The 115,595-nt window shown below is 40.6% G+C and overlaps 4 protein-coding genes across 12 annotated transcripts in view; 2 read left to right on the forward strand and 2 right to left on the reverse strand.

Moving 5' to 3' along the window:
- Positions 1-6,368, forward strand: part of TP53INP1 (tumor protein p53 inducible nuclear protein 1) — an 8,698-nt gene extending 2,330 nt beyond the window's left edge. For 2 of the 4 annotated variants that reach the window (XM_062568349.1, XM_062568350.1), the window contains exons 3-4: positions 471-504; positions 2,823-2,925. In XM_062568349.1, coding sequence (XP_062424333.1) covers positions 471-504; positions 2,823-2,840 — 52 coding nt within the window. In that variant the 3' untranslated portion in view covers positions 2,841-2,925. Of the gene's footprint in view, positions 1-470; positions 505-2,822 lie in introns of all 4 variants that reach the window. The other 2 variants (XM_062568347.1, XM_062568348.1) reach the window with 1 other exon arrangement.
- An 11,248-nt stretch (positions 6,369-17,616) lies between these two features.
- On the forward strand, positions 17,617-29,837 carry CCNE2 (cyclin E2). The gene is made up of 11 exons (XM_062568351.1): positions 17,617-17,649; positions 17,743-17,851; positions 18,044-18,100; positions 20,052-20,203; positions 22,409-22,544; positions 24,978-25,124; positions 26,355-26,450; positions 27,187-27,321; positions 28,147-28,258; positions 29,130-29,284; positions 29,717-29,837. Exons 1-11 carry the CDS (start codon positions 17,636-17,638, stop codon positions 29,816-29,818), a joined length of 1,215 nt encoding a protein of 404 aa, XP_062424335.1. The 5' UTR covers positions 17,617-17,635; the 3' UTR covers positions 29,819-29,837.
- Positions 29,838-31,155: 1,318 nt separating this feature from the next.
- Positions 31,156-56,460, reverse strand: INTS8 (integrator complex subunit 8). Of its 6 annotated transcripts, XM_062570492.1 has the most exons (27): positions 56,262-56,460; positions 54,754-54,928; positions 52,174-52,314; positions 51,678-51,749; positions 50,706-50,757; positions 49,518-49,700; positions 48,858-48,965; positions 47,962-48,117; positions 47,297-47,397; positions 45,754-45,895; positions 44,524-44,594; positions 44,020-44,195; positions 42,994-43,127; positions 42,356-42,466; positions 41,477-41,678; positions 40,849-40,970; positions 39,584-39,768; positions 38,102-38,135; positions 37,303-37,359; positions 37,112-37,173; positions 35,837-35,955; positions 34,119-34,222; positions 32,781-32,831; positions 32,084-32,157; positions 31,890-31,954; positions 31,615-31,658; positions 31,156-31,324 (listed from the first exon to the last, which is right to left on the reverse strand). In XM_062570492.1, the coding sequence occupies exons 1-27, from the start codon at positions 56,389-56,391 to the stop codon at positions 31,208-31,210; spliced, it is 2,988 nt and encodes a 995-aa protein (XP_062426476.1). In that variant the 5' UTR covers positions 56,392-56,460; the 3' UTR covers positions 31,156-31,207. The 6 variants fall into 6 exon arrangements, with proteins under 6 accessions (XP_062426476.1, XP_062426477.1, XP_062426481.1 ...); XM_062570493.1 differs by lacking the exon at positions 51,678-51,749; XM_062570497.1 differs by lacking the exons at positions 51,678-51,749; positions 52,174-52,314; positions 54,754-54,928; positions 56,262-56,460 and adding an exon at positions 51,354-51,416.
- A 2,776-nt stretch (positions 56,461-59,236) lies between these two features.
- LOC134136469 (neural-cadherin-like) lies at positions 59,237-112,176 on the reverse strand. Its single transcript, XM_062568352.1, has 34 exons — positions 111,737-112,176; positions 111,264-111,688; positions 100,168-100,362; positions 99,493-99,718; positions 97,638-97,842; positions 97,110-97,221; positions 93,877-94,126; positions 92,974-93,116; positions 92,451-92,623; positions 91,952-92,120; positions 90,570-90,740; positions 86,428-86,600; positions 86,146-86,313; positions 84,985-85,234; positions 82,125-82,252; positions 80,835-81,021; positions 80,532-80,675; positions 77,868-78,151; positions 75,319-76,936; positions 73,216-73,309; positions 72,281-72,465; positions 71,456-71,688; positions 70,141-70,418; positions 68,453-68,667; positions 68,029-68,156; positions 67,163-67,290; positions 66,888-67,020; positions 66,627-66,807; positions 64,718-64,884; positions 63,737-64,001; positions 62,822-63,002; positions 61,160-61,413; positions 60,070-60,224; positions 59,237-59,638 (listed from the first exon to the last, which is right to left on the reverse strand). Exons 3-34 carry the CDS (start codon positions 100,295-100,297, stop codon positions 59,237-59,239), a joined length of 7,530 nt encoding a protein of 2,509 aa, XP_062424336.1. The 5' UTR covers positions 100,298-100,362; positions 111,264-111,688; positions 111,737-112,176.
- Between the last annotated feature and the right edge of the window lie 3,419 nt (positions 112,177-115,595).

The raw sequence follows: 115,595 nt of genomic DNA on the forward strand, positions 1-115,595 counted from the left end.
TGTGAAACAATTATAGGCTGTTAGGCATGGCACAGTCTAGTCCAAAGATAACTCAGTTAATCTACACTATTAATCTCCCCTGTATTGTAACAAGCAAAGTCATTTACTGACTTCTCTTAGTAACTTAGGAATTGAGGATGCTGGTATAAATTATTCTGGAGAAATAATTTTGTATTACGTTAAACAGTCTGGTTAAGTTACTTGTATATGTTGGGAAGCTAAAGGTGTGATCCTGAACTGGTGTGTGGTTAAGTATCTTCACTGAATTTAGCGATGTTGCTTCATCGAGGATCTAGCCTTCTGTGTATGAGAATTGCTTTGAGTAGCAAAAGTGGGTGTTCATAGTTTTAAGTCTAGAGCTGAGGTAAAAGTACAGAAATTGGGGAAATCAATGACACTGATAATGCATTAAACTTCAAAGATGTTTTGGTATCTCTAGTGGTTTAATGGTTGGCCATTTAACGTTGTAGGGCCAAGAAAAGCTGCTTAAGGCACACTGGCACAGTAAGTACTACTGTTTTGGGACAGTGCTTTTTGTCTGATCAATCTGCTAGCAAGACTGCTTCCTTTAGAGCCTTCTATGCAAAAACAATACTGGTTTTAGGACTAACCTTTGTGCCAAATGATTTTACTTGATCAAGCCTAACTAAATCTGCTTTAACAAGCCAAAGATGCTAAGTGCAGAAAAACTGCTTAAAGATTAATTGGGAGATCTGAATCCTTTAACTTTTCTTGTGAGGTCTGTCTGGATAGTGGAATTAGCAGGACAATTCTGCCTTTTAGCAAAATAATGCTAGGGGCATGTCAAAAAAATGTATATAGCAATAGTCTGGCTTTAGACCAGGCCCCTCTGAAATGACATTTTTGACCACATTCATAGAGACTAATCAGCTGTATTCTCCCAGTACCTGGGATTCACTAGTGCCAGACCACCAAAAGCAACAACTAAGATACCAGAATGCTGTATTTCAGAAGAGTCCATGGCCTTTTAGCTGACTTAAACCAGCTCTGCTATCCCAACTTCCATTTTTTTTAAGATGACAAGTAAAAAGTATTGGTTTACAAACAAGTATTGGATGGGTACTTGATAGTGAAAGGAAAGAGTTGAAATATCCTGAATCAACTTTTTTTAAATATTCTTTTCTCCTTTATGGAAGAAGTCTCTATTTGCTCCTTGTAACTTTTTTCAAAGCAAAAGGATTTTGTGTAAACTTCCCCTTCCTTTAAGTTAACCATATTTTTCCATAATAAAGCACAACACTCTATTAGCAGTTGATGATCTTCATGACCTTAATGACATGAAGTGAGGGCATGCTCAAGAAATACATTGTAATAGCAAGATGTGTTGTGACTTCTTAACTCCTTGCAGCTTTTCTTAGTAATGTTTCACTTGGAGTTCCAGCTCCAGCACTGTTGAGCATGGCAGTTCCTTAACGTGTCTAGAAAACAGTGGTTCCATGTTTGTAGAGACTTGTATGCAAATTACAACAGTTTAGCTTACATAGAAAAATTGCTTACAAACTACTACAAATTGATTTGAGTTAACTTGTTCACCTTAGTTTCCTGCTTCATATCTCCAGTGGTAGGTCTAAGACACTGTCTGAATGAGCAGGAAAATTAGCATGTTGTGCATGGCTATTCTTGATTCTGTACATTTCAGTCCTTTCAAATGAAACTACGCAGGGCAATAAAAGCAGGTAGATTTTTATCTCAAAAAGAGGGAAAATGCAATGTTTCTTACTGATGGGGAGTATTCCCTACAACATGGAGCAGAAGTGGGTGAAGGAGCTCACTCTTGTGCCAGTCATCTGTGTGGTGTTTCTGCCCCCTGCTCCCTCCTGGGAGCAAGGCTGAGAAGACATACTGGGCCATGGCAGACCGGGCTCTTATCATGGACTCTCTAAGAGTCTACAGAGACTTCATACAATAAATTCAAGTTTATTGTATGCCAGTCAAAGGCCCCTGTTTGTTACAGACATGGTAGTGCTGAAAAACAGACTTCCCAAGAGACTTCTTGCTCATGCTTGTGCAGGCACCTGGGTTTTGCAGCCATCCTTCCTTGGCATCAGAGTTGCAGACTAGTACTTGGTCCCTAGGGGAGGGAGGAAGAAATCAACTGCTTTGCCACTGGTCTCATGACTAATGTGGCACTCAGATTTGGAATTTGCTTTATTTTTAAATCTACCAAGCTATTTTTATCTTCACTTTGGAAGCTTCAGGAAACACCAGTGATTGTTCTGTGAAGTAGGGAAGTCCTTTTTCAACATGTCAGTCCCTGCTTGCATAGGCTGCTGTTTAGTTTAACTAATGCATGATGGAGTAGGGATTTGCCAAAACTGCTGACTCTGCTTATGAAATCAAGAGGTCTGATTGAGGAAAGATCCTTTTAAGTTATTTCCAGAGTGTCACAACTGGTCTATCTTTTCCATTTGTGTGTGAATGTCATTTGGATTTACTTGCATGGCTATCAATCCGAACAAACATCTTCAATAGTATACTTCCTGCTTTCAGTCCAAATAACTTATGTCCAAGGTGTTCTTTTTAGCTAAACTTTGCCTAGTGAATAAACCTAAGTCTTCTAAAAGTCAGTGTGGCACACATCACCCCTGATTTCTGATGCCTGTTACATCTTGGAGCTGAGGGGGGTTGAAGATGGAAGGGCCCAATAGCGCAATATGCTAGATGTCCAAGGGTTAGTAGTAGTAGCAGTAGTATGAGGATGCCCTTTTGAAATGCTGGATGTCAGCATTAATATTATACCCTCTTTATAGCTTTAATTTCATTTTCAAAAAATGACTAATATATGCTTTTTACATTTTTAGAATGGAGGCCCGAAGTGAAATGGGACAGCACATTCACTGCTATGTTGCAGCTCTTGCTACTCATTCAAGTTTTCTGGAAAAAAACAAGAGCTTTCCTCCTACCCGCTGGATAAAAGAGCATAATGAAAGACACTGTCTCAATAGAAACAGTCTCCGTCGCCAAAATCTTACCAGGGATTGCCGCTCTCGGCAGATCAAGCACAATGGACTGTTTGTTCACCAGCCTTGCCAGCGTCAGTTCAATTACTGATGGCTCTCACGGTCTTAATCTATGTTTTAATGTTTTTAGGTTGTTCTTTTTTCATGCATAGATAATAAGTGTGGTCAATCTGAAGCTGATCATCAGTTCCTCAAACACAATCATAACTAGCATTACACTTGTTTGAAACAACACATGCATCTCCAGACACCTTGCTGTAAGTCCTAAATGGTGATGTTAAATATCAATGTCTTGGAAGCCTATCAGTACAATAGCTTGTGTGATGTTTTTATAAACTATAGATGGGTTTTTAGTTGGTATTTTAAGAAACTTTTAACAGTTGGAAAAAATCAGTTACATTTTGCATTAATCAAAATGAAGTTAGAAAATTTGAGGTTAGCCATATGCTTTAATGACCAGTACTTGACAGCTTGTATATTTGTATTCAGCATATATGATTGCACTCTAACAAGAAAATCCTATAGCTGCCAATGGATATTATATAGCTATGCTGAACTGTTACAAGAAGGACATCTAATCTATATTGCCTAGTACCTACTTGTTTTGAGAGTGGAGTTGGCAGGTGTGTTGGATATTTTATATGGGTATCAGAAAAGGGTTAAAGGTCCCCCAATATTTCTGCAATACAACATGATACTGGTGTTACAGATGTAGTACCTCACAGTGGAGTGAAAGGAAAAGTAGACCTATGGGTTAAGTGTAGATATTTAATCCAGAGCCAAACTGTATTTCATCTAGTACAGTTTGAGTTTTTTTTCCCTGTAATACCTCTCTATTTTTTCCCCTCTCTCCTGTCTTTGAAAAAAAGATTTAAACAAAACAAAAGCTAACCTGTTCCATTTAATCTCTAGTCCTGTTAAGGGAAAAAAGGGATAGATCAGCTGTTCTTTTAATCCCATCGGTATCTGACTATTCTTTAAAGAAATTAAGATTGTGGATGGCTACTTCTGAGCTGCTAATTGCCATTAGGTTGTCTTATTTACATGTTGAGAGGTGCTCAAAATTCACTAGAAGAAAGATTTTTATCAGAAGTTCTCCTAATTCTGGCTCAGCTGAAATAATGAAGTCTGAGTTAACAGTTACTGGAAATAAAAGGCAGTCTGTGGCAGGGAAAAGCATGCTGAAAAAACAGCATTAGAGGACTAAATGCAATGATCGCAGGATGTATAAAAACCTCAGGAATATCAGCAGTGGTTGTTTTCCTACTCAATCTCAGGCATTTGGGGGCAGCGCAGAGGAACTGGATATAAGTTCTATAGGCTGATAGGGAAGAAGAGCCATCCAAAACTATCAAATATTTTTTCCTAACACTGTGCAAGATCTTTGCTTGAAGTAGGCAGGTGCTCAAAAGTTAAAATTTTATGGTTAACAAAGAGTGCCTGTATTACAAAGCAGCCAGATGATATACTGAACTCTGATAGATCAGTCTGGGAACTAGATCAAATGGCTACAGAGGGGAGGAAGCAGAAAGATAGTCACAGAAGAAAGGGAGAGAATGTTTGCTCCACTTCCCTTTCTATCAGTGCTTAACATATGACTTACTGTTTTCCTGCGTTTAGTTCCTAGAGTGTTAAAGTATTAACGTTACATTTTACCATGTCTTCCTGTAGTTCTTAAACAGAAGCTGGTATAAGGAGTCAGGTGGGAATTCTTTGAAATTTAGGTAAGATCACTAATGTGAATTATTCTAAACCTATGTTTCTCAAAATTTGGCCAAATGTTTTAATTTCACTGAAGCAAAAGCTCAGCAATTTGAATGTAGTTCGTATAGTTAGCTTTGCACATACTGCACCTGGAATCATTGTGGTGCATACTTAGTACACAGAAAACAGCACTTACAACCTTTGTTTCACTGCAGATGTGCTGCCTTCCTGGGTTTAGATAGGGTTGTTGCAAATGGAACTTGACAAATAGTCAACTGTGTAAGACCAAGTGGTGCTTTCTTGGCTACAACAGACTTTTTTTTTTTTTTTTTTAAGACCTGTTGAATGCAGATTCATATATGGACAATGAGAGAAAACAAAACTCATTATATTGACTTACCAAAATAGGGGTTTTGAAATAGTCTTTTCAGCAGTGCATACCTATGTTCATAAAGCACTATTTCTGTGGTTCAAATACTCTGGCTTATTTGTCTGCAAATAGGCATAGTTTCACCAATCCCTCATCCATTCACTGACATGAATACTTTTACTTGCCTCAGATTATCTACCTTTATCACTCCGACTTTTTGTCCAGTTTGTTTCCTTCTCCTCACTGCCAACTTTCTAGCTCAGGAAAATTCCTTACTTTCCTGTTTTGTTTTTCCTTATATAAAAGCAACTACTTTCCTTCAGCTTTAATTTGCTTAAAGTTAAATGAAGGAAGATGGAATCTCCACCTCCATATGTTGTAAGGAATAAGTAATCCTTCTAATGGAGAGATGGAGTTGAGAGTATAAGACTCACAGGTGTTAGAATGAGAGTCTTGGTCTGTGTGTGTGGTTTTTGGTTTTTTTTCCTAAAATAGGCAAGTAAATGCAACTTTAGACTGCTCCTAAAATTGGGAGATACTGGTCTTTTTATACTATATTACTAGATATCTTTCTGGTGATGAAAGCCTATATCTTTCAGGATATAAACGGTCTTGTTGCACAAAGCTGTGCTTCTCAATTTGTAATATTGGAAACTGTATTAATGTGTGAGAGTACTGCACCAATGGCTTTTTGTTAATTTGTTTTACATATTTATGTTGGTCTAGCCCCATTTTGTGCCTGGAGCTGTTGGGCGATTAGATTTGTTTTGGTTTTCTGTTTTAATAGTGAGCTGTGTGGCTTTTTATATGGTTTTGAATTGTATTAAGATGTTTGTTTTCTTTTTTCTCTTGTAAAAGTGGAGGCCTTGCACTGTCTCAGATGATTGATACTCATGAATCTTGCTGAAACCATATTTTGATATGTATTGGTCAATAGACAGGTTTGCATTTTAAACAAAACTGTGCCTTCTGGGTATAACTTTATAGAGCAAACTTGAAGATTCAAAAGGGACATTTCAGTTAGGATTAATATTGGTTAATATTCAGACTATGCATATATGGCAGCTTCTTTCCAGAGCCACTTCTCTATTTGTACAGTCCTTTTGATACAGAAGAATGTCTGGCTCTTAATTCTAATAGTTTAATACAAGCTGAGAAATGACGAAATACAGCACTTGGCCAAAAAGTAGCATTGCTTAACCTGTATGTATTTACTGAAGTGATCTTCTGTATTTTGTTCTCGTGGTGCGTCATGCACACCACGGGGAATTACTGTCTTAACTCTAAATAAAAATGGCCTATTAAAAAATGAATCTGTTCTTTTATAGATATGTTAAATTCCGAATGTCTGAGCACATCTTGGGTATGGTGTAAAGAAGATCCAGCTGCAAAGGTCCACTTGTATTTCAAATTTCCTGCTCCATTACAGGAAGAGCTATGCAATAATGTCTCCCTTCCTTGGGTATTGTCACTTTTTAATTTACCTAATAGTTAAAGAACAGGGCAAAGGATAAGCAGAATCTTAACTCTAGTTTCAAATGCAGATTCCTCTGGGAATTTTTTGTTACTTGATCAAGTAACAATTCATACTCAAAGAAATATTACATATCCTGCAATCCCTTCTCTATTGGCAACTGCTACATTTTTTGGTTAGCATGCAGTAGTAGTACTGCAGTAGATGAATAGAACAAGGAAACTTTACTGCCTTTAAGTGTGCATGGGGGGAGCCAAAGGTAGAATTGAATTGCCATAGAAGGGGGGGGTGAAATTACAATAGGACACTTCCTCATAAGGATATGTGGAAAATACAGCTTTCTTTCAATGACTGCGTTGACTAGTCTTCATCTCAACTGAAATGACTGCTACTTGCCCACCAGTGATCAGGGTGGCTACTTGACTATATTCTGTGCTGCAGACCTGGGTGGTGTCTTTGGCTGCGCACGAAGTAGACACCTTGCACCAAGTATCTGTTGGTAGCAGATCTACCCAGCAGTAAAGATGAGTCTAGCACTGCCTGATCACTCTGCGCTGCTCGCTGTGGCCACTGATGGATGCTGTTGCCCACATAGGCTTGGTCTTCCCTGAGATGTTAAATTGAATATAGAGCATGTTGCTGTAAAATCAGCTACCCTCCACATCATAAACAAAAATCTAACTTTTACCCCAATGTAGATTGTGAATCATAGAATAATTTGGGTTAAAAGTATCTTGGGAAGTCTATAGACAGCCTCCTACAAGTGTACATCTTCTGAGCAACCTGTTTCAACACCTGACTGTTATCATGGTGGGGAGCAAGGAGGGAGGTTTTCCTTATATGTGGTTTGAACCTCTCTTGCCTCAACTCATACCCCTTGCCCTACATCCTCCTCCTGTACACCATTATGAAGAATCTCTCCATGTTGGCAACTTCTCATATGTACTTAAAGGCTGCTGTGAGGCATATGAGAGGTGTAAACAGGGGAGCTGGAGGGAGTGCACAGACCCTGTTTAAGGGATGGGGCTAGGGAAAGCCAAAGCCTGCCTCAAGTTGAATCTGGCAGGGGACATGTGTGACAGGGGCTTTTACAGGCCTATCAGTTACTAAAGAAAAACTAGTGAGAATGTGGGCCTGCTGCTGAATGGGCAGGGAATCTGGTGAAAAAGGATATAGAAAAGGCTGAAGTGCTCCATGCCTTTTTTTGCCTTGGTCTTTACTGGTATCACCAGCCTTCAGGAATCCTCAGACCTGGACTGCTGGACACTCTCCTTTAGTAGAAGAGGAGCAAGTTAGAGAACACTAGAAGAAAACGGATATATAAAAGTCTATAGGACCTGATGAGATGCATCTATGATTGCTGAAGGATCTAGCTGAGGTCATTACAAGGCCGCTCTTGATTATCACTGGAACATCACGGTGATCAGGAGAGGTTCCTGAGAACTGGAAGAAAACAAATGTCACTCCTATCTTCAAGAAGGGGGATCCAGGGAACTACAGGTCAGTCAGCCTCACCTCGATCTCTGGGAAGATGATAGAGCAAATAAACCTGGAAATAACTTCTAAATACAGGAAAGTGAAAAAGGTGATTGGGAGTAGTCAGCATGTCTTTAAAAAGATGACTGACTGGGTGGACAAGGGGAGGGCAGTGGATATCATTTGTCTGACTTTAGCATGACTTTCAACACTGTCTCACATATTACCTACTTATGTAGTCTATTTTTCACCAGTTTGCAAGGATGTTGAGGTGGATGGAAAACTGTCTGAATTGCTGTCAAAGGGTTGTGCTTAGCAGCATGAAATACAGCTGGAGACCAGTCAGTAGTAGTATACTCCAGTGGTCAGTACTGCATCCAATACTGTGTAATTAACGACCTGGATGGTATGACAGAGAGCCCTCAGCAAGTTTCTTAATAATACAAGATTGGGAGGAATGATTGATATACCAGAGATCTGTGCTGCCATTCAGAGAGACTTCAACAGACTGGAGAAACAGGCCGACAGGAATTTCATGAAATTCAAAAAGAAGTGCAAAGTCCTATATCTGGGGAGAAATAACCCAGCTCTGCAGAGAAGGACCTGGAGTTCCTGGTGGAGAAGCTGACCATGAACCAGCACTGTGCCCTTGTGGCAAAGAATGTCAATGGCATTGGGCAGAGCATTGCCAGCAGGTCGAGGGAGGGAGGTGATCCTGCCCCTCTGCTCAGCCCTGGTTAGGCTGCATCTGGTGTGCCGAATCTGAAGCTGGGCTCCCCAGCACAAGAGAGACATGGAGCTGCTGGAGTGAGTCCAGTGAGTGCCACAAAGATGATTAAGGCACTGGAGTATCTCACAGCAAGAAAGAGTTGCTGTGAGAGCTGGGACAGTTCAGCCTGGAGAAAAGGCGACTGAGAGAGGATCTTATCAACGTATATAAATACCTGAATGGAAGATGTCAAAGGACAGGGCCAGGGTGAGAGGCAGCAGGCACAAAGTGAAACACAGGAAGTTCTACTTGAACATATAAAGTGCTTTCATGAAAAACAGGGTTGCTGGCCTTTAATTGTCTGGACTGTTCTTTTTCCCTTTTTTGAAGGTGGATGTGACATTTGCTTTCCTCATCATTAGGGATCCCTGATCTCCATAGTGTTTTGAAGACAAGACTGGCCTTGAGAGGACATCAGCTGGCGCTCTCAGCCCATTTTGATACAGACCATCTGCTCCCATGGACTTATCACATTTGAAGTGATACAATGCCAGTGTGAACAAAACACTTTATTTCTTTGGCTACTCTCACTTAATCAGCTTGTAATATCTATATGTATGTTTTTCTCCTGAGTCAATCTTTTCCAAAGGAGACCTGTAGATGACTGGATTTTTGTGTGCTTTTTTCCCCCCCACTATCTTTGCTAAGATGAAGAGCAAGTTACAGACTGTAATTCCTGATAGTTACACAATCAACACAAGTGGAAAAACATATTTTGTTGACTTTAAGGAGCCCAATTCTGTCACTTGCAGTTGTTAAATTCTAAAATTTGAACAAACTGGGAGACAAGATGATCTGTTTAACACACATCGATGAGTCAGAATTTGAAGAACAGAACATCTGTCTTCCCAGAGCAAACACTGAGCAAAAACTTATATTTTCAAATATCGATGATGTGATCAGTAAGCTTATCTAAGCAGAGTTTATACTAAGAGAGATAGTTTTCTACACAAGAAAGTTTGGCCAATTACACTCGTATAAGCATCTCCATGCAGATGAGCTGTACTGATCATGTTCCTATTGGTGCTGACTCCAGAATCACTGTAGCTTTTTAAATTTAGGTGCTTTTTAGATGTTTTTCCAAGCATCATGAGCTTTTTTTCCCAAAGTACTCTGTGGCAGTACAAAAATGTTCATGTAAAGAGTCATATCAATAAAAACTCTATTCACTTAGCTAGTCTCTGCGGTGAGAATTTTTCCTGTTTATGTAGATCCTTGTGCATCTCTGATGAAACTAGCATACCAACTATCACTCTTGGAGACCTAACCCTGTGCTGGAAGCACTCCGTTTCCTGGTCTAGTTATTTGGTATTTGCTTTCTTTGTCTCACTGACTTCTTTAGGTGCATATTTATAACCACAAAGTGCTCTCACCTCCACCATTCAGTGACACAGATGCATGTAGGCTTTGGGCTTTTTAACATATACATAAATGACTCATCAGAAGAAGATACCAGTGCTGCTGCAGTGCAGTTTTTCCCATGACGCAGTCATGATACATCAATTTTTTTAGTGTAAACGGGTCTGGGCTGAGGCTTAAGAGCATGTGTAGTGAAGTTTTGTTTCTCAGCCAGCTTTTTTGTTCATGAAAATGCCCTCTGCCTGTCTCAGAGCTAGTGCCGTAAAACTAATGTCACAAATTGAATCTCTTGACTTGTTGCAAAGTTTTGTATGCAGATAGTTGAACCCTCAAACACCTTAGTGAGTCAGAGAGCTATACTGTGATTTCATGTGGGACCAAGGGGGAAAAAATAGCAAAAAATACATCCGAGTAACAAAAACAGGCAAGAGGCCCGGAGCAGACTTCAGATCTCAACTCACAAACATAAGCTGTGCCATAAATGTACACTTCCTTCTGAAGTGCCTTCACATTGCTATGTACAAGCGAAAGCTGACCCTGTCAGGCAGTATAATAAAAAAAAATCATTATGCACAAAAATCAGCCTCTCTGGGTGATAAAACAACCCTATATTCCCTAAAATGGGGCATCACAGAGAATTAATAGAGATAGAGAGTGGGGAACGCGCAGTCCTATGAGCATTTGGGGCCATTATACAATGGCCATCAACTATCAATTTTTGCTAAGGGAAGAGGGACACTGACACCACAATCGGAAAGGGAGGACTGATATAGGCAGAGATACCCCCTTGTCTACACCCAGCAGTGGATTTCAGCTGCAGTTGAAATACTGCTGCTGAGCCCAGCTGATAGCAACCATGGGTTCTCAGCTGTGAAGTAAAATCATTGCTTCAGAAATGAAATTTCACATGTCAAAACTGAAACTTTATCAGACAGCCCATGGGAACAAAGAGCGAGAAGAAAGAGTGCATGTCTTCAGTTCATATGTACCCTCTCAGGGTCCACATAAACAAATCTGTGAGTAGTTACTTAATTGGCATCTCACTTGCAAAACCTGAGATCTCATCTGCATTCCCTCCTGCCCATACACATGTCCCTATGCTGAATGTAGGGGGAAAGTGTGAACTGAAGACAAGTGGCAGAATGAGCTATTTGGGCAGAGTCTAGCTATCTATCTGTGGTGTGAGATGGAGGAAGAGGAGATGGATAAGTCTGGTATTAAATGAGGAGAGAGAGGAATTTGGCTCTCAGGAGAAACCAGCAAACAGCTGAATTAATAGGTTCATCATTATGGAATATCTGCTGGTGGTGGGCATTTTAGCATGGGGCACTATCCCGTGCAAAACATCTTTCCTTTCGAAGAGATCTACAATCAGTGCAATAGAGAATCATAAGTGATCTCTTGTTCCCCAGGCATCAGAAGGGCTTTTCCTGCAGTGCTTGGACATTGGAGCATCAGCAGGTGCTCTTCACTCTGCACGCTGTGGAGCAAAAGCCTCAAGCTCAGGGCCCTAGCCACAGGTGTGACCAGCTGACATGAGTCAGCCACATCTGAATGAGAACTGTCCTGGGAAGAAGAGGTCCCACTGCTGCAGCAAGCTGCCTGCTTCTCCTGCCCACAGCAGGGAAGGTGGGATTGCTAATGTGCTGCCTGCCCTAGGGTGTAGAGGGTATGGTGAGGATGAGTTTCTGGTAAAGAAAATGCTGTACTATTATCTGTATTCTACCCAGCTCTTTTCTGTGACCTGAGATTCCTTCTTTCTCCCCCACTTACAACTATCTCCTGGTCCAAAAGGTGTCATGTTTTCAGCCCAGCAGTGAAGCTATTTTGGAAAGCATAAAGAAAGTGGGTCTTGTTGTTTTCTTGAACTGCAAGTAGGTAATCCAGGACCTGGGTAAGTGGAGACAGACCAGCTGTTTGTTACAGGTGCTGCCTCTTGCTGTAGTGACGGTGTTCTTATACGGATCTGAGTGTGGGTTTTGGTTGAGAGATCAAATACTGAGTACAGGAAAGGTTGTATTTCAAGAGTGTTCCCTTATATGTATGTTGAAAATGGGAGTTCAAGTGTTCAGATATGTAAAACAAGAGCCTCCAATAGCATATGGATAGAGTATCTTCTGTATAAATTGACTTTAAGGAAAAGGTAACTGTTTTGCTTCCACTTTGTGTTTATTCCAAGCTTCTTACTGCTGAGAAAGATAGATTATCTCAAGAAGAAAGAGGCTGCTAACAAGAATAAGAAGAACATAACCTGTAAGTTTGATTTATGACTGCTGGAAGATAATGATACCTACTTGTAAATGCAGGTTTAAGAGTTTGGTAGCTCTGACTCTTTTTGCTCCCCCTATCCCTTTAAAAATGTGCATTGACATCAAATCACAAAAGACAGACAGAACTGTATTGAGGTATACTGCTATTGATCCCCTAATTATAAGGGTACTGCTAGTTTATTCTTGACCTTTTCTTGCGTTTTGTCTTTAACAAAAATTGTTCCCACTGATTGCGTTAAGCTGATTTGATTGTCATATAGGCTGATTATGAATAAGTGGTTATTGTCTAAGCTCTCTGTTGCTGGTGTTGACCTTAGGAAGACACAGTAATGCTTATAACCAAAAGGCTTGCTCCTTGTTATGTTTTGCTTATAGCTAACAGGTCAGTAATAACTGTAATATGAAAACTCTCTCCCTTCTAAAACAGAAAAAAAATCATTTGGTTTTTTCAGGTCTTAAAAATATCCCTTAATGCATGTTAAACTGGGTCATGCTGGAATGAAGCAAGTATAAAAGTAGTAGAATTTTATAGGATCTAATAGAACGCAAAGTCTTTCTCAAGATTACAAGAAATCCCGTACTCTTTGACATAAGAAAAATGCTACTGCTTGGAGTGGATAAAACTTCCTTTTAAAGAGCTTCTCTTTAGGAGTGACTTAAACATTTAATAGCGCTTTGCTTAGCCTGTGTAGCTGGAGCCATTCCACAACATATAAATAAAACTTATCTAAAACCAACACATTTTATCCACACAGGGTCATGGTGCATGTGTCTTCGTCTTCTTGACAAAAGAAAATGCTTGCTCTCCAAAGCATTGACAACCCAGATGTGACTAAAAGAAAAAGTATAGGAGCCCCAACAAATGAACACGCTAAAATATTCACCCAAACAAAATGGGAATATGGGGCTAACGTCCTGTGTAAATTTGTACCTCGATCATAGTCTTGTTGGAGGTGTGTCCAGATGACCAAGTGAGCTCCACTTATAATGAAATACGGCTTCTGTCTTTGGAAACTCTCAGGTGGATTCAGAAGCTCTGGGAGAAGAGTAGTATTTAGCACACTTAGAAACTGGATTGATTCACAGGGTTTTCAATCTGTGCTTTGTATGTCCCTGCTAAGCTGTATGCTCCTTCCAAGAGGTCCATACAAGATAATCAAGAAAAGCAACTTCAGCTGTGTAAACTTGTGAGAAAGGCCCTGTTTTTCCCACCTTTCCAACGGGGTTCACACCTCCAATGGAAAAATTCTGAAAGTGGTGATTTGAAAAATCTGAAAAGCCCTAGACTAATCTAAAAGGATTTACGGAGTCCCAGCACAGATGCTATTTAGTAAATGGAGTGTATTCCAAGCAGTCTGAAAAAAATCCTTCTCTCTTTTAAACCCATCCCCCTAAGGAGGCAGCTGCACAATGAAAGAGGATTTGGAAATGTCCTAGTGTAGACTAAGTCACTTCAGCTTTATTGCTGTATCAAAAGGTCAGCACATTAGCTTGCATTAAAATTATAATGTCATTGTCTACAGTATAATTTTATTGCATGTTAACTTTCTGCTGACCAATATTTATGGCTGAAACTGCTGACAGTGCCAAGAATACTTAAAGGGTCTGGTGCATTTTCCACTCCTGAAGCAAAACCACAAATTCTGTGGTGCATAACCTACAGCAGCTCTCAGCAAAAGGTGTGGAAAAATGAGCAATGTGATCATTTTAATCTTTGTACTATGACCAATTCCCAGTAAATCTAATCCATTCAATTTAAAAATAATGCTAATTTCACAGAGTATTCCTGAAATTTCTGTTCAGCATGCCACAGAACTTATTCCTGATGTACCAAAACTGCTTTGTTGATTTGAGATTGGCTGGGAGGAAGCCTTGATTTGACATCCATGAGGGACTGAGGATTTTTTTTGTTTGTTTTGTTTTGTTTTCATATTTATTTGGAAAAGATGATTTCTCTCTCTTCATTGGTAGGTTGGCTAGGTTCATAAAGCTCCAGATCTTTTCAACAAGTTGGATGTGGTATGGTTTGAACTTCAAGTCAATCGAAGGCCCAAGGTCAGATTTAGGTCAAGAATCACCCAAATCTTAGGAGACTACATGCCCTCTATAGTCAGTGCAATGAGAAACACCTCTAGATGACAATTCATATCTTATTTTGGGGGCTGGGTGGAGATAAACCAGCAGAGCTGCTTACTGGAAGCTGTGTCTGCTGTAGCCATCATGAAAGTAGGGGTAGTGTTAAGTGGAAAGAACCTGAGTGCTGGTTCTACCTTACATTAGTTTTCTTCCTGTTGAAGCTGATATTACCTCTTCTTAAGTGATAAGTGCTAGCTGATGCAGATACTTTAAAAGTTGACTGTAGACAAGATGCCTAAGACCTGGACTAGCTATCTGCAGTGGACAGGTAGAATGTGATGGTTATTAATACCCATGATGAACTTCACAGCATATTCTTGCGTAGAGAAACTCAACCCTTCCCGCAATTATTGCTGACATCAGAAAGACTAATTCTTCTATAAATAATTAAGGAAGTTATGGATTGTGACAAGGAATTATGTTTCTTGAGATGAACTGGTGCAATATAGAGTTCACAAAAATTGTTTCCAAATGTCAATCAGCATGAGCAGAGGATACTCTTTTTTTTTTTTTTTCTTCCTCCCTTTTGATTCAGAGCTGGAAAACTTTCTTTGCACTAAGGACTAGAAAATAGACATTTTGTAGAGCTGAGGAGACTGGATGCATGCAACATCCAGCTAAGCTCTTGTCACGCATGGTGCTGTGCTAGAAGTTTGCAGGAACCAACATGCTTGCTCTGTCAGATGCTAAAAGCACCCACGATTGAGATGATGACAGATCATCAAAACTTGCTATCTGTCAAACCGCTGTTAGTGACCCTGTGGTAACATCTTTGCCTTTGGAGGAGTGTTTGTGTTATTTATTTATTTATTTATTCTTTTAAAATGGCAAAGCCATGAGAAGGTGAGCACCAAAACCTGGCTGTCACAATTAGTTCCTTTAATGCAATGTACAAAGGTGAAACCGGTATTTACTGTTTAATACTATCACACTGGGGAAAATAAAAAGCGGAAGTGAGGACAGTGTTGACGAGGTAGGATGTGCTTGAAGGCAGCTGTAGCCTCCCTGAGGGCTGCTCCGGGCTGTGCGCTTTGCATGGCGAGCAGAGGAGGCTCCCCCAGGCAGCAAAAGGGCTGTGTGCGGCCCTCCGGCCTTGCCGAGGCTACTGGGGAGAGAGGAGTTCTGCTAAGCAGGGACTTGGCAGGAGTTGAACAAGCAGTTTATGTGCAGCTGTGATGGAGCCAGCTCTTAATCCGGGCAGGGACTGTCCCTGCTGGCCTTGTTCATCTTATTTTTGAGTGATTTTTAAACGGACACGAGCCGTGGGTGAGGGTCTGTGATGGCGAAGAGGAAGGCAAGAGATGGTGTCAGGGGGAGGATGAGAGTGTTTTTGCCCTGCCGTGGGGCCCTGTCGTCCTGCTCTGGCTGCTCCGCCAGGAGCTTCCCTCAGAAACGCTCTTCAGGCGCTGTGAAGCTTTCGGTGTTTAACAAACCCGCGCAAAGGAGGAGGAAAACAACCTCCTGGCAAGGTGTGCTGGGCTGTGGGGTGGCCCCACGGCAGCAGGGGTCGGGGGGGGGCGGCAGGCCCATCTCGCGTGGAAAGGGGGCGTCGCTGGGGGGGCGCCCACGGCGGCACTGTGAGGGGGCGCCGCGAGGGAGCGCGCGCGGCGCGGGGGCGGGGCGGGGCTCGCGCCGCCGCCGCCTCGGCCGCGCTCTGTTTACATTCTGCCGCCCGCTCCACGTTGTGGCGGAGCGCGGGGCTCCCATTGGCGGCGGCGGGCGGAGGCCCCGCCCCGGGGCGGGGCTGGCGGCCCCGCCGGGCCCCGCGGCGCGCGGCGCGTGGGGGCAGCCGGCGGCAGCGCCCCGACCGCACCGGACCGGCCGCGCGTTCGAGGAGGAGAAGGATGAAGGCGGCGGACGGGGATGGCGGGGCCGCGGCGCCCCGCCGGCGGGGCCGAGCTCGCGGTGCGGTGCGGGGCCGGGGCAGCGGGAGCCCGCGACGGGGCGGCTCTCCGTGCGGAGCCCCCCCCCCGGCGGCGGCGGCCCCGGCTCGCGGCGGCGGCGAGGGGCAGCGCGGCGGGCGCGGGGCGAGGGGGCGGCGCCGGGGCGAGGCGGGCGCGCGGCGGCGGATGGCGGGCGGGGGAGCTGCCGGCGGCGCCTGCACATGCGCAGCGCCGCGCCCGGCCCGCGCTATATAGGCGCTTGGCGCCGGCGCCAGCTGAGCAGCGCGGCCCGGGCAGCGGCGGGCGGAGAGGTGCGCGGGGCGCCGCGCGCGCGCGCGGGCGGGCTGGGGGCGCCGCTCCGGGCCTCCCGGGAGCGCGGGCGGGGGCGATGCCGGCGGCGGTGCCGGTGTGAGGGGGCGATGCGGGGCGCGGGAGCGGCGGGGCGGGATGCCGCCCGGGCACCGTTTTGGAGGGAGCGCGGCTGAGGGGACGCGGGGGGCGGGGGGGGCCCGGCCAAGCGGGGCCATCCGGCCCTGCCGCCTCGGGGCGGCGTGGGGGGCGCTCCCCGCCGGCGGGAGCGGCGCAGCGCGAAGCGGCGCCGGCGGGAGCCCGCCATGGCCCCGCTCCCGCCGCCGCCCGGGTTTTGGAGGGAGCGCGGCGCGGTGGGGGCGGGGGCGCGGGGCCGCTTGGCGGGCTGTGACCCCGCTCGGCCCTCGCCGCCCCGCGCCGGGCTCCCGCCTCGGGCCCTGCCGAGCCCCGCGCGGCGCCGGGGGGTGGTGGGGGGGGGCGGCCTGGCGGGACCCCCCCGCGGCCGCCTCAGGGCGGGATGGGCGGGGAGCGGGACCTGGGGCTGGGGGCGCCGTGTCCCGCTCCCCCTGCGCGGGGCCCGCTCGGCCCGGCGGCGGCGGGCGGGCGGGCGCGGCGGGCGCCGCCTCCCCGCTCCCTGCAAATTGGCGCGGAAGCGGCCGCGCGGGGCCGCGCAGCGCGGGAGGCGGCGGCGGCGGCGCCCCCGCAGGTGCGGCCGGTCGGGCGGGGGGGTGGCCCGGCCCGGCCCCCCTGCACCCCCGAGGCAGGGGCCGCGCGGCCCCGGGGGCTCCTTGCACCCCGAAACCGCTGGCGACCCTCTGCCAAAGAAGCCGCGCGAGTCCTGCGTGCGCCGGCTGAATCTTTGTTATCTCCCCGCTCCAGGTGGAGATCTTCCAACCCAAAGAAGATGTCGAGACGCAGGTGAGCCCTCGGCGCCGTGGCGCGCCGAGCTGTCCGTGTCCGTTTAGCGGCTGCCGTTCTCCTGATGTCGCCTGTCTTTTTTGCCCCTCGCAGTAGCCGTTTGCAAGCCAAGCAGCAGCAGCCGCTGTCATGCCAAGAAGAGTCTCCACAAGATCCGCAGGCCCCAGAACACCTCCAGACCAGGAAGAGGAGGACAGCAGAGGTGAGCAATATGGAAAACTTGGATGACAATATTACTGCAAGCCCACCAGTGCACTTGAATGGGGTAGTCTTCCCTCCGCTGAGATCTAACTTACCGAAGTGGGGAAGGGGCATTGACAGCTTACTGTGGCCGCAGAGGTGGGCGTGCTGATCGCTGTGCCTGTCTGTTGACATGTATCTCCTCTCTCAGCAGGAGGTAAAGAAAAGAGAAGATGGGAAAATTGCTAAGAAACATCAATATGAGATTAAGGTAATTCAATCCTGAATACCAAACTAGGTGAGGGAGTCCACCTGGTTTATATTGGTGGGTGTGAAGTCACACATTCCACACCAAAAAGTCTCTTCAGAGATGGAAAGTAGAGGTGTTCTACATCTTAGCTTCTCTATTTGTTTCTGCTTTTTGTGCCCAGTTTTGCTGCAGATAGAGGGACTTTCAATGTGAAAACCACTGTAGAGTCAGGTTAGGTATAAAAATTAGAATAAAAACAGATATTCCGGAATAACATCCTATGCAAAATCAGGTAAGGCTTAGAGACAAGTATAAACAGGACTATTGCACTTGTTTAACTTAACAAAAGCAGCTTGCAGCTACATCTTAATATTCAGAACCATATGGGTGCTCTTTACTTTTGTTTAACAATTCCTAAAATCATTTAAATCAGTTTGGGAGTTTGCTATAGCTAAAATAAGTCACTATTAAACCAAATGACCGGGATTGCAGATCTTAAAAAATAAAATGAATTAGTAATATTTTGTTTGTGAGAGGAAGTTATATTGTTTGCATTTATGCTGTTGATCTGTTCTTAAGACAAATGGGATGGACAGTTAACTGATGAAGGAGATCTGTGTAGTTAAGCTCTTCTGACTGAAGTTTTTCTTGAAAGCTTTGTGTGGGAAAACACTGTGCAAGTTCGTAAATTGTACCTGGGATGAAATTGCATGTCATAGCTCACCTTTGCTGAAAATGGGAAGTCCTACTCCCCTCATCTTCCACTTTTTAATATCCAGCTGTTGACTCCTTCCCCTGCTTTGCCCTCATTTTTGATGCTCTTTAAATGGTGCAGTATGCAGGTTCAACTTGGTAATTTGGCACTAAAGTGAGTAATGTTCTACCAGGTTGGTTAGTTGAATCAGCCCAGCAGAGACTCTGGCAAGCATCAAAGCTGATAAAAAGGAAGTAGTGAGACGGGACAGAAGCAGCAGTAGGATCTCCATTTTCTGACAGCTACATGCTGTTAGATCAGCTTAGTTAGACTGTGTAACCTCATCCTTGAGTACTTTAATCTGGCTAAATAGGTTTGGATAAACTGAGGAGATCACACATGGTTTCAAAGCAGTTCTACAGGAAAAGCCTCTGGATTCAGGGGCAGGTGCTCCTGTTCTTTGTGAATAGGGTCCCACCTAATTCACCAAAATGCAACTTCTGTGTCACCATTTTAAAGGCTGTCAGCCATTACAGTGTTACTTACGCTCCATGCGTCTGATGTCTCTTAACTGTGTAACTTGTTTCACTATTGCTTATTGGTTGTATGCAACCAATTCAAGCAATCTAAAATAATTCGGAATTCCGTCTTTGAAGTTTTCTGCCTCAGTAACTTTGGGCTTCTCTCCTTTTGAGTCGTTGCATCCCATATTTGGCTTCAGCAGGCTGAGAGATAGCTCACAGCTGCTGCTTACTCAGTGAGTATCTAGCTCTAGAGCTGAGATGGGTGGTTCCTCCCTGGAGTCCTTAATTGGAAGATAACGAGTTGCTGAATTTCCAGTGAGAGACAGTAGAACCTCCACCCCCTCCTTTCTTTTCCTGCTGAGCAAATAAGTAGATAGTAGGACCAGTAACCTAATGAACCTAACACCCTATTCTCTAGAAGCAATGAGTTCCTTGTCCTTATATACTGTAACTGAACAGCTCTAGCAATGGATTTGATTATGCATGGATTCACAAACCAAAGGCAATTCTCTTCTTCAAAGATGAGTTCCCTGGACTTGTCAAAAGTGTACATTTAGATACTATCTCTTGGCTACAAAAGGCATTGCTGGCATTTAATCTTTCACCTTCCTTGTGCTTCTGAATCAATGCTGAAGTCCAAAAAAGGCTAATGCATGTTACATATGTTGTTGTTGTTGTTACTATAATTTAGATTTCACTCCTCTCGGTATCATAGAAAAATCAACATTTACAAGAGATCTTGTTTATGTTGTAGAGTTGTTGGCCGCCCACGATAACAGGAGGCATCTCACCTTGTATAATTATTGAAACACCTCATAAAGAATCAGTAACCACTGACTTCTCCAGATTCAAAAAATACAGATTCAGAAACCTCTTCATAAACCCATCACCTTTGCCTGAACTCAAGTAAGTTTTCCAGATGCTGCAGTTGTTGATATTTTTTGAAGTATGTTGAATTACCATAGTAGAATCTGTTGTTGTATAGCGTTCATATAACAGTGGGTAGTAATCAACCCATTCCTCTGCTTGTCCCAGAAACAATTTGATACTTGTCCAAAAAAAAGACAAAAATTCTACCTTCTCACTGCTCTTATAAATGCAGTGAGAATGAAGAGAGAACTTTCCTCTTTCAGAGCCATCCTCCTGTAACTTAACCCTGAGGGCTAGCCTTATGATTCACAAACATTGTGGTTAAAACTGAACTTCTTTCTGTGCTATTGAAACTGACCAACCATAAAACTAGCCAAAATACTAAGCTATATTTTCTTTAAGAACTTAAATATTTAAATACACAAATAACCTTGTGACACTATCACTTTGCAGGTAGCTTACTAAATGCAATATGTTTGGTGCAGTTCTAGTCTTTTTAGTCCAGCAAACAATGTTGCAGAGGCAACATGTTTTATGAAGATGATGCTGAAGAGGAAAGGGTAATCTCACCGTAGACCAGACTCTTCTTACAAGTCTTTGAAACTGGTAGACTAAATACATTAATGGAAATAGTTTCCCTCCTGTGGAGGGATCGATTAGATGACTAAATAAAATTCTACAGCTTTTGAATGCCTTGGGCATTCAAGTGTGTTAATAAGCATCTTTGTTGCTGTTTGTTTTAACCTAATATTTAATGAAATAAAATTTTGTTGTGGATAATAAAGTTGTGGAGACTTTATGGAGAGCTACTGAGGAGAATAGGAAAAGAACCAGAACACGGATCCATATTCTTGTTTGGTGACGTCTTTTGCCTCAGTGCAAAGCAATAGTTCTCTTTTTCTCTTTTGCCCAGTTGTAAACTCAGCTGCTCTCTCTCAGTATTACTCCCAAGCCTGCTGTAGGCTGCTGAACTGCTCTTTAAAGAACAGTATGCTTTTCTCTATACCTAGCAAATCACCTTCCTGTTTTTGTTGTTGGAAAGCTTAGTCCAAAGTAGTGGAAAAGATAGTAGATAGATGGAAGAATCTCATGTACTGCTTTAGGAAGCTGCTGTAAACTGTTGGATCCCAAAGATATGTTCAGATAACGGAATTTCATGCATGGGATTGCATCTTCCATACTTGCCTTTTGTTGATAGATATCTGTTAAAACTGCACTCTGTCCTTTCCAGTTAGCCAAATGAGAGGGTCATTTATTCTCTTGCCCTTCTACATGCTTTTCTAGCTGTTGCAGGAAGATCATGATAAGGGAGTTTTTCACGCCAGCCTGCTTTGACTTGTGTATTAAACAAGAAAATATTCTTTCAGCTTTTTTTTGTTTGTTTGTTTCCTTGTTTATAAGGACAGTAAAGTGGAATTGATTTGAGTTAGAACTTGTGAGACAGTGTAACTGGCTCTGTAAAATCAGAGAAAAAAATTATCTGGGGAAAAGTAAATATACTAAGTCCAAAAATAACAGCAGGAAATCAACATTGCATTGGTTAACATGCTGTCCTCCTTAGTAACTGTAGGATGAGAAGTATATTTAAGAAAAAAATCGCACATCAATCTGTAGTAACAATAATTCCAAATTAAAACTAAACCATAGTAGTGATACAGGCATCCACTTTCTCTTTCCTAACTAGACTTAAATGCTAATAAAGCATAGATTAGCAGTAAACGAAGAACTCAATGTTTGTCATAATAGCATGCTTCTGAACCTTAAGGTAGACTAGACAAAGGAAAGATGAGTGAATTTTAAACACCAGCTATAACTATTTTTGTACTAAATTGGACCATGTTTTTTGGGGTGGAGGCATTTTGTTTTTCACCCTGCTCCCTAGAAAGCCAAATTTTAAAATGGCTGCCTGCACTGTGTGTGTTAATGGCCACCTAACTAGCAAAATAGGAAACTTTGCTTGGTTGTGTGTGCAAATTCGTGATGCACGTGCCGAGTTTTACTGGCACCACTCTAAAAACTGGACTGGCAGATAATCCTCACAAGCCGTTGTTGTGATGATGTGAAGTGTTCAAAGTATGTGTGCAGTTTTCTAATTACTTTAAAGGATCTTTTAGTGTGCAGATCTTTTTTTGTTTGTTTTTTTTTTTGTTCCTGAATATCTGTAAACAATAAATAATGTTTTTATATACTTTGTGAAGGTGTATATATACTTACAATGCTCTGTGCAATTTCATTCCATAGCTGGGGAAATTCCAAAGATGTCTGGCTCAACATCCTGAAGAAGGAGAACAGATATGCTCATTGCAAGCATTTCACATCGCTGCATTCTAGCTTGCAACCGCACATGAGATCAATCCTGTTAGACTGGCTCCTAGAGGTGTGTTTTCTAAGTTACTTTACCATGTGTTATGCCCATGAAGGAGGCAGATAAATGCAAAGCTTTCGCATAAAAGGTCTAATAGCAATATATACTGTAATGGTAAATGACAAAAACAGTTTGCAACAAAAGGGTTACAAGTTACTACTCTTGATGAGTTATATTCAGTCTTTCCTGGCAGGCAATGTTGAACCCTCCAGACAGGGAAGAAAGTAATAGTTCTGAATTTTAGTTTTGAAAATACTACTTAACTTCAGGGAAATAGGAAAAATCGAATTAAAACTGATTTCAAGACAATGTGCTGAAATTGCTAAAGTGAGATTATTTATGGGGCTTTAACCATGTTAGAATGTATCCAGTTGAGACGACTGCATTTGGTATCACCTTGGCCTTGTCTGTATTAAAAGCCTTTAGATGTCAGTCACCAACACTATTCTTTCCTGACTTGATATTAAATCGTTATCTTGTGAAGAGAGCAGAAACAAGTAGCACATCAGTGGCGTGTGTCTAAAGGCTGTTGATGTAAATACATCCTTGTTTGAAAAGGATTACAAATAAACCATATCCATACTCCTGTCTAATTACTGCACTTTGAGTGGGTTTGAGAACTTCAAACTATTCTAGTTTTCAGTCTGACAGCCAACCCTATGTGAACAAACATTAATGCTGTAAATAGAGAGCTATGTTCTAGAGTCATTTCCAAGGACTTTGTATTGTGGATATTTAATCGCTGCTGCTAAAAGCAGGCTTTGAATTATATGATCCTTGCCCATCTGCAGAGGGGATCTTGCACGGTTTATCAGTTCCATGTCAAGTACTCCATGGAAGCAAACGCTACACTGGCACTCCTGCTTTGTCTGTCTTGGTGGAACAGGACTAATAGTAAACAGGAAAGTGTGTGGTGGTCTTGCTGGGTTTTTATTTTTTTACACAGTCTGAATATTAAAGTCATTCATACAGTGATACATGACTAATTCTTCTAATGTCTGACTTGCTTACTGCCTTTGAATTGGACATGCTCTTTTTTAATCTGGAGAACTATTGGAAAATCATCCCTCTTCCAGACAAAAACATCAAAATGGACCTCATTATCATTCTCTAGTTCAGTAACACTACATGCCACAGTGGAATAAAGTCATGCAACTTCAAGAATCCTCCAGCAGCTCTTAGTTTTGTCTTACGTGACTTCACAACTAATATTTTACTAAATGTGACCAGGCATCACTATTTACATCTGGCATGTACTTTTATAGAAACAGTACATGCTTATTCATGGGTGAGTCTGGTCCCTACCTTTTTTTTTTTTTTTTTTAGTTCTGAGTCTTGTTTGGAGCAGCAGTCAATCATGTCATGTTAGCATACTGACGTATATTAGATCAGCTCTAAAAGAATGAGCTGTGACATTATTGGCAGCTAGTTGCATTTTCAAACACCAGGAAGGGATGTAATCTACAAACAGGCTTTCAACCTTTTCTTATGAAATAGCTAGAAGTAGTGACGTTATTTTGACTTTGCATGTGAGTGAAATAATCAAGTGGACCAGGAAACTTGGACCTACTTGGGAACTATATATTGGGTATTTTTTCCCCTACAGGCACTATGTAGATTTAAAGTAACTTACAGATACAGAACTAACTTCCAGTTGTGGAAGGAATGCAAAGTCATTGATAAGCTGGAGTTGTGGTAGATCTGTCAAAATTCAATAAGCGATAAAAAGAGAAAGTAGGGCTCCTACATAATATTTCCAGCTCAGGAAAGCACTTTCATTCCATACAAATACATTTTTAAAACAAAACAAAATAAAGAAACCTGCTGCTGGAGGTAGATGGCTGTTCTTACAATTTTGTTCCCGCTAGTAGCATCCCTCAAGGCTGGTGGTGTTTCTCAGTGGCCATGGGCAGCATTCCTGTCTTGCCAGTCGAGCACACTAGGGCAAATGGTTCTGGACTTACCTGCTTTAGGACCAATGTTAGGATTTTCTCAGTGGTTTTGCACTGGGATAGACCTGCTTGGAATATGGGAAGGATACAGCTTGAAGTTTGAGCCTAAGGTGTTTCTGATGAATAAATCAAGCTAAGAAATTCTTTGATTTTTGTGAGACCTTTTTCTTTTCTTGGAAGACTTCTGGCTTTTGCTTATACTAATTTTTAAGAAAATGGGATGATATCTAGATTCTCCGTGTGCTTGGAAAAGTGCACTTTGGAAATACGTTACTGCATCACGGATAACAGGTGTTTAGGTGGGAGTGTGGGAAATACTTCTCCCCGTTCTGTATTATTCAGTGCTACCTAAGACATTTAGGTATGTGATGCTTTATATCTGTACCAAAAATAAAATCGTGCATACAATTTTTTTTGCTTTTAAAACATGAATATTTCAATATGCATCAAGTTTTATAGTGAAATGCAAACTAGATATTTTTTCTTGTTTTAGGTGTGTGAGGTGTATGCACTCCACAGGGAAACCTTCTACCTAGCTCAAGACTTTTTTGATAGATTCATGTTGACGCAAAAGAACATTAACAAGAGCATGCTTCAGCTCATAGGAATTACCTCATTATTCATTGCCTCCAAACTTGAGGTAAGAAGCTCTGTTATAGGGGGAGGATATAACGTTTGGAATAACTAAGAAGATAATGATAATGTTTGTTTGAACCTGGTAGTGTATGCATAACACTGAAGGCTGGAAGGGGAAACTTCTTGTCTTTTACTTCAACAAAACAGTTTTAAATGTCTGTCTCATGGAGTGTAGTCTTTGCCCTTTCCTCAGCAGCAGAGGAGGAGACCACCTAAACTTGAAAAGTATGCAAATGTGCTAGAAGTAGTTCCATTTTATCTTTTTCCAAACATACAGCAATTGGCAAACAATCTCAGGAATGGGTGTGAGACTTAAACAAAAGCAAGCCTAAGTCTCAAACTGCCTGTATAACAAGCTGCTATCCCTCTAAACTAGTTCAGTGGAGGTGTTTTCTTTCAAAGGTAATGAAATCAATGCATTGGTGGTGATGCATTACATTGCATACTAGTTATGAGCCAACAGTGTATTTTCATGTGTCTCCTCTGAATACACTGTAGTGCATGATAGGCTAGACTGAGATAAAAATTTAGGATATTTATTCTTAATGCTTGCAAACCCCCTGACCTAGCTGGCGTACCAAAAGCAAGGTGGTGACCCTGTAAGTATGTGTCTGTCCTAAGGGAGTGTGTGGGGCACAGCCTAGCTGTGGAGCCAGCTGGGGCAGAAACAGTTCTGCTGGCAAACTGGCTTTTCTACCAACACACTGACCTAAACGTGGCCTGAACTGGTATGAAATAGGTCAAAAACATTTCTTGTTAACTGTCTCTGCACCATGGCTTTGCCAACTATAGTGGGGTTTTTCTCCCATTTTTTCCCAGTTATTTTTATCTATGTGACTATGTTAGCGCTAACTGATATTACGCATAAATTCGTATCAGCCAGCCTTTTCCAATACAGCAATGTGCTCCAAGAATGAGAATGCTGTATGTTTTTACATCAAATAGAATGTCTGAGTAGAAGGCAAAATAAGTGAAGATTTGTTCCGATTGTTTGGTCAGCATTTATTTCCCCAAAAGCTAAATGAGTTGCAATAAATCTGTCACATGTTATACAACAGATAACATATACTATAAGTGTTTTCTGTATCTCCTATCCTGTAAGTTTTCAAGTCACTACGTATAACCAGGAGAACGCTGTTCCAGCATAAGAAATGTTTGCTAGTATCTTCCCAAGCTTTCCTGGGATCCTAAGCCACTCTAATCTTGACATTTTTTTCTGCTTCTCTCTTGAAAGGAAATCTACGCTCCTAAAATTCAAGAATTTGCTTATGTCACTGATGGTGCTTGCAGTGAAGATGATATAATAAGAATGGAGCTTATTATGTTAAAGGTAATAACCTCACTGTGCTTGTAAGGAGTGGCTGAACGAGTGTTGGCTGAGCCTTGTGTTTTAATGCAGTTTACTTGCTTACAGATGGAGCATCTCTAGTACGCCCCTCTCTCTGCAAAGCAATGAGACCTTCATGTTCAGATAAACAGTCTAAAGGCTGGGCTGAAGTCACTGTTTGTGCTCTGCTAGAAAAGGACAGGTTTCTCAGGCTCCTGTGGGAAGGAAGGCTCTTAGCCAGCAAGGCCAGCTACCGGACAGACCAGAAGGCTGTTGCTGAAACGTGCTGTGCTTGCCAAGGTCCCTCACTGTCTATTAACTGGAGACTCTAGAAGAAGTAGGCAAAGAACTGGTGCACGCAGCTCAACATTCCTTGCAGTGGAAAGGATCTATTTTTACTGTTGCAGAATTTCTTCTGCACTTACTCTTCCTTAGCTGTAGATGCTAGCTGCAGGCTAGACATTTTGATGGAAATATTCTAACTTTCCCAAGTTCTGAGTGGGAAAGAAATATTAAATTTAACTGCATGGATATAGTAAAGGGATTGAGATAATGTGATTTTGTGCTGACTGTAATCCAGCATTTTCAAAAAGTAATAAGAATGCAATCTGAAAAGAACATTTTTACTAGACATTGCAGCAACTCTTTAATGTCTTTCAAGGACCTGTGCAATAATATGAGCTAACTCAGAAGAGGAGATTTGCATGGTTTAAGGTACTTAAATGTCTAATATTTACAGGCTTTAAAGTGGGAACTCTGTCCGGTGACAATCATCTCTTGGCTGAACCTTTATCTTCAAGTGGATGCTCTGAAGGATGTTCCAAAAGTGCTGCTACCTCAGTATTCTCAGGAAAAATTCATTCAGATAGCACAGGTGGGTAGTAAGCTGTGTAGGAATACCCTGTCTTGGAGCAATTAAAAAAGCACAACTATATATTATACGTGGAAAGGCTTTAAAGAATGCTTTTTGTTGTTTCATCTCATCTGTTGCTTTGTAAAGGAATGTGCAAATTTGACTATCTCAGAGAACTGTATACCGAAGCTTTGAGGAGAAGTACCCATGTGCATTTAGTTTCCCTGCTCTCAGCTATTTTAAGACTCTTACTTTACACTAGAAAAACACAAATCTGGTTGCTTCATGCTATAGTTCTGCAAGCACAGGCAATAGCAACAGCTCTTGAGAGTAGGTTGAAAATATGAGACTGTTTATGGCCCGGTAATGGTGTCTAGCTGTATTATCTGTAACAATGTTTCTCTGTATTTGTCTGGAACACAGACTGAGAAGTGTTTGACTATCTTGAAAGGAGGGTGATGATTGAATTTTTGTGGGTGTGTATTGTGCCTAGCCTCAAAGAGCCTTAGTAAAGGGAAACCTGGTCTAATTCGCTGAGCTCCTAAGTTGTTTTTATTTGAGACACCCTCCCGGAGCTCTGCTAAGAGTTTAAAGGTGTACTTAAATTTGCACAATGTTGTGCATGTTACCGGTAGAAGAGCAAATTGTCTTGCTTCGCAATTCTGTGAGACCAGCTTTGACTGAAGTTGACACCCAAGTTAAACTAGATGCATGTGACTGTGAAAAGTACAGCCACGCAGTGCTGCAGACTAGACCATAAGAGAACTAGTACCTGCATAGCAGTTTCTCAGGCAAGTTTATACTAAAGTATCTTCTTGTTAAAATTTGTAACTCTTATTTCCTCAGCTCTTAGACTTGTGTATTCTGGATGTGAATTCTTTGGACTTCCAGTACAGAACACTAGCTGCTGCTGCACTCTGCCACTATACCTCAATCGAAGTAGTTAAGAAAGCTTCAGGTAAGACTAGAAGAAGCCTTTGTAGGTCTTGGTGACAATGGTTAGGCAGCAACTTCTGAAAGTTATTATAGGTCTGAAACTGCTAAGAACACATTGGTTCATCAGGCTGCAAAAGAACAAAAATTACATGGATGTTGTTTGTTCTTCTTTCTGCGGGTTTTCCTAGTTTCACTTCCTTCCTACCACTGTTTCAAACATTACGAAGGCTTTAAAAAGAAGGAAACACTTTCAGAAGCATAGACTTATCTAGGGGAACTAAGCATGTTCTTGCTTTGGGGATGATACTGCTGCCCTATGAATTCCAGTTGTTTCAGGGATTATTAGCAGTTCATTATTGGGCGCCTTTCCTTCCTGAAGTGTTGTTTCCACACAGTCATCCCTGGCTCTCGGCAGCATTCAACTAACCTTGATGCTAATGCCTGCAACACTGTCTCTTACTAAGAGCAAACTCACTTAACTACATCCAGCTCTTGTGTATTGCTCAAGATAAACTTGAAAGACTGTAGCATAACGTACAGTTTTATAGTGTGCATCCGAATCTAGGGCTCCAGCTGGAAAACAGTCACAGTACGGTAACTTACTTTCCCCTTTTCAGGCAAGCAAGGAGAATCTTAACTGCCAAAGAGCTACTTTTTTTTCAGGAGGCCTGTGAACACTACCCTCTGCTCTGCCCCAACATTTTGACATAACAAGCACAAGGAAACATGGGTGGCTTCCTTGGAAGAGGCTTCTGTACTTTTGTGTGCATGTGTGGTGTAGTTTTTTTGTTTGGTTGGTTTTTAAAATTTATGACCTTCTTGGAATTCTGGCTAATAAAGATTGTACCACTCCTTCATGATCTATATATGTACTACTGTGTTTTGCCCTTTAGGCTTAGACTGGGACAGCATTTCAGAGTGTGTAGAATGGATGGTTCCTTTTGCAAACGTGACAAGAAAAGTCCCCGTGAAATTGAAGAATTTCAAGAAGGTTGCAGTAGAAGATCGACATAATATCCAAACACACACAAGTTACTTGGATATGCTGGTATGTCGTTTGTGTATTTGCGGTTCAGGCACTTGACAGTGCATTATACACCTCCAGTTTATATCATCAAGTACAAGTGAGATGCAAAAGGTTACAGGCTGCTGACTGCAGCAAGCTCGGTTGTTTTGGCTCAAGCGAGAAAGGCCAGGTGCGGGCAGGTAAGGGCTTGCGCAGCCTTAAATGTCTTGGGAGAAATTATGTGCTTTTCTGTAACACTCACAAATCATAAGCAAAGGTTTGGATAAGAATTGCAGGGGGAGTATTTAAAAGATGATAATTTTGTCAGGTAACAACCCCTTTAGTTTTGTAGCAGTTTAACTAAGGAGTACTTGAATTGTACTGCCAGTATGAGAGAAGCTTCTGAAATGCTTCTAAAACTAAGTAGGAAATGGTACTGTGTGTTTAACTCTTGTCTTCTCCCCTTCTATGCAGGAAGAAGTTAATAGTGGAGCAGCATCTACAGCCCCAGGTCAGTTATCTCCGGTGTCTACAGCAGGAATAATAACACCTCCCAAAAGTACAGAGAAGAAATGAAAACTGAGCAGCAACCATCATGAACAGTTCCAGAAGCAGGACTTGGTGCTTCAGAACAAGACCATGCTGAAGTTGACTCCCTGTAATGCTCTGTACTGCTATTCAAGACTTGAGCAGTAAAAGACACAGTATACTGAGCAATGGATGGAAATTAACTTTCCTACAGACTTGACAAAAGAATTTTTAGGCCAAGTGTCCCTTTCTGTGTTAATGCAGGAGGTTGGACTACTCTGGTCCATTCTCAAACAGGACTAGTTCAACTCTGAACATTCCTAATTTATGAATTACGGATTTCAAAACTTGTTTTGAAATGGCTGAGTGGCCAAGCTTGTCCCCTCAACTCACATGTCAAACTTGCTTTAATTTGGGATAGCCATACAGGAGAACTTGATGACAATTTGTATATATTATCTATTCTTGACTCTTTTCTTTTCTTGGTATGGGCAGAGCTTAATGCCTATGTAACTTAGTCACCCCATGAGCTCAGGTGGAAGATTACAGAGGTCAGTGTTTAAGCAGTTTACTCTTCCAAAACCACTCTGCCACTGCATTAAGGTATAGCCAGCCCTCAGCCCTGGATCAAATTCTAGCTCTACATGAGGCTGATGAATTCAAGATAACTTTAGGGCTGCTGTAAACTTACACTTTCAGACTTCATTTAAGAATATCACTGGCCTCAGGTAGTAGGAGTACAAGCAAAGAATGTGCTGCTGAAGTAACCTTAACTGGAAGTGCAGTCCTTTAAGGAAGGAGTTTTATTTGGTAAGAACCAACCATCAATGTCAAGAAGACAGAAACAGAGCTAGAATTGGAGAGGGTATGGAAAAAAACCTGAATTGTTGGTACTCTATGCAACCACTCTAGTATGAACAGTATTTTTAAAAGCAACTGTGGAGCTGTATTTTATCAGTGTTTAAGCAGCATTAACTACTGTTTTCCTTGAAATATTCACTACCTCTATCTATCTATGAGGTGCTTAATGTCTGCTGAAGGGGATTAGTACTGAGAGATGCCATTCCTCCTCCCTTTTTCAAGATGCTCCTACCTGTGTCTCCCTTCTAGCAGTAAAAATTTTGTGCACGAAACTGCACTTGAGCATCGAATGACACCAGTGTCTTTTTATGTTGTATTAAACTTGAGCTCTTTCACTCTAACTTAGCAAACTTGAATTCAGTGCTTCTTTGAACAATGCATTGTGGAACTAGCTGAAGTTGTTTCAGGCCTTCTGTACAGTTTGTAAAAATAAGGGGTTTTATTATAATATTTCATCTATTTCTAAAAGAAAGTACACTGTAAATGTTGTATAAAAACTTAAATGAATTTAAGAAATAAAAGCATTGAAAGATTTTTCCACTGCCACCGATTTTATAAGAGTTTTCCACCATTAGCTTAAAAGTAAAGTTTTGCCATTGCTTGAAGAAACTTCTTTTTTCTTCTCTGTGCAGCAAGCTGTAGGACTTCCTCAGGATTACTAGCGTTCAGCTCTGTCTGGCCAATAGCTTTAATCTGGAAATGAAAAAGCAGACAGCACTAGCAGAAGTCATTCTAGTAAAGCTAGCCCATCACAAGACTTTTTCAGCATTAGTTCAAGAGGAGGTGATTTTATTTCCATAACAGACTATCCTACCCTTAAACCATCTCATTAAAAGTTTACATCAGCATCCACATTCTAGTAAAAATTACACAACAATGTAAATTGAAAGAACTGCCACTTCCAAGAAGAGTGGCTTCAGGGAGGGGGAAAAAAAAACAGTAAAAAGATCCCACTACCCCTACAGCATTCTGTTTTAACTTACTGCTATTTGTCTCTTGTCAGTCTCGCCTCTTTTATGGTGGAGATCTGAAGGAAAAGTCAAGGAAAGGTATGTGTAGAAAAACAATAGCACCTAACTTCGGGATCCTACCTCATTAATAAATCCTGTGTAGAAATGCTTCCTTAAGTGAAGTAGTTGCTGTGGCAGGAAGTCTGACTCTACTATGAAATGCAGTTGACAGCATGTAAAAGTGATTTTTCCAAACCTGAACATCTCATTTTTTTTTTTTTTTAAAGTAATTGCTAGTGGAAGGATACATGTCAGATACTCCAAAATTGTGACATCCCAGATGTAGTCGTAATAAGAATCCATAGCATCATGACTGAAAGAGAATACTGGTTAGATTATTTAACACATTTACATATAAGCATTATGTATATAATATGTAGAAAAGATGCAGATAATGCACACAATAAATGTACATCTGTATAATTGTTGTTGTAGTATTTACCTGTTCTGTTCCTGCAGTGCCTTAAATGCAGTTTTATAGTCCACTTCTCTAAGGAACTGGCATAAAATAGCTACCTATAAGGAAAGACACCAGCTGACTTTCACAGGCTTAGCTTCCCAAAAATCTAAATTTGCCACAAAATGCACCAGTAATCACAGTTTCTAGACTTGGCAACTTTTAAGTATCCAAATTTCAAGAGCACACACCACTCATTCTAAAATAATTGCTAAAAAGGGGGGGGGGAGAGTTTTATTCAAATGTGAAGAGACTGATACTGCTCCCAAACTTCCAAATATTAGGTTCTAATTTAACGTAAATCTTGCTGCTTCTTAAGGAATGAAGAAATCCACTGACCAAAGTTATCACATGGTGATTGAGCTGAGGAAAGCCAGATTCCCACAGATGGAGCGTTCTCTCTCAACTTTTAGGATGTAATTTATAGAGAACATGACAAAAAAAGAATGGACAACTACTTTTACAACATTTCCAAACATACGTTTTGTTAATGCAGGTCAAATTAGTGCCCTAGAAGCAATAATAAATAATAATAATAATAAAAAAACTATATATTTTTAATTGCAGGTTGCATTTAAAAGGCAAGGCAATGTCAGTTTTACTTTTTGATAAACCCATTTTAAAGTCAAAAATATTTGAAGACTAACATTTTAGTTAAAGCTATTTTTCAGTTCTTTCTTACCTGAGTGTGACAGTTGAGTAGAGAGCAACACTTTATCATTCTCTTTATCACCTATAGAAAGGTTAAAAAAAAAAAAAGCAACTTTAAAAAGTGCCAGTATTGGAACACAAACAGCCATTTTTTTTTTTTGAAAAGGGACAAACTAAACTGAATTTACATTCTCAAAACAACTTTTTTTTTTTTTTTTTTTTTTTTTTTTTTTTTTTTAAGCACAACAGATTTATTAGCTGAGCTTTTATCACTTTAGGAAAACACAAAAGAGCATGATGGGTGTTTTACAGTACAAAGCTTTACAGATGTCATTTCTGCTAAAAGAGCAGCCCTGCTGCCTAACAAAAAGCTTTGACTTTACTCCCTCCCACCTACCAAAAAGCCAGCAGCCTGCAGCGCACCGGGGGCGGAGGAGAAACGCTCCAGCGCCAGGCCGAACGCACGCTGGCCAGCAGCGGAGCGGACGGGCAAAGGCACGGGGCCGGTCGGCATTCCCGGACTGCTGTAGCCTGGCACAAAGCGTAGCTCCCATTGGGCCCCAAACATTCAAAATCCCAGATGAAGTGTCTGAAGCTCTTACTTCCCACAGGGACAGAAGATAAGAAGAAACAAGTGGACATGTGTAAGAAAATAACCTCTTTCCCTGGGTCTATGCAGTCATGACAAGCAGCGGTTTCCTGCTGTCTACAAGTAACACCACCAGCTTCTTGATGAACAAGAGAGCTGACAAATCATCTGTTATACCAACTTTAACGGAGCCAGATGCAAAGTCATAGGAACGTGCTATTCAGAGTACCATCCATACCTCTGTCACACTGACAGCAGCAAGGTACAATCCTACACACATCTAAACAACCCTACACGACACCGCAACACAGCTCTGCTCACCGTCACAGGCTGGAAAGAAGATACAAGAGTGTCTGTGTGGGAACCAGATGATATTTGAGAGAGAATTATGGTTATGCTAAGCATCACACAGGGAGCCAACACTGTCTAGACCTCACTACTAATGTAATCCACACCCCTCATTTGTGCTAGCTACAGCAGGCAGTATTTTAGACATGTTTAGACAACATATTTAGGATTAAGTTAATACAAAAGCCTTCTGTGCTTCAGCTAACTAGAAGCTGTGGATTTTCCATGACTTCCAAACAATAAAGAAAACAGATCTGTGTGGATTCCTATCCTTAAATGCATCAATTAAATATACACGTTCCTGTAGCTTGTAAGTTTTTTTTTTTTTTTAACCTTTGTTTAGTAGTTTTATGCCTACAGAGTGTTAAGATGCTGACTGAATGCAGAAGGTTATTTTTACATATCTAAACCACATTTAACAGATTATCTTACCTGGTCTGTGTATACATCTGGTGGTACCATTTTATTAAAGAAATCTGAGCATACAGCTCCTGCTTGTAGGTAATAGTGAAGGGCTGCTGAATATTGATTTGTGGCTGTAGCGAAAAAAGCAAAAGACTTAAGAGTAAACATAGCAGTTTTCTAGGACTCAGATGAATTGTTTACAGAATTATTCAGATCCAAACATCTCATAATTGAATTCTACTTGGAAAATTACTTGCATATTTTAAAAAGCACATACACACAGGAGATGGCAGAACAGTGATACACAGCCACACAATCAGGAAAACTAACAATAAAGGTGAAGCTATGACTTTTGAGAATTACTGGGTTTTGTTTGTTTGTTTGTTATTTTAACTTTTCAGGCACCTGACCTTCCACTTTAAGGTCGGCAGATTTAAAAGTTTGTTTTCGTTAAACTTAGCACGTGGATGGTGGTGAAGGAGTTTAGTTGGTTTGAGCTAGAGAGGGCCAGCTGATGCCACCACGCAGATCTCATGGCTCAGCACTAGTTTTACTCCCAGCAAGTTCTTACCAAACCAACCCTGAGGCAGCCTTCAGGGGCTCTGCAGAATCAGAGCAGTCTGCTGTTCCCACAGGTGCTTGAATACAGACCTGCCACAAACTACGAGCACTCTCACTGGGGCACTTCCCGGTATTAGCCCCTGAGGCTCCCCACACACACAGCTCCCTCCTGGAAGTTATTCCACTTTGTACAAGTAAATGCTATCAGTTCTTGACCTTGAATCAGCTCTCCCATATCCACAGTAAGAGCCCTAAATACTGGACTCTTGCCCCCTCTGAGGACTATAAAAGCATGTTCTAACCAAATTTGTTTTCTTTTGAAGCAACAGGCTAGAATTTCTGTACTGCATCTCACTGCACAACACAGACAACCTTCCAGTGCAGAACACAGGTTTGGAAATGTGCATCTTCTCCTGTGAGACACCAAAGCGTCCACAGACGGATGGCTGAGAGACAGCACATACCCTGCTTTATTGCTGGAAAGGAACAATTTGGCTTAGATGCTACATTCCATTAGAATGCTCTTAACAGAGACGTTAGGTTACAGTGTCCAGAACTTGCATTGCTTTACGGCCCAGTTCTGCTGGCTGCTCCCAGCTGATGAGCGAGGATACGCATTGGGGAAGAGGCAGAAGAGGGCTGAAAGACCAGGAAGAGCTTCCTTCCCACCCAAATCAATACTGAATCAGGTGCTCATGCTCACTTATTTACAAATCCTAGATACTTCCCTATATAAAATAGGGCAGATCCTCCTGATTCTACTCATCTTCTACCCCAGTGAAGCTGTTCACCACTTTTAAAAGCAAGTACTACCCACACAACTTTTCAACCACTTGGAAACTGCAGTGCTATGCACATGCATAATTTTTCCACTCAAGGAACAACTGCTCCCATTAAAAAAAGTGAAGCTAACAGCGACCCTTACTGAAAAGTTTCCCTCACTCTAGAAGTAAGTCTGCATGACCTGTTAGAAGTTCAGTCTCTCCCTGGGCTTAAAAGTCCTCCCAGGGAAATTCACTTACACGCTTGCCTCCAAAGAAACCTTTAAGCTCACATACCACTTCAGCTTCTTTTCATAAAAGCAAGTACAAGAAATACAAGGTGTGTTAAGAGTGTTTCCTTCTCCAATTTGCCTACAAGGTGCCCCTATACACATGCTAAAAACAGAAGCTTGTTTCACTTACCAAAATAAATATCTGCCTGGATAATTAACCAGAAGTGGTTATTTGAGTTGATAGTCAATGCATAGCTGACTAGCTCTTTTACTGTAACAGCCACAGCTTCAAAATCCACTGACTGAAGACTAAAGGGGAAAAAAAAGATCCTAAATGAATTTTCAAAACAGTAACTTGATTTCATATCTAGTTTAAGTCCAAAGCAATTTGCATTAAATATGAGGCAAAAATAACTCCAGTAAAGATTTAATGTTACTATGGCTACTGATGAAATGTTTTAATACAGAAAATATGACAGGACAAATACCTCATTCATGGACTTGGACACAGAGTTAGAATTTTTCTGCAACTAATACCACAAAAGGATTTCTTGCAGGAATGTATGTTCTCAGTTTCAAGAAGTATGAAAAAACACAGCAGAAACTGCTACAAATTTATTACAGCATCTGCGTGAATGGCCACAGGCTGCAACCTCTAGAGGCAGGAAACTTGAGTAACTAACCTGGAAAGCAAGGCTAGTAGCAGCTTGACACATTGCTTGGACAGTCTTTACCATGGCTTGGGTAGACTCTCCATTTTTTAAAATACAATCTCTCTCACTCTGTTAAGAAATTCTCTTCTAAGTGAGGAAAACCATCTTATAATCACATTTACAGTATACATGGAAGTCTGAACCAGTAACAACAAAATCATCCAAGCAGACCAATTAAGACACATCAGCAACATAAAAGTCTGTACATTTGCTTTCTTTATGCTGACAGGTATATTGCATATTCAGAGTCTAGAATAGTGAAGTTCTAACCCTTGAGGGGCTAGAGGTTTAGAGGCCCAAGCTTCTACACTTAATAATTATAGAAATAATTAACAGTATTAATGAGCACTGTGCTATCCAGTCAGTAAAAATCAATACATACCATATGCCACTTAATATCTGGCAGTTATTCACATACATCTCTCAAAGCAAAAGAATAATAGTTATTAAATATTAGTTATTCGTATTAAAATATCAGTTAGTTTACACAGTTACATATAGCTCAATGAAGCACACAAACTTCTCTACTTCTTGTGCCTACATCTCTATGAGGAGCATCAAATCAGGAACAAAAACCTCCATGTAATCAGACTGATCTGTGCGATTGTACACAAAAGAAAAGTGTGCACACGATAGCAGTGACAACATTTCATGGCAGAAAGCACACTAATACTGAGTACCAAATCAACTGGAACCAAATCAATTACATTAACAAGTATTTTGAAAATACTTTGAGTTGGTTATCATCTTACTTGGGGATGGATGAGGGCCAAATGGAAATATGCTCTGCTGCAATATCATTCACAATATCTTCCTAAGAGAAGAAACATAGTAGAAGAAATTACAAAGGGAAGCACATTAAAAAAAATATATACATGTATATATATATATATACATACACACATACACACACATATATATGATGTTTACGATAGATACTAACCCGAACATTATGAAGCTTGACAAACAAAGACAATATTGTAGTTAAAACCAATGGTTCCTATAAGGAAAAAGAAAAGAAAAAAGTACTTTCATAAAATAATGCAAAACTTTATGTTGCTTTAAAACTTAAAGAAAGCAAGAAATTTAAAATATAATTTCCTTTCTAAATAAGGCATTATTCTGTGAGAAAGCCACAACACAGAAACACTGAGAAAATTTCTGTAAGAAATCTTTATCTCACATCTTCCTGAATAACTGTCTAGGAAAACAAACAAACAAACCCCCCAAACTTTATTTAAGCTTTATGTATCTTTATTTTCTTTCCTGTCTAACCTGCTACTGTCTAGCCATATAACTCTGCATGGTATATACTAAGATTTTCTATGCCTTTACAGACACACACACACACACACACACACTTTTTCCCCTTCATTTCTGCTTCTTAGTTATAAAGTAGCAGCACTTCCCTCCATTCACAAGGAATATATTGCTAATGTCCAAAAACCCAGACCTTCATAACAAGAATAAGGTTTCTTCTTTAAGCTGCATGTTTAGCAAAATCTGATTTCTTAGTAATCCTAATATTAACAGATCTCCACTGTCAGAATTAAGGATTAATTTAAACAAGCTTTTAAGCAATGTTCTATGGCAAGTAAGGTAAATTCAGAAGTACTTCAGCCATATAAAACATCTATATATCCATTAGTTTTTCTGGAATTTAACTGGAAAAAAAATCTAGAAAAAAATATTATACCGAGAGGTCTGGTTACAAACACATTGTGAAGTCCAATATAACTTACCCGCAGCTTTTTGATAAAAGACAGCAATTCACTCCTAAATCAGAGACACAAATATCTGTGTAAGTAATTGTCCACAACTACAAATATACACAGGCTTAACTCATTGGAAGTGAGAACAGGCAGTAAAGCAAATTTTTAATCTGGCAAAATGCCCCTTTAGTTTTAAGTTTACAAACACAGGGTATATAAATGAGAATGCTACAGCAAATCATTTACTTTATTAAAAGTCACTGGAAAAATCTTTTTTTTCTTTTTGTAATTGAAAAAGGTTAAATAAGAAGCATCTCCTATTCCATTGTGCCATAAAAGGCATAAAAACTACTTTGCAGTAAGTCCACCTCAAATCTGAAAGGGAATGAAAGAAACCGCAATTCTCCAAGTCAAAACCATAACAATAAGCTACAGGTTTAGAGAAGAGGGTACACTAGGATCATTTTATAATGTACATGAAGTTCCTTGTGATGCCACAGTAGAAACTGTCATCATCAAACAATCAAGAAAAGCACCGTTTGTTTGGAAAAGGTTTCGCTAATTCTTTTTCATAATAAGAATGGAGCCACTGCCCTTTACTGTTTGAATTAGAGGAGACACAAGAGTTTCAGTATCCTAGAGCAGACCTAGATTGCTTCCTTTTTCTGGCAGGAGTATACAACTGAAACATAAAGCAAGCACGTACCTTCTTCCACCCATCCCACAGCAGTGGGATATGTAAGCAAAAGAACTTGACCTTTAGATACACATCAACGAGAAGAGCAAAGAGTGGCACAGGAACAGTCCACAGTTTGACAGGAGAACCTCTTCCAAGTTTCAGTATGGAAAGATATTCTGCATAACTGTACATTCCAGAACTGAATATAAGAAGCAGCCCATATCAGTCTTGGACTCCAGAACAGACTAAAAATATTTATTGTTTGGACAAATCAGAGTCCTAAATTAATCCATTAAGGCTGGCAGGGGTTAGGGAACTGATAGTGAAAACTACCCTAGTCAACATAATTTTCTCTTCCTCTCTCCAAGGATTCAACTGAACTGAGACGTCATTTTTAATCTGAGAAACATTTAGCTTTAGATTCAGAAACTCAGAACAAGATGGGGACACCTGTATTGTCAGCTAAGTGTTTGATGTAGTTATAAAAGGAGTCTATAGAGCAATTCTACTCTATGTGAAGCAGACAACTCCACTTGCTCAGCTGAATTGCCCTCTAGGCTTCATTGACTTTACTGACAGACCTATACTGATGATGATGGAACCACAGGCATACATAGACTTTGCTGCCTGAGTACTGACCACTGCTTCTCCTCTCACTCTGAAAAAACAAAGTCAATACATCACCACTAAAATCTAACACTGCCAGCGTGCAGCTTTCTCACTTAGACTTCTTCAGCCACTGCTGCCACTCCGATAGCTGAATCCAGGCCATCCTAAGGGAACATGGGGTCAAATGTTCAAACCACCTTTAGAAATAATCTAAGAGAACATACCTGTACATAATGCCTAGTGTAGACTCCCTGTGTTTTATCAAACTGACTCTGCCATCATTTCCCCGTTTGTGCTGGTTGGATACGCTGCAGATCTGTACAACAACTTCCCAGAGATCTTTAGCTGTTCGTCTGCTTTCTTTGGGACCTGGAAGTTCTTTACATGTTGCAGCCAACAACTGTCCCAGCTATGCAATATGAAAGGAGAAATACAGAAGCTAGACCTTCTCTGAATATTAACTAAAGTGAAGGAATTACTGGCATGTGTTTTAAAACTGCTAAGCAAGCAATTTTAAAATACAAACTACAGAGCAGAGTGACTAAACTTTGTGACAGGGAACAGTGGGGGCTGGAAGGCAGAAATTAAATGACAGTACTTTTCCCTGTATTGTTTTCCTTATGCTGTATTTCCTTACTACAAACTCCATAAAACAAGCTTTATTCTACTTAAATATTTTTCATAAAACCTAATTTTACACATATTGGATCCCTAGAATACCCATGAGTTTCATAAAATAATTAATCTGAACTAGAAGTAAAATTAAAACTGCACTGGCACCCTCTGCTATACAGAAAAAATCCAAAGCTCAAGATAGAAATCAGAAGATTTCTGCACAAGGGAAGCACAGCAACCCAAAGATGTTTGTCACACAGTATGATCTGCATTCTGCTTCAGCTTGATCACCTGACTTTAAAGTAAAAACAACATTGCTATTAAACCATTTTGAAAGCAAAGTTTCAAAAAGAGTTGTGCTTCAACATCTCCAAAAATTAAACTTACCAGGTTCAAAAATGGAGATACTATAGTGCATTTAGAATATAAGTCTCTTTAGAAAAGAAAGATGACTAGACATTAAGCCAGAGATCTCTACACTTCTCGTATCTCCTACATCCAAGCTAAACTCCAGCTGAGGGGAGACTAACTTAATGAAATGTTACAGTGTTTTGAACAGATTAGGGCTCACAATTTTTACTGCACTTTGGCATCATACACATGAGGCATAACTCAGTCAGTGGGTAACAAGTGCTAACATTCAGTTTGCTTCAACTGTTCTTGCAGCACAAGTTAAATCTTTCGTCAACAGTCAAACATAATCGGTGCCTAGCCCTGGTACGTCTTGTTTACCAGACTAACTTCACTCATTACCGCAACAGAAAGTGGTGACTGTGAGACACAGAAGTACACGCTTTTAGAAGTACAAATACCCAAACAGGGAAGAGTCAGTTATAACCTGACTGTTAACACTTTAAAACCAAACATCCATTACCTTCACATACGGATTAGTCTGAACCAGAGGTAACGGAACTTGCATTGTCAAGTACTCATTTTCACGCCAGTTTAACAAGAAGGCAACACATTCTTCAGCTATAACTTGTCGAAGAGGAATATCTGGAACAAAAGGGGCTTTTTGTTTAAAACCTTTTTTGGAGAAAAACAGCATTATATGAAAATAAGCAGAGACAATTGCCTCTAATCAGCCATTTCTGCTCCATATCTTTATTACAGAAAAATACAATGCTTAGCCCTATAAAAAGATTTTCATTTTTGTAAATTATGAGGAACAACGGGCTTCTTCCAACTACAATGATATCACATTATTCTCTCAGTGTAAAACTATGTGGACTTCATTAACAACTAGTAAAAACTTTCATAAAAAAAAATGCAGACACTTTTTCAATTCAGCTCCTTTGAGCATGGCACTCAGACTGTTTAGCAATGTTTGGGTATCATGATGCTGCTGTTCTCATTTCATGCTGCTAAGAACTCACCAAAACCAATGTAATAAACTTTACTATCTTGTTTCCAATTGTAGATTTGAATATAGAGCTGTTGCTTTTTGATTCCTTATAAGCTTTGTGCTTCACTATGTCAAGAAAGACAGCAAACATTCTTACCAGGTACTCTCATTTCCAAATATCCTCGGACTCTGCTTATGAGATCAGAAGGAGGACGTTCTCCAGAAACACCAGCTCCAGCTTCATGAGTGTAAATGTCCAAAAGCAGCATTTCATTCAGCATGACTTGACGCAATTTTGGAGAAAACTCTGTCACAAGCTCCAAGCAAGCAGCAAAAAGCTGCTTTGCATGAACAAAATCCTGTAATAAGAGGATACGACATGCACTAATAGTTCCTAATGGATTCATAAGGAAAAAGAAAACTAGAGTTGGAATACTGTACAGTTCCATCCTGGTTGGCTCAACCTTGGCATCCAGCATTGCTAGTCCTACTTAAGGACCTCACAGTTACTTTTTATATTTTAGAATCCTTGGACTTAACAGTAAGGTTAACGATTTCCCCCATTCCAGATTTTTCAAACAAGACAAGACATTTAAGAAAAAACTATAACAAGATTAACTAAAGGCATATTAAGCAGACAGTCCAGTTTTATCCTGTAGTTCAGCAAACTACAGAATAGTCAACTATAAGACAAATGAAACAGTATTCCAACAAATCGCATACAGGAAACAGTCAAAAGAACAAGAAGCTATGTCAACGTCTCAAACCACTGCTAGGGTCAGATAAAACATGGTTTAGTACATTCTAGTCAAACTTTGTATAAATAAATTTATATCCAGGTCCAACTAACTGGAAAGCATTATCCTCGTTTTACTAATGGAACTCTGCAAGACAGAAATATTAGCCTGTTATTATATTACACTGTTACTATGTTATCAGATATTCCACATCTCCCAACTCTTTGTTCCATACTTTCAGTGCTTTACACTTCAGGTGTCCAAAGAAGCACACCAGTAGGTTCAGATGTCTTGCTCACCTTAATTGCACTGCAGTGTAATCCTTTTGCCATGAGGATGTAGACCAAATCCCTAGCCAGATTATCTTTAATTCCTAAAATAACATTGCCATAAACATTTGGTACTTCCCACTGAAAAAGAAATACATAAAAACAAATTTAAAGAAAGAGGCTTAGAATTCACATCGCATGCATAGCTTAGATGTATAGATTAACTCAAAAGTGTCTACCTGCTTCATTTATACTTTGAACGTGTAAGAATTGAAAAAGAAAAAAATCAATAAAACCCTACTCTACCCTCCCCAAATCTCTATTCCCTGCTCCTCCTCCCAGCTGCTATTAATGATAAGAATTTAAACTAAAAGAATGTCACTAACAGGGCAGAACATTTTAAGCAAAAGCTACAGCTTTTTTTTTTTTTTTTTTTTTTTTAAGTAGTAAAGTTTATGTTACAGTCAGTAATCTCTTTTAAAAGTTAAACATTTTGTTGTAACTCTTGTTATGGAAAGTGAGTTTAGATAAGCCTCCTCGTTACTGTTATAGAGCTAGAGAGTCAAGCTGACTTAAAAAAAATTTTTAATTTAAGATCTGTGGCAAAAACCATTCATCACAGTGTGACACTTAACCAGTCCATCTCATGACCACACAAAATAAGTTACCTTATTCGAAATTGTCCAGAATTGGCGTTCTGAAGTCATACCATGCAATTCAATTAAAATCTGGCGAATCCTCCAAGGATCTACTGACAATATGAGTTGATGCTCAAGCTGGCCAATATTGACACTTGCTGAAGCTACAAGAAAAAAAAAAAAAGATCAAGTTTTTAGGCAATTCCTTCATAACATAGATCCTTACAGTTCCTTAGTAAATGACATTTTAAATGTAACACACTACAATGACAGATACACTGCTGCTTTTGCAGGCCCTGTACATCTTTTCATAACCCTCCGCAAACATCTCATGCTAGCTTCCCAGCTGCTCTTACCTGAAAAGCTGCTTGCAGTGATCCCTCCTCTCAGAGCAGCAGCTCTGAGTATTCCCTTATTCTTGCCATAGTAAGTGTTAGGTTCAAGATCAGCACCAAAAAGTGTCTGTACTGCCTTATGGAAAAATACGCATTTTTCACAAGTGATTTAAGTGAATGCAAGCCTGTATTACAGCTGAAAGGGTTAGTTCTTCCCAGCTCCAATCATCAGCTTGCATCTCTTCTCTTATGCTAGATTTGACTCTTATGCAAGTCAGACATACCTGGGAAATAAGCTGGCTGAAAAATCTGGGTTTCTCTTTAGTAGGTTTAAAACCTCATCCAGATGACATGCCCGGTCCAGCTCACCACAAAGCCACACAAACACTGGTGCCGGTGTAAGACCAGAGGCAGGACAGCCCTTCTGGGAACAGCAGCCAGAGCCAGATGCAGTTCAGACTAATTGCCACACCTCTCCTTGATTCAGGCAGCTAGCACACACTCATTTAAACATATCTACTAATCTCAGTTGAGATGTCACCAAAATTTTGTAAGAAAAATTACTTTCTTAAATAAGTATGACATTCACTGACTAAATACAGAATATATTCTCTCTAACTCTAAACTTCCTCTGAAAACAGATCTGCACATAGTAACTTTGGACATGAAAATAAATATTGCGCGCATATATATAAAATAATGGAATCGCTGTGAAAATTACCTGGTATATCATAAAAAGAAGTCACAGGTTTTGTACACAGGTTGATTCGGGGAGATCTCTTCCGCATTTGATCAATGAGCAGCTTCCGTTCATCATCTTTCAGTAGTTTTATGAACAGCTCATGAGATGAAATCATGAAGACAAGTTGAAGATCTTCCAAACCCAAGCACAAGTTCCTGAATAAATTAAAATTCATACCTCATCAGCAAGGAGAAATAAAGCTAGAACATACGTTCATATTCTGTCTTGCTCACCTATGCTATCAATTCCTGAAGATCTTAAAGCAATTGAGTAGAATCCCAAGAATGGAAATACGAAAATAGAAGCAGCAAAAACAATCTGAGGAGATGCACAAAAGACAGGGTTTTCTCAGGTAAGGGATATAAGAAAGATTTTTTAAAAAAGTAATTTACTGGCTCATTTCTAAGTTCTCAAAACATTTAGAATGCTGTATTACATTGCATATGAACTGTGAATTCATGATATCTTAATACCAGTACATACTTGAGAAATGCTGCCATTTTTCTTTTCAAAGATTCTGAAGCATTTTCTAAGTTTATTGACCTTGAACAAACCTAGGAAAAGAAAGCAGTATAAAAATTAAGCAGCCCTTAAAAACTTTTAAAATACTAAAGTTACAGACTTAAGTTACAGACAGTATTATTCCCCAATTTTTTGGCTTACAATTAGTATCAAGTAGTAATTTTCTCTCTCAAGAAGGTAACAAAGTTATCTAATAAACACTGTAGTCATCACAGATAGATCAGAGTTTCTTTAATGTACAGCAGAGACTGTTTCAAAAGACTAATCTTCCCTCAGATACACTCCACATTCCTTTTTCATGCCCAAGTGCCACACTTTTACTCAGTTTCACCAGACATTAAGTATATAACAAAGCTTTTCTACATAAATTTAGAACATTTTTTAATACCAAACCATAAGATCTTCTAGCATTAACATTTTTTTCAGTTTAAAGATAGCTAGATAATTGAATTTAATTGCCAGCTTGCAAAAATTAACAAATTTGTTCTTTTGAGAAACAAGATCAAGTCCTAATGTGAGCAGTGGGTCTAAAACACAGAGCATTTTCAGTTGATTCTTGCCATACGCTTAAGTAGGACAGTTGCAGCAGACAAGCAAAGGAAAAGCCTCAAATTAGACAAAAGAAGATATGAAAATAACAGCAAAGCAGCAAAGAAAAGTTTAACTTGGGCAATAATCACTTCCTAAAGCTGCTCCCATTAGCGAAGCTTTCAAGTCACACACATACAGTAACTCAGGATCATTTTTTGACACACTAACTTTTACAACAGAGCTGGCAAGAGAAATTGATCCTCTTGGACAGATTTTTCTTTTTCCAGTATCTCTCCATCTTGGAGATTTTGTTTGTTCCTTGAAAACATTCAACAGTATCTATATATAACATAATGAAATCAGGAATAGTAGCAGTTTCAGCAGGCTGAAGCAATAGGTTGACATAGGTTTCTCCTCAAAAAAAGGAAATGGAACTATTAATATAGATGCAAGACTGATTGACTTGATGGCAAATACATAGAGTATATTTGTGTTAAGTACAAAAAAATGATTAAAGTTTGAGAAATTATTTTATGAAATATTTTTCTCTGGTTTAGAAATTTGAAAGCATTACTTGCAACAGAAATGTAGTTAAAAGGGTGCACGTGCGTGTCTGCATGTAAAATCTCACTGTGTCCCCTTCAGACAGTAACTTCTTACCTCAAGGAGGAAATCTATTTTCTCTTTGCTGGGTTTCAGGAACAGCTGACAAAACTGGATATCAATTGTTCGACCTTGCATCACGTCGCAGACAGTGTTGCATGCACAGATTTTGAAACAAATTTCATCCAGAGCATCATTGCTGCATGAATACAAAACCAAGATCACAGAACTTCTCTGACAGACATAGAGTTGGTACTAAGACAAAGCTGCAGGTGCCAGATCCCAAGACAAGTCTGGACCACATGCCTCTGTCCAAGACTGCAATCTCAAAGTATGTATTTAGACTCTACCTTAGTTTACCTAGGACCTCACTTTTTGACTGAAAATTTTCTTCCTGACCACAGTTCTGTTTCACCCACAGGCTTCATTATTGCTTCAGCCTAAGCACCACAGGGACTCTAAGCAGAGCCACATGACACAAAGGTGTGTCTCTTCTTGGTTACCATGCCCCGAGCATAACTGGCACAGCTCAAAGGACTTCAGGAGCACTTATACATCTCACAACACCCAATCACTGGACAAAACCAAACAAAACCAGAACTCTCTTAAGTTGGGTGTCTTAAAAACTAGATTGCAAAGTCATGCTCCTCCATCATTCTTGCACTGATCACTGGATGGTACCCAGTTTCAGCCAGAGAGATAGAAGACACCTCTATGCAGTGCCTAAGCTATAGCCTCTTTTAAGATACTCTTCTGGGCAAGATAGGTTTGACTCTTTTCTAGCTGAAGAGAAAGTTGAATTCAGTAACTGCTAAGCTCTAACATAAGAAGCTGCCACCACTGACATTTTTTCCCCCATGCAAGTCTTTTTAAACTGAGCCTTACTCACTCTTTAACTGAAATACTCATAGGTGCCTTCCTTTCAGAGAATAATTTTGATCTCAGTTATATGGAAATGCTTTCCACATAGCCTGGGTTAAAGTCCCTAGGCTCCAGAGAAGAAGCCAACTTCTGGATGTGGCCATGTGCTCAGCATTTCCCAGTTGGGAGCTATCCATGGGCTGCCTTTGTCATGCGCCTAATTCTCATTGCATGTTATACAGGAGCCACTCTCACCCTCCAGCCTTGGGCTGGTTCTGCAGTGCATGAGGTTTCTAGGCAGAGATAACCACACTGGTTTCCTAATGAAGTACATGTCTCCTACAATATTACTGTTTAGCATGGTAAGTGGGACCAGCTTTGACCACAGATTTTAGAAGAGCTCTCAAAGAGGCATTAACTTAGTTACACATTAAAATATATATATATATATATATATATACATGATTAACTATGTTTTTCACCATTTTACTGATTTTTTCATATATGTAAGTGTTAATACTTACAAAATTTTCCCTTATGTGGCCACAGCAAGACACACCACAGCCCAGTTCCTTCGCTGGAAGATATAGTTTAGACTATCACTAACAGAAATAATGTCTGGAGCTCCTTGGATGTAAATAATTTGTTCTTAGAAGACTTTGCACACTATCCATGGAAAACACAGCTAATAACAATTGCTTTTCACCATCATTGTACAGTTCATTATTTAATGTCTCACCCTTGTTGAGCTTTTTGGAAGAGTTCTCTTAGCACTGATTGCCTGAACTGAACAGGTAAACCGAGGGCTAGATTATCTTCAAGGAATATCTTCACTAAGTCCTACAACACAAACACAGTTGGAATATTCAATGGATAATTCAAAAGGTGCATATAAAGTGATTTTCTGCAGGTGAAATTGATCAAACTGACAGGAGCAGCTTGCACTCGTATGTAATCTTGAAACAGCATTACTAACAACTAGACATAATTTTATGATAACATTATAACCATTTCACAAGTCAAAGGATGAAGAAGTACTTTTTCTAGCATTAGAGAATCAGAGTTAAAGAATGTTAACAATGAATACGCGCATCTCAGCAGCAACATTCCCTGAAATCCAGAGAATTTCAGTTTACCTCAAAGTTTTATATCAACCAGTAGGAATTATTTTGGAAATTATTATCTGAAATCCAAAATATTTTGATCTACTATACAAGAATATAACATAGCTAACATAGAAGAGAGTGTTCCAAAAGGGTATGTTAATAGTTAATTGGAACACTTAAATATTACTTAAAATCCAAATCAGATCAAGTAGAACCATCAACATTTCAAAACAGATTTTTGTTGGTGGTGGGGGGGGGGGGGGAGGTTATTTTTGGTTTGTTTTTTTTTGCACACTACCTGATAGTTGCCAGATTTCATACAGCTATGGATTTGACTATAAGGAGTAGCCTGTTGGGATGAATCATCAGATGATGAGGTAAGAACTCCACAAGCTTGACAGTACCCAGCTAACCGTTCTTCATCTATGGTACAATGAAGTGATGATGAACCAGTCTAAAAGGTAACAGTTTATCAAATCTTAGTGGCCAGGATATTATGAAACATAATTTTAAGACACAAATGAAACCCCACAATTTCTCCAAGTAACAACAAAACAGTAAAATAATGCATGTGCGTGTATGCACATGCATGCATCTTTAAAAAGCTCATCTTTACACAGGCTTTTCAGGGTTTAGACCATGTTATGTTCTATCTGTTCAAATAAAAACTTGAATCATGTAACTTTATAAATATAAATATGAAACATAATGAAAAAGGAAGCATACTTTAATAGTAAATAAAAGTGATATCACTGTTTTAAAGTCAGTACAGAAAACCTGATTTCCAAGGAAGAACTGCCCTTACAGCATTTCCCATTCTTGTTCATGTTCCTCATAAAGGTAACATCATGGTTAAAATACTACAAAGGACACAGAACATGCTGTTCAGTGAGGTTAATACTAACAATGGAGATGTTATTTTTGCATTTCTTGCATTGATATAATTTCTGTAACAGAATATGGAAATGTTTGTTGTTCTACAAAATGTAGAACAAAGCAGCAACGTATTGCAGCTGATGAAGTCTAATTTTAAATAGGCACAATGCTAAAAGGAATATAGCAAAAATTGCTGTCAAAATTCCATGAACTTTACCCATATGATAACAGTGCTTACATTTCTAAAAACAATATTTCAAAAATATTGCTTATTTCTTTAGTAAAGTTGAATATACATTGGAATAAAACTCTCAGTACCTTTGCAATCAACTCCTTTGTTCTGAAAAACTTTTCTTTAGCATTTTCATGAACAGCTGCATTTGTAGAACCTTGCTGAAAGTAGATTGCACCCAAATCATAGCAAACCTGCAAGCATCAATATAAAATACTTTATCTTGAAATTTATGTAAAAATACATTTACTAAAACATTAAGTATTTCAGCTCAATCCTTACACAAACTTTAAACTGTTTCAAGTCTTATTTAGTGTGCCGATATATACTACATATACCTCACATATATAAGTAAATTCTTCCTTTTAAATTGTGATCTCAGTACAAGTAATTTTGCACAGGCATTTTGAAATTACACATACTATGATTTGCATGTAATCTTACAAACAGTGTGCAATAAATAGCCCTTGCCAGACAGTGGTTTACTGCAAAAAGGGAAAAAAAGTAAGGCATCATGCAGGAAAAAAGGTGTGACTAACAGTATTTACCATGTTGAAACAAGTTTTAATAATTAGAAAATATTTAATAATATAGAAAAGTTAGAAAAAAGTCAAAACCAGAATCTTATTGCATTAAAAATAGGACACAAAGATCAAAAGAAAAATACTGTAGTTTATCTCAAAATATTACTCACCATGTACAAAGAAACAAATAAACTGAAAGCTTTAGTTTAGAATGTAAATTACCTGGCACTCTATCTCCTCTGCGCTGATTTTCAGTCCAGCTGTGGAACTTTCTGTTTCTCCATTCACCATACCAGGCTCCATGGCTAATAAATCCAGAGTTCTTATAGTGTGGACATAAAGATCTTTGTTTAATTTAAGTGCTCCTTCTAGCACCAGGATGGAATCAGCAGCCTGCTCTTTCAACTATAATAGTCCAAATGCATTAACAAAATTATTCTCTTGGTTTTGAGTTTAGCTTTCGGTTTAAATTTACACCAAAAATGTCACAATAAAGTAAAAGGATAGTAAAAACGCACTTAATTGTGAAACACCTATCTTACTGCTTTTTAGAATCTGCTCCTGTATTTCTCGTACAATAAAAAAAAAATTGTGACTTCCAGTTCAATTTCAGCTACTCAGAGAAACAGGATCCAATCCTTACTTTCCATGAAGCACTCTAGCTTCTGCATTTCAGTTAAACCAAACAGACAATTTTGTTGTTAGTTCTGTTGTACTCCTTGCTGTCAATTTTCTGAGCAAGTTCTGCAACAGTTGCATTGTAAATTCTAAGTTACTGCTTCATAGTTGAAATAAGAACAGTTTCTGTCTGAACTGAAAGACTTGTAGCAAGATTTTTTCATAAGGTAAGTGGTAAAACAGTTGCACATCAACTGATTCTAAGAAGCTCAAGAGAAGGAAATTGAGCTAGGCTACTTTTGGAAGTAGATGGCTTGTTCCTCCTCTTTCTTGCTTCTCTCAAAAGGAAACACCTCAGGCAAACTAGCATTCTGTTGAAAGCTACAAACATAAAATACACAACTACTAAATCCTTTAACAAAAGTCATAAACACTCCATTTTGCTGCCATATGATTTTGCAGCTCAAACTGCTATGGTCTTAATCGCACACTGATTGTGTAGACACTAGCTCAATTCATATGGCTTCAAAGACAGACTGACAGAAGAACATTTTGATCGCAGACAACATGCAAAGCAGAGATAACACTGTCCAACATAAACATACTGGAATAGCAGCAGATACTGACATTGGTGAACAAGCTTATTAACTACAATTTGTAAATGAATGAGAGGTGTATAAACAAATATGTAAAAAACATACTGTATCTAACAATATTGTGCTGCTACTGGTGATTTCCTGAGTGTTCATATTTATATCTGAAATTCAAGCAAATATAAAGCAAAAATCTCACCACTTTCAAAATGTTTTCAGTTAGTTCCTTTTCTTGTTGCATCTGATTCATCCTGCAAGAAGTATTTTAGAAGAAAGCAATATCTCAGTTACAAAGCAAACAAACATGTTATTTCACTTCGTATTCTAGACCACAATGATTAATTCTCGAGTAAGTTTCACATAACTATATTTTTAACATCACTTATGAAGGATCATTGAATGTTCTTATCTATCTTTATCTGAAATACAGAATTATAATGGATAGAGTTGAGACTGTGAAAGTGGTTTAATAAAATGGAAGTTTCAAAATTTCCAATGCCAATATTTTTTTTAAAAAAAACAGACTTTTCGCAGCACACTGTTAACATTAGCAAAACTATCAGGAAGAAATCAGTTTCCATAGGCTCATTCACTGGGAGCACTTCAGTGATACTTTCCAGAGAAATTTATAATGTAAAAATCAATTCCAAGAATAGGCTGCAACCACAGCAACACATCTTCTAAAATCTGACTTTGATATTGACTTTAAGTTATAAATTATTGCCTAATGAAATAGAGGAAAGTATTATTTCTCAGGTTATCAGATATATAATTTGGTGAATTGCTATAATAAGACAATTATATCAGGCAAACTGGTGAAAGTTATGACAGGATGCAAGAAATGTACCGTGTTTAAACTAGACTAGAGAATAAGAATTCTCCCCAGGAGAAATAGCTATTTCCTCTTCTTTCATGATTTTTCTTGCTCTGTGAAGTGATAGAGATTATAACATACTAAACAAATGGAATTATATAAACATACAGACATATAGCAAGTACGTCTGACAGGAAAATAAGGATATACTTAAAATAAAATAAATGCAAGTTTACCATGTTACAAATAGCCATTTTAAGCAACCCTAGCACATTAAAATGCTTTAATCCAAGTAAAAATATGGTTTCTGATTACAAAATAAATGTGAAATCTAAGCAAAATATATTCGTAACTCACACATTTAACTGAGGTAGCCCAGGTTTCACTTGCTTTACAGGAAAACTACTTTTAACAATGGTCCTTATGGCCCTACAAAGGGTAGAAAATTACATGAAGAGTTGTGTCAGCCTCAGAAGTGTAATAAGCAGCTCACAGGTCTCTTAAAAATAGCAATTTATGATTTCAGATACCATACTCAATTTGAATAAATATTAGATATGCTTTTGAGTAGAAGATACAAGAAATTTTTTCTGTCCATACAAGTCATAAGACAGCAAGATTTTTATCTATATGAAGGTGACAATTCAAAGCACTGTCTTGAATATCTTGTTAGGGAATAGAGACAGCTTTAAAATTTCTTTTCAGACTCAGCCACTTGTTAGCACCTATCTATAAATTAAAAATTATTATTATTAAATAGAGACTCTGAAATTCTCTACGTAGAAGTACACAGAAAGAAGGAAATAAAGTTGTACTATCACAATGCTAAGATTATTGCCTTAAGGTTGTTTACCATCTGTTGTAGAGTAGTATAGCCATTGCAGTGGTCGGGGGTAAGCTGGACAGGTCTACATCCACATGTTTAGTTCCTGGGGGAACCTTGCTGATACATAGAAGTTCATTCAGTAGCATGTTCAATACAGGAACAGATAAGCTATTAAAAAAAAAGAGAGAGGGAGAGAGAATCAGATATTTCACATAATCATCCTGCTTCTGGAATATTCAGTTAATATATACAATTAATCTGTACTGTATTATTACTTATTACCCTTACTTCCATAGGATATTACATCCTTTTAGCATAATGAAATGCTCTAGATCAGATGGGTTTTAAAGGTAGGTATGTGAAGCAGTTAGCAATACTAGCAGTGTAGGTCAGCCCAGGTGAAGGGTTGCCTTTAACATAGCTGAACTATGTCTATGCACCACTGCATTAGTCTGCACAGACATACTCCAAAAGTAATCCAACCATTATAATAAAAGGTCCCAATCAGTAAGAAATTCTTTTCAGAACAGTCCTAGATAATACTTCCAGAAGGTAAAAAGCACTTCTACTGCAAGTGAGATTATCCTCCTGTAATGGGGACATCTCTGATATCATGGCTTGGCTCCTATCCTGCAGGATCTACCAGCACACAGTGAATTTAACACTAGGAACTGGAATAGACCAAGTTTCATTGTAAGCAATAATACGTAAAACTATACATCAGCTGAGACAGAGCCTTTCTTGATAAAAAGAGAAGGCATGCAGACAGGACTGCACTACTCTAGGCTTCTGATGAATAATTAAACACAACTGAAACACTATTACTAATTTAGATATTTTTATCAGAAGAATGTTTGAAATTAGAAGCAATCATCTGCTGCCGAAGTACCTTCAGCCTTGAGGAAAAAAAAGCATTGAAAACAACCAATTGAAACCACACTTTCAGTAATCACCAGAACTCTCATTTAGTCAATTTTAGGCCTTATGTCATGTCAGACTCCAGATATGTTATCAAGCTATTGTTTCAAACTAACAAAGCTCACGAGCGTTGTTTTTACTATGTGAGGTCCAAGAATCTTGTTTTCATTGGCAACAGTAGAACACCATATAAACATCTTTAACAGTAGAACTTGTAAAAGGAAAAAAGAAAAGAAAAGAAAAGAAAAGAAAAAGAAAAGCTGAGCTCAAGTTATTTTATTCTTTTTTAAACTAATACGACTGAATATCTGGCTATAATCAGTTAAAATACAAGAAGTATGGTTCTTATTTAAGAATAACCCTAGGCTTCATAAGCTAGAACAAGAACTCTTACTACTACTGAATGAATCAGATGCATTGAATTAGTAGTTGAAAGCACTTCAGACTGTTCTGCTCTCTCTCTCAAAAAAACCCAAGAGGGACAAAACAATCCTAGAGAATCCCAGAATCAGTCCAATACTGTCATACAGTAGGAATGATTTATGAATCAGGATTATACTTGAATTTCAAGAAAATATTAACTGACACAAAATATGCCAAGAACGGATATCAATTCCTGCAAAAATGGAAGTAGTCTTAAGAAAAGCCCTCACTCACATATTCCTATTATAGTAACTTTCAAAACTAAACTACAGAAAACCCTATTGCATATAAAATATATGCATCCATACAATATTTTCATAACTAACCATAATAAAGACTTCACTATACTGCCTGCCATTGTGCAGCATCTTGCAAAGGTACTCTGACAATCAGTAATTCAGCCTCATAATGCTTCAATAAGGTAGATAAATATGACATAGTGTTTTTGTCATCTGTTAGGTTATTAGAAAAAAAGAGAACAGAACAACCATGGATATCTCATTCCTAACCCCTTTACTGTTCACTATAGTACACTACTTGAAGGAAAAAAGAAAAAGTATTCATATATTAAGAACAGGAAAAGAAAAGTATATAGGAAGAGACAAACCCTACCAGTAGTTTGAAAGAATAATGTTTTCCAAAATATTTCTGAAGTTTGAAAATTTCTATATAGCATTATAAAGAATATACAATTTTCAGATCAACTCAAGAGAAAAATCTTTTTTAATCACAGAGTTGATGCAACTTTTACGGAACTTAAAACTTTCTTTTTTGAAGAAGTCTGCATTCCTGTGTCTGACAACTGTAATACGGAATGAAAAGCTACAGGAGAACAAGTCTTACCCCATTAAGCTTTTACATTACTGAAGGACATTTCCCTGACATGCTCAGCACTGGCAGAATAAGGAGGGCTCCTGGCCCTCCTACTGCCTGTTGTAACTATGCCTATCTAACTACTTGCAAGGTCACTGAGTAAAATTTGGGGTAAAAATTGCATATCACAGTGCCTAAGTCCTACTCTGTTTCCTCATTAATTTTTAACAGTATTGATTTGCTCACAGATACTGCTTTTATGAATCTTCTATCAAAGTTTTTCTGATCTACAGAGGAAATTGAACCTGATTCCAATTGTGAGACCCAGGACTCTTCTTAATCTAAGAAAGATACTGTCAGAATAGGGAGTAAGATTGATTCCTGCTAGTTAAAACAAAGAACCCATGTCAGTTCTTAGTTTAACAACTTCAGCATGAAACACACAGTACATACCTTTTCTCTAATATATCCAAATCCCACTTAAGATGAGCAGCAACTTTAAGAGCAAGGAGTTTTAAAATGCGGTTTCTTTTGTTATCAGGTGGTGGCTGGACTTGGTTCTGTTCGTTCACCGATGGCTTGGAAGCTTGTTCCAAGAACTGGACAATCAGCTGTACAGGTGGTGGATCTGCAAAAAATACAGCCACTCTTCAGATTCCACGTAAACCCAGAAATTCATTTCTTATTGCAGTTGTGACCATGATCAGAGAACATCTCCTTAGCATTTATACCTAGCATTTGACATTTTCACCTGGCAGATTCTAATCCCAGAGGATATCTTGTTTAGTTTGAATCAAATCAGATTACTCACATCTTCATTTAACCATTAAGTGTACTTAACCATAGTAACTGCACTCATGAACTTTCATTTATTTTCACTATTTTGTATTACCTAATACCAGAATTTCACATCTTGCATCAAAGGAAAGTAAGTATTGTCCACTGAAATTTTAAGTTAACTGATGTAAAAATATGTAGACATTTATAATTCTAAATATATTCAGAAATAGCAGAAGTTATTCATAAGTATAGAGGAGAAAACAACATTAGCTTGATTAAAAAAAAAGAAAAAAGAAAAAGAAGTTAAACCTCTCAAATCTCTTTCTTATAGTAGTAGACTCAGAGTCTGTCCTGAATCTAAGGACTGTTTTGAAGAATCAAAAATTAATCATTTGATTTATCTCTGAATTTTGTGAAACATACAGCAAATATTAACCAGTATTTTTAATTGGGAAGTAACAGCGTAAGAACTAAGCACATGATGTAGGCTGTGCTTAAATTTATTTTTCATAAAAGCAATATTGCCCTAGGTTTGCCTGTATCCTCTATCTTTTAGTAGAATTCAGGTACTGAAAAAGACAACTACCAAATCCCATTTATAATCTTCAAAAGAATAGCTACTGTTAAATATGGCAAGTTTCCTGTAATACGTTTTTATTCATTACAGTTTTTAATCAGAGTAATTTCAGCACTGAACCTTCAGGAGGACTCTAGCTCTTGCAGCTAGCACGACTCAAGGGGGAAAATTCAGATGCCAACTGAAATGTTTTATAAACAGCAGCACTTTCAAATGAAGCACTGACAACTTCTTGCACCACTTCTCAAAAAAAATCGTATATGCAAAAGGAAAATGGTCTATCACACAGGAAAGACGGAGAAATCAGTTTCTCAAGCAGGGAATTTAATGCAGCAATAGAATAAAATAAAAATAAATAAATAAAAAATTTTCGCTTGCTTTAACCAACGGCGCGTCGCTGTAACCGTGGAGCCCTGGCTCCCGCCTCTCTTCCTGACCCGCCTGCACCCCACACCTCCGCACCGCCCGAGGCGCGGGCACCCCGCCGAGCCCTCCCCGGGGCGCCCCAACCCGCCCCTGGGGCCAGGGCGGAGCCGCGGCGCGCCGAGGCCGGGCCGCGGCCGAGGGGCGGCCGCCGCTCCGCGCCGCGCCGCGCCGCACGCACCGGGGGAGGCCTTCCGCAGGTGCTGCTCCAGCAGCGCCTCCTCCAGCAGGAACTCGAACCAGGAGGTCTGCGGCGGCGTGCAGGGCCGGCTGGACGTGGCGGCCTCGCGGTCCGCCGCCTCCGCGCTCATCGCTGCGCCCCGGCGCGACGGAAGGAGCCGGGAACTGCCGCCGCGCCCCGCGGGGCAGCCGGCAGCCGCCACAAGATGGCGGATGGCAGCCGCGCCGCGCCGCGCCTCGCCGCAGGGGGCGGGGCCGCCAGGCGGGGCGGGGCGACGCGCAGGCCCCGCCCCCGCCCCCGGCGCCGGCCCCGGCCCCGCCCCCGCGGGCCTCCCCCGCCCCGGGGCGCGTCCCCGCAGCCGCAGCGCCCGCGCGTCCGAGCAGCGCGGCGCTGCGGCGGGTCCGGCGGGGCAACCGCGAGCTTGTGCCGGCCGCGGGTTCCCTCCTCCCTCTCCTCGCCCGCGCGGAGGAAGCGAATTTAGGAGACTTGCTCCTTTTCTAACCAGCCACAACTTCTGCAGCAAGCGCGACGAGACGCTGTTTCGCAGCGGTGCCCGCTACGGCCCTTCGGCCGGCTCCTCTCGGCCAGCACGCGTGCCTGACCCCGCCGGGGGAGAGCCACGCGCCACCCAGCCTGCCGTGCCCTGCGCGCGCCCGCGCCCGCGCCCGCGCCACCGCCCTCTCCTGGCGCTTCAGATGTTCCTCGGCGTACAAAATCCCCTTCCTCATCAAAAAGGAGACACCCGTTACGTTCAACTCTAACTAGACTGCTACCTGCTGAGAGGAAATGTTCTGTATTTCGGAGTAAGGGAGCCAACGGTGAAGAGCTTTCCTCCTCCTCACCTCTCACGAAGACACTGGCCTATCAAGTGTCTAGGCTACAGCGTAATTTCGTAGCTTCAGTCCTGCCAGCTTGCGTCTTCAGCTATTTGGGGGGGGGGGGGGGGGGGGAAATCAACTGCTGCTTCTGCTTTCCTAAGTTAATTTTTATTACGTATTCATATTTAAAATGGCAGGCTTCAGAAGATGAATTTAAAAAATAATCCTCTGGGTCGTAATAGTCTGTCTCAAGCATCATTTGCAGCACGTTGTTCAAATTCTTCTCTTTCGGAAGAGGCAGAATTTACCAGTGGGGTAATTCTGCTAAGCTTTACTTGAAACCAAGTAGAGAGGAGCCAATTTAATAAAGAATGATTAAAAAAAAGTATATGCATTTAATGAAAATTTTCTAGGAGTTCAAGGCTCAGAACAAATGCCTTACTGGTGATCTGAAGCTCATTTCATTTACAGCATAATATATTAACAGATTTTACAATTCCTTACAAGAAGATCATACATCTTTAGAAAGCAGGGAAAATGTACATTAAGCCAGATGTGGTAATATGTTAAATAGCTACACTATTAATTTTTTATGACTTTGTAAAAACAAAACAGTTTCCATTTGCACAAAAAAAAGCTGAGTCACTCTTTTGGTCCAAATCTTTGATAAATATTGTTGTTTTAATGTCATTTATGGAAATCATTTTAGGGAACGAATATAGATTTTTTAAATTCAGTTCTTAGGGTGTTTCTGTTCACTTTTCAGTGCAAATTATATTTGTTCTAACACTATGTCAAAATCTTCCTTCTATGTACAAAACTAATACACATTTGCATTTCTTACACCAAGCAAAATGACCAATAGTAATGAAAGGTGCAAATTTAAAACAGTATTTGTAAATCAAAGGAACTGTTAAGATTTCAACAAAAACTAAACCTGCAGTATCATAATGTGCTACTAATTAAAAGCTACTAAGTAGAAAACAATTTAAAAATCCTTGGCATTTATGAGCTTTTAAGCACTCTGTAAGTGCTAACATTCACACACCACCCCCTGTACTGCGAACTGCCCCTATTTAAGGGAGAGGAGGAGAACACACAGGAGATGGAATGAGAAAGAACATTTTAAAGTGATTTTACCTGTGGCTATTGAGATGAGTGTTCAAGTCAACATGAGATTTCAGAAGCCTGACTCCCCTTCTATCCCGTGCTCAAACCATGCTTTTGGGGGAGAGGGGAAGGGGGAAACAAAGGCAAACAGAGGTTTCCTACACATTGTATTTTGATAATTCCATTTTCTACAATAAGTGTGCTGACTGACAGGACACTTATTGAGCTGGAACTGAGTTCAGTTCCACCTTTTGCCTGGATTCCTTTCTAACTTCTCTTCACGCCTGCTATGAGCTCTTCTTTTCCAACAGCAGACTTTGAAGAAGGGTTGTAAGTGCAATGGGAAGTTGGAAAAAAAGCTTACTGAATAGAAATGTTTTCCAAGTCTTATCACCATTTCTAAGAGTGTAAAACTGTCACAACAGCAAAGTCCTATTCACAGCCATGATAATTTCTCTTTTCCCATTTCATAGGTGATTAGAGAAAGGGGTTGTAGAGAAAAAGTCTCAGAGCTGGGCAGCCTGTAAGAGTGAGCAAGTGTGTGTGTCATGTTGGGAGAGGTTAGAATTAGAAGAAAAAAAAGCTATGAAGAGAAACAGAAATTTAAAATGTTTTATATTTAATATTTCTAATTGTGAATTTAATGAATGCAATTTAAAAAATGCCCCACCCATTGCTATACATATGATAGGAATCATATTTATACTAAGGAGAAAATAATTGAAGTTCTTGCATCCGGGAGAGTTATAATAATTCTCTGTGGTCTCCACAAAAAGAAAAGGATATTATTATACTATTTGATACAAATCCTACATTTCAAAGTTTTCAAGAAAACTCATGCATTAAAAGCCTTCGCACTTGTATCTTTGAATAACTGTTTATACAGTGCATATAAAAAGACTGTTCAGATTGTCACTTCTGGGAAAAATGAATATTTCGTATTAATTTTACTAAAAGTTCGCATAAATAACTTAATTGATTTGGCTTAAATATAAAAAAAGAAGTGTCCATAAGTCATGGCAATATTTTGAGTTCCTTTAGCTCCAGTCACAAATGTTCTTTTGAGAGCTCATAGAGTTCTTTAAGCTTGGCAAACTTTGGCCCCCACTCTTGGAGGCAATCATAATTTAGATCATCATCATCACTAATAGAGTTTAAGGAACTAAGGCTCCCTGCTAGAGAGCACTGCCCTTCTAAGCAGTAATAATGAATAGTGTCAGCTGGAAGACTCTGTAGATCATTGTCTGCATCCCAGACAATTTGAGACACATATTCTTTGTAATTGGGAACACTAGTAACAGCTATTGTTGAATGTTTTTGATGTGCACGTTTTTGGAGTGATTCTCTCTTTGGGCCGCTGGGTGTCTTGGAGTGCAGAGCAGCTGCCCTCAAGGAGAAGTGGGGAACGTTTTGGAGAGGTTTCTTCAGTTCATCTATATCATATGCATTCTGGAAAAAAAGAAAGTAAAGATCAGAAAAAACATGAAAGAAAACATTCCCCCAAAATACTTCAAAACCCAATGCAACCACAAACCAGATTCTGTCAGTCTTCTACTAACTGAGGACAAGAGTGGGGCTAGTTCAGGGCGCCAAGTTCAGATCATACCATATCCCTTTAAATGCTGAGAGTCTTCAGCTAAACCAAGAACACTGTGTACAAAGTGCTATGCTGTCCCCAGGGTGGCCTCCTAAAGGTGGCCACATTTGACCAGTGTGAAAAATACAGATCAGATTGTAATAAAATCCTCCACTCAAGAGTTTTTAGGTTAAAAAATGGGTGAAGGAAATAATAATATTAAAAAAAAAATGAATAAAAGTCTAGGAAAGGAAAGGTAGCGAGACATTTGGTTTGCAAAGACTGAACTGAAGCTGCATCATACCTGGTCACGTTCTCCTCCTCCTTCCTCATTATAATTGAGGACGTTTTCTCTAACATCCTCCCAGCTTTCATGCTCTTCAGGAATGTGGTAAATTCCTCCTTTCCGAAACCCTGAACTTCCCCACTGACTCCACACTGTGTAGGAGACCAAAAGAGCTGGAAAAAATGAATACACATATTTGTTATATGACATACGACAAAGTATGACATATGACAAACACATAGTTAATGACTCCTGTGATATCAAATCTACTCTTATTTTAAAAGCAAATTCCCAGGTAAGAAATGCATAATTATTAGTGTATAAACAAGTTATTTTCAGGAAGGTAAAGAATCATCTATCTATCTATAACATCATAAACTTCATTAAAAGGGTATTTTACTTACCTAAAGGAATCCATTTAAATAGAAGGCATTTTGGCCAATCTCTGGCCTTTCACCAATCCTGAGTAAATAAGATACCCAAAGTAAGTAAAACACTGTTTTAATGAAGGTTACACGTGTAATATAATCATTGGAATCTTTACTGTTCTGAGAGGTATATGCAGGTTTTCATTATCAATATGGGAAACGGGCAATTTTAAGGTATATTATTTCAACCAAAGTGCACCTAAAACTTGACACATATTGAACATTTCTTTTTGCTCTGCATTCTTAATGAGGCTTGCCTCGTTCGCATAACCATAGACCATAAACTCTCTAGAGAAAGCTCTCTGCCTTACTAATATGCAAATAGCACATACCAGTTGTAGGTGCTATGTAACACACATATGAGGGTTCAAAGCAGCTGGAAGTTTCGGATGAAAATAGATGCACACAGATTTGTACATAAAGATGGGAAGATTCTATTTAAGGAGGAGTGAAAATAAGTGATTCTGGAAGAGGGAAATTCTAACTTTGCTTGAGCCAGCTTTAAGCAAGTAAACTGTAACCATGGGCTGATGTTTGTATCTTAGCATACTCAAATGAACCCCAACTGGTGATTTCCAGAAAAGATGAAACTTGAAACTGATGTGACTCAAGGTCAAGGTGCAAGATGAAAAAAAAAAAAACCAAAACCAAAAAACAAATCAACAAACTTGCTTTCCTACCTAGGAAGACAAGGAGGCACATGCTGATTGCCAGAATAGAGCCAGAGCTGAGTCCAACTGGTCTTCCTGCCTTCACCTGGCTTATTTCACACCATCTTCCTCTGTAACCATCGGGGCATTGGCAGATAGTCTTGTCTTGGGACTGGGCCACACAGGTACCCCCATTCCTACAGGTCCAGTGTCCACAAGGTGATGAGGTACAGTGTCTGAGCCCTGTAAGGTTATCAGTCACTTCTACTTTCCCAGCTGGACACCTGAACAAAAAAAGGGCAAGATACTTTTTAGACAGGATAAGCACCTGCAGCTATGCGTTTCTTTGCATGAAGTCTGTTGCTTTAATTTCTTTCTTTAAAATTTAAGTCTTTTCAAGCAAATCACAAATCCACATGATAGTATGAAACACTGCTACTCTAACACACTGTAACTCTGTGAGCAAGTAGGCTTAGGAAAATGCAAACATACGTTCTGCTTTCTCTGTCCAGGTAATGCATGAAAACAAGTTTCACTCCTTCCTTAACAGAAAAAAAAGGGGGGGGGGGCTCTCTCAGCTTCTCAGCTTCTGAGTAGTAACCTTTTTACAGATGGGTCTGAAAGGCCTAAGAGGAAATGGGTAACTGAGATCAAAGGAAAAAGGGCTAGTAAGCACTTAGTATAAGCTCGGTAATGTTCATTTGGACTTTTGGGAAAAAGAAGTCATTGCCTGGCTGAGAATGACCTGTCTTGTCTTTCAGGACTTTAACCTCCAGAAAAAGTGTTTTCTTCTGATATAAAGTTAGAGAGGCAGTGCAGGAATACTCTGAGGAGCACAAGACCTGCTTTCTGCTCTCTAAAGAGCAGAAACATTGGTACTAGTGAAAAAGTTGAAGAGTTTCTTCAAGTTGTTCTTTTACAAGCAGACTGCAGAGGAATATTCTGAGGTATGTTTAAGACTCTCTTCCACCTCACAGCCTCTTTCACTAACAATTCAGTAGCCCTCAGAAGTGCTGAAAGTAAATGACATTCCTATCTCCAGTCATGACACAAGTTAATCTAATTCTGGCTGACCTGGAGGAATTCCATCTGTGTAAGCACCTTTTCCCAGCCTTGTATGATTGCTTTTCAAACAAAAATGCCTATATTTTCATTTGCACATTTAATATGTTGGTAATTTTCATCAAAGGTTGGGTCTTTTCCAATAAGCTTACTGAATACGGTATCAGGATGGGGGGCTGTTTCTGATCTTAGGCAGCCAGTTTTAGAAACCAGTTTTAGGACAGTCTAATTTGAAAAGTTCTTTATAAAAAGTATTATTAATTTCAGCTTCTTTAGTGTGTATGTGTATATATATATGCACACACATATGTGTGTGTATATAGAAATACAGGAACTGAGCTTAAGGCTTTCACAATCCACCTTATACTCAAAGAGCATTTAATTTCCTCACTGGTCTGTGATCTTCTCATCATCGAAAAAATGGTGAAGTAAACAGGTTCCATACCAGACTTAGAGGAAATGGCAAGTTTGGCTGTGATAGGAGATGAGATGGGGAGCAGGATCTGTCCTTGAGATGCCTCTTCTGAGCACCAGCTGCAAGGAGTTTCACTGCTAACAGCAATTTACCTGACCAAAAGTGGAAAGAGCGAGCTTCCCAACCACCCCAGGGAAAACAAAAGCTTAATGTACCGGCATTCATATTTTCTCCACAGGTCTACACAAAAGAAAGGGCTGTAACAGGGCTGGCTGCTGCAGGCAGTGGAATGGCATCCCATCGTGACACCTTGTCGCCTCAGAATTAAGCCAAACTCTGTGCTTTTGCCTTCCACGAGAAGCGGCTGACCATTCAGCTGGACATCACGCATGCAACCTGCACCAAAGCAGGGGAGTGCACAGAGAAATACACTGTGTTAGCCACTTCCCCACCTTAAGTCTTGCCCTCGACACATATGCAGACCTTAAAGCATGCCGCGCTACTGAAAAACTTAAAAAGGACCTCTTACCACTTACCAATTTCACATTAGAAGAGCTACAGGACATGTGTCTGAGTGCCCTGATTGATTAACAGATCTACACCGCTTCTCCAGGACAGCTTGGTTGTGCCAGTGCAACGATTTAGCAGAACTATGCTATGAACCAGAATGCACTCATTAAATTAATCTAGATTTAAAAATATAATCATGAAAGTAGGACTGAATGAGAAGGAACACAGTGGAAAAGCTGCCTTCTGTTGAACCACAGTCTCAAAGTCCCAGCACCCCTACTGGACGAAATGGAGGGAGAGCTGTGAAACATCTTGTAAATCTTTACCTTTCTACCAGAAAACATGGTGTCTGTTCCTTAAGCCTTTCCCAGTCAAAAAGGGAATGAAGATCCCTGCATGACTTTCTCACTTGGGGCCTCTGGCACAGGAAATAAAAACCTGAAGTGCTATTTTGTACAGTAAATTTCGTATCTTCACTAGGACTAAATATAATGGCAAATGGAAAGCAGAACACGAGCTCTGAATTCCCTTTACTTGGATTTTAGACTCCTCTATAGCCCTGAAGATTCCACTCTGTAGGTTTTAACTCCCTCCTTCTGCAAACTCCTCACATTACTTACCTTGGAAATCACTCTCTGAATGGTTGGGAAGGCGGTTTCCTAGCACAATGCTTGCCCAATCCATTTCAAACCATTTGTTTGTACCCAAGACAGAGGTCACTTCTTGATCACCTCCACCATCATTAACACGCAGGGTAAATTCGTTGTTGTAGCGCTCCATGGTCAGCAGAACCCACTGACCATTGTTTATACGTAAAGTGCTCATCCTCAGAGAGTAATTTTTGTCCCCTAAGCTGAGGTTTACACTGAAGGAACCTCCAACCACCTAAAAGAAGATGATAAAGATCTTTACTATAATAGAAACACGCATCCAAATGTTACGACAGCGGGCTGCCTCAAGAAATAGACCTCAGTTTTAAATACAAATGATACTCTTGTTTTTAAAGGTGCAATAAGGTGCTTTATTGCAAGACAAAAGTTACAAGAACAAACTGCAGGTCTAGGAATTACCAACTTTCTTCCCTATAGGCCTCTTCTCTTTTTTAAGATGAGATTTTTCTTCAGTCTCCTCCCTACTGATCTCTATCTCTAAGTCTTTCTAGCTCACCCTCCAGTCATAGCTCAAATAATCAGCTTCTACTTGGCTAATATATTCCACACATTTTTTTTCAACAGAAACAAAAAGCATAAGCAGAAGTTTTACAGTCAGAGACAGAAGCAAAGGGAAAGGTAAGCAAGACAATACACTCTTCCTCACTCTACCTGCATCACATGCACCCACCTGCACTTTTTGCAACTAGAATTTGTGCTACAAGAAGCTATTACTACATTCTCTTGTAGCCAAGAAACACAGTTCTGGCTATGCTTTATTTCTGAGAAGGATAACACAAATGAGAGCTGTTATTTTCACGTGGAAAATTTTTGGTCTTTATTACATTGAGGAATAGTAGTCTTTATTCAGAAAATGCATCTTTTTCTCTTTCTGTACTACTCCGTGACAAATTAAGAGCACGTAAACAGAATGGCTTTTGGACTGATCACCTCCAGTCGCATGTATCCATTCCCATCTGTAGAGACCAAGCTGAGGAGGGTGCTGTGGAAGATTCGGGTGCGCACCATCAGTTGAATGTGCGTGCTGTGGGCACTGAGAATGCTTCTTGGTGCATAATGGATCCAGCTGTCCCTTCCAAAAGCCCATTCTGGAAGTGCTAAACATAACACATAAACAAACAGGAAATCTCAGTACTTACTCTCCCATAGATCTCCACAGGTTAAGAACTAAACAATTTTGAATGTCAGAATCTTAGCTATTAAGAACTCTAACATAACGAAATGTCATGGGAAACACCCACTACCTCCAACAGGAAATTCTTCTCAAGGGAATTCAGAGAAAAAGAACAAACCAAGAATACAGAATTTAGGCATACATGGAGATTTGATAATATCTCTAATATTCTGCCTGTCACAGGCTGCACATTCACCCATTCACTCCTATGCTAGCCCAATAACACACACACACACACACACACACACACACATTTTAAATCTTGAACATATCTTCCAGTAAGGTATTTAGCTTTTATCTTAAGACAAAAAGATTTAGAATCTAATGTTTCCTTCAGCAGTTTAGTCCTGTGGTTAATAACCTTTACTGCTAGAAAATATGCATCTTACTTCCTATTTCATTTGAAACAAAAGAAAGCCCTGCGGGAGGCACAGAGTCAAGAAGTCAGAATACATGATTATTGTTACAGAAAGAAAGATTAAGTCAGTGTTTTCTTATTATCTTAACTAAGGAAAACACACTGAAATTCACTCTTTCCCCATCATCCTGGGGACTCCACCTGACAGCTGACCAGCAGAGAACTGGATGAAGATGCTCTACATTTTTTTGGTAAACCAAATATCACTAAACCAAAAAGACTTGGGTGCTCTTTTGCAGCAGACACTTATTTCAGTCTCATTCTCTGACAGTAATCCTAGATCTGCTTGCTCCAGGCACAATTTGGAAAAACAAATTTCTTCTTACCAAATAAAGATATACTCCAAGTCATGAAGAGACTGGACAGGAAGAAAACTGGGTTAGCAATAGCTAATCAGAGGTTGATGTCACAGAAGCCTAAGTACCCAACAGGTGCTGGGACTCTTAGTCTTGTTTCCAAGACTTGAAATATCAAATGATCAAGAGATTTAATCTCTGCACTCCCTTTCCCTTTCCTTCTTTTTCCTATCTCTTCTTTCTTAAAGCATATTTTATTCTCCTTTAACTTATCTCCTTATCCTCACCTTTGCCCATTATTCTTTTTTGTTCAGTATCTCTGCGTCTACAGACTCTAGCTAATGAGAAGAGAGGAATTTTCCTGGGATACTCTAGTGAGTCCTGTCCCCAGTTGTCTGCTCCTTCCTGCAAGCAAGCTTGAGTTCACTCCAGGGACAAGAGGAAGTGCAGTCATCCTCCTTTTACAGATGGAAAACTGTGCCTGGAGGAATTGAGGGATGTCTCCCCAGGTTTCACAGACAGAACCTATGAGGATCTGCCATGTCCCAAGCTGGCATCTAGTCTCTCTTATGATCACCACAGGATGACAAACACCATATACAGATCATACAACAAAGTTTGACATATGTCCAGAGGCAGAATACCAATACAAAATGTTTCATCTTTCATCACTGAGAAATAAGATGATGTAAAAACAAAAGAACCCATCTGACCACCTGCTTCCTCTCCATAAAGTAAAGCAGTCCTCCTCAAGAGCCTCACTTGTTACATTATCTTTATTCAACAAGAGTTAGAAGAATCTTTATATCGATGAAGGTCTAGATCACACCCAGAGTGCAGCATGGTACTGTTAAGCTACTCAGTTCAAAGTCCTGGCAAGTTTACAGCAGTATGTTTTGATGCCTGTTCCCACAGATCTCACCATTAATTTCTTCCAAGAACTTACAGTACCTTTGTCACAAGCTGGTCCAGCATATCCTGGGTAACAGTCACAGTGAAAGAAATCCCAACCACCAACACACTTGCCATGGACACCACAGGAGGCCACCCCAGCACTCTTACACATTTCATCTGTCAGGCCACACCCAGGAGCACTGTTTAAAGATTCTGCAGGGTGCTCTAAATCATAGACCTAGAACAGACGAGAAAAGCACCACATCAGGTGTTTACAGTTAGCATCAGTAAACCCAAGATTGGTCTTAGCAGCCCTACCTTACTATCAACAATGACATTGCGTATGCAGCCAACAAAACCTCTGAAGTGCTTCTGTGAATTGTGGTATGGAAAAGTCTTCTTAACTCCACCCAGTTGCAGGGGCTGGTGACCACTGAAGAGCCCACCCATGCTGAAGGGAAGACAGAGAAAGAAAGAATTAGTGGCATGTAAATACAAAAATTTGGCTGATTTTTCCCCCTATCTCCTTTCCCCTTTTTTCTTAGCTATTTTCAGTGCTTACATTTCCAGTTTGTGTTGTTAATGGTTTTTACCTCTGAGTTCCCATAGTCTCTTCAGAAGCTTCACAGGCAGCCAGATCCATTTGGGAGACCTTCTTAGTGATACTGCTAGTGTCTCTAACTGAGACATTTATGCAGTGGTCAAGAACCAGCTTCACTTTCTGGAGAAAGGCATTATTGAATTGCATCAGGAGACAGTGATACATTTTAATTACATATTTTATTTCAGTAAGCAGAAGGGAGGATAGTAACTAGAAATTAAAAGCTAGGGAAGTTTATTAAAATAATAAAACACTACCATTTACTAATCTGGAAAGTTATTGCACATGGCATATAACTAAGGACCTACCAGAGGTCAAATCACTGGCACAGTAAAGAGAAGACAGTATTTTCTTGGAGTTTTCTGCAGGCTCCCCATCCCAGATCCTGATGTACCTTCAAATTGTCTTATGGAATAAAGGAAGGGGCAACCTAGCAGATGCCTTGACCAGTATGCTATCAGCAAAAAATTCCCCTATACAAAAGTCTAACTGTCTGAATTCCCTTGGTGGGCCAGAGTTTCCTGCTCATGGAAACAAAGGACATTTCCCTGCATCAGTCTAGGAACAAATTTGCCTTTAGCTCTCTGGGCTATCACAAGTCTGTAATCTAACCACTAGACAAGATCATTAAACAAAAAAAGCAGAGCTCACTTCAAAGTTAGATCAGACTACTCAAGGCCTTGTCCTGATTCACTGCCTCAAGATTAATAGGAAATTTGAGCTGATAAACTTTAATTTGCATGGCTGCAGTGATGAAGTGTTTGAAGAAAGAGCTCTAAAGAAGTGAGAAAGGATTCTGAAGGGATAACTAGATACATGAAATAGTGCTCCCACAGGATTGTCCCTGTTTACACTTGCCTTTCCATCATGTATAATTTTTATATTATGCCAGCGACGATCTGCAACATTAACTTTTCGTGATAGCTGCAAGAAAAGGTCACCAGAGCTGTGTCTCACAGTCAGTGATGGGACGCCACCCAAGAGCTCTGTAAAGAAAAGACTTATCAGATAAGCATTAATCATATTTCCGTATTAACCCAGGTGAACTCAACATCACAGTTAGATTTCAGTTTGAGGAGTTCTTTAGAGAGTGGAAGAAATTTAATTAAAAAAATGCAGCTTCTAGTACAGTGACAAGATATAGCCTGGGAATCCTGGCAAATCATTCTGTATTCTCCTTATCTTTTGAGAATAACTTTTCAAACTATTTAAAAAACCTATAACTGTAACTAGAACCCCAAGTCACACAAACACACAAAAAAATATTTCTTAAGTTCTTAACCTAATGCAATGAAATCTTCGATTTGTCCAGGCTGCCCTCGTGCTACTGGTCCCTGGTACAACAGAATGCCATTAGCCACTTCAGTGATAAATTCTAAGGAGATACGGCTCTGAAAGCAAGGCTTAAGAGGAGGGAACCAGGCGTAACCATGGCCTCTGAAGCTGTGTTTTGTCTGCTGGCAATCTGGTCCATGGAAATCTGCAGGACATCTGCATCTGTTAAAAAAAGAAAAAGAAAAAAGAATTCTACCATCCAAGCAGAACTAACTGAAGGCTTTTCCCACAGCAGAATTCCCCACTCCAACCACAGAAGCCCACATTGCCCAGGCTCTAGTATGAGTTATACAAGCACTAGCAAAGCACCTCTGTCACAAAATGTTCCCTATTGATTTCTTTGTACAAACACAGCTTAGCTTTAGTTCTAAATCATGCTATGTCTATGTGAGAATAATTCTGTGAATAAATAATTGAGCCTTTGTAATATAGAAAGCACATGAAAACCTCTGATCTCTTCAGCAAAAGAAGAAACCAACATTTCCCCAGGCCTAGTTACCAGCTTGGTTAAAAAGACTTTATAATCTTGACTGGGAAACCAAAGGAAAGATTCAAGAAGGCAAAAGAAACCTAAAGAAAGGCTAGAAAAAGTGAGAAAAGCTGTGACAGTCACAGAACTTGATAGTCTCTTATTGCAAGCTACTTACTGGTTTATTTCCTTTACACTAGGAAAAATAGGTGTTCAGGGTTCATTCTTTGTTTATTAACACTTTAGTGATTCAAGAATGAACAAAGAGCAATCACAGCATTACAGTAACAAAAGTTTTAAGAGGGAAACCAAAGGAGCAACAGAAATGGGAAAGGGAACAGAGAGGAAGAACAGCTGGACATCTATTTCTTTTTCTATTTTCCATAGTTTGCCAGTACCGAATGAGAGCAGAGTAAGAGAAGTAGAACAGGGGAAAAAAAGATTACTCATAAAAGTAATGAAAAATGGAGCAAAAGCCTTAAAAGTCGAGTAGATGATAGGTGGCAGAACACTGTTAAGCATTACAGTATTTTCAGGCAGCAAAATTTCCCCAGTTGGTTACATCTAAGCAGCAATGGGGACTCATTTAGACCTTTACTATATCCAGGACTTCTGCAGCTTCAGTCTGAGTCCTATCACCCTCATCAAGGGTTCTCAAGAGCTGCTGGTTAGTTGTTTCTGCCTTCCTATATTGGGATGTTTATTCTGAAGCAAACATGCTTAGGGCTTGCTTTCTAAAAGGGTGCCAGGCTCATGCTGAGCTACTACAATCCCATCATGGTTTCATCTTCATACTATTTTTGTCCATGAGGTGCCCTTTTTGGAGAAAAAGGAGGAGACAAGGAATATGGGGAAATGGTTAGTAAGTGACATAGTTAAAATGTTTAATAATATTAATGGCTGCGCAGAACATGAACATTTTGCAGGACGATATTAAGGGAACCAGTGCAGCTTGCAAACCTCCCAAGGCTCTCCTGGAGACTACGATGAACTTAAGTAGCTGGTGGAAAATGGAGATTTGTTTGCAAGACCCATGTGAAGTATGACAAAACCCAGATTACCACAGTGAGAAGATACATAATGCCATCTCCTCACACTTCCCATCCTCCTCCATACAGATGGTGTTTGAACCATTTTGCCTGCACACCAGACAAAGCTTTACCAACCTGTAGCCCAAATCAGTATCTACACACGAGCCGCCATTGAGACAAGGGTTTGTCTGGTACGAAGAGCAAGAGAGATGAGGGCTCTCCCGAGCTGCACAGCTGCACAGGGCACTACTCATGACTGTCACTGACACCAGTGAAAAGCTTCCAGCAGTGGTTATTGTGGGCACATGACTCTGCTCATACTTGCTGACGCATCCGGTGCTCTGAGTGCAGTTTGCAGTCACACATTCATCAATGCCAATTTGGGTGATATTTATATCCAAGATGTTTTCCAACTGTGGAGAACAATTACTTGTATTCATCTGACTTTTCCACAGAGAGGAAGCTCACAAATTACAAATGATAGCGATGATCTTAATTTATTCTCAAAATTGGTTGCTGTACAGTGGTACTTCTTTCCAACATCTACCTCACTCTAAGTAGTGACAGTGAACAAAGGCAGTTCAGCTGGTATCTGTTATGCCACAATCTCAGTCTCAGTCAATTATAGTGTATTTCAAAGACAAAAATATTGAGAAATTAATCATAAATAGAGTGAACAAATTACAATTACTTTTAGCTTTGGGAGATTATCTATGTAGATTCTGGATTCTGTTTCTAATTTGGACTTTTGTCTTTAAAAGATTGGGAAAGAAAGGAAGGCATTGTCCAATGCAGAAATCTCTTTACTGGCAACAGTTAGTTATTAATACAGGACTGATTTTAAACATTACTCTATTTCAATCTATGTGTACCCATGGACACATTTCAAATAGAGGAAGTAGTTTAGCTATTAACAGAACTTTTTTTTGCACAAGGGGTAAGAACTTTATTAAATTTTCAATTTACATTTCCAATCTGTTTTCGTACTGCGAAATGGTTACTTTACTACTTTGCCTTCTTAAATTATAAAGCTGCAACTTTCGACTGAACGCAGGTTTATGAGTTTCACTTACAGAATATTTTTGTGTAGAAGAATATAAATTGAAACATTAAGACAGCACGTAGAAAGGCAACAGCCAAACACATCCTTTAAACAGGTTTTTACAGTCAATAGAAAAAAAAATGTATTCCTAAAGGTTAGCTCAGAGTGTCTGGGTGACTCAACATGCATTTACAGGCTGGTTTTAAAACATTCATATTTGAAACTTTTAATCAAAGTGCTTAAAGAATGGATTACTTTACTGAATAAATTTTCCCTCTTTTTCACATACAACTCCCTCAATCAGGAGGGAGGGAACATGCATGGTCACTAGGCAATAGATACTGTTTGAGAAGACACAGTAACAAGATGGTGTGGTTTCATATGAACACTTACATTAAACATACTTACCCGTGCTCTGGATACTGCTACATTGCCATTAAGTTTTTCTGCCTTGTAATAGGGTGGACCATAAACTGCAAACCAAACATCAATCCCTTGAGCTTGACTTGGGCTTTTTAATACACCGAAAATGTGAACATTTTCCATCTGGGCTGATACAATTTCTGAAAGCAGCTTCTTCATCTGGTGGTATTTACTCTCTTTTTCAGGGAACTGGGATATGAACTCCTCTGGAGTGATACCTGTAATGGCATTTTAAATCCTGACAAACACATAGTCGAAGGCTACAACTTTTGCGGTAATAAAAGAGAGAAGCATCACAAAACAAAATATTAACACTGCAGAAAAAGCATTCAACTGCAAATTCACCAAGGTTTTCATTTTTAGGCTCTGAATTTTTCCATGCTGGATTCTACAAAAAGATTTGTGTTTTGAAGCTTTTTGATTCTTATTTGTCTTCTTTCTCATTCTTTTAAATCATAATCATGTTTAAGAAGATTTTACTCTTCCACAAAGACTGAACTAATTTGATGAATTTCAGGTAGGTTGTTCAAATCAATATTTTAAAATATTAACTGCTGTTATGTTGCAAAGTTGATGTACAAATCTCACGTCTGTGACTTTTGCATCAAGCTAGCATTTCCTGCTGTCTTTTTTCCTCCCTGGACGTGCCTCCACATATAGACAAAGATGCATTTTCGAACCACCGTGTAGAAAGCTATTAACTCTTACCATAAGTTTAGCAGCATTAGAACTCTTAAATAACACAGCAATAATGTTAAAGAGGTAGGTTTCAGTGTTTTAGTCCTAAATGTACTTCATCACATTGCTTACCTTTCATTCGTATAGATCCAGCATTATAAAGGGCATCACCTTTGATTTCCTTCACTGTAACCTTTACGGTTGAGACCACATCTGGCCAGACACCATCAATGACTCTAACTCTTATATTGTATGTTCCTGGTGGGGTTCCTTCTTTAATAGTCAGCAATCCTGAGTTATCATTAAGATTAAAGTACCTGTAATAGGAGTTAAGGCAAGGAAAAAGCTGTGAAAAGTTAAAGAGCTAAGATGTAATAAGTATCACCAATGTTTTTCTGACCCACTTTATTTTGCAAAAGCTATCATCAGAGACATTTTTTTGGCACCTAGAGATTCTACACCAGTATAGAGAGGTTCTACCTGCTCTGATGCCTTAGAACTTGTTATCAAGACTTAGGCTACTATAGCAATACCCTTCCCTCAGAAACAGCACAAACTCCTAGTTTAGATATATTCATTGAGAGTGACTCACACCAGGCATAACCCATCTCTGTAAAACCTCTGAATAGCACATGTACCTCCCAACACCCCTCACAATCCACACCCAGTACAAATAAGATCTTAAAAAATGTGCTGACTGAGCAATACCAGCTCTCCAGAAGCTTGTAAGAGAGAGGATGGAAAGTAGACGGGGCAGTGTCTGTAGTAGCTCACTGATATTGCCTACGGATGTGACTGTAAACAGGGCATTTGAAGTGATGTTACTGCAGACAGGGCACATCAAAAAACACTGGCCCACTGAGCAGCAGAGAACGGATGAGTTTGGCATACAGTCATATTTATTGTGGTACCATACTCAGAAGGGCTTTTGGAGAGCTGCACAAAAACTTCTAATCAACAAATGCTTTATTTGTTTTCAAATAGATAATTTAAATACAGTCTATATTTCTGTGTGGGGAAAAGGTTTTCTTTCATTTCATCCAATTTCCATTTTTATTTCCAAATACCGTGATGTTTTTCCTTCAAATTGGTAGACTTTGTGATCCCAGTCATCATCATCAGGGGCACGAACCTGGCCCAGTACAGTCGTTGGTAGGATACCTAAAACAACACAGCATAGAAATGGCACAGTCAGAACTTTCACATTTATGCACACAGATGCATGCACACAAACAGGCCAGCCATTCAAGTCTTACTGGTTTGTAGTAAGTTTAAAATCACTAGAGAAGTATTTGTGATTATTCCCTGGGGAAGATGTGTAACAATTTATAAAAACCGTGCACTGTCCTGCTTACTGGATGTTTGCTGTATGGCTACACAGATTTAATTCAATAGGAGGCTGCCTGGAGAAAGCAGACAGGAAGGAAAAATAAGCCACTTCCGAGGAAAGATGTAGGAGATGTTCAGAACCTGTGCCAGAACTATTAATTTTCACTATTTTGGCTTCAGTGTCCAACAAACTTGTAGGGCAGTTTAGACATAGATAGGAAAAGAACTGGGGTTTGGAAGGATAGCAAACCAAAATGTTGACAGGGTTGCAAAGGGGAAAAGACAGTAACAGTTTGGAGTAAACTACAGTAAGATAGAAAGGTTGTCCAAAACAGAGTAAGTAGGCTCATTCTCAATAGATTGTGAGACTTCTAGGTGAGACAGAAAGCATCATCCATTCTACTGTTTTTAAATCCTCTCAGAAAAGCTCACAGATAGGTTTGTTCTGTTTTGTTTTACAAAGGCCATTTATGAAGGAAAGACTTGCAGGTATCTGAATTCATGTTTCTACCGAGTAAAGAATGGAAGAGACACAAAGGAGACGCAAAAATGTGAGATTTCACTTTGTAAAAGTGAACAGCACAAACCCTGCCACCTGAAGGGTTGCACTCAAAAGTGAGGGAAACCTGTAAGTTGTCTTGCAACTATGACAACATTCATCTTATTTTGCATGAGACTGTATAAAGGATGCTCTGATGTTTGACTCCTCCAAGATATGAATGCAACAGGCAAAACAGTAGCAGCCTTCAGATCCTCTCACCTTTATATTAAAAAAAAAAAATTACAAATTTGAAGATTTGAACAGTCCTTCCCAGGAATTAACAGTACAGATGAGTTCATCCTTTTAAAGAGGCAACTAAAATAGAATTCAGGTATAATGAAAAGACCTCATAGCGCACTTATCTAGACTAGAAGCAGAGATTCTCAGTATGTGCCATAGTTTCTCAGCAAAAAACAACAAGACTTTGTTTCAACTTTATAGTAAGTGGAACTTGAGAGTGAATACCCAACTGACAGAACAACATTTCAATAAAAATAGATGGCCAGCAGCATCCATACAGAAATATTTTCTAGTGTCTCCATAATAGATACTCTATTTAATGTGCTATGCAACCAGAGGATATACATCAGAGTTGAAAAAGACGAATGAATGACCTAAGCCCACATGGAGGCAAGTCTCCAAAAACTTTTTAACCTGTGTCATTTAATTTGCTTTTGGCTCATTAAGTAGGAACACTGGATCACAAGAGAACTGCAACATAATCTCCAAGGCAGGGAGAGGAAGGTGGCGTCTGTCCTACTGCCTGCAGCTGGGATTCACAGAAAATTCCCCATAGTAACAGTTGTCGGCTGAAGGCTTACACGAATGTCTCAGGCAATTCACAAATGAGCTCAGGTTAAGAGTATTCACTAATACCAAACTGACTATTCAGTATTCAACAAAACTGAATTTAGTCTAGAGGGGAAAAAAGTTCTCTGAGTATTAAGACTTAACATTTCTCAACAATATTAGGAACTTCATTCTTCTTTCTCATTTTCCCCTGAAATGTTAATGCTACTGGAAAACTGCACCTGAAAACAAGAATCATTACTCAAGTCTGACAGAAGCATGCATAGAATAGAAGTCAGCTATCCTCTTCCTTCAAGTCTGGCTCAGTTTCTTCCACAAACCAAACAGTCCAGTCCTGTGCTCCACACCACACTCCTCCGCGAGAGCTCTATGCACACTTCAGGGGAGTTTTTAGATGTTAGCTTACATGGAACAACACAGAGTTCTTTCTTGTATCTTATAGCTGCTCCTTTGGCCTTACTGTAATACTTTGAAACAGAGAGTGATTTACCATCATAGCTGTAAATAAGACATTCCATGTAGCCAGGAGAATGTGGGTGGTCATTCTGGTCCCCGATATTCACAGTTAATGTGCTGGTTGAGCTCATGGGTGGCATCCCGCTGTCTGTGATCAGAATTGGCAGGTAGAACACCTTGTGCACTTCCCTGTCAAAGGTACGCAGTGCGGTGAGCAAGGCGCTTCCATTATGGAAATCCTGCAAGTTGAAGTTAGTCACACTATCAAAATCACTGAGCAAGTGAAAGGAGAAAGGTGCTCCATTAGCAGCAGTGTCTCGGTCCTTAGCGTACAGCAAAGTAGAGGTCTCGTTCATATGGACAACCTGCGGAGAAGCTGTGTTTTCCCAGACCACTGGGTTATAATGAACCTCAAATTCTGGCCCGTTGTCATTTACGTCCTGCAGAGTCACTAAAACAGTGGCACTGCCAGTCAGAGGAGGCTGCCCCATATCAGTGGCAGTAACAATGAGGTTGTACTGTGTCACTGTCTCATGATCCAGCAGCCCTGCAACTACCACCCAGCCATCACTAGCCACAGAGAACTGGCTGCCTGGGTCAGATCTGCTTAGCAGATGGAAAGAAAACCTTCCATTCAGGCCAGAATCCAAGTCAACAGCAGAAACCTGAACAACTTTGCTGCCAACTGGGACATCTTCCCCCAGAGCAGTCACTTCATAGAACTGCGGGTAGAAAACAGGAGCATGGTCATTAGAGTCCTCCACATAGACCACACAGTGAGCAATGCTGAAGAAATCCATGTCCTCTGCTTTCACAGTCAAATTGAACACCCTCTCATGAGGCTTCTCAAAATCAACCCGCTTTCGTAGTCGGATAAGCCCACAGTTGTTGACTTTGTCTGTCTCTATGGAAAATTTGCGGTCATTGTCCCCGTCAAGGATGCTGAATGTCACCATGGCATTTTCTCCCTCATCTTTATCCACAGCAGATACTACTGCTACCTCAGTGTTAATACTTGCATTCTCAGAGACAAATGCCGTGTACATCCTTTGCAGAAAGACTGGAGCATGGTCATTTACATCAGATACCAAAATAGTGGCTGTGCCTGTCCCAGTGAGACCTCCTCCATCTCTAGCCTCAACCACTACTAGGTACCTGTCTTCCTTCTCCCTATCCAGGGACCCAAGCGTGGTATAGATGGTGCCGCTAACTGAGTTAATTGAGAACAAACTCAGATTAATTTCATTTTGGACATTTTGAATGATTCTGTATGTTAGAACAGCATTTGTACCAGCCTTTGGGTCATCCAGGTCCACTGCTGTCATGTCCATGACAGACGTGTCTGCTGGAGAATCTTCCGGGACATGGCCCATGAAACAACCATCTGATGCACAGAGGAAAAAGGGTGGGTTGTCATTCACATCCTTCACCTCTATGATCACATCCGCAAAGCCAGTCAGTCCCTCTCCACCCTCATCAGTTGCAAGAACAAGAAAGCGCCACGTTGATCGCTTTTCACGGTCTAGCCTTTTATTTGCAGTGATCTCGCCTGTGTTCTCATTGATGCTGAACTCGCTATTGGACCCCTGTCCATGCAAGGAATAGTTAACGGCATTTTGATCAGCCTCTTGGTCAGGGTCTGTTGCAGAAACCTAGGACAAACCACAGCCTGTAAATCTTCATATAAAAGAGAATGGGAAACCATTGTTCTTTTATTGAATGCAGTTGGTATTATGCAGGCTAAATAAATAGCATGCATTTTAACAATAAGCATATATTGCTTCGAGTCATTCAGATCAAGTACTCTTTCTGTAAGCATTATGCACAGCCTAGAGAAACAAAACCATGTTTAGACAGACTAATACGTTCTACTTCCCAGCAGATTTTGTAAGGAAGAAATTACTGCAGTAACCATCAAGTGGAAATAATAATAGGTCTGTTGAGCAAAATTTTTGCAGTTAGAATGAAAAAGCAAATAGAGATTCTTTCTCTTGTAGTGACAAGAGGCTGTGTAAATCCCTTACCCTCTAAAATTGGGTAACTATACATCCAGGCTGATTGTTAGCACAGGCCAGAACTAACTCCCAGTTCCTGTTCTGCATCCAGCGATTGTTTGGGAGAGAGCTAGCTGGCTAACCAAAACCATGTCAGGGACTGTTCTAACAACAAAACAGTGAAGATGATCAAGTTCCAGAGTAAAGGAACATTTCCAGACAACTTTCATTTGCTAGTATAAATACAGTGAAAGAGTCTGCGAACTTTAACGCATGAGGCATGCTTCTGCCAACCATGATATGCATACATAGTCTCTCAAAATCTGCTAGTGCAATACCTCACTTGCTTTGTAGAGATAAGCCAGTACATTTTTCAACATTTCTGTTGGTCAGGAGAGCAAACCTGTCACCTAGATTCAACCATACTCTCTTTATTCTCTTCTTTACAGAAATTGTTAGTCGAATACTACAGACCAGAAGAGCCAGGGCTTATCCACTCTGATGAGACTGTCTCAGAATTCACATGCTTGAATGAGATTGAGCTGAACAAAAAGCAAAGTTCTGCCTTGCTTCATACTAACTGATTTACCTTTACAACAAGTACAGGCAGATCTGTGAGTTCCTCCAAGACACTGCCCTGATATTCGTTCCGAGTGAAGACTGGTGCTTCGTCATTCTTATTCACAACATCGATGATGATGAGCGTGTGGTTCTCCCATTTTCCATCTGAAGCTACAAGTCGGAGCTCATAGTGTTGCTCTTGTTCGTAATCCAGACACTGAGCAATGAAGACGGTGCCAACCTCAGGTTCCACATCAAAAATTCCTTTCACATTTCCTGATGTAATCTGATATCTTAGTTTGGCATTTGCACCTACAAGAGAAAGCAAATGATCACTGCTTGTACATGCTCTGAATGGTAAATACAGCTGTACATAGTGAACACATATCCAAAAAAAGCCTTGTTTGTCCAGCCCAGAGCAGGCTGCTATACTGTATGTGGGAGAAACAAACACACTCAGGAGTGCAATGATCCTCGTATGTAATTGTGAAGGATCTGTCTATGGGAGATTTGGGGTTGGGTCTGCATTTATATCCACAAATATAATCTGCAGTCACAGTCAAGCACTTCTTTATTGATAATGAAGGAATTGTATATCTCTAATTTCACATGTATTCATTTGCTAATAACAATAAAAAGTAATGCACTATTAAAATATTAGAAGCTATTTTGCTTAATGTTTCCTAAACTTCCCATTTCAAATGTCAATATCCTTTAACTTTTTTTTTTTTTTTTTTTTAACCACTGGATGGTGCTAATATATAACAAAAGCCCTCTATTTTGAGAAAGAATTCAACTCACTGTAGAGCCTTCCATTTGTACAAACTGAACAATAGTTGTTTGGTTGCTGCAAAGTGTTTAGGAATAAAATAGAAAATTACTTTGTACCTCATTTTACTTATTTGAAAAGAACTCATGACACTGTATTCATCCTACATCACAGGACAGAAAAGTTATTTCCCAAATTAACCAGATAAAACTACTATTCAATTAGTAGAAAGCACGGCCTTTGTTTTAAGTTGTCATCTGTGGATGCGGAGACTGGAGAAATATGGATGGCAAGAAAGTGAAAAGTCTGTGCTCCATATTGTTTGGTGCTTGGAAGAGCCTGACTCCCTCTGCAGCCTGTCTCCCACTGCCACTTGCCAACTACTTTTGCGAAATTCTCTCAAGTGTGGCAGTTGGTTTTAAATGACCCTTTTGCTTCTTCACTACAGACTGTAAGAGGGACAGGCGTTAAAGCACTGCCACTGAAAGGAATAGTCAACTCCCATCTGCTCCCAGCCACGCACTCCTCTAGTGCTCCTTTGGGCTGTATCGCCAAGGCATCAGCTTACTTTCTTTTCTGCAATAGGTTTGATTTCCCCCAGTATACTGAGCTTGATCAACTCATGAAAGGGGCAAAAAAGCACGAGTCAAAGCAAGGACAGGAACCGATTCATGGTGCATGTCCATTGGACTGCCTCCATTGGAATGCCAAAAGCATTGGACGCTTTAAGGCCAGTTTCACAACATACGAGCTGATGTAATGGTGTGACTGCCCAATAACCCCTACAATGGAAGAAGACTCAGAGGAGATGTGCAAGGGCGATACGTCCATGATGTTCAGGGAATGATGTACAGCGCGACAGACCACAGCTGTTGCTGACAGAAAACTGACTTTATCTTAACACAAAGGGGACCAGAGGGTAGCCTTTGTTTTCGATAAACAACTATGCCTGTTGAGTAGATCAACTGACTACATCACAGTTGAGGGGTGTAAATATTTCTCCCTCATCAAAGGAGTGTGAATGTCTCCCTGAACTAGCCAGACCAGCATTGGCAGAGTGTATACATGGCTCAGCCCAACACAGAGTGTAAAAAATAAACAATTAATAAAAGAATTTCAAAGAGAGCAACGGGCTTGAGCAAGTTTCAACTTACATACTTCTCCCTGTCAGCTAGTAATGGTAACATATTACAGAGACTGATAATGGGAATCATATTTGTATTGTGACTGAACTGTATATTGCAATTGCTATGTTTTCCTAAGTGTAACTTACACTTGTATTGCGATTTCAGTATATTGCTGTATCATTCTGCTAAATCAAAGACCTTCAAATAAGTAAATTTTTATATTAAATATTACATCTTCCATGTGTGGATTATCTAAAAGAATCCGGTTAGAGAGTACCGGACTCTGACATGCCAGAGAGGAGAACTGACTTCTCCCCTTTTTCCTTCTTTATTCCTGCCTTCTCCTGGCCTTCGTGTCTAGCTACGCCATCCCACATTTTCCACTGCTTGTTAGATCCTTCTACGGATTCAAATCATTAACTCACCAAAAAGCAAACAGATTAGGATTTTTTGCAGTAGTGAAACTGGCTCATGGGGAGATCCAGCAAGCACTGCAGTCAGCACAAGGTAAACATGTAGTCAAGAGTGAGCATTCTCGTGAAGTTAACAGAAAGGTTATGACTCTAGATGATTTCATTGTACCCCAAAGATACTGCTAACCCTTATACAGGAAACTTGAGTTTCTTAATTAAAGAAAATGCTCTCATGTGTCCAAAACTCCTCTCCTCATTTTGCTTGAAATGTCCATTCATCTCCTGAATGCAAATTTATTTGTCCCAAAAGGAAGCAGTCCTATGGACAATGCATACTAACAGGTTGAAAAAAAGACAGACATACACAGGGCAGGTCCACTCACCCTCATCTTCATCATTTGCTGTTGCTGTCATAACAGGACTTCCAACATCCCTGTCTTCATCTATGCTGATCTCGTACACTGACTTAGGGAATGCTGGCGCATTGTCATTCACATCACTGACAAATATCCTTACGTAGGCTGTGTCTATAAAGGAGATGCCAGAGGCATATGTAGACTAGAAATGGCAAAGGTGGAACATCTTGCTTTATTCCAGATATCTCACACAAATCTCAAGTCCAGAAAAGTTAATGAACTCAATCTCTGATATCATTTAACCAGTACATAATTCTTTACTAGTCTTACCTGTGTTGGGTTGCCCATGAACACCAGGTCTAGCAGATTCTGAAGAGTCCTGAGATTGAACTTCAATCAAGTAAGAGGCTCTTTTCTCTCTGTCAAAAGATGCATGAGTAGAAATAATTCCTGTTTCAGGCTCCATGGTGAAGAACTGGTAATCCTCATTTGCATCTTTCAATATTAAGTAGTGAACCTAAAAAGAAAACAGTTAAGGGAGGCTGCATTTTCTGCTTTCACTTGTACGTCCAAGTGCTGTGTCTGCCCACACCCAACCCACACTTCCCCAGTAGCTTCCCAAGGCTCTCTGCAAAGTAGTAATGCTTTGAGGAAAGTATGTTCATTTAGACAGAATTTTTTGAAGTCCATTCACTTTGAAGAAAAGAAAACAGAACTCTCAAACAGTAAAACAGCTGTAGCAATCAGACCAAAGCCCATCAAGCAGTTTTTCATCTATAGCAGTGACTAAAGCCAATTAAAAAAGATTGTGAATAACAGAAAGATAAAGAAAGTATATAATGGCATTTTCCATAATATCACCTGCCTAGCTTCTAGCAGCCCATCACACTCCTGATACAAAAGACTATGGCTAGGAGTCTGGCACTCATTCAAAAATTTTTTCAAAAACACTCATAAACAAATGAAGACCTTCACTGATTAAAACTGTCCAAATTTTCCACTTTAACAAAGGTTTGGCTTCTTCCTTTGGAAAAAAAACATTTCTACCCCTACCGCCACGTCATGCAGAAAGCATGGCCACATGCAGTTCCACTATACAGGTCTTCAGAAGCTGCAAAATAATGTTTATAGAACAACAAATCTCTACTAACCAGAGCTCTCTTCCAAAAAAGATGACAGGATTTTTCAAAAAGGTCTGGGAAAACACGCAGAAATAAGCAGTTCCCTTCATAACACTACTTTTTCCTTGGGTTGAGTTACTATGACAAGGGTGGTGAAACATTAAATAACGAGCTTAAGAGGCAAGAGTTTGGAGACGTGTTCTGCAGCCTTCTCCAGTTATGTCATGCGAGCAACCTGGAGAACTAGGCAGCAGTGTTTTGTCACAGATGCTGGATCAGAATGAGTTGCTATGACATAGGATCTCAAGATTGTGAACAGAACCTCCTCTGCTTATATCCTGTATCACATACTTCAAACACTAGTATATGTTAGACAAATGCTTGACAACTGCTGTAGAAGTGTTGGTGGCTCTCTATCCTATCATATTCTGTGCACTCTCAGCATCACAACAGTAAAACTTGTCTATTGGGAGGAAAAGAACTGGATATAAGGTCAAACCTCTCCATGTAGGCCAGAATCCAAGTCTGTAGCTAAAACCTGAACCACAGGCATGCCAACAGCAGCTCCTTCCAGCACAGACGCTTCATAGTTAGATGACATGAAAAATGGAACATTATCATTTACGTCTGCAAAAGGAGATGATTGGGACCACAGTGAGAAAATGTATGCAGATCTTCAGAATTGCATTTAATTTACTGTATTTTTTCACTATTGTAATTTTGCTTGGAGAAAGAATTTATTGTTCTTTGTAAAAAGCAGTCCTACTTTTGGTCTTCTCATTTTCCAGGCACTTGGTAGAAGGCATTTTATAGACGGTGAGCAATTTCTGGGAGACAGCAGCCTGACATTAGCTAACAATTTGCCCAGCAATCTTATTATAAGCCCATGAATATTAGTACCAGCAGGCCTTTCAGTCTGTAAAGAGCTGGTTACCTACTGAAGCCTACAGCAGAACCACTCATTGTAACTAATTTCAGTATGTTACTATGGGCTGATTAACACACAATGGAAATTAAATTGTGAAGTCTAGAGTTGATGGAGAACGTGTGTAAGAGTCTTGGTCTTTGCAGGAGCTCTCCAGGGCACTATAATCAGAGCTATGTCAGGCTGTAGGACCTAACCATTACTTAAGGATACTGCTGTACATTAGCCTCCCCTGGTTTAACTGTCAGCTGATGTCTGAAGGAATAATACTGATCTTCCCACTCTTACCATCCTACTCTAAGCAATGGGATCTTCCCTCCCACCAGATGGATTAAGTGATCATGTTGGCACATAGAGAGACTGCTCATTTTGTTGCTTTGACAGAAAACTACTCTCTGAGGAGAACGGGGCTGGTTGATCTAACATATTCGGTAGCTGTGTTATCAGCAGATCCAACAGAAGAGAAGCCACAAGGCTGCACAGAGAGGGGCCTTAGAGAAAGAAAGTGCTGCACCTGTAGTAGCAGTCTGCAGTCAGACCAGATTAAGTGCAATGTGCAGCTATGCTCTATGTCAGTGTGGTCTTGCTTAATACTTTTCTTCCTTGCCTGACCTCTGCAGAGAACTAAACAGGAAAAAATGTATTCATTATTTTGTAGGTCAGTTTCTGACATATTTCCTCCCTTAAACACTCTGTGTAGGAGCAGATGAGCACTAGGGATAAAAGGGACAGCCAGGAGAACTATGACAGCACTGACTTGCATCAGTTTAAACTGCTCTGAAATGACATCCTCCTGGTCAGCTCACAACACATCAACCTGGTGACACTCTTTGTCTAAATCTTTTTGCATTTTTCATGACTTAACAGGCACATTTTAAGAAAGTGATTTTCTTTTATTGCTGCAGAATACCAAAATAGAAGGGCTGTAATCACAGTTCCTCAGAACCATCTGTCTTTATAAGAGAAGCAAACAAAATGCTTAATATCTCATTCTGTGAACCCTTAAGCACACATTTGATTTTACTACTGCCATGTGATTCCATTGATTTTGACACAAAAATATTTACAGTATTAACATCTTAAATTACTTAAATTGTCAGTGTGGGCTCTCTTATATTCCATTTTCCTTTCACTTTCATATGCATAATCCTTTGTGAAATCTTTTTTCTGACAGATATTTTTGCATGTTGTATAAGAGAGAATGTGTCTTGTTAGAGATAAGTCTTACCAAATTCACTGAGCAAGACAATGGAAAATAAGGCTATCTATCTGCTCTTTAAAGTCTTCCTTTTGTGTGTGCTTGTATATAAATAAGTGACAATTCTACACAGTGAAACCTTCTGGTGGCTAATTCTGTCTTAGAAGTTTAACTCACCTTTTCCCCCACTAATGCATGCATGCCTGCCTATATGTACACATACTTTTTTCATATGCAATATTACATTATTGAAAAAGGACTTTTGCTTGTGAGCAAAATGAAGCTGCTACTAAAGACTGGTACTAATAATTGCTCTGTGGAAAAAATGTTTTGGGATATGGTAATTTATGTATAATGAGGCTCAGACTCTAACTTTAGCCACTGCTGCTGTACACATTAGAAGAGTTTTTGCACTAGTAGATTGTAGAAGACAGGATAATGCTTTGATTATGTAAAGCAGAGGCATCAGATATCCATTCAAATCACTGTTTTAGCACTCTGGTGTCTATGGTGGTGACAGATACAAATGTTTCTACTGAAGACTTCACTTACAAATATTTGCAACATAAATCTCTACATAACCTAAGTTATTTGCTAAGTTATTTGCTAATGCTTCAAAAAGCAGGGATTAAATCAGACTTACAGTTTTTAGTAGTTTTACAGGAGTGGAACCTTACAAACAGACCTCACTGTAGGCATGGTTAGATCATATCTTTGAGATAAGCACCTTTGTATTTTCATTTCTACAGTTTTAACCTCAATGTTAAATAGAAAGTTCCTAATGCAACAAAAAACCAGATAGGTTGGTTTTGTGTTTGATATCTGCATTCTTTGTCTTTCTACAACAGAAAACTCCCAGTAATACACGTCTCTTTTCAAAAACATCAAGACATTTACTAGATTCCTCCTCCTATCAAAGGAAAAATTTTGCAATTTATATTTTATAATTATATATTGCAATTTATAAATTTTATATTTATAAAAGTAAGTACTACAGTATGGTATAAACATTCACACAGTACATTTTTGCATTAACACATTTCCACATTTTATAGTTGCAATTAGAAATTGTGTCCAACAAACATTTTTATGACTGTATGCAACTTCCTTTTATAGGATTAAAATTGTCCAAAGAATTTATAGGTGGCTAGGAATCTCATGTATGCTACATCATTTCATGATTTTATAGCAAAAATATTTTCCTGAATAAGCTGTTCCAACAACAATGGTACTTACCTGTTATATTGACACAGACAGTAGTAAAGGAAGCTATACGAGTCATTGCTACATTTTGCGCCCAGACTCTCAGAGTGAAAGACTTGGTTGTCTCAAAGTCAAGTGGTTCAGAGACTAGAAGAGAAGCAGATCCATCAGCTCTGTTTGGCTTCAGATAGAAACGAACTGGCATGTTAGTCTCTGGAACTTGACCCTCCTCCAGATTATATGTAACCCTGGGATTGCCAAGAGGGGATGTGGCTTTGATAGTCTGAAGAAAAAAAGAGCCATCATATATGTTCATGAAGTGTGGGGTTGCAAGTGTTACATGTTCAATTTGATGGCAAAAACTGTGCAGGCATGACAAGGATAACAGACAAAACAGAAATCATTTATTTTCATTCTGCAGAGTTGAGTTTAATTTTACAACATTTAGGTTTGCTATAGCTCTTTGATCAACAGTAAATTCATCTGCCTGCAAATTTGCTAAAAGATAATTGTATCATTGGCTGAAGAAATTACTCTTCTCTTTGCCTTCCACAGGAAAGATAATCCAAAAGGAGACTGTGTCTCCACTGAGCTGTACATTCAATCAAGCAAGATACAAACAAAACCAAATTTTTTGAAGTTTTTTGATACCACATATAGGAGGAGGAAGGCAGACATCATTAGTAATTTACAGAAGAGACCATCCTTAAAGAGTAAGTTAGTACAGATTAAAGAGAAAGATGTGGGATAGAAGAACTCCCAATACAAACTACTGCTAAAATGGAACAGACAAACTGCAACAGTACTTAAGAGAACATGAGAAAAGTTGTAGAAAAGATTTCAGGCAGGCAGGATGCAAGAGCAGACAACTAGCTCTTGGTGCAAACACTCAAGGATTTCTTGCACAGGCAGAGCATGGATCTCACTTTTTATTCAAAGATGCTGCCTGTGGGAGCACACCCTGCAGGCCATTAGTTTTAGGGATCACTAGGTAAAATACTGGTGTATTCTGCAACAGATATTCCTGTCAAACCAGGAGTACACAGTTACGGAGGCTCATAATGGAACAGCACAATGTGATACGTTTGCACAGTGGGCATGCATATATCCTCATGAGGATACAGACAGAGCACAAGAAAGGAAGACGGTAATGTGGAAGGAAGAGGGAAGGAAGCAATCATACTTTTAACGTACCACTATCTTGGTGTCAGGAACCGTGTTTTCAGGGATTGTTACCCAGTATCTGTTCTGCTCCCAGAGGGGTGGCTGGCTGAGTGCATTAGTGATAGTTACAGTCAACTCCACAGTGCTACTCCTGTTGCCTCCATCTGTTGCTACAATGTAGCGACTAATCTCTGTTGCCTACCAAATAAAGATGACAAATCATTTTGTGCAAATCAGGAGATTGCAATTAACACTCTCCAATGGATTTGAGGGGTTGAAGGATGCTCTATTCCAAACACACAGTCATGTTACCTGGGAGATTTGACGGTTTAAATACACCCAACCCGTGCTGGGATTGATCTGGAAGTATTCCAGTTGGTGCTCTAACATTGAATATGTGATAGCAGCATTCACACCTTGGTCATCATCATGAGCGGCGACACGAAGAAAACTTGTTCCCAATGGAGTGTCCTCATGGAGGAAATCTTTGAAAAGACAAACGTATTGTCAGTAGGCCTTGCTCTAATTTACCACGCTGTGTGTTACAGAACTACTCCTGCATATAACAATTAATAGACAAAAGAGGGATCTTCACAGTCAATGCCAAACTTACAGCATAGGGCCGCTCTTTAGACATCTCTCATGCAGGATTTCACTGATAATCTGGAAGAGACTAAATACCTGGGCTGATCTGAACCAGTTCCTCACGGCACCATTTCTGTTTCAGAGCAGTTGGTTTTATATCAAAAATAGATTTTACCACTGCTTTTCCAGTCAAGGCAACATGTAAAACTTCAGAGTCACTGTCACATGAGATTAAATGTTTCTGTAATGAGGCTGGTTATAAAGTATTGTCACTAAGATAGTATACACATTTTTGTTTTAGCTTTCCCTTCCCTTCCTCTACATGCTGGGTTGTTAAGAAAGCTGTTAATGAAGCAGGTTTACTGTTTCCCTCGTAAAGTTTTTGCTGTAAAGCCTTGCTGGGATGACTGTGCCTGTGAAACGGAGCTCTAAATCACACAGCAATGCCAGCAGCTCCCTCCCCACCACTGTTTCCATACTCTATCTTGGACACAAGAATGACTGCTACCTCAGAGAACATAATTTTGCCAAAAGAGATTATTCTGACCAGGAGATTGCTCAAAAATTGCTGTTTTTTTTTTTTTTTCATGTAGACCATACATCACCACATCAGCCCCACATCACAAAGTTCCTGCTAATCCTCCAGCAGGACAGTTCTGGTGACTCTTACTCTCTCAGCTGTGGGTGCTGCTGTCCCTCCCAGCTCCCTGCTGCCTGCACTTGCTCCTCTCCACAACAGCACTGGCAAATCCTACATCCACCTGAGTTCCAGATACCTCAGATCACAGTCAAGGCTACTGGATTGAACTGCTGGTTAACAGCAGACTGGCATCAAATGGAATTATTTATGAATTGAGTTAATCCTGAACTGGAGTGGTAAAAACAGCAGCACCACTGGGAGACAATAGGTAATCACAAAGCATAAAGATGCAGGTCATAGTAAAGATCCCCCTAAGAGACCAGCCACAGCTCAAGAGTGTTTGGGAGAAGCTGCCTTGGGCAAAGGTATAACGATCATTTTCTATATGCCCCTCTTCTCAGGTGTTCCTCCCTGTTCCCAGCAATATGTGGCTTAGGGACCTCCTGAGATAAAGATAGCATTTTTGTGTCAGTAGTCCTAGATGTATTAAACCTTTTTTTAACCCACTTTTATAATCGGCATCTACAAATTTGTTGGCAACAAGTTGCACAGTTGAAGTACCTATTGGATAGAAGAGTCATTCATTTTGTCTGCCTAAAGCTCAATTCTTGGCAGGGACAAAATTATGAGAAATAGTGAACAGTCATTTCCTAGTCCCCTCCTCAGTGCTGGGCACAGTTGTATATACAGCTATCACATCCCTGTCATCCGTTTCTCTTCCACAGTGAACTTTTCAGCTTGTTCTGATCTGAGATTGCTCCTGATTTTCCACCCATCCTCAGCCATACAGTCCCACTTTCTTCTCCAAGCACTTACTGGTGCTTGCCTGATCCTATTTTGAGGTGGTTCCATGTATTAAATTTATCTGTCAGCTTAGTGTACTGAAACGGTCCTGACAGTGAAAAGATTGCACTTGCTAGATAGGTTTAGACAACTCAGCCTATTTAACTATGTCGTGTTCAGAAACAACTTCATACCTTGGATTTACCTTCTATGCCCCTATTTTACTATGTCATTTTGAGATGGAACAAACAGAATTGCACACAATATCTCTACTGTGATATGGTCATGTTTTCCATTTTGCTTTTCCTCCTTCTTAATATCTCCAGTCTCTGGCACAGGGGCAGTAAAATCTCAAACCACCAAAACTGCTTGCTCAATGAATAGGAAACGGAGTTTTACTAGCTGTGCCCTGCCTCTCCGGATATTTAATTGGCCTACAATTCATGTCCCTGCTATGTCAGTACAGTAAAAGCTGCTCTCAGAAGAGATAAATGAAAATGGAATTTACTGTTAGGAAATACCTTAAAATATCCTTTGTCCTATGTTTACATTTATGCTTTTATAGTCAAATCTTGTTAAATCACATTGTAAGAAAATATTCACAATTACTTAGGCCATACTATCCCACCTGATGTACTTCTCCTTGCTGCTGGCATAACATCAACAACTACTATACCATATAGTCAAGCATTTGTTTAATGACTGCCTTCCATGCAGATAATAGGATGCATAGCTTAAACTAGGGTTTGACCAACATCTTAGTGCAGAGGAATAAAGAACTAAGTTTCAAAGACGAACAGGAACTGAGGACTGATGGTATTTGATCCTGTTAGAAAGGAAACTATTTTTAATTCTATGATGTCCAAATACTGATTTCTTATGTACAGATGTTTGAAAAGTACTATCCATAAAGTGATCTGATTATCTGTAGTTCCCCAATCCCAAAGAACTGCCTTTGTTACAGGACATTTGCTGGTTCTCCATATTTGGGGAAAAAGAAAAAAGAATGTCCTTTCTTCAGAAGTGCCAGAGTTGTCATAGTTACAAAATACAAACTCACAGCTTCACTGCTCTTTCAACAAAAAAAAAAAATCACTTGTAGGTCCATCTGAAGGACATGTTTTAAGGTACAGTAGAAAGGTTCATCTTCGCTCGTACACTACCTTTACCTCAAGGGCTTCTCTGGTCTGTCCCAAAATATTTCTCTCTCTCAAGTGAGATCATTCACACTGCTGCTCAGTGCTGCTTTGGTCAGACTTGCAGAATCTACTGACAGGAACGTAGAAATTGCTATTCTCAATCAGCACATCTTAACTACATGGCACTTGAGTTAGTGTAAGATACTCTAAAAGGTAAAGAACAATTTTCTCTCTATCCTTGATCATAACTGTAAAATACAGACATACATTTAGATTCTTTACAAAGAGATCATTTTCTCTCCTTATTAAAACACTGTCACTTGTTCACAGCCATACAAGCATCCAATCTTGTTGCAATCCTACTAAACTGTTGGCCTATGTGATGCTAAAAATGACATACTTAAAAATTATCCTTGTTTTAATAATGCATTGGTTACTGCTTTGCCCTACAAAATGTTTCCACAGAACTAGCGAAATATCTCCAAAATACAGATATCTATGTGTCCATATATAGACATATGTATATGGATAAATCCACGGATTTATCACATGAATCATCAACCATTTATTGCCATCCTTGTTGAAGCAATCATGTAAGGAAGGGTCTGTCCTAGACCAACAACTAGGGAATACGCTTGTCATTTACGGATGACATCAAATGCAGAGAGTTCAAAGGCAATAAAGTGCAGGAATCAACTGGAGAAACAGCAAGTAAGATTAAATCAAAGACTGATGAAAAGCATGCCATGGGGGGGAGGGGATGAAAAAGGAATGATACTAGAACAAATCGGGGTAACTGTGCTGCTGAACTAGCTATAGGAGGGATCGGGGCTCACAGTCAATGACAGGCTACAAACTAAAGATTTCAAGCTGTCTGACAGGAGATAAAGACCACTCTGGCCTATATGAATAGAGGTACTGTGTTAAAGAGATACAGATGACAATTGTTCTTCTAGTTGGGGTTGATGACTTCTCAGATAGGATGTTATGTTTTGTTTCGAGACATTGAATAATGAATACGCAAAAAAAATGGACAGGGAAAAGACACAAAGGAAAGGAATCAAATCTGCCTAATCCAGAGGACTGAAGACACTGTCACTGTATTAAAGAGTATTGCAATAGTTAAAATGCTGTTATAAAGAGGACAATGATCAATTCTTCATATCTCCACTGAGTATGGGTAAGTAGTAACTGGGTTAGTTGGCAGCAAAGTAAAGTTTTGTCACCTGAAAAACAATCATTGTTATATGGAACTACTAAACAAGTTCACGTTACAATACTGGAATAGGATGTTAAAAACCACTCACATTGGTAGCGACTGTTTTCAAACTTGGGATCATTGTCATTGACATCAGCAATAAAGATGGTGATTTGACACACACCGATCAGCGGTTCTTGTGCTTGGTCTGTTGCAGTAACAGAGAGCGTATATTCCCTCTGCTTCTCCCGGTCAAAACTCTGAGTGGTTGTGATGATTCCTGGAAACATAGATACCTCCTGTTCTGTATGTCACTGAGCCTCAAGACTAAATTCACAGACCAGGATCCTGCATTTCACCCACACAGGAGGAAGCTGTGACGGCACACTACAGCTCTATAACTTAATCCACACCAACCTGCAATACATGTTTTGGACAAGACCAATTACAAGACCCTGTCTCCAATTCTCATACAGCCAGCAGCTCCTCCTAAGCCCCTTACTACCTGCAGTCAGCAGCTTTCTCCCCTGCTGCCCTGATAAGGAGCTTCAGTCTAAACACCTTGTTATTTCACTCCTCATGGAATACAGAAATACTTTCTCCTGCTCCTTCCAGCGATAGTCCAAGACAGCTTGTTATTACTCTGGGGAAAAGTCACACCACAGAAGGCTTAAATGATGCAACCACAGCTGTCTTTACCATGGAAGCTGGAGGCTGCCTCACTGAATAGATTAAGCTGGGATTGAGCAATGTAGCTCAGTTAATAAAGCATACATTTTCCTCCCCAAGGTCAGCTCTTCTTCTCGACTGACAAAGTCTCTCCCTCTCTTAGCTCTTCTTTCTGGCTGTGAAACTTTAAGCTGGCCTTCTTGAGGCCACTTCAGACCTTTCTCCACTATGCTAAAGTCTAGGATTCTGCTTCTCTGGCTTTGGCCCTTCTATTCTATCGCTGAGTCCTGGACACTGACAAGCAAATTCCCATGTTACTGTTTTGGCTATAGAAACCTCAACAACTTTTATTACTCAACTCCTTCATCTGAAACGCACCATGTCTGTCACTGTTCCTTTTCTGATATGAATGTATTACCTCTATGCATACTATACTGGACTTCTTACTTGCACATGAGATAAGAAAGAACTGTTAGGTTGCATTAAAGGGAAGTACTAACTCAAGCTGTTAAATGTTCACTTTCTACTCTATATTTTTACAGTAACACTCAATCCAATATGAAATTAAGAGATTTAGAATAGCTTGTCACCTTTGGAGTGAACTGAGTTTTGTTTTCCTATTTAATTTGTCATTTAAATCAGTATCATCTTAAGCAATATGGAAGATTATCTACATACTCTAAGATTCTTTCAGTATTTACTCTGTAAGTTGTTATAGCTAACCCAACAGTTATACTGTTAAAGCATAAGCCTACATACACACACTCATACAACAGTATAAAGGCATTTTCATTTTAATTCAGTAAGCTGAAAGGTATTAACCTGTGTCTGGATCAATGCTGAAGCCTAGGGAAGCTCCATCTCGGTGCATGAGCCCATACTTCACTTCTCCATTCAAGCCAAGATCCGCATCATAGGCTTCTACCTGTAGCACATGTGTGCCTGGAGGCTGATTCTCCAGAACCCAGGTGCTGTCACTGTAGTAAGCACACTAAAAAGACATCCAAAGTCCAACTCTTATTACACAGGGCTACATGATTTAGCTACCCAGTTTCAACACTCTTTCCAGCACATCTGAGAAGAACTCAACACTGAAAAATCAAGTTATAAGGGAGAAAAAGAAAGAGGGAAAGAAAAGGAAGACTTTGCTCTTCAAGTATCAAGAAAGCTGACTGTGTGTTCCACTTACAGATTCATTCTGTTCTGTATATACAGTCCCTTATGTTCACCAGTTATCGTAAGTAATCAAGAAAGACTCTGTAATCCCAGTTACAGACAAGAAAAGAATCGATTTATCTATCCACGATAAAAGATATCTTACCTCTCTGAAGACAGGCTTATTGTTATTAATATCAATAACTCCTACAATAACCTCAGCAAAACTGCTGAGAGGAGTGGGTCCGCCAGAGACATTGTCATCTATTGCGGTAATGTTCAGTACGTATTGTGGGCCTTTCAGATTAGGCAGTGGGTTTCTGCGCAGTTTAATGATACCTAAATTTGACAGAATAAAGTGTTGGTTTCTTACTGTGTAAATAAACAAACAAAATCAAAGGAACACTACATTTTTCTGCCACTACATTGTTCGTTGAGTTTGCATTTTGGATACAAAGCATAGGATTCAGTCATTTGAGACCACACAGTTCCTGGACCAGGGCCTCAAAATTTTGTTGATATTTGGAGAACAATAATCATATCAGAGAGCTAGTTCTCACTGATATGAAGCATCCCCACTTGCAGATTATCTGAACAGATTGCTTTCTTACGATTTTTGACACAAAGATGAAGCAGGGTCAAGATAGATTACATAGTAAATAATGGTGTTTTAAAACCTCTTTTCTTACCTTTTTGACTATCCAATTCAAAGTTGCCCTCCTCATTACCTCCTGTAATTAGGTATAACACTCCATCTCCATCAGGGTCCTTTGCCCGAACAGTAGCCACTAAAGTACTGGGACCAGCATCTTCCGAAAGGAAAGTTCTGTAACTGATGCACATCAGGGAGCAATTACAGCACATTCACTAGCAGAATAAACATTACTGTGTAACAGTATGTCACTGATTACAAGTTCATTATGAATGCATTTTTTTAAAGCTCTGGACATGCAAAAACTTTAACCAGTTTAAGACGAAAGGCTTTGAATATCCATGTTTCGCATAAGGTACGTATTTGAGGATCGTAATCCAGCAATTCGATATATATGATTTCCAAGGATCTTTTAGACGGTATCAATATGCACTATACTACACCACATTGCAAAACACAATCACTTATCTCCTCTCCTAAGGAGGAGAAAATGGACTGTTATCTGTCACGCAGTATTTCTTATATGCCTACATATTAACAGGAAGCATCAAATGCTAGGGAGATGAATGTGAAACAGTATTTCATTTTGTAAATACATGTATTTACATTTTACATTTTAAAAAATGATGTACTTTAAACTTACAAAAGAATTGTAATTATTTTAACCATTTTAACCACACAAGGCCTCTTGAAGTTAGCTTATAATACAATCTGCTGATGATAAAATTAATTTTAATGTTCGCTAACTACCATCTTCATCTGTATTGTATTTTACATGGAAAATCACCTTCAGACCTAGGAGTTAACATAGTTAAAATCACTCCCCATGGGGCTAAATATTTTATTCATTCTGTTATCTCTATATAAAACAGTTGATCTAACAAGTCAGTATGCTAGCATCATAACTCTAGAAACAGAGCAAGTGTTAAATCTGGCTTACACAGACTGGGAGAACACAGGAGCTTCATCATTCATGTTGGCCACTCGAATTCGCACCGATGCCGTTCCTGTCCGAGGGGGATGTCCTTTATCGACAGCTATCACCACAAATTCATACATATGGTTTGATCGCTCAAAGTTCAGCCTTTGGTTAGAATTGATGACCCCATGACGTGTGATGGAAAAATCAGCACTCTGAATGAAGTAAGTGATCTCAGCATTGGAGCCAGAGTCACAGTCTGTTGCAAAAACTATTAGAGAACACATTTAACAGAACAGTCATGCGGCAAAAGCAGTTTGGTTACATTATTTCCTACCTAAGAAATTTGAGATACTTTTCTGAGAACAGAAGTCATGCAGATATGTCCTATATATAAAAGCATTATTTTGTAGTAAGAGTTTGGGAATCCAGCAGGAGACTGGGAGGAAAAACAAAAACAAAAGAACTCCTCCCACCCCCACCCTAGCTTGACTGATCACAGCAACTTGAATTTGCAAGGGACCAGTAATCCCAACACAACGCAACACACTGCACAAATAGCAGCTGACACTGGTAATTACCACAAAATCAATACGCACATTGTTACAACGCTATCAGTCATAAACTGTGTCCTTGCTCCCTCTGGGGATGCCGCTCAAATTTAATTAGCTCCCAGCTATGTTATAGTGAAAGTACTTTTTAATTACTATGTTATAGTGAAAGTACTTTTTAATTACCTGGCACTTCAAGGTACAAAGAGTAATTAAACATCTTTCCCAGCAAGTGTTTATTCAGTGCACTCAGTTTCCCATCTGTTCTGAAGGGGCAAATCAGCAGAACAAAACGCTGGAGCTTACATGCATTATCAAAAATCATTTTAAGAGCAAGAGTTCACCTCTTTAAATATCCTGCCATTTTCCTAGTCAAACAAAGAGGCTTAACCACCTACCAACACCGATTTTTAAACAAACTCCTTATTCTACCTTAAGGATTCAAAAGCAGCCAACTCAGTAGCAAAACCTTCTTTGCAATACATAAACATGATTCCTGAGCATGCAGCAAGTATACTGCACACCCTAATAGGCACCTATAGTCTCACTCAAATAGGCAAAAATAAAATGTAGGAGGAAGAATCAATGACTCATAATTATCAGAATATTAACTCAAAATAGGAAAGGAGAGGAAAGAAAGAAATTTCAAGAAGAGCTGTGAAATATTGTTCTACTAACTGGCAAAAATCAATTACTTCTGCCTTTGAAGGGTTACTCATTTCAGTTTAAAAAATTGTAATAGGTTGTTTAACATTTCCATGTATTACAGACTATCAAAGCAAGGGCTGTAGAATTAATCACCTTCCTTGCTGTACTGAAAATCTAAATACATTATAAACTCAGGAAAGACTGAAATGAAAGTGGCTTAAAACAGTTAAATTTGCTGGTCAAGTAGCATTTTTAGAAAGACATGCAGATAAGCAAACGTGTATTTTGATTTGAAAAGTTCTGATCTAATCTACAGAGTCATATCTGAGACATTTTGACTGTTTTTTAATTCACAAAATGCCATTTTGCATGCTTAATGATCATACATTCTTTCTAGCTTTTCTCCTGCAGACATGGAAAGTGAAAAAGACACACCCTGCTTCTCAAAAGCAACTGGACATTTCTTTCCATCCTGTAAACTGTCTGTAACCAGACTGCACTGCAAAGGTATCTCGAGGGCCATACAAAGACTACAAACAGGTCTGTGCCAGCTCTACCTATGCTCTGAGCTAGCTTAATGTAAGCTAACTACAATTCAGCATCAATATTATGTGATACAAACCAGACTTCAATTGCGCTAAAACAACAGTGGTTGACAACTAAGACCTACATTTCATCATTCACAGTGTTAACAAACGGCATATATCATGCTAACTTTTTCATAGTCATTGATTGCAACCCAGTCAGCCACAGAACGGCGAAGACTGTCTGGAATTTGCATTTCTTTTTGTCTGTGGAACATCCTGTGGTTGCAAAATCCCATCTAGTCCTTGAGGAATTGCAGAATCATAGAATCAGTAAGATTCTGAATAGAATAGCCAGGGTAAGAGCTGCTTTTTGCAAGATAGTATGTGCTTTGGCAGTCAGCTTCAGTGGTAGAGTACTTACCCAATGGTAGAGTACTTCCTTGCAGTCTTTACCAAATGTTGTTTTGCCCTTCAACATCAGGCAAGTGTTCACTCACTGCTTTTCACTGACTGCCACTATACTCTCACCTATTGTTTTCTTTTTTAAGATCAGTCTTTCTCTTCAAATTTACCTAGTACGGTAATATAATTCAACTGCATGAAATTGTAAACCTCACTGCACAGCTTTGTCATTCTACTTGCTTTGGACCCAGGGCTACATTTTTCCCACAGCAGGGTGAATTTTGATCACTATTACAAGACTGTTAGAGAGAACAACATTCATCTTTCCAAACTAAATCACATACTTGGGAATTTTTAGGAGCTGGTCATTCTAATCAACTGGCAACTTTTTCTTTCTCAAGAGCCATTACACCAAAAACAATACAATGATCCATAACATGCCACGAGGCCACAAGCATAAAAACAAAGTTCACAAGCTTTTCAAAGGTTTCCTTTTTAATGCTTTGTAAGTCAATGTTAAAAATCTACTTAATAGAACTATTTAATCTCCATTAAAAAAAAAAAAAACTTTTTTTCTGGAACATATTAAGAAAAAACTAGTTACAACTGCTTCTGGGAAAAAAATGATGGCCAAGCTGAGTTAAAGGAAAGATTTAAGGTAAACAAGTTCTGGCAGTCCAATAAGTTACTGCCTACTAGCTAAACTGCCTTAACTACTCTTGTGTGTATCTTTAAATTACCCCAATTGCAACGTATAACATAGAGTCATTTTCATTGCAGCTAACTACAGCCATGCGTTACAGTTCACGTGGAAAAAACATTCTACAAGGAACTCTCCCTGCTGATGGATCCCGCAAGATCCTTCCCTGGGCACATCTATTTGACCCAGCACAATGCAGGGAGCAGTCACCTGAGCTAGCTCTGACGGAACAAACAGAAGCAGCAGAGTTACTTTGGCACTGATATGCCCTTTTTGTGAGTCAGCTTGTGCAGGCTACCACAGCTTTACTGCCACCAGGACTCAAAGCTGGGTCTCCGCAGTGCTTTCTCAGGGTAAGAATGTGAACACATAGCACAAACTGACAGGCCTGTGACTTGACTGAAAGAAAGGTACCAGACCATTTACCTTGCAGGAGAGAAGTGCCCACAGGAATCGTTTCGGGAATGTTGTCTCTGCTGTAAATGGAGTGCTGGAATTCAGGAGAACAGTCGTTTTCGTCAGTGATATGGACCAGGACCTGAGATAAAGGGACATGCTGAGAGACAATTTTAGTTTCTACATGTAGGACTTTGGGCACCTCATTCTGGATATTGTCTGGGCATTCATTGCTTTTGTTGCTGTCCCATCTTTGCACCGCCAATGTTAAACTTTTTCTCACACTGTTTCTGGAACACACAGAAGTATTCTTATCCACTTCCAAGCTGATGGGAGGCAAAGCCAAAGATAAATAACATCAGCAGTATTTTGCAGAGCCTAAAACCAAACCCACATCACAGCCCACTCTTCTGCCTTGACAATAACACTTCCTTCCTTTTGTGCACCATTTATCTTCACATGAGGTCTCTAGGCTATATGTGTGTGTAACCAGCTCACCTAATGAGGTAACACAAATTGAAGAGGCATTGGCTAGGGAAAGATAAAGGATTCATGTACCTCAGTCACACTGCTAAGAGTGCTTTCAGCTTCCATTGCTTTCAGTAAGAGGTGATAGAGGTGGTGCTCGCTCTCATAATCCACAGAATAGGTCAAGCTGAGCTCTCCGCTCTCCTGCCTCACCCTGAACAGCCCGCTGGGGTTCATCAGCAGCGTGTACGAAAGAGGCTGGCTCTGGAAAGAAACAGCCTCAACAACTGCTATTCTGTAAAGAACAAGGGAATAATCCTTTGCTTTAAAATGGCAACAACAAGAACTGTCTTGGGATACCTAGAAGAGCTAAAAGCAGGAGAGGTGAATTTGTCACTCCTGCCATGCTCAGTTTTATATGCAGACCAAAATTCCCTATGCTACAGAGAGCCCACCTACCCCTTCCCGTTACTACAAACCGATCATCTGACAAAGCAGAGCTGGGATAAGAACGCATTTCAACCTCTTGTTAACAAGAAAGCATCTTTCTTTTTTTCCCTTATACACCCCTTCCAAATACTTGACAGTAGTTATTGTTTTACTTCAACTATCTATATAACTGAGCTATCATACTTTCACTTTTCTATTTCTTTAAAGCTTTAGATTGAGAAAATGAACTGGTTGAGAAAATGAACTGATTCAGAGATGGATGGGAAAACATGAAGTATAAAGCCTCTCCAGATCATGCTACCCACTCCAGTAGGAAATGGAATCAATGTTTACCTTTCTACTATGATTTATGTTTTAAGCTCTCTCTCTCACATCAGTCTCTGGCCAGGGTGACAATACGCTTTAAACCTCAGTGAAATCTCCAGGGAAGGAGACAGGTTTTCCTCCTCCTCATTCACATCCTCTTTTAAAGAGAAAGTGGCACATCTCCAGCAGTTTTTCTCACTTCCTCAGCTTACTTTGAGTTTCCTACTCCTCAATGTCCTGCAGCAAAGTTACAACTACTATTTGGTATGTAGAAGTTTCTGAAGGGAGGGTGTCAAGGGGATGGGGACAAACTCTTTTCAGTTGCTCCATGTGACAGGACAAGAGGCAATGGGCAGAAACTGAAGCACAGGAAGTTCTGCCTGACCGTGAGGGGGAATTTCTTCCCTGTGAGAGTGACGGAGCACTGGCACAGGTTGCCCAGGGAGGTTGTGGAGTCTCCTTCTCTGCAGATATTCAAAGCCCGCCTGGATGCAACCCTGTCTAACATGCTGTAGGTGACCCTGCTGAGTGGGGAGGTTGGACTAGATGATCTCCAGAGGTCCCTTCCAACCTTACTGATTCTATGATTCTATGACTCTAAAGACCTGCACTGCTCTCAAGCAGCTAAACAGTGACATTACTACCAAAGTCAGCTCAGTAGCATCTTCCCAGTACGGCTTGGCTTAGCTACCCTGCACACAATAGCAGACCCTCTGGAGACTCAGCTATATCCATTTGTACCTCCCATGCATGTTGTCATCTTAACAGTCTGGGAATGAATTGGCCTCTTAAAAATTTAACCGTAAGTCAAATATGATACAAACAACTGCAAATCTGGTTAATCAAAAAACAGTACTTTCAGGTACTCATTTATATTTGGAGTGCTCCAGAAGATGCCTATCCAGGAGTTCGTTCATTATGCAACACAGTAAGAACCCAAGGGCATTAAAATGATCTTTTCGGCAGATTTTCAGTATCCCATGCCATACTGTGAGCCACACAAGAGGTTTTTGAGCATGGGAAAAAGCATAATTTATTTTAAAAAGCAGAAATTTTTATTTTTGAAGTGTAACACACAAACACATACATGTAACCTTGTGAAGCAACAACAGAAAATGTCACTTTATGGTGTTCTGTAAGTTCCTCTCAGACTGCAGTGACGGAGCTTACCTAGCAACATTTCACTTACTTTTCTCCCACTGGAGTATTTTCAGGAACGAACACACTGTAGGACATATTAGTAAACTGAGGAGGCCGGGCACCTGCCAGGATGGAAATGGAGGCATAGGGGCTTTTGTTGCTGTATTCATCCACAGCTTGCACTGTAAGCACATATTCCTTGTTCCATGTCAAAGGCAAGCCAGTTGTCATGATGACACCTGTATCCACATCCACTTGAAATCGCTCTTCACCACCTATCAACATATGTAAAAAGCCAGTATGAAAGCTGCCCCACAGCAAGAACATTTGCTTCTCCAGTATTTTTAAAGGTAACCTATGCTCAAATCATCTACGTATGTCCTTGCACACATTTCCTCTTTCCCAGATGCTCACCTTACATCTCATTCACATTGTTTTATTGACTGGTACAGTGTAAAGGAGACAGGAATGTATGAGAACTGGAACCTTTAGCTACCTGTAAGAGTTGCAATTATTTCAAAAGAAAAGTAAAGCAAGGAGTCTTGCAGTAGCAAGACTCCTATCCACATACCGGTTTTACATACAGCATCTCATTTTTTAGCTGCTCTATCTTTTTTGATCCTCCAAGGGATAAAATCTATTAACAAAATAATAAAATGGAAAATCTGTCAAGAAAAATCTGCAACCTCATGAATATTTACCAGTTATTTCAGAATAGACCTACCTGCAATAAGTGTGTAAGTTATCCCAGCACTGCTGGTTTCATTGTTACTGTAATATGCAACAAGCTGGTAGACCAGAGTGCCTTTTCGGGCGTCCGGATCAGCACGAGCCAGATACGGGTATGGATACATGCCCCAGGATAGAAGTTCCTGTTCTGGGGCAAGGAGTGTCACATGGCAGAGATACCAGTCATTATCTGCAAAATATACATATAATATTAGATGGCTTGTTCAAGAACTTTGAACAGGAATTCAATTACTATCTGTAAATCAAACTGAATTGCCCACCACATTCATCCCATTGTATGCACTAAAAATTTAGTAGAAATATGGACTTTTGGTTGGGTACGTATTAAGTGCAGTTAACAACTAAATAAAGAATACTTTCAATAATAGCTTGTAATTAGTTAGATATGCAATTTAAATACTATGCCAGTGACATCACTTGCCATGATACAGTTATAGGAGTATATTCATCTAGAGTCAGGTGAAATTTGACTTTTATTTTCAATAGATTCAGCATAAACAACGTCAGCTTACCAGGTTTTTAGCTGGCATAAAAAAAAAAAAGGATAATCATTGCTGTTACAGGATTTCTCTTAAAAATCAGTAGATACAGCAAGCAATCAAAAAATCACTAAAAAACTTCCAGCTCAAACTCACACTTTTCCCAAAATGCTGAGAAAAGCAGACATGCCTTCCCTCTCTGCACACAGCATCCTATCTGGCCACATGTTTCAGTGAGTGAAACAGAAACTTTGTAATCCATCCCCAGGGAAAAGACTGGAACTTTTGGTTCTGCAGGGAGAGCCAAGCAAAGGGGCAGGTTGACAGGGAGCATGAGTGGAGGAAGCAGCAGGGGAACTATGTATGGGCAGGGGAAGCAGAGCACATGCAGCTCACTAGTGAGCAGGCAGTGTCTGAGACTGGGAGACAATCTGGGTCGAAAGTTAAAAGGGGCAGTGAGTGGGAGCTTTGCCTCCCTTCTGGGAGGGATCTGAGGCACAGGAGACTTGCCAGCAGAGGCTAAAGGCACACATAGGCTTCTTGAATACATTTTTCTAAGCACATTTGTGCTTAGAAACTTGTGTTGTCTTGAGATTGGACTTCAAATCAAAATGAATACATCACTGAATACGTAAGTTCAAATACAGGAAAAAAAAAGGAAACTAAACATAGAAAGGGAGGAAGAGTGGAAATGTACATATAATGAGAAATGCATGTTGACTACCTGATAAAATATGACTGAACAAACACCTGAACAATACTTGAACAAACTGCACTGAAGTTGTAGATCTGTTAAGGTGTATACTACTATCAAAAGAAACACTCATCTTGATTTTCTATATGTTCCCTCATACCAGAAATCCTTAGATCTCTCTCTTCTGCAAGACCATGTTTTACATAGGACTGAGGAGGACAGGAGCTCATGAACAAAATCAGCACCTGAGCCAAGAAGCAATCTAGACATTCTGAACAAATATTACCTCAGAGACCTGATACTAAATAAAACACTCCTCACACAGAAAGCCTTCAGCTGAAATGAAAGACCTGCATTTATGAGAAGTGTTATCCCATGTAAAAACATGTTCTGGGCACATTTATCAGAGGTAATCATTCCGAGGAGGGAAAAGACTTCACTGAAGTTTAATTTTTTAAGTATTTAAAATTATTTAAGATATAGTTTCTTTAGTCAAATTTTTGGATTAAATGATTTCTGGTTTTCTGAAGTACCTACTCTGCATTAACTGGAATATCTGGTAAATTCTCTCTTCTAAGTATCTTATCTGTATAGCTCACTTGAGCGCAGTGTAGTGCAAAGCCTGTACACTTCTAAGAACTAGGCGCTTGCTCACAAAACCGGCTGTAGGGCTCAGTCCCTAACCTGACTGGAGAGTGAGCTGAGAAACATCCTCACTAGCACAACTATAAATGGTGCCATTTTGCTAGTGCCAAATAACAGAATAAAGGCATGGAAACTTGTAGGCATGTGGCCCTCATTCATTCATTGATCTAATTCACACAGTTCCAATTTCTATGGAGAGAAATACTGGGCTAAACACTTTTCCCTGTGTAGTGAACATAGAGAATAGTTTCTATGAGTTATAACTATACAGCTTACTTCTAAATATTGCCTTGTGTAGGTCATGCAAGTATTAAATACCAGCCTATAATGAGATCCTAATCCTGACATAAGAATTGTAAAGATCTTTATGGTGTCAAGATATCAGCCCTAACCTAGAGCTTCTAGATTTAACAAAGTCAGAGAGACAAAGGAATAAATTTCACAGAGTTCAAGACAGTACATCTAGGAAAATATCCCAGTTTTTATCAGTGATAGTTTTCTTCTGCCTAAAAGTTCACAGCAAGTATCCCCTTGTCTTCTCCAGGAGAGATGCTGCACATTCACAAATACTTCAATTTCATCTGTCTGAAAACATATATTTAAATACTTAATGGTTAATTAGAAAAGACAGAAGAGCACCCGTTTTATGAGGCAGCCTTGGAAGAGCTCGCAGAACTCCCTCCAACAGCTCAGAAAAGCCATGCTGTGAAGGCCAACCCTCTGCTCAGCAGCTTGCCATGACCCTTCTCCCTAGTGTGTGACCCTCTGCAAAGAGGGCCCAACAACACAAGTGCATTTTCCACTGAAATAACACAAAAGAAAGAATGAGATTTTTGTCCATTAACACAAATTGGCCTAATTAATACAAGTCAGAAAACAAGCAAGGCTTCTCAGGAACACAGCTGAAGAGAGTCATGAAGTGCATACTCATGGCCACTTAAACAGAATTTGTTTTTGTAGTACTGCAGTAAAGAGCTCTATCAAAAAAACATTTTTTTAATTTTCACTATTACAGAGAAGAGCTGAAGTGCAGCTCCTAAATACCTGTTCAATTTCCATACCAAGCTGAAAAGAAGTAGAGCCAGGAGGGAGATTTCATGGAACAATTGAATATATAAATTATAATTGAAAGATAAAAAATGATGTTTCTAGGACAGTTTTGCTTAAATAATATGTAGATATTGCAGACTCCAGTTAGTCAAATGAAACATAGTTTTATTGTTACTAATTAATACTGGTGAATGTTTTGCAAAAATTGTGCAAATAAGTTTTTTTTTTCTAGTTATCTAGAAATGCTTTAAAACACTAGCTTGGGATGATATTAGAGAAGAGGGTTTTGGTTTTGGTTTTTCTACAACACACTGAAAGAAGCATCAGGACAGATTCTTTATAATAAACCGTAGCCAAAGGGAAGATCTATGAGCTGTTGTAAAGACCCAAGGAGGCCCACTCACTTCTGCATAGACCTGCTGCCTCCTGGGTTATGCAGGAACTGCAGAGACTGATCCCTCGTCTCTTGATGATGTTCCTGTTCAACATCCCACCTTGGGAGCACTAAGCAATCATGCTCTTCCCAGCCCTTGGAAAAGCCATTCCCTGCTGCAATGGGAAGCAAAGACCAAAGAGAGGCGTATCTCCTTCCTTCAGGCTACAGAAAAAAGATGTTTGTTACCCAGCACAAAACACAAGAAAAAACAGCCCTCCTGAGGCCAACGTCTCTGGATCCCTAAAACCACTGTTCTTACAGCATGGGCAGGACACACTTAACAGATGTAAAACAGAGTCCCAGAGGTTAAGGTAAGAAGTCTTGGCTCACTCTTCAGCATTTATTTCAGCTTTTAAACCTTGAAGGTGCAGGGCTATTCTCTCTGTGCAAGTAAAAAAAAGTCTTAAGCTGAAGCAACCGTCAAAGCATGCTGAAAAAACAGCCCTGGCTCTCTGTATACAGATAGCAAAGCTCTAATTCTCACAGGGAGCAAAGGGAAGAAAAGACTGTTGCAAAGATCAAATGTTAAGATGGATTAAACTCCAAACCCTAGAAGAACACTGTGGAACTTAGTCCAGTGGCTAAGAGGAGGCCAGTCAAACAGCTGCTGCTCTGCTCCATCACTCTGAAAAAGCTGTTGAGAAGTAGCATTTGAGCCTTCACATTTCTACCCCAGAAACTGTCTCTTGTTTGCACACACACCAGGGGCGAGAAACTCAAGTAATTTTAGGTTGCTATTACAGATGCCTGGCAATCAAGTATTATGTAAAATAATTGCATTAAGGAGTTAAAGTCAATGAAACAAAAATAGCTGCACTGAAGTAGATTTTTTTCACAGTAATGCATTTGTTTTTCAACTGTCATAACTGCAAAAGCATTAACAGGTCAAGCCTCTGAAATCAATATAGTGTTTTATTTTGTTCCACTGACACGACCACAGGATCCTATAAAATCAAAACGTAACATAGCCCAGCGATGATACAGCTCACCCATTTTGACAATACGAATCATCCTGAAAAGAAATAATCAGGGAACCAGGCTCTACAGCCTGTGAAACAGGACTATCAACAAGATAAAACATCCAGCCTCTGTACCACCCTTTTGAAAAAGAGTCTTGATATGATCAATCTAGAAGAGAATATTCAGGAGCTGATTTTCTTGAGATACTAGCATATACCCAAGGCTTCCCCATTATCCCTTCTTTACATCTGAGAAATGCATGTGAGGGATGAAGCATCCTGACCAATGGCAAAACCAGCACAAGTTGGGTTGGGGGGCCTCCAATGGGCGCATGCAGCTGGGGATGTGCGTTTGGGACACAGCTATGGGGGATCCCTGTACACCCTTCCTGAGAAACCTGCAGGCATGACCACCTTTTTGAAATGCCTGTACACCAATGCACGCAGCATGGGGAACAAATAGGAGGAGCTGGAGATCTGCGAGCGATCGCAGGGCCATGATCTCATTGCAGTCACGGAGACATGGTGGGATAGCTCCCATGGCTGGAATGCTGCCATGGATGGCTATGGGCTTTTTAGGAGAGACAGGCCAGGAAGGCCAGGTGGTGGAGTTGCTCTTTATGTGAGAGAGCAACTGGAATGCATTGAGCTCTGCCTAGGCGGGGAGGAGGAGGAGGCAGTCGAGAGCTTATGGGTAAAGATCAAAGGACAGGCCAACATGGGGGACACTGTTGTGGGTGTCTACTACAGGCCACCTGACCAGGAAGAGAAAGTTGATGAGGCCTTCTATAGGCAGCTGGAGGTAGCCTCACAATCACAGGCCCTGGTTCTCCTGGGGGACTTCAACCACCCTGACATGTGCTGGAGGGACTACACAGCAAGGCACAAACAGTCCAGGAGGCTCCTGCAATGCCTTGATGATAACTTCTTGTCACAAATGGTGGAGGAGCCTATGAGGAAGGGTGTCCTGCTGGACCTTGTCTTAACCAACAGAGAGGGACTGGTTAGAGATGTGAAGGTTGGGGGCAGCCTTGGCTGCAGTGACCACGAGATGGTGGAGTTCAGGATCCTGCAGGAAAGAAGTAAGGCAACAAGCAGGATTGCAACCCTGGACTTCAGGAGAGCGGACTTTGGGCTCTTCAGAGACCTAACTGGTGAAATCTCATGGGTTAAGGCCCTAGAAGGAAGGGGGGTCCAGGAGAGCTGGCTAATATTCAAACATCACTTCCTCCAAGCTCGAGAGTGGTGCATCCCTATGAGTAAGAAGTGCAGCAAAAGGGGCAGGAGACCTGCATGGGTGAGCAAGGAGCTCTTGGCCAAATTCAGACACAAGAAGAAAGTACACAGAATGTGGAAGAGGGGACAGGCTACTTGGGAGTCTTATAGGAATGCAGTCAGAGTATGTAGAGATGCGGCGAGGAAGGCTAAGGCCCAGCTGGAATTGAGTCTGGCAAGGGATGTCAAGGACAACAGGAAGGGCTTCTTTAAATACATCAGCAGCAAGAGGAGGACTAGGAAAAATGTGGGTCTGCTACTGAATGGGGCGGGGGCCCTGGCGACAAGGGATACAGAGAAGGCAGAATTACTGAATGCCTTCTTTGCTTCAGTCTTCACTGCTAAGGGCAGCCCCCAGGAATCCCAGAGCCTGGACATGAGGGAGAAAGTCTGGAGAAGGGAAGACTTTCCTTTGGTTGGGGAGGATAGGATTAGAGACCTTCTGGGCAGGCTAGACATCCACAAATCCATGGGCCCAGATGGGATGCACCCACAGGTACTGAGGCAGCTGGCGGATGTTGTTGCCAAGCCACTCTCCATCGTCTTTGAAAGGTCCTGGAGAACTGGAGAGGTGCCTGAGGACTGGAAGAAAGCCAGTGTCACTCCAGTCTTCAAAAATGGCAAGGAGGAGGACCCAGGCAACTGCAGGCTGGTCAGCTTCACCTCCATCCATGGTAAGGTCATGGAACAGCTCATTCTGGATATCATCTCCAGACATATGGAGGATAAGAAGGTGATCAGGAGTAGCCAGCATCGAGTCACCAAGGGGAAATCCTGCTTAACCAACATGATAGCCTTCTATGATGGAATGACTGGCTGGGTAGATGAGGGGAGAGCAGTGGACGTTGTGTACCTTGACTTCAGCAAGGCTTTTGACACTGTCTCCCAGAACATCCTCCTAGAGAAGCTCAGGAAGTGTGGGTTAGATGAGTGCATAGTGAGGTGGATTGAGAACTGGCTGAAAGGCAGAGCTCAGAGGGTCGTCATCAGTGGCACTGAGTCTAGTTGGAGGCCTGTGGCTAGTGGCATCCCCCAGGGCTCAGTACTGGGCCCCATCCTGTTCAACTTCAACAACGACCTGGATGAGGGGACAGAGTGCCTCCTCAGCAAGTTTGCAGATGATACCAAGCTGGGAGGAGTGGCTGACACACCTGAGGGCTGTGATGCCATTCAGAGAGACCTGGGCAGGCTGCAGAGCTGGGCAGAGAGGAACCTGCTGAGGTTCAACAAGGGCAAGTGCCGAGTCCTGCACCTAGGGAAAAATAACCCTAGGCACCAGTACAAGCTGGGGGCTGACCTTCTGGAGAGCAGCTCTGCAGAGAAAGACCTGGGAGTGCTGGTGGATGACAGGTTGACCATGAGCCAGCAATGTGCCCTTGTGGCCAGGAAGGCCAATGGTCTCCTGGGGTGCATGAGGAAGACTGTTGCCAGCAGGTGGAGGGAGGTGATCCTGCCCCCTACTCAGCCCTGGGGAGGCCTCATCTCGAGCACTGTGTCCAGTTCTGGGCTCCCCAGTCCAAGAGAGACATGGAGCTGCTGGAGAGAGTCCACCATAGGGCTACAAAGATGATCAGAGGGCTGGAGCACCTGCCCCATGAGGAACAGCTGCGAGAGCTGGGCCTCTTCAGCCTGGGGAAGAGAAGGCTGAGGGGGGATCTGATCAATGTGTATAAGTACCTGAAGGTAGGATGTCAGGGGGACAGGGACAAACTCTTTTCAGTTGTCCCATGTAAACAGTAAAGATGCAGATGGAGATATGCAAGTCTATGTATATCAGATACTTCCCTTTGTCATATGAAACAAACCATCAGCTTGAGGCAGATTAAGGAATGAGACTTCAAAATGCATTGTATCTTTTCTGTGATAACATCATTCTGCCCTAGCTCTGAATGCCTGACTGTGCTGCGTCAGTTTTTAAAATCTGCTCCAATTCATAAAACACATTTTTTTCCATATAAACACTATGAAGTATCAGCAAAGGAAGTGCCAGGGCTTTGGCATCAAGTGCCAAGTCCTGCATGGGTTCTACACAGGAGCATCTTCCCTGGACTCAAGGATTTCAGCATACACAGGTGATTATAGGAGTAGTGTCTTTGCCTAACCTTTAAAATGTATTATATGTGCTAACATCGTCCCATTATCACATACTCACAAGGATTAGAAACAATTCATAGGACTGCAGACAAGGTGAAAGGTGTAATTCATCATAGGATCTCAAGAACTTCCAGATGACAAGATTCATCATGAAACAATTTTTTCACTGCAGTTTGCCATGTTAACAGACTACTAATGGCTATAATAAGTCGCTATTAAATACTACACAATCCACGGTGATTTGCAGGCACATCAATCAGTTGGCGAGGAAGTCTGTTCAGCCACCAAACCATATTTACATATTAAGAACAGTACTGAGGACCTTTTTTTTAAAAAAAAAAAAAAAAAAAAAAAAAAGCTCTAAGACACAGCTGCTTCTCTGTGCATATCATTCAAGTTTCGTTAGGAAGGACAGTACTTACTGTGGTTTCGTTCCTCCTCCACAACTTCCCATTCACTAGTTAGTATTTCACAAAGCAGGCAAAGCAACAAGACAGGCAAACAAGACACTGGCACAATATACTCCAGCAACAGAAACAAGAATGTACTCGCATAACCAAAATGAAATTACCTGCAAGGTCTACTGACTGCCAAGAAAAAAAAGAGATGCAGAGACGCTCAAAACTAATAGTTCAAATCCTAGGAGGTCCTTAAACCTTTTTAAGGGCACCATGAATTTAATTGACATTGAACTTCCATCAGGATATGTCTATTGAGCAATTTATATTTTGGAAAAAGCTAAGCTTTGCATCTTGTCATTGTTATTATATATATACACATATATATATAAGTCTTCTAGTAACCTAGCTTTAAGTCATTGGCTGTCTTGCTGTTGCTAGATGTAATTTTAACAAGGTTGCATCTCAAACCCAGTAATGTGTGCGCCTTCAGTAAATCTGAACAATGGCACGAATAAATCTGTTTGGATAATCAGACGAGCAGCCCCCAGAGGAGCAGTATGCTCCAGACTGTAAAGGCAGAGTTGGTAACCTACTTTCCAATTCTCCTTAAATGCTAAATTTCTAAACAGATCCTCTTCCCCTTCCACAGACATACCCCTAGCCATGTTGTTATTGTTCTCTTTCACAAAGTATATGTCTCTTCCATATGTACAGCATTTGTTTACAGAGCTAAAAGCTCAGCGAACCCATCACATGTAAAGCAAGTGCATTCTGTGTGCGCGCGCGCGCACACACACACACACACACATGTACTAACAGTGGCAGAGCTGGAAGGGAAGGGAACTACAGTCCTTTAAACCTCTTCCTCATCACCCCCAACAAACCCACACTCAGGCTATGCTTTTACCATCCAAATCCAAAGGAGCAATAGCTTAAAGCAGGGAAAGCAGACAAGTAGCTTGTATCTTTGTATAAGGATCTTGGCTCTGAACTCCAAGCCCCATCATACAACCATGCTTGTATAGAACAGCAAGGCTTTGAGACTGGGAGATCAGGAAGGCTATCAGACACAGACTCTTAAAGAAGATATCTACTGCATTGTGTAAGTAAATAAGACAATTCCGATCAGATTCGGATCGGAAGTTGTACAAAGCTATTTCTGATGCACTTCCAATGTGCAAAATGTTATCTTTGTGGGGAAAAGAAAACCCTATATTTCCCAGTTCTGGCTATGGTGTCATCACAGAACACAAGGCATTCTCATACACATCGCTGTAGTATGAGTAAAAAGGCGTAATAGTGAGAATTCAAAGATTTGCAACTCTTCACTCAATTTATTTCAGCATTCCACTTGTGTAAGAGGAATACCTTGCCCTTCTAGAACCACTGTTTGCAAGAGACAGTCCTCTTGGTTAATAAAAATAAAAAATTAAGCAGGTCAAATATACTGAAGCAGAATTACTGGAGTGAGTTTTCCTAGCATTAAAGCGACGGGGGAAAAAAAAAAAAACCCCAAACTTCACTGCAGAAGCAATAGCCATGAAACATGCCTACTTACATTCTTAAGTTTTACATAACAAACGGCCATTAGTAAGGGTCTGGTAGCTTTGCTTTTCAATTAATAAGAGAGGGTAAAGAGTCTGGCACATATTACATAATATTGATTAATATGTCAGTCACTGTTAATTGTATTTAGTAAGAAGAGGGGATGAGGGGAATGAAGAGCAGAAAAGATTAATTTCCTCTGGTTTTAAACAGTTCCAGTTTATTCCAATGAAGAACAGCTGCTCAGTTTCCAACTATTTAATCATCTTCATGTAAAACAAGCAATAGAAAACCCTGAATTAGTGATTGCCCAAAGTTATGAGATAGGTTTAATTTTAGAAGTTGCTCAAAGGAGCATCTGAATGACCTTGTCCCACTTGATCATTGAATTCCTTTCTCCCTGAGGCTCAAATCTTGTCAATACATTATCAGTGCCCAGAGACAGTGGTAAAAGCACATTGGACAGCACCACATTGGAGAGGACAACATGATTAATCATTCATAATATGACCCATGAGGTTGTTCAATTACAGGTAAGACAGTTTAAGCAACATGCCACTTATCCAACACCAGCTCCAGCTTGAGTGAGAAGTTCTACTTTCAATGTTAGATGATTTTTTTAAAAGTTACTTAGAAAGACTGTGCAGCATCCATATTATGGTAAATGTTGTTTCTCAGCTGTACAGCTCATTTCTGTAATAAGTCTCTCAAAAAGGCAAGTCTGGGACTCTCCGTCCACACAAAGTGCATGGTGGTAATAGAAAACAAATGTGTCTGAAGCATGCTTAGCGCTCTGATGTCCTTCTACCTCTTGTATCACATTTCCAGGGTGTTAGGGTGTAGGGAATGTTTACAGCTTTTTGTAAAGTTTTAAAGATTTCATCTGGAGCGGTGAGGGAAATTATATCCAGGAATGTTATCAGAGACCTAAACTAAAGTTACAAAAATGTTATGTAATACTTTGATCTTATCCAGGGCAAGTAATACGTGGAAAGGACTATTTTCTTAGCCATAGCACACATCAAGTTCAACCTGGTTAAATCCACTTATTCTCCTAGCTGTATTGCTAAGAGAACAGCACGTGGTACGCAGGACGTTGAGGTATTGAGGATTACCTAGTGCCATGCTGGTATTTCCAGGTTGTTCTCTAAACCCCTACCCTAAGGCATTCCATGCTTTTTATTCACTTTTCTTGTTCTGAGCCTATCATCACCTAAGAGATAACTGGTTACTTCTTCACCCCGTGTGCGACTGCGCAGCTAGCGTGGACGAATTCCTTCATCGCCTCAGCAGGTGGCTGCAGAACGATCTGGAAACGCGGCGCCCCGGGGCCGCCATGCGGCCGCGCCAACGGCCACCCTCGCGCCGCCGCCATTTCGTGGCGTCCCAACTGTCTCGCCGAGGGGCGAGCGGGCGCCGCCGCCCCCTCAGCCGCGCCAACGGCCGCCCTCGCCCCGCCACCATTTCGAGGCAGTCCCGCCGCCCGGCCTACCTTGTCCGCCGCCGCGGTGCACCTTGACCAGCACCTCCGCGCGGCCGCCGGCTCGCAGCTCCCGCCTCAGGTAGAGGCGGCCCGTCGCCCTGTCGATGCCGACGGCGGCGGCCGCCACGGGCGACGCCAGCTCGAACCAGGCGCCCGCCTCCCGCTCGCCGCCCTGCGGCAGCGTGAAGACGGTGTCGCCAACGCGCGCCCCCGGGGGCACCCGCGCCGTGTACGCCCTGCGGCCGGGGCCCCGCGGCGGCTCCGGCGGCGGGAGCGAGCGTGCCCGGCGCGCCGCCGCCCGCTGCCCGCGCACCGCCAGCCGCAGGCGCTGCGCGGGGCTGCGCAGCGGCCGCGGCCACCCGTGGTCTTGGGCCGAGACCCAGAGGCTGAGGCGGCGCCGCCCCAGCAGGGAGCCCACGGTCAGCACCTGCCCGCTGCGGGGCACCACGAAGAGCAGGCGGCCGCCGGCGCCCGGCGGCCACGAGCGGTAGGTGAGCCGCGCGTTGGGCCCCTCGTCGCCATCCGAGGCGCGGAGTCGCGCCACCTCCGTGCCCAGTGGCGCCAGCTCGTCCACCGCCAGGGGCTGGGCCGGGCGCAGGCGGGGCCGGTGGTCGTTGCGGTCCAGGACGCGGACCCGCAGCAGCGCCGCCCACGGGGACCGTGCCGCCCGCCGCCGCAACCAGAGCCCGTACTCGGGCTGCGCCTCCCGGTCCAGGCTCGCGGCCGTGCGGAGCAGCAGCAGCCCTCGCCCGCCGCCCGCCTGCCGCTGCAGGGAGAAGCGGGATGCGCCGTCGCCTTCCAGCGCCCACTGCCCCGCCGGCTCCCAGGGCCCCGGTAGCCTCCGCAGTGGCACCCGCAGGCCCCGCACTCGCGTCCCCACTGGGCTGTTCTCCGGCACCTGCCCGGAGATGCGGAGCAGGCGGGGAGCGCTGCCGCGCCCCAGAGCCGCCGCCGCCACCACCGCCGCCGCCGCGCAGAGGAGCAGCGGAAGGAGCCGCCCGCCGCCCCACGCCGGACCCATGCCGCGGCGCCGCCAAGCTCCGCACCGGCTGCGCGGCTCTGCCGCGGCGCCCCCGCGCGCACCGGCTCCGCGTGGCGCGCCGGCGCCGCCCCCGCCGCCGCGGCCAATGAGGGGCGGGGGCGGGGCCTAGGCGCTCCCTGGGGGCGGGCCGCCGCGAGGCCTTGCCGAGGGGCGCGCGCCGGGAAGCGGGGCTCTGCCGGGCTTTGACGGCTTTGCCCAGCAGAGGAAGGCATTCTAGCGCAGTGTACTGCGTTTAGCTCGAAGATGAAGATGAATGTGACCAAATACTTCATATATTTTAAATATATACATGAATACTTATTTTTTTTTACTTGATGTGAGCTGAAGTGGTCTTGGACGTCTGTGAGTGCGTATAAGGATTGCTGCTCCTTTGGGAGAGTCATGCATTTTGGGGAGAAGTGGAAAGAGCAAATCATATCTCAACATAATATATGAAGAAAACATCAATTTTCACATGCAGGAAATCAGTCTTTGGGTAAAACATCTAGAGAGGAAAAAATAATAGCGTCTGCTTCTTCTGCAGTATAAGCAAGACTGAAATGTTCTCTCTGAACTAGGCAAGAAAATGCATCAGCCTTGTTGAACTAGATTAAAACAATCTGGGCAGGGCAATCATTGCACACTGGTTATAACATGATCAATAATAAATCCAGGCCAGATCACTCTAATGCCAGTAACTTCCTACTACTCATCAAATCAAACGTTGCTATTTTTTTCACCGCTTCAAGCACAAGTCTCAGCAGGGTCTTCTGTCCCTGACAGTAAGCAGGACTTACAGGATCGCCCTTCACATGGTGACAGTAACGATAGATTAGTGACATCCTTTTGAAAAGCCTCCCACATCCAGCTGGCCAAACTGTGCTAGTATTTTTCAATTAGAAATACTCCCTCTTGCTGTTGTGAACAAGGGGCTGCAGTTTTACTAGAAGAGCATTAGCAAGGCAGCTGTGTTTGTTGCCAGCTGCTCTTTAACTTCACTGATAACATATCTAGACTGGAAGTGAAACTTCACTGAAAAGAGCCAGGAACAGTTACAATTACAATTAGCTTTAGTCAAATATTATGGGCAATAGTCAGAGATAGCAACCAACTGCTAGGTCTCCCACCTTGGGAATTATCAGCCTAATTTTAAAGAGAAGTGATTGCTGGGAGATCACATCATGTTATTACAAGCTTTCAGTCTTTGTCTACCCGAGGAAGGTGAAAGGATGATCGTTTCTAAAAATCATCACTACATGAAAGCTGAGACGAGGGAGGCAAAAAGCAAAACCAAACATTTTTAATCAACAGGAACAACAGGAAAGTATCTGTCAGAATTCATCTATAGTTAAACTGCTTTAACAAACTGTTACCTTTACTCTTTGTGCCCTACACAAAATAAAACATGAATAATTTCCTACCTCATAAAGGCACCAGAAAGCTCGTTAATTCATGATGTTTAATTTGAGCCAGCCAGCCAGATCACCAGGATATGTGTTCAGCAGGGGAAACATTTAGCTCAGTGATGACATACAGTGCAACATTATCTTCTGAAATACCTTGCTTCCTACTGGTGTTGCACAAACTCAAAAAAAGGGGTGAATTCCATTCAAAACCAAGCACTCGATTTTAACATACATTGTGAAATTCATGCCCTTTTCTATTCTTCTATATTCATAACCCTATATACTGATAACATATTTGCTAATGCAATTTTGGTGATGTAAATTTAGGCTTCTGCTATGCGTCTTCCCAACTGATAGAATTGATTGCACACAAACAGAACACATCGACAACCTTGCCACTTTGGATGTTTACTAGCACAATTGTGTTATTTTTAACATCCAGCTGCAGAAAATCTGTGCAATGACAAACAAAATGTAATTGTGGATGCAAATCCTACCCTAAAGTTTAAAGAGATGGAAATACAAATGTGATGCATTTGACTCTGATTACCAGCTCTAAAGTAGTATTATTGAATCTCAGCCATGCCTGACTGCAATATTGCTCTTCCTGATGTCAAGGCAGCTTTATAAATGCTAAATACATGTTTTGAAATGGTAGAAATTATTTATAATGTGCTATTCAGAGAGTTTTTCATGTTATAAAGAAGGGACCAAACTGCATTATTGTGTTGAAAAGCTAAAGTATTGATGAAAAGATTAAATTTCTCAAATAATCTTTTCAATGAAAATAATTTTGATCCTAGAATTAAGGAGTGAAGGGAGAGCTTCAATTCAACAGACAGGGATTAGGGGAACTCAACACAGAGACTTCCGTTTGGGTCTCCTCAGGAACCTAAGGGTGATTTTGTGGCCTATTAACTACTTGGAAAGTCAGCACCGTTTTCCACTGCTCATATTGGCTCTACCTGCTCATCAGGCATCTATAGGCAGTGAAACAGTCTAAGGAATGGTAGCCAGTGCTCTTAAGTCACGCTGAGTAATACACCTTAACCTTGTGCCGTATATATATGGAAGTGCTAATAATATATATATATATATATATATATATATATATATATATATAAATTTTAAATGCACCTTCTTCTGAAGGCATCTGTTTTTATTGCAACTGTGCAGCAAAATGTCAATCTTAGTATATTTTTGGCCCTTGTATAACAAGTCAGTATAGTACCAGGAGTCACAGTTACACAGCTGACCTTAGAGTTAAAACTTTGAAAAGTGAGGAAATTCCAAGGCATTCTTAACCTGTTCAGAATTCCATAGGTGAACATATGTATTGGTGTGTTATAACCTACAGAGTAGTTCAGTTGTATTCTATTTTGCTTTATATCTGTATCCTCTATATTTGCATTTAAATTCATAATGAGATGCATCCATCTCATTAGTATTGCATAAACACCTACCTCTTTGTTACCTAAGTAATCTGAAAGCATCCAGGAACTGAAGTATACTATCTGGGTCACAGCAAAACTAGGAAATTAGGTCCGAGAGACAAACTTCAAAACTAGCATTTAGGAAAAAAAAAATCCGTAATTTTAGCTAACATCTCTCAAGCATTAATTGGTAAATCAGAATACAATATTCCGTATCTCACAGCTGGTATCCAGGATCTCAGTTTTGGGTAAAGCCAGGCAAGTGTATGGAAATACTAGCATATATTTCATGGAGTCAGGAAGCTCCACTCCCACTTCAGCTAAGCAATTACAAAGTCTAGGCTGCTTGAAGAATTCATGGATAAAACTGAATACATCAATGTCAGTGCACTTCATCTTTTCAAAATTAAGTTGGTTCCTGAGTGGACCAAAGGAAAGCAGCTTGATGTACTGTTCAAATACAGAACCATTAAGAACTGAA

Source organism: Rhea pennata, chromosome 2 (genome assembly GCF_028389875.1).
Source record: "Rhea pennata isolate bPtePen1 chromosome 2, bPtePen1.pri, whole genome shotgun sequence".
In the NCBI taxonomy this organism is placed as follows: Eukaryota; Metazoa; Chordata; class Aves; order Rheiformes; family Rheidae; genus Rhea; species Rhea pennata.

Coding starts and splice junctions, on each gene's coding strand:
- CCNE2 (XM_062568351.1), top strand. Junction 27,322..28,146: donor AATTCATTCAGATAGCACAG/GTGGGTAGTAAG, acceptor TTATTTCCTCAG/CTCTTAGACTTGTGTATTCT. Junction 29,285..29,716: donor CAAGTTACTTGGATATGCTG/GTATGTCGTTTG, acceptor CCTTCTATGCAG/GAAGAAGTTAATAGTGGAGC.
- LOC134136469 (XM_062568352.1), bottom strand. CDS start 100,297: ATGTATCCATACCCGTATCTGGCTCGTGCTGATCCGGACGCCCGAAAA. Junction 68,157..68,452: donor CGAAGATTTCATTGCATTAG/GTTAAGAACTTA, acceptor TTTTCTTTACAG/AGCTCTTGGGTGGCGTCCCA. Junction 61,414..62,821: donor TGGAGAAAATATGAATGCCG/GTACATTAAGCT, acceptor TTTTTTGTTCAG/GTGTCCAGCTGGGAAAGTAG.
- INTS8 (XM_062570492.1), bottom strand. CDS start 56,391: ATGAGCGCGGAGGCGGCGGACCGCGAGGCCGCCACGTCCAGCCGGCCC. Junction 40,971..41,476: donor TTTGGAAATGAGAGTACCTG/GTAAGAATGTTT, acceptor CTTTTGTTCCAG/ATATTCCTCTTCGACAAGTT. Junction 34,223..35,836: donor CCAGGCAGATATTTATTTTG/GTAAGTGAAACA, acceptor TTTTCGCTACAG/CCACAAATCAATATTCAGCA.